This window comes from Rhyacophila brunnea, unplaced genomic scaffold (assembly GCF_057557595.1).
Source record: "Rhyacophila brunnea isolate RB1 unplaced genomic scaffold, BYU_Rbru_1.0 scaffold_1, whole genome shotgun sequence".
In the NCBI taxonomy this organism is placed as follows: domain Eukaryota; kingdom Metazoa; phylum Arthropoda; class Insecta; order Trichoptera; family Rhyacophilidae; genus Rhyacophila; species Rhyacophila brunnea.
The window spans coordinates 44,012,006-44,133,901 of NW_028232751.1; the positions used below are offsets into that span (position 1 = coordinate 44,012,006).

A 121,896-nucleotide genomic window follows, 5' to 3' on the forward strand; every position below is an offset into this window, starting at 1 on the left:
GCTTGAGCGTTGGACTATCACGCCGTGGGTCTCAGGTTCGAATCCTGGGTCTGGCAAGTACACATATTGTTTTTCAATTTGTGTGTGAATCAGGGTATGGACCTAATAGGTTGAGCAAGTGGCTGACATCCATTTCTCGTAAAAAACAAAATCTGTCAATACAAACCTCTACTCTGTGGAGGCCCATATGATCCTATTAGGATCGGATATGGTCGAAAAAAAAAAAGACATCGCGAAACCGTCATTAAAATTACAGCCCTGTTAAACCTTTTATGTTAATTAATACATTTTGTTTCCAACCAGTGAGCTGGTGGAAAGATATTTCAGTTATTACTAAGTTTAGGTACATATTTCTATATATGCCAAATGATTCTCCTCGATTTGCCGCCCTTCCAGTGAGTGCCGCCCCCAAGCGACGCTCAATCTGCCTACCCCCACGGGACGTCACTAAATGTACATCGCGAAATTGATAAAATAGCGTTACTGAAAATCCTATCCAGAAGTCCACCTTTAGAGTTAAGAATATCATTGTACTGGGAAAATCAAAAAACAGCACACAGAAATTCCAGTTCACTCTTGACCCTTTCACCGCTGCGCGCTGAGCTTAGGTTAAAATCTCCGATCACAATAACCCCTTATTCCCAAATACGACGATACTAGATAACATGTATTCAACAAAAAGTTTATACGCCTTCACTTCACTTGCTGGTGGAAAATATACGACACAAACGTAGACAGTTTCTCCGTTACAGGTTAGTTTAACCCAAAGGTCCTCGTTAGAAGTCTCCAAAATACGAAAACGTTTTGCCTGCAACCCTTCCATATTTCTAACTCCCAGGAGGCAGCCTCCTCCCTGCCTGAGGCCTGTTCCGGAGTCTCGATCCCTTCTAAAGACAGCATAATCACCACCAAAATATTCACGACTGAAAACACTGTCGTTAAACCACGTTTCAGTTAACGCTATGACGTCATAGTCGTCAGCTAATACGTCGTTCAAAAATTCTACGGATTTTGTCTTCAAGCCGCGAACATTCTGATAGTAAAAAAACAGTTTATCTGAACGGTGACTGTTCCGAAGTGAGCTAACCGGCAACCGTGGAGTTTCCACTCTCGACACCCATTCTTTTCTGAATGGGTGACGTGGCCAGTTATCCGCCCTCAAAACAGTGTCCGTGACATCAGAAGGGATACCTACCTTGAAGGATGCGTAGTCCCCCCTTGATTTAATTTTCACGACTGTGAAGTCAGCGGTACATAACTTATTTAAATAGGTTAAAACATCAGCCGTTGTTGTATCTCTGTGAAGCGGGCGTATGTGATACTGCTTCACAACAGTTTTCGCTCGTCCAGCGAGGCTTCCCCGAACCGCGACACGCCGCTTCCGCGCAACGGTGGCCCATCCATCAACAATCCTAGGCGTAGGTAAATCTTCAGCTGGTTTCGGTTGTGAGGCCTCGGGTGACGATGAGGAGTCCTCTTCTGGGGCGACTGCTGGGATAACCCCGAGTGCAGGATAATTTTCCTTTCCAGGACGCAATCGTTCTAACGCGGCATTTTTTTTACTAGATACACAGATACTAATACACCTATCATAGCTGGTGCTCCGTCCGTAGTAATGGAAACCAATTTATAAAGAGGCAACTGAGCAGATTTATTAACTGGTTAATAAATATTCACGTCTTGTAATTCATTTTATCGGAATGATTGCTTGTATTTTTCTTCCTTCGTTGAAAAGTCTCTAAAAAAAATCATTTGCGAGATGTCAATTATTGCGTCAGTAGATTCGTCTAACTGAAGTGAAAAAACTTGACAATCTATCACAGTGATCGCCAAACGGTCGGTCGCGAGCTACCGGTAGCTCGCGTAGGATATTTTATCATATTTATGAATTTGATATGACATTGAAAAACTATCCAGCTGTATCGCCGAAAATTTTCAAGAAGATGGAATTCTATCAGAAATAGAATTTCAATGTGATCTGTCACTTAAGAGTGTAGCCTCAACTATAGAACAGAAAAGCATTCAATTTTAGTTCGAACTGCGCTCAAAATGAAGGCATTGTTTGGTTCTACATACTTATGTGAATCAACGTTTTCCACTAGGAAGGTGGTTAAAAGTAAATAATAGAAATAGACATTTTGATAATTGCATTCGGATGGGAGTGAGTGACAAGGTACTCACCGAGAATTGAAAAAATTGTGGAGGAAAGTGATTGCCATTCTTTTCATTAATTATTTTAACTTTTACTCACACTTATTTGAAGATATTTTTCAATTATTATGTTTATAAATAATTAATTAAAGTACGCATCTTATGTTTCATTTGAATTCCGATGTCCTAATTTATTAATTTTAAGCAATATAATAATATTATGTATGGTACGATAAAGGACGATGATAAAAAAATATAAAGATGGAATATGTATAAATAAGTAGCTCACCAGACAATTTCAATTTCTAAAAGTAGCCCCCATCCTTATTGAGTTTGGAGACCACTGATCTATCACGTAATAATTATTGTTCTTTCAAATTTACACTGATTTTGTCGACTCGGCTTGCAACGGTATAATAAACAAAATCCCATTATACCTACTTCCAAATTATGATTTGACGATCGACCAAAAATCATTTCGCGATCGATCTAGTAATACCTAGACATGCCTACTGTTACGAAATAAAATTAGGGAAACAATCTGACAATAAAATAATTTATATTCTCAATACGCAAAAATCACAAATTACTAAATAATATTAAGTATTGACAACGATTAAATAAATATGATAGTAATTTATTATGTAATCAAGATAACAAAATATCTTAATATGATTAAACCACCGCGTGACAGGTAACGTAGGAATGAAACTATAAATGATTGTATTATATCTGACGGACGATTGTTTGTTTTGATACTTCGCAGTGATTGTTTAAATAATGATGACTTTCTAATATCAAAACCAAAACGTACGTCACGTTGTATATAACCATTTTAAGCACCTATAAGACGTGTTTTTAGCAGCGCTTCAAACACGGACGTCTACTTCTATACATTTTGTAAGAGCCATTTCACCGCCCACAGGCGTTCGCTCGCAAACGACCAGCACCGCGATTTCCTAACTATCGACTCGTGTGGCACCAGACGACATGACGTAATTGTGACGTCAGCCAATACACGCTCGAGGCATGCCGCCCAGCGCACAGTGCTCACCGTAGATATTATTATGATGAAACACCTATATGTGTATGGTGACAATGAATAGCGCCGCTGTCTGAGTAGTAAACATAGTAGTGACATGTAAATTTTATTGTACATATTACCGGAAACAGATAACCGGATTGCACTGAGATAAAAATTTGTATTCCAGTGGTTTTTATCACGTATTTTTTTAGACATGAATTTGGTCTTAATGATATATGACGATCGGTTTTCGATACAATATCTTACGGTTAATTGTGATACGGCTAACTTAATATGCATAGTTTTCCGGGCACATTCTTTTTATAACTTAACTGTAATTACTACTAAAAATATTCCAAAATACATGCGATATCAACCGGGCAACGGTTACAGAGATTTTTTTTTAATAATTTAAGGGTTTCTCCATATAACGAACAGTTACCTACCACTGAAATAGACAAACACTTTGTTGACACGTGTTTAAAAGGTAAGCCACACTGTGATGCAAATTGACGCAAACTGTGATGCCGTGGCTCGTGTCCGGAAACTTGTACGCATGCAGTTCGCCGTATTACACTTCACCGTGAAATGTTGTATCGGAAATATAATATGGCCGTATATTAAAAACCATTGAAGTTACGTGCCCTCCACCGAAACCTGCCCGCACCACAATCGGTCTTAATCGAGCGTATCGCGGGACCCCATCTGAAACAATTGGACTGGGAGTGTCCTGGGAGAAGATGCCTAAGGCATAAAGCCCATTGACGCAGCGAGTGCGGCGCTCGCGCAAAATTTCTACAAGTGGCGCGTAAATCATCAAAAATACAACGTAATCAAATACGCCAGCGCCCACTGGACTTCACGATGCTTGCGCCCCGCGTGCCGCATGAGTCACCGTTTTTCGCTTCTCGGCGATACGATTTAATGAAAATACAAAGAAGTCCATTCATTGAACACGGCTACCAAAATTACGCTGCTCGAGGCCTGGTCGATCGACGGGCGAAAAGCAATTATTTAATTACAGAGAAGTCATTGTTTAATTTTATTGCGTGTTCAGTTTATCGCTGGTTGAATAATGTCGTCGTAAATATTAATGACAAGCCCCGAAATAATATAATATTTTTATTGCTTTGTTATGAGAGACGCTGTAAAAATAATTGTTTTGTGCTGCTTGGGCCGCTTATTACATAGGTGAAGGGTAATGCGCGGGAAGAGACGTGTGATTATGGTTATGAATAAACACTGCATTCGCCGACTTCGCCCGCTCGACGTTGCTAGGTTGCGACGTTGTTAGGTTGCTACGTTCAAAGTGAGCTCTGACTGAGTTTAATGAGTTTACTTTAATGCAAAGTGCCAGGGAGAGAAAAGCACAAGGAAATTACGAAAAGAAAATGAAGTTACGTTGTGTATACAGGAAAGAAAGCGAAGCTAATCATAGGGACAGCAAAAATTATGTGAAGAGATCTTCACGCCCGCAGTAAGACGCCGCAAATTTTTAAAAGCAAGATAATTAGCCTTAGTAGCAACCAAGTCAGAGACCGTCCAACCTCTTTGGGTCGTATAATACTCACATAAAATTCATGTCTAAATAAAACACGGTTCTTATCGGTTTACACTTTACAGGAAGCCAGCAGCAAACAAATTTTGAAAATAGCCGATATACTGGATTATTTGCTTAAGGTTAAGTTTTCGTTCTTGAATTCATGAATTTTGCTAAAATCAGATATGAAAATTGAATTAATGTTCATATTGAATCTAATATAATTGGAGATCGTATAGAATACGGTCATCTCTTTACGATAAGAAAGCTCACGGCGAACTGTGCCACGGTGAAATGTTTATAGTACAATTTACATGTAACATGTAACCATTGTGGCTTGACCCTAACGCGCTGCTGAAATCATGTATGTGTAAGAGGCCTGATATTAAAAAAAAACCGTCTTGGCTTAGTTAGAACGTGCATTCATTATTATAACGTCGAACACTGTGTACCAAACTGTGTAGGCAGGCAGTGAGCAGAGTCATATTATCTCTTACGCTGTTTTATAGCAATTCGTTATATCAAAAATAAATTAATGTATCTCCGCGTGTGAATCGTGGATAAAAATGTTACGATTTTGTAATGGAATTTTGTGGATTTTGTTGGTGTATTCTTACGACGTGACCGGCGAATTGTCCGCGTACGATAGACCGGTTGTAACCATAGCCCAAGGGACATTACGCGGAACATATTTGACATCTTCAAATGGAAGATACATTTCAGCATTCATGTCTTTACCATTTGCCTCGCCGCCGCTTGGAAATCTGAGGTTCAAGGTAAACCTAATTCTTTAAATTTTTATTTAATAAATATTACCAGCTAGGCTGCTATTCGTTCCAAGATTTCTCAATCAGCTGTTCTTAAAGATTGGTTATTGGGATGCTATTATGTCAGTAGCCGGCATCAATAAAAATGTCAACATTACTTTAAATTAAAACAATACATTCATAGATTTAACAATCTATGGCCGGGGTGTATAACCACATAAGTCATTTCTTCACTAAAAGCGTTTTTGTGAAAACAAAAAAAAATGTAGACACCAGAATTTGAACAGAATGAAACCAATTAATTGTCATGCAGTATTACAATACTCCAATATTTTTTTTAATGGTCACAAAACTGGTCTGTGTGTCTATAGACCCTAGTTTTCAGAGTTAGATAACTTATGTGATTTAGTTTGTTTGTAATATAACATTTTCCAAATAGCTTGTGACTTATATGTCAAATTATTTATTACACAAATTTACAGAATATTATTGACATATTGAATCCATAATAAAACAAAAAAAATGTAATTTCACGACTTATGTGGTTTTACACCCCGGTATAGATAATTGTACAATGCAATAACCTGATTTCGTATTTTTTATTTACCGGCTGTATCACTAACAATAAATTTTGTAGTTTATTTTATGGCGGGGCCCACATTTTAGGGAGAGATATTTTTTTTGGTCCACCAGTTGCTTGTTCAACCATAACATCGACGATAAATATTTAATACCTGTATCCAATCAACCAACACAAACATTCAATTATTGCAATTTTAGATTTATTATAAAATGATGCGCACAGATGAGTTTGGGTACATGTAAAAGAGATCTAGATCCTGATCTAGGGCATCCAATATTTGATTGAATTCTCTAACGTGGCATGTCTACAAAACAAGACAGTGCGGGCGATACAAAACGAAAACAAACACTAACAATCCTACCGAATTCACGCGACAGGTCACGATAACTCATATGTATAACTGCAGATCAGTTATTCATAGCTAGACCAGCGCCCGAAATGGAAAATTTTACGAACCGGAGCGCTCGATAATTTTACGAAAATATTAACATTGTTATCTAATTGTATATGAATTTTATAAAAATAATTGTGTAAGATTTTTTATTATATGACATATCTAGCTCAGACAGTCAAATTAATATATCCACGAGACGGTGCGATAATTTTGGGGATTTTATGAACCGGAACGGCGCTCCTGTGCGTTTCGGTCCATTTCGAGCCCTGAGCTAGACTCAAAGTGTGGAGTGTCTGGGTATTGGTTATGTTCCCAGAAAAGTGCGGGGCTCCGTGGTTGAAACGACGACAAGTAGAGTATACGCTTTATAACTTTGCACTTTTTACTACACTGATACGCCTCTTTGCCTGATTACCTCGCGTAAAATTAGATCAAATGATATTCACTTTGATTAATATAAGCAATAATACGAAAATAAACAGATAATAATATATGTAAAAAATATATTTTTAGAATATATTACATCATTTTCATCCTAGAGCCGGAGTGCAAAGTTATGGAGTGGCAACTTTAGTAGGCGGGATAAATGCGGAAATCAATAGCACCTGATTTTGTTAAGCCCACCCCCATCGGGCCTTAATAAAACAATAATAAATTATTATCAGGGAACTCAGAAATAATGGGAACTGAAATACCTAACGGATAAGGAGAAGCAGGCAACTGATCTCGAGTAAGGAAGAATACGGGATAAATTTAAACACGTGTCAAGAATACGTCATACGTCAAATACTGGCAACTGCTCTCGATTTATTTATTGACGCTCATTTAATATTTGTGTATTACACACACTATTGCACGTCTATAATGCCTGGATCATTTTCATAGGACAGTTACACATTCAAAGCTCTGTGTCAAAATTTACTGTATTAGTATTAGCCTACCGGAATTCTATTTATCATCTGTTCTGATATTAGCCATATAGTTACCATTTGTAACAAAGCGCTTAAAATGTTGGGCTTCGTCATGCGTACTTCCCGGGTCTTTTCAGATGTTACGGTATTAAAACTTTTATTTAATTCTTTAGTTCGAAGCAGACTTGAGAGTGGGTCTATTGTTTGGGCACCGCACCAGTTGAAGTATGGCCTTATGGTGGAGAGGGTACAGAAGAAATTCTTGAGACTCCTTTACTTGAGGTTGTATGGATACTATCCGTGGCTTTATCCAACTGACTTTCCCTTAGGCATGCTTACATACTGCAGTCTGCAATTTAGAAGAAATCTTTATTTAGCTACGTATTTTTTTCGACTTATACAAGGTATAAATGAGAACTCTGCCATTCTGGGCAGTGTTGACCTGTGTGTCCCTGATAACTATCTTAGAAATAGAGACCACCAGTTGTTTATTCTCCCAAGGTGCAGAACCAACCTGCCACTGGTAATGCCAATTGGGAGAGTGATAACTATGTTCAACGAAATTGCTTCGGGTGTTGATATATTCCACCTACGTGAGAATGAGTTTAGGTGGATGTTGTTTTATAAAATCTTAAAATAGGGTCTGCTTAACTCATCCGGTGTACTTCCTTGTACCTATCTAATTCATCTACTGATATATCTCTTTTTTTATGTAATACTGTTATATTTATATATCTTTGTTTCTAAATGTCATGTTGTGAACGTCTTAAACTTATAATTTGTAATGTCCACAATATGTTAAAAAAATAAATGAATTGAATTGAAATAGACCAGCCTCCCATACCATTTTTATGTATGCCTGAAAGCGTCAGTTTTTTTTTCATGCAACCAAAATGAATTATTCCGTTCTTAGTTTCGTTATTTTAAAACAGTTTTAACTACACAAATAAACTTTCGAAAATATCTTGTAGGCGCTTTGTATAATCTATTTGTCGTCAGAGCTCGAAATGGACCAGAGCGCCGTTCCGGTTGATGAAATCCTCAAAACTATCGCACCGTCACGTGGAAAAACTATTTTGACCATCTCAGCTAGATAGGTCATAATATTATAAGAAAAAAGACACTTATTTTTATAAAATATACATAAAATTGATAACTAGGTACCTACGTTAAAAATTTCTGAAAATTATTGCCTGTCCCGGTTCGTAAAATTTTCCATTTCGAGTGCTGCTTGTATATTTCATATTTGACATATCTCGGAGTTCTAGGCTAGCTCGGATGGGTTGTTTTAGAACTCCCGATAGAACAAAAAAAATATAAAAGGTTTTCAGGGAAGTCCGGGTATTTAACGGCCCACATGCTCAGCGTACGTCAAAATGGAACTTTTATGCTATTTTCAATGCATGATCCTGGGCATTCCTTAAACGTTGTAGATAATCTATTTACATAATTTTGAAGCCATATTATCCTTTATATTTATTTTAAACATTTGATGACTGCATGAAGTATTTTTATTACATAAAATAGTATTCTTTTAAACCTCTCGCTCTAATGTTTTAGAATATAGTCATATTTCAGTACGTCCATGTGAAGTGGTCTTAAGATTTTTTATATTTATTAATTTTAAAAAGCATTTATAAAACTATTAGTAAAATGTATGTCGACATTATTATAGTGAAATATTTACAATAAAAAATTATATTGATAATCTCTGTGATCCCAAATTTGACAAGAATTAGGCATTTTATTATTCAAAAAATGGGCAAGATTTACACATTTAAAGATAATTTTAAAGATACTGATTATAAGCTATGTCTTTGACCATTCAAATGTGATAAAAGCTCCATTTTGATGTACGCCTAGCATGTCAACTGTTTTCTTTTTATGTTACTCCCGCAGTTACACGTATAACATGTTCGTATTTATTATGGTTAGGTTGTCATAGTTTATAAAATTTTAACTCCTTCACATGTGGAGCCAAAGTTAGAAACCGCTGGTTAATATTATATCGTTTACCCATCAGCGTATTTTAATGTTTATTAAATTTGAAACTATGTTTATCCCCAATAAAATTAACTCCTTCGGAATAGTGAACCAAAGTTGGAAACCACTGGTTAATATTATATTGTTTGCTCATCAGTGTATTTTAATATTTATTTAATTTGAAACTATGTTTATCCGTGACAGTTTAACTTTATGTTGTATATACCTATACAACAACGCAGCATGTCCATAATATCCGTACAGTATGGGAAATGCAGTCCGCAGCGAATGTTATCACCGGTGGCTGTAGGCATTATAATTAAGTTAATATATAATCCATAAAAAAAACAATAATTACCTAGGTATTAAATTATGATAATATTTTCGAAATGGATTAAACCTCCCCCCCCCCCCGCATACCTATCATTTTCCTGACACAATACTAAGTACTTACATATTTTGTTTTTTCTTCAATATCTACTGAATATACGTAAAGTTTAAGAATGTCAGATTCGTTATTAGGTATTTATAGAAAAACATTCTTTTGATATACCTCAGAAATATATATTTAAAAAATCTAGAGATGGTCGAAATGGGACTCGACCTCACGCTTTTCACTTTCTGGTTGACTGCTTTCACTTTTAAGCTATCGACAGTCTAAGATTTATACGAATTATTTATTAAAACTACGTTTTAACTGATGTAAGTAACAACTCAATCGCAACAGACGTCCGGCGCTAGCCAAATTTTATTATTGACGTTCATATACCTACTTAGGTAGGTATGAATGATGTTTTTTATTGGAATTAGACGTACACACGTAAATTATTGTAGGTACGTTTTAGAACAATAATTCTAAAATGGAAACAAATACGAAATAATAACTTCATATTATCATCTTAATTTAATAATACGAATCGCTGTCTTTGTGCTGATATAATTCTATAAATATGTATAAAGCAATAAATAAAATGAATCCAAATGCATTTACTTTACTTTATCACAATATTATAATAAATTCTTCATATATACTCACATATAACAAGCATATTTATTAAAATGATTGTATTATTATTATCATTTAATATATGCTAGAATGATGCTAGTTGGAATAATTATAAATTATAACATTCACTGTCATAACGCCTAAGAAATACCTTATATTACATTAATTAAATCAGGGGCCCATGAACAGGTTAAATTACCGCAAAATGGGCAGACATGGGGTAAAACTGGAAGGTTTGCGGGTAATGGTAGCTCAAATAAATTTAATATAAATCTATATACTACCAAAACTACAAAATTAGCGGGAAGCTTTTTAAATTGTTTATGTAGAAGCGACAAACTTGCTCCATTCTTTTTTTGTGATAAGCTACGTCTGCATATAAAGATTTTCGACAATGTTTAGAAATCGCTTGAACACCGAAAGACTGCATCCAAATAATTACACTGGCATTTAAATACATAGGTTGAGTTCCTTGTAGTGGATCAAAATCACAGTGTAAAATCAACAATTTTTTTTTGACAAGTAGTTATTCATTTATGTGATACCAATGCGAAAAAAAGTTAATAATATATCCAAAACCATTTACTTATATTATTTTTGATGTGTGATGTTTATGCGTTGCGTTTTAAATGTTCTTATTAATTCTTGATCTACAGAGAATTAGCTGAGAGCAGGGAACTCAAAAATAATTGGAACTTAAATACCTAACGGGTGTGGAGAAACAGGCAACCGACCTCGAATATGGAAGAATATGGGATAAACTTACTTAAACACGTGTTAAGAATACTCTCGTATTTCGTTCTGACAAACTGTTCACGATTTATACACTGACGTTTATTCAATATTACTGCATTTGAAATTTCCACACACACTATTGGACGTCTATAAATGTGTGGCTCATTTTCGTAGGACACTCACACATTAAAAACCCTGCGTCAAAATGTACTGTATTGGGTTATAGCCTACCGGAATTCTATTTATTAATATATTCTACGGTTGAGAGTAATATTTTGAACAAAAACTTCAATTTGATACTTATGTAGCTGTAGTATAGTAACGATCAAATATCTATTGTTTAACTTTAATGTATCAAATTGTTCTGCAATAATATATTCCACAGCGAATCAATTTCCTAGTAATAAAAATCTGACTTCGAAAAATGCACATTTTGTAGGTTGTGAGTTTAATATTAATATAATTATTATTGTTTATGGATACATATTGATTATTTAAAATGAAAATTAATAATAAAATGTATTAAAGTCCACTTTTCAAATTCGCTCGCAGATATTGTATAAATGCAATTAAAATAATTGGCTGATATCATAAAAGGTCCTCGACCCATGTATGAAATTGATTATAATAGTATAGTCAGTCCACAAAGTTTATCTAAAAGTTGTCCTATATTATCTATTTGCATACTGCAGAGAGAGGTATGGCTGGTTGCAAAGTACGCGATCTCTACATAATATCGAATAATTAGAGGTTGCTATGCGATCTAGTAGAACACGTCTTGCACGAGGCCGCTGCAAAATATTAAAAAATGTGTACCTAATCGTAAATGTAAATAAGAAATCGTAATTTATTACAATACATAATAAATAGTTAACAAGTCGTATACGAATAGCAGGTAGGTATATAATTGATATACCTATTGCTATTATTCATAGAATACAAAAATCGTGGGAAGTGGGTTGCCTTCTGGGTGCAAGGTTTACACCTCGAGTGTGAAGAAACATGGGATGGGTGGAAAAAAATCCGTCAGCATAACATTTGTTGTATTGTACCTAATGCCCATGGTGATAATAATATATATTGTCATGCAGTGGCGAGGGGTGGAGGTAGGCTGTTAAGATTCGACATAAATAGTGTACACTAAACTTTTTCAGTCATACGTATTTTTTTTCACTGAACTATGTAAAGATACAATTTGTAGATAGTGCTTGTTAGTTTTTAAAAAACAATTAAACTATGCCTAAACCAAACCATAGTTGTCAGGTATGCTATGGGAGATCTAAAAATATAGTAAGTATAGTCTGTATTCTATAAGCTGGTGTACACGTCACACGGAAAGCATTGTGCCATCGCGTTCAACTGTTGCAAGTTTTCAATGGGAGGGAACGAGATGGATGCTGAAGCAGGGGGGAAACAGTTTTCAGGGTTTTCAGTTATACTTATTTGTTTTCGTTGAATTAAGAAAACATGCGACTTTTTTTTACTATTAAAGTAAATTTGTGATGTGTGCTAATCTCACTTAGCTGGTCGACCCTCCACGCCGGGCCCCTCCTATGCCCGGGCCTCCAGGCTAGAGCCCGGTCAGCCTTTAACTAGGGATGCCATTTGTATTAACCCATACGTAAGCAATAGTTGAAATTTAGTAAAACATGTTTTTGATGGTAAAATATTCTAGAGCTTTAGAAACAAGCGTAGATTTGCGTAACACGTAAAAACATAAAATATATGCCCGTAAGGATTAAACACAAAAATATGTTCTATTCCTGTGAAACTGTGATTTCCCACTAGAAACTGATAAGAATCTACTCGGAAATGCCCAGAAATGTACTGCGTAGAAACTTAATTTCTCTACTCCGGCACGTTTTCAGTCTAACTCTATTTTATAACGTTTTTCTTAGCTCCTATTATCATTTGTCCGGTGGTTCTTTGTCCGGTACAAATCTTACAATCGATTTTTAACTAACTTCCCGACTAGCTAGACATTTGAAACTTTTAGAATATATCAGAACACGATGCCAATGCATTTTTTAAATACTTTTAGCCATATTTAAGTGGAATTGAATTCATTTTCAGTTCATTCTGTTTTGTATGAAAAGTTATTTCGACACCATTATTGGTTTCTAGTGGTCTGTAATATATATGTGCGGTACTATGGAAATCAATATGACATGTCAAAATAATATTTCAGTATTATTTTTATCAAGTACATTTTTTTTGATCGTTTAAGCTCGTCAAGTCAAGTTTATATGATTCAACTGAAAATTTAAAAACGTTGTATATAAAAAGTTCTTAATTATTCCCTTTTATATCACTGCGTAATGTTTATCACATTTTAGGCACCACTAAAAGCAAAAGGCTGGAAAGGCGTGCGAGATGCCAGCAAAGATGCAGGCTTATGTATCCAGGATAATCCATACATCAGGATGAAAGAAATTGTTGGAAGTGAAGATTGTCTTTATCTCAATGTATACTCGCCAAAGGTTTGTTAATCACAGTCACTTTTAAAAGAGTAGACCCACCATTAGTTAAAAGGTGAATACGCAGCCTACCTGAGGCACATAGCGATAAAATACGAAGCTTGGAATTTAAGACATTTTTTTTGATAATTTACATTATAAATACTTATCTAAAAACATTAAAGAAGAAATATTTTTTATTTAAAATCATCTATAAAATTACAATGTAAAAACGATATTTGTTAAAAGATCACATCTTATTTTATGATCATGTTTGTTATTAAAAAGATATATTAAAAATATGTCTTACATTTATTTAAAAAATATCAATATTTATGAAAAATAAAAATTGTATAGGTAACTATCTTTTTAATATATATCAAATCTAATTTCAGCATGGGCACAATACTTTATGTCACGTGACCTCAGCATGTCTATCGCAATGTATGCAATACGATATGCTCGGATGGCTAAGCCTAAAACATTTGCGTCTATGGCTGCAGCTTTGTCCAAAATAATTAATAAGTAATTAAATAATTTAAACAAATAATTTCTAAATTATATTACAATTGTTAATCTAATTATAGAAAGATGAGTCTGATAAAACATTGCTTCCCGTCATGGTTTTCTTCCACGGAGGTGGCTGGGTGTGCGGTTCTGGCAACAAAGAGTTCTATGGACCAGAGAGACTCCTGGATAGAGATGTCGTGTATGTTGGTGTCAACTATCGCCTCGGTAAGCAACAACCAAAATTTTACTTTATAGAAAGGCAGTGACGTCCCGTGGGCATAGGCAGGTCGTGCATTGCATAGGGACGACGAATAAAATAATGAATACAAATATTACAACTTCAGAGGGCAGATGATGCGTTCACTACAGTAGAAAGTATCGACATTTTAGTTTAAAAAAATAAATGAAGCATAAAAAACACAATAATATGTAACTTTTGTTTTATTGTGATGACGTTTTATCGCATATGCACATTTTTCACAAAAGTGCCTCCAAACTCGTTAGCTCTACATATGGCCAACTTATTGTAATCATTAACCGCCTACTCCGTCTAACCGTAAACTCACTGGTATCAGAATCGTACCGAATGAAAGTATCGGAGTATCGGTCAAAAACTATCAATACTTGCAATTGTAGCTGCAGAATAATAAGCGATCAAATATCTATTATATCAAATTGCTCTGCAGTAATATATTCCCAGCGAATCTATTTCCAGCAAACAATCTTAGCTAAATCAGCAAGTTGTTTGGCGAAATTAAATGCGGTATATTATTACATATCATAGCACATTATTAATCATTACGGTGTATTAGCTGAATAATCATTAATGACTCTATATTTAGTTCAATATGATTATGTAACAGAATTTAATGTTAATGTATTACTTTTTAGTGTATAAATAATGAAGAATAATTTATCTCAATGTCACTCGAATCCAAGTACTTAGCTCGTAAATATTATGTATAATATACTATTGTACCGATACGCTGCTAATAAATCTCACCCTGCTACATCGTAGACTTCATTATCATCATCCTCTACCTACACATCGAACACCACACTAGTGACCCAACACAATTATCGGTATCAAATGATACTGAATGAAAAAATCGGAAAATCAGTATCGGTACTTTTTTATGTCTCTAGGCTGTGTTGTTTCGGAGAGACGAGGCTCCGCATTGACATCCATTCGGTTAGGTACTCTGTTTCGTTTTTAATAGTGACACATCCGAAAAATTTTCTCACGTGAAGAGGTAGTCGAAAATGGGGACAACGGTTTTTGGGCCGCCAGAAAATTTCTGTGCAACGTCAGTTGGGAAACACTTGTTAGGGAAGAGGCGAGTTTCCCTAACGCAACATGACGCAACCGATTCGTGAGATAATTTAAAAGGGAGCCTCCGAAGAGTTACAACCAGTCATATGTCGCGTCCTATAAGATGAGTGGATCAGCGCTCGAAATGGAAAAGCTTACGAACCGGAGCGCTCGACAGTTTTCTGAAGATATTTCCATAGTTATCAAATTTTATGGGTATTTCATAAAAATAAGTGTTAGATTTTCTATTTTTGGCCTATCTGGTTCAAATGGTTAAATTGGTACTGTTAGGTTATACGGAATTCAGCGGAAGACACATTTTGAAAATAGCCGATATACTAGATTATTTGTTAGGTTAACCTAACCAAACCTAACCTAACCTAACCTAACCTAAACTAACCCAAACTAACAAATAATCCAGTATATAGGGTATTTTCAACATGTGTTTTCCGCTGTATTCCGTATAACCGAACAGTACCGTCAAATTATTTTTTCCACGAGAAGGAGCGATAATTTTACTGATTTCACGAACAGGAACGGCGCTCCGGTGCGCTCCTGTCCATTTCGAGCCCTGGAGTGGATGTATATTATAGATATAGGAAGTAGTAGTATATTATAGGTTTTGATTAAATATCTCTTCATTATTGTAATGCACATACCTCTAATATATTAAGCCGGGTACTCATTAGTGAGCAGTAACTCTGACCGTTGCAGATGCAGTAACTAGTATGGACGCCAAATAATTAGTTCGCATCTAGAATTGGTTACAGCAGCGGTGCCCAACCCGTAGCTCGCGAGCAACGTGTTGCTCGCGTACCGTTTTAATGAGGCTCGCGGCTCGCATATTCATATTATGTATTATGTGCGCATGGTATATCAAAATTCAAATGTATGGCAACACCTCGTCGGCAATCATCACTGGCGAAAAGGCGAGAGTAGTAGTATATTAGTCTATGGGCGAGGAGACGAAGCGCGTTCTGACACAAGTGTAAACAATAGTTGTGAATATTATTGTGTTTTCTTTTACCGATTGTGATGATTTTTCAAAAAAAGGCCATCGTCCTAATATGTGTGGCTCGCCTAAAATTTTTAAATTCATAATTTGCTCGAGATATAGAGGTTGGGCACCACTGGGTTACTGTATCAGGAATGGTCACAGTTACGACTCGCTAATGAGTACCCGGCTTTAGATTGTAAATATAAATTTATGAAAACTATTTTTAAAATACTTAATTGGTAAGTATTCTTCTGTAAGTATACACTTATGTATAATGATTTGTTAGAAAGGAGACTGTTTCAATTAAGCCATGTTTGTATAATTTATACAAAATAAAAATTAAAAATTGTTTAAATGCATGGATTTATTTGAAAATTTAAATTAGTTTGTTTATTTTCCATCGTAGGACGTCTTAAAATCAATCAGTGCGTCGGGCCTCGACGTCACTAAACGCGATACTGGAAACACCCGTCGTATTGATTATTCCGTTAGTCGCCATCGACATCGACATTAAATCATATTATGCACATCTGAATTATCTAGATTAGATTCTCAACCCAACTCAATTAATAAATGCATTATAATTTATTTTTCGTAGGACCCCTTGGATTCTTTTCAACAATGGACGCAGCATGTCCTGGAAATAATGCACTAAAGGACCAGGCGATGGCCCTACGCTGGATAAAAGATAACATCGAGAAGTTCGGAGGAGATTCTAATCTAGTGACTATATTTGGCGAAAGTGCTGGAGGTGCTAGCGTTCACTATCACATGATGTCGCCACTGAGTAAAGGTAACAACACTAATTTATTATTGATAATAATATTATATACCTATATCATTTTCAAAATGTATTTTATTAAATGTTAACTGGTACAACCAAGCCCGGTTCAGATGAGTTCACCCGTCTACAGCTCAATTAATGAATATAATAATAATTATAGTGAGAAATGTATAATATTCCGTTGCCTACTAAATAGGAGTAGTGTGTCTAACTTTGTTTTCCTTCTCGATAAATCCAAAAAAAATGCATTTTTATGACGAAAATCTATAATCTAAGTAGTAGGTACCTACCCACATCTGTTACATTCCAAGTGCGTATGAAAAAGTCACGACATACTTATTTTTTTCTTTTAGTGAGTGAAAAATACTAACTTATTTGTATTTATTCTTCGACACGACAACTAATTGTGCCTCTAGGTATTCGAACAATAGAATTAATTATAAATAATTGTCGTTGATCACCAATGGAAGAAAGTGTCTAGAAATGATTATACCATTGATTGCCAATCTTTGGTCTTCAGTAGTTGTAAGGGGACGGCGATGTTTGAATTTCCCTTCGCAGGTAATAAATAATATTAGAACGACTTGGTCTTTCGACGCCTTTCAACTGTTAATTCTTACGACTATTTTTTTTAAATAATTATTGTTCTGGATTTTTTTTTCTTTAGCGGTTAGTAAAATAAATACAATGTTTCTTTATAGTAATTAATTTAATATAACGTATTTATAATAAAATTGTTCAAATACTCACAATTTAACCAATTTTATTCAAGTTACAAAAGCCACACACTTCCGCGAAAAAAATATATGTGAAATATTTATTGAATTATGCCAAAATAAGGAATGTGACATTTTTGTGTCTGTAGCACATCGATAAGTAAGAATGTGCTACATTGGTGCCTTTGACAAATCTGTATCCAGTATTTAGGCAGTCTTGTGAAAAGTATGGTCAATATTTCTCCAATTTCTAGACCCAGTAGCGCTTTGGCATTTTACAATTTTGTCGATTTCTAGCTTATTCATGCACTTAAGTTATCTTAACAAAAAATGCACATTCGTGCCGTTCTCTCCATTAGGAGGCGCGGTATCTATTTCGAATAAAATTACCAAATTTATTGATATCAATTAGTTTCACAATGAATGCTTGTGTAAAATATCTAATATGGTGCTAAGAATAGAGATTATATAAAAAAGCACCGTGTTTATTTACATATTTATTTATTAAAAAATACCAAAACATTGTGGACATAACAAATCAGACTTCAGGATGTTCACAATACGATTCTAATCAAACAAGTTAAATTTTATATATAGAAAATATTACCCTCACAAAAGAAAAAAACATAAACAATGAAATAAATTTTCAAGACAAACTACATATCATATCACTGACAATGTCTGTCTTTGGGAAGCGCATTGACAAGTTCACACCATGTCGAGGAAACGGTTTTGACCCAGAAGAGGTCATTGCTGCATGACCATGTTGGTATTGATGAGTGCATATAACTTCAAATTCTTAGGGACGTCAGGATTGGAAACCATCCATCGTGAGAGCAGGCAAACATGTCTCAAGAGCAGAAGTGACCCACTAGCGAGCATGCCTTGTAGAAATGCAGTCGGAACATAATCGTTCGACGAATTGTCGAAAGGAAAATAGTTATATTATGTTATATTAAATATAACGCACATTACAATAAGCTTGTAGGAAACTTCATAAAGACTTCATGTTCAACCGGTGCTCAAACATTTTTAATTTGTTTTGTTTGACAAGAACGTCTTTCTTTTTCTTTCAATAGTCAGATTTTATTATCGATATTTTCAAACGTGCATAAAATCTATTTATTGAAGTTATACTTCTTTAGGCGCGTTTGGGAAAACAGATCAGAGTGTATTTTTGGCGTGTTACGCGCGCAAATGTAACGCATTAATTTGGCGTTGGACGTGGGACGGAAGTTTTGCCCGGCGATGTAACATAATTTATTTTGCGCGGCGACGTTTGGGTGTTCTAAATGCTGGAGGTTTGTTATTTTCAGCTGTGATATTGAGGACTGTGGCTTGGGCCGTTTGGGTAAAGACTGAATGTTGCAACTTTTATTTATGAGTAAAATTATATAGATATCAATAAATAAATAAATTTTGTGAATGTTGAGTTGTTAAATAATTCAAACAATATTGTATGTTGTAAATGTACAATATTTAGGCACTTCATATACAAAAATACATATTTTTACAGTTTAGGATAATATTTGTCGTATGTCCCATGTCAATTTATTTATTAGCGGTTTATAATAATTGAAGAAAATAATAATTATTATGTTTCATCACAAAAGCCAATATCACGTTTCAGTTAAACCATTAAATAGGCTGTTTTACTTTTGATTTATAATAAATTATTATTGTTAACGAAAATAGTTGTACGTCATCTGTTTAAGCAAAGATGGTCGAAATAGCGTTTGCAAAATTTTTCAAACACAGGTTTTGAGATTTTTTTTTTGTTTTGTTACGCCAAAGAAGTATAACTTCTAACGCGCGTACATAAGTACACACACCGATTTTTATTGTTTTTTTAATTAATATATGTTAATTATTACAGGTCTGTTTCATAGAGGAATTTCGCATTCTGGTGTCGCACTAAACATGTGGGCTAATGCTGTCCCTGGAATAACAGAAAAGCGCGCCATTCAATTTGCACTGGCAATGAATTGTCCCACTGATGATAGTTTCGCAATGGTGGACTGCCTTCGAGAAAAAGCGGCCGAAGATTTGATATCTGTAACATCGATTTTCAATGTAAGCTCAATGTAATAATCGGACGGCGAGAAGTGTTTATATAATATCAAGCGACGTTTTCGCGAAAGCTGAGATATATGTGGTAGGTACCTATAGCAGTAGCTTGGTAGCCTGTTAAGATCCACGGTAAATAATGCACATTAGACTTTTTTAGTCATACGTATTTGTTTTTATTGTACTAAGCTACAATTTACAGCTGATGGTGTTGATTGGTTTTTAAAAATCAATAAAATCATACCTTGCCTAGACCAAACTACAATAGTTTTGGTATATTTTGGGCGACACGGCAAAATTGTGTATGACTTAATTGCACAATTTTAGATATTTTATAGATAGACGAGTATTTTTTGACTATTATCTATAATGGCTTGATTTCGCAGGGTTTAATTGGATTTTAAAAACTAACCAACACCGTAAATTGTAGTATTATTTCAATGAAAACAAACACGTATGACTGACAAAGTTTAATGTGCACTATTTATGGCAGATCTTAACAGTCTATCTCCACCCTTCGCCACTGACATGTAGGTACCTAATTACGGTGACAATTCGTCCATTATTACAGAGGACAGTCCTTTATTTTGGAAGGTTGTCATTTTTGTCAAAAATATTATTATATTAATATATTATGATATTGTATATCATACCAGCCCCCAGCCCCGCGAAGCAAAATTTGGTCGACCCCAATAACGATTGAAAGTTCTGAAAATAATTAATAATGATTTACATATTTTAAATTTTCTAATCTACAACACGTGTTCCAGTGATAAACTATATTTTGATGACTTTAGAAGATTGATTTTAGAAATACGATTTATTCTGTTTTACGGTCTTATTTTGTACACGAAATACAATAATTACAAAGAGTATTTCACCATGTTAGAAGAACTATTGGACTATTTTTGAGATTTACAAGTTTTAATTAGCTACATAAAATTTGCAGTTTCTTAAAAAATTCTTAAACTAATGAATTTTTAAAATATATGAATGAAAATAAAGTCGAACTTAAGCCATCGCAATGATTTTTCCAATGGTTGAGGGGAATTTCGAATTGCAAAATGACGTTACGGTGACACAAATGAAATCTTCCGATACACGGAAAGTACTGAATCCAGAAAAATACTCGTATTTAAAGGATATTTATCTTAGAATTTCATCATTTTTTACAAGTACACATTTATGTGAATCCTCATTTCCTCATGTGAAATTTATATAATCGAAATATCGAACATATTTGACGGATGATAACCTTAATGACTGTTTGGGATTGATTATGGATTGAAAATTACATGAAGATTTGTTTATTCTTCCTTGCTTGCTGTAAAAAATACTAAAATATGAAAAATATTTTGTTTTTGCAGATATTTAACGATATTTCGCATTTTAAAATGAATATTTTTAACTTTAAAGAAATAAAAATTCTTATAAGATTGTCATTAGACGTCGATCACAATGAAAATTTAGATAAAAAGTAGCTCACAACTACAAAAAAATTATATGGTTCTGGAAAAACTTGGTACATCAGAATACCTAAAAAATATACCTTAATCGAAAAGAAAAATTTCCAATTGGCAATTTAAAATCGATGCCTTTAAATGAAATAAAAAATATACAGAAACTATAATTTTAATATCATTATTCAAAAAAATCTTCTACTTATGAGAACTTATTAAACTAAATTTTACCAACATTCAAAAATAATCAAATAAATAAGTCTTTCTATTAAAATAAATAGTAATAAAAACAAATTAATAAAATAATCAAAGTAAATGCTACTACACTACTAGCGAAAGATAGAGTAAACATAGATTCACAATGTACCCAGGCTCTCTTTGGAGCTCTTCGTCTTGTAATTAAAATTAGAAATCTTATTGTCAGTCTGAAAATGGGTTCATAGCTGTCAATATAACTCAATTGCCGTTGAATAAAAAAAAAAGTTTTGAATAATCATATAAGTAAGTTTATATCTAGGTATAAGCTGAAACCACTCAACAAACACTCATTTATTGTGTATGAGCATCTTTATTTTTTTTTAAATATTTATTTTTAGGAATGGGATTATGATCCCATGATACCGTTCAAACCTGTAGTTGAATATGATCACGATGGTGCATTTCTCACTGAAGATCCTCGAGTACTTCTGGATGAAGGGAAGTTCTATCAGGTCCCATGGATTACAGGATTCAATGAAAAAGAAGGCGCCATCATCTCTGCAAGTCAGTAATCTTTAAGTTATTAAATGCTACTATTACATTTTATTTTAGTGCTTATGTAATATTATTTCTTATACATTTTTTAGATCAATGTAATAATATGACGTCTTATCTAATGAAATAATTAGATATCAATCCATGTTTACAGATTTGACATGTTTTCTTCCATTATTCATCGAATTGTATAATGACTTACAAATAGACATTGCCTTACGGCTTACGCCTTACATGCCTAATCTCAATGTTAAACTGGACACGTTAGGGAATTTGCAATAAACATCCTTATTGCACTATATATTGTATACACTATGGTTTGTATTACAGTAGTACTTTGATATAATGGACTTCGGATATAACGGACAAAATATCCTGTCAAAATGTGAAAATTGTGAAAAACAATGTAAACAATGTTATCTAATAATATTTATTGTATTGACTGTTCATCAGTATTCAAATTCAACCATATTATTACCTACACGCATTTTCGTAATTTTAGAGAGTTGATTATAAAAAAACAGCAGACTTCAAAAATGCAAACAAAACTTGATTTTATTTTTAAACCAGGATTACCTACCAAAAGCAAGCGTCACTCTACAACGCGCGTGTTTGAATATTATCATCCGAAGACGAATACACAGGATTTGGTTTGTGTTTTTATATAACGGACTTTCGGCTTTAACGAACTCCCAGAATTAGTTCGTTACATCGAGGTTCTACTGTAATATCGCTATATTTGAATGGACGCGTTAGACAGTTTGTAGACAGAACAGCACAACATCTAAATATAAAAATATAAATAAGAAAGTAAGGTATATTGTTTTAACCAAATCTATCACTGCTCAACTTTTAATTACCACATTTAAATAATACGTTAATTATATCTAATGGCCAACGACTCCAAACGCGCCAGTCGCGGTGTTAACACTAAATGAGGTACCTAATTTATATTAGCAGACCCATACGTCTAGAGCGGGAAATTTCGTCTCGATAATTCTCGAGAAATAATCAAAAAATAATTACTATCTCGAATCTCGAGAAATTAATTTTCTGAAATTTCGATAAATCATCTATGAGATTCTGGAGAAATCGAGAAAATAAATGGTTATGCTACTGGCCGCAATTGGAATTTAAAAGAAAACTAATGTAATTTCATAATATAATTAGATTTCCGTCGTTCATAGACGTCTATGAGCTGGTCCATATACGAGGGCCTGTTTATTCATCCGATTCAGTGTCCATTAATAGGTCGATCGATGATAGTTGTAAAGCAATCACCTTCCCACAAAGATGTTTTATTTTCATGAAATTTTATATCACTCAGGAATATTTGGCATCCCAGGACTACGTGAAGAGCTGTCCAATGACTTTGACAGAATAGCACCGATTACTTTTGATTATAACTCCGCTACCGATATCAACCATGTCACGAAAACTATAAAAGACTACTATTTGGGCGGTCAAACTACAATTACAAATGATACAACCCATCCATTGACAGATGTAAGTACCAAATACATAATTATAATAAAAAAAAAATATAATAGTTTGCGCAGGGCTTCGAACCGGAACTAAACCGTAAGCCGGAAAAACCGCTATTTTTGTCGGAACGAAAACCGGAACCGAACCGAAAACACCAATATTTTTGACATGTTCAAACATGCGCTTTAACATGATCTTATTTCCTTTTTCAATTGTCGGGGCACATCTAGGCATAATTCTCATAATTTATAATAATATAATATCATGTTGTATTATGTCAAAATATTGTATTTAGTCTTATTGTTTGTTCAACAGATATATACGGACAGTTACTTTTTGGCTGGATTTGACGAGGCTCTGACTCTGCAACTACCTAATGCAAAATACCCGATCTATGTTTATTATTACAAGTACCGGGGAAGCAACAGTTTTACCAAAATATTCGGTGATCCATGGAGAAATTATGGTAAACAGTTTATTATTAGAACAATATTGTAATACTTGTATAAAGCCGATAGTAACGAAACTCAATTACTATTCTCGAAAAAGAACTTCTTGTCCACGTGTTAAAAGTGTGAACTGACAATCTTTTCCAGTGCAGCTAATCGCACTTCCGTTTTCAAATGAAGAACGCCCCCATATTTATAATTTCATTTTACACTCCCGTGGTGTACGGATATATCAATTTACGTAATTTGAAGCTTTTTTATATTAAAAATAAACTATCTACCTAAAACGATCAGGAGTGATGTTAGAATTATTATTAGTTAACTTTTGGTTTATTGCAAAGAAGAAAAAGAGTCGCATCTAAGAGGAGAGCCGATGCATTATTTAAACTCGCGTTGCCGCCATGACAGGTATGTCACTGAGAAGTCTTCTATATGCGACTCCAGCGACTGTTATCGCCGATTTCTTGTTGTCGGACAGTACTAGATAATATTACATAAATATTATATCCTTGTGAAATTCACTGTACTCATTTGGTCATTTATATACTTACCTATACGATTTTGCATCAATTATATGAGAATCCCTCATTTTTAAATACCTACCAATAATAAAATCAAAATAAATCTTCATAAAAAACTTTATTATGAAGATGAAAGTCAAACAATGACAATAAAAAGCAATCGGTAGGTATGTATATTATTTATATAAGTAAGTACTTTTATCTGTATCTGAAACTTCCTTAAGCGTCAATTACATTGAGCTTCTTTACGAGCTGTTTGTTGGCGAATTTACAGTCTGCCTGTAAAGTCACCCAGTGTAATCATCGAACAAGCTAACAAGCAGATTGTAAACACTCTAGAGTAATAGTAACAAAGTAGCTCAATGTAATTTGCTTCAAGATTTAGTTCATATTTCGACTAAGGTCATTGATTTCTACATTTTCCCATAAAATATAATTCTTGATAGAGATTGTAAGTTGTAAGACACCATCGATTATAATGCTCCCCTTCACAATGGCACAAGCAAGGCGTCTTTTGGTGCGTGTTGAAACACCAACACTGCCCATGTCGATAGATAATAAACATTTAATGGCCTTGTCCACTCAACAATATGTATGTCACCCTTGTCACAATGGTGACCACCGTATCCACATACTTACTTGGGATATTGTGAAGGGCAGCATAAGACGCACCCTGAATTCAGAGACACCAGAATAAGGAAAAACATGCATCTAATAATCGGTGAAATACAGTATTTCATATATACTAGATGGTAGGCTGTTAAGATCCGACATACATATTGCATACTAAACTATGTCAGTCAAACGTATTTGTTTTCATTGAACAAAGACTACAATGTGTAGATATTATTATAGTAATATTGTAGATAGTAAAGAAAAATAATCTATAAAATATCTAATAAGCCTTATATCATATTTTATAGATAGAAGAATATTTTTTATCGACTATGGTTTGGTTAGGCAGGGCTTAATGAATTTAAAAAAACTAACCATCAGCATTAATTTTGTTATAACGTATTCTTATTTGAACTAAAACAAATAAGTATCAAAAGTGCTCTATTTTTGTTGGATCGCCCATAGCATACTTAAACGATTATGATTTGGTTTAAGTAGGGTTTTATTGGATTTTAAAATTAACCAGCACCACCTGCAAATTGTATTCTTAGTTCAATGAAAACAAATAAGTATGACTAACAAAATTTAGCATGCACTATTTAGGTCTTATCTTAAAAACCTACCTCCACCCCTCGCCACTGCTAGATAGTACCTATGTACCTATATAGGTAATATTATATATAAATAAAAAAACTCTTCTACATAATAGTAATCTGTCAATAAAAGTGTATTTTTTATTCTAAATCCACCTCTTTTCTTATATAATTAAGATCATTAAAACTAGTGTCTATATTATATAATATGTTTTCTGATTGTAATTTACTGTCATAATGTATGGACAAGTATTTATAAAGTTTTATATAGTTTTATAAGTTAAAAAAGTCAATTCAAAATGGTTTCTTCATAGGATTTCCAAAATTTTCTTTTAGGTACCTGCCATGTCGATGAGCTCATAAATATATTCCAATTTGGATTTTTCCCGGATGGCCTCAACGCGGAAGATGCCAAAGTCTCCGATACATTTTTAACATTATGGATGAATTTCGCTATTTCTGGGTAAGTTCATCAACTTAACCTTCTAAGATGGTCGACGTGGGAACAGCTGTTCCGTATTGCAATTAAAATTAAACCTACATATTATTATTAACATTATTAAATGCTTATTCTTTTTAAACATACAACATAATAATGTTATAACATGTTCACAGAAATCCAAACATACCTAATAAGCCACAATTTGTAAAAATGCCTGAGTGGAAGAAATTAACTTCAATGGAAGAAATGGAATATCTAGAAATCAGTAAAACTTTGACGGCTGGAACAAGACTTTTAGAAGAAAGAAGGGAAATATGGAAAAATTTACCGCTGTGGCAGAAACGTCTCTCAGCTGTCTATAATAAAAAACTTAAACGCACAGAGCTGTGATCTTATCTATATTATTAATTTAAGTTGGGTAGGTACTTCATATTATTATGGACAAGACAGTGACGTCCCGTGGTGGTCGGCTAGTCATGCGTTGCTTAGGGGTGACACATTATAAAGGGTGGCAAATGAAGGAATGAATACAAATACTACAATATTTGAGAGCAGTGCTGTTTTTTCTATAAAGCAGACGATGAGGTCGTATCATTAGAAATTATTGAAATTTAATTTAAAAAATAGTCGAAGCATAAAAATTGTTGTATTGTAATACATAATGTAATGACGATTTATCGTATATACAAATCTGTCAGCGTTACAGACCTACACGTTACTAAAACCATAACTGTTTGAGAGTAGGTTTTGTGAAAATGCTATAATTCGTACTAGATGGTGTATATTATGTTAGTTTAATGATTTTTAGTGTACCTATTTGTTTAAGTCAACAGAAAAAATAATAAGATATGTATATAGGTACCTAACAAATTTGTAAACAATTTGAAACTAAAAATGAAAAGAGACGACATTCTAAATCTACTTAACAGCTGCACTTTAACTAGGGACGTCACTGGGTCAAGTACATAAGAAACCCCTATGAAAATACGAAATTATGTCAAATAAATTAGTTCCTATCTCACCAAGTAGATATTATAATGAAATGAATCTTTTGTAATTATAATTCTAACATAACATGGTTTTAAAAACAATAAAAGCATTTTATTTACTTTCTTAATATTAATAAAAATCTACTTAGTGTATTAATTGGACTGGTAATTTATATGGTCGCATGAATGGAAAAGAATTTTTTAATGTGTCTTTCAAAGAGTGCAAAAACATGTTATTGTTCAATGTGTGTTTGGATCCAGAACATGCACCCATGGCATAGCCAACACCCATCTCTCATTAAACAAATCTGTTAATAAAACCTCTTTATGAAGTGGCCGAAATCCATATCGGATTATAGAGCTAATGGAGAAACTTTTTATAGGTTATTATGACCACAGGTGCTACTGACTTTCACAATAACCCCGCATACTAGTTACATATTTTCATCGCTTCGGTCACGGACCCCCACACTTTTTCTAGCACATTCTCCATATCCAGACACACCGCACATTGGTCTGGCCTGCTTGTTCTGGAAGTATAACTAAGTGTTATCACCTTCAAGTTATTGTGAGTTGTTGCATCTGCAAGTGGTTATCGAATGCTCATGGTCTAATATAATCGTATTTATTACGATTATTAGTGTCCGTTTGTGTCGTCTGTGGTGTTTTTTTTCTTTTAGACATGCTGCATCAGAATATTAAAGTAAACATTGGATGGCATCAATTCATCAGTGCCGCGGGACTTCCAGTGGTCACAGACCTTGTGTGTTAGAGAATGCCGAGAGGAACCAAACTGTGGAGAAGAAATTATCCGGGTTACAATCCTCAGTCATGAGGTTCTGACGAAGAATAAGTAATATTTTTCATTCACCTAAATAATTTGTATTTTTCCCATTCCTGGGGGGGTAACTGGACCCGAAAACCCTCTTTTGTGTGCGCGTTTGCCCCCAGCGGTAAAATTGAATTGACAAGAAATTATGTGTGCAAAAAGAAGATGGCATAAAGTCTTAAATCACTACTTTTCAGGACAGACAAAAGAAGATTGATTCTTAGAGCTGAATACGTGTATTAATTAAGGCTCAAAGTACCAAAAAGTAGTATTGCCTGTGGTTACAAAATACTGAATCATTGCAGTAAAATTGCATGAAGCAGAACTTTTGAGAAAAATGTGGTTTCACAGTGTGAAGCAATCTCGGCAGCTTCCATAGTTTTAGGAATTAAGAACTCGCGAGTGTCAACACACCGTCGTTAGCCATTTTATATTGAACGCCGTTGACCACTGCAGTAGTACTTACACCATTACAAATAAAACATGCCAACGGACTTACAACGTTGCCAGATTTAAAAATTTTGCTGTATTTTTTTGACTTGCTTGAGGCACTTAGACCATAGTTGACCTTATTGGCATTGGTATGTAGAACATTTTTCTATAAAAATGTCAGTTTTTATTTTTTGGCACATAGCGCCTTAATCACAAATTCATTTTGTTTGGGAACTATGGAAATTGGTATGCCTCGTTTTTGTGAGGTGGTATCAGTTTGAGGTAAAATGCTGCCTCACAATGATTGTAGGTCCTACTTCGTAGCATACTTTAAGCACAATACAAATCCTTAAAGGAATACCAGTCTCTCAGTGGGGGTTGTGAAATTTTCAATAAGTATTTTTTTTTGTATGAAAAGTTGTGTTGGATGGCAGAGGCGTTCCAGATACTTGCTGAGGTTTTCACTCCCAAAAGTCATTGCACTAATTTGACTGCATATTTTAAGTTCGAATTTGCCTGACTGCATTGATAATAATTGCCCAGTGATATGACTCATCCTTTCTCTCATTTGTGTATTATGGTTCATTTCGCATTTTTAATTTTCGATTTTTAAGACTTATCACCTTCTTCTTTTTGCTCACACAATTATTCTTCACCAAATCATATGTAGGTAGGTACTAAAATCATAAAATGAAATAAGCCTTTCCCATAGAAAAATAGTATTTTGATGAGGCTGCTTGAGAAATTACTATGAATAATTTTATAACATGGTAGAAAATAAAGGAAAAGGAAAAATAATACTCCGATAATTGTTTAGATAATTTTATTGATATAATGGTAATTATTACACAAAAGAACATGTCATGGGTGTGTGTGTGTGTGTGCACAATAAATCATTGTGTATGAATAATAATAAAAAATGGAAGTTGTTATTATTGTATGTTTGCTTACCTAAAGCAAAACATTTAATATTTCCTAATTGAGATTTTTTTAAATGGAAAAATATTTATGTTTAGCACCAATATTCTTTTAGTCAAATAAAAAAAACTCTTACTACTAAAAAATGTCTTTTTCAGACACTTTTACAATGAAAAGTATGTAGATCAGATACATTGTCAAATGATAATTTCATAATACATACCAAATAATACTCGAGTAAGTAAGAAAACCAATTCAAGTTTCACACAAGCAGCAGATTCGCCTCCATTCTAATTTGCATGATGTTTGACTTGTCCGATACATCAATAATTATTATTATTAAAGTTGATTAAAATAGTCAGCAGCCAAATATCATCAAACTTTGCTTACTTTCAAGAGTGTAATTACAAAGATAAATTTCAAAACAAATCTCATGTATTTTGTCATGGATAGCCAAAACATTAAATTTCACTCTCAATAAAAGTTATCGAGATCCTATTATTTATTTACCAAAATTAAAACAATTTATCTTTTTTTGGTATCAAAATTTACATCGTAAACACAATATTCTTCATCACCATAACACTAGTTATATTCACATAAGTAAATAAACTTATATAAAGCATTAAAATAATTGAATTTCATGTAACAGATCATTATTTATAATATATTATTATCTAGTAATATTCTTTAAATGCATTTCAATGAACACAATAGTGAACATTCGTATAAAGTCTTACAAGTTAATAGGAAAGAAAATCTTCATTGGTATATTTTTGATACAACATTATTACATACACAAAACACTTCGATCTTGAACATACAACAATAGATTATGATAGAAATTTACCATAGAAGAAATAAGCTGTGACGCTATTATTACAATGATAAAACGTTGAAAAGTAGACTAATTGTAGAATATTAAAAATTATTGAATGATTTCAAAAGTTAAATTAAAAAGGTTGTTAAATCTTATGAAAAGTCGAATGGGTTCTAAAGATCAAATTTGATGTAAAGCAGTCTTATTTAGAACGAAAAAAAAAATAACAACCAATTCTTATTACAGATCGATTTAAACAATATATTATTTTGAAATTAAATTTGAAATTGCAAAAACAATCTAAGCATGCTTTTATAAGTATGCCATTAAAAATATATTGTAATAATGTGTAACGTTTAACAGGTGTGTCAATCTGTATTACGAAAAGAGGCGTCCTGCCTATGGGTCTACGAATGAAATCATAATGTAACGGACTCCTTCGGTGACCAAAAGTCCCTCGTGATAGTGCGTGAGCCTTCCAGGATGCATGAGAAGCCAGCCGACGCGAGTGTTGACTACAGAGCAATTATACCGAATGAAACGGCAGCCGCCTCCCTTGTAATCCACCTCTGAAAGTGCAAACATTAAATTTATATAAAATTAAAGACGAATAAAAGAATAATTTTATATTCATTGCCAGAATATGGTGATTATTTCGAAATGACGTTTGTGTATACATAATATGAAAAAAGAGTTATACCCCATTTACACATGCATGGATTTATTGTATAACAAGAAAATGCATGTGTTATCAATTGTTGATCAAGTTGATCAAAAGAGTTCAGAAGCTTCTGAATTATTACGTAATAATTGGTACTTTTATGGCGGTGCGCATGCGCATACGCAGTAGAACGATAGTGTCAAACCTGCCGGAAGAAATACGAACTACACCGCACAGAATATTTTGACGTTTACTGATTATCTACGAACCTGTCCGAATCTGTCAAATAACACCATACAAAGACAACACCGCATCTCGCTTAGACTTGAAGAATGAGATTGGAAAGACAGTCAGCACTTTTACGTGTAAATAGTTATTATCGTGATACTTTAAAATATACACTATTAGTGCAAGTAAATCCATGCACGTGTACAAGGTGCTTTATGTTTATTTATTTATTGCTACATTGGTTACATTCTGGAGATGTTACCAACAATATGATTTGTATGATTTCATACTTAATAATTCGCATTGCATGATCTATATATTATATTATTTACAATTTTACCATGGTATTGATTGCGAACCGCTGACATATTGTCTCTTCTCCTCTGAGTGAAGATTCATTATTCAAGCTATCTCTCTAATTTTGTTAAAGAACTTTACGATGTATTCAAGCTCTTCGGTCTTCCCCAATACCTGGCACATTTCAATTCCTTAACGTTCTCAAAGACATTTAGAAGTCGCAACTCTACTATGTGTCGTTCAAATTTAAGGCATTGTATCGCTGTGTGTAATATCCTTATTCCACACCATATTCATTGAGAGTAGCCAAATCAGTTCTTCCCCAGACAATATTTCAGTTTCCTTATCTTTATATGTAATATTTAAAAATATTGAATAAAATAATTTATAAATGCCTTTTAAATCGTCGCTGAACTTTAAATACCTCCTATATGGTTAGAGTCATATTCTGAGATAATCGAAAAAAACTGTTTTAAAAAATAATCGTAAATGATATACTGTTTTAACAATTTTTAGATCCTTAGCATAAATTAAAACTAGATGATCATATTTTTTTTATAATATATTTATTATTTAATGGAAAAATCATAGCTTTTTCCATGTTTTTATCACAGGATTAATAAATTCTATATGCACCATATAATATTATATATTATGATAGAGAAAAAAAACGCGCATCATATGGTATCAATAACTCATTTTCGTGAAAATCACCACATAAGAGGTATTTAATATACAGCGATGAAATATTTTGTATCGAATGAATTTGTATTGAAAACATGGTACTATACCTGGAGTGTTCAAAGCTAGATTGATGGTGTATGTTGAACTATCATGGTGTGGTCTAAGTGAAGGTTGTTCGGTAGGCTTGTAGCGGACGACAAAGTTCATCAAAGAACGCGGAGGCTGAAATCAAATTTCGGAATAAGCACAATTAAACTAAGTGAACTTTTTGCCAACAATCATTAAGTAATTGCTTTTGCGATATCCCTGATAATCAACTGAAACATGTGCGTTGCTATTGTGGCATATGTCCCGTAAAAAAGGTGTAACAGTGAAACCAATAGTGAGTCAGACAGTATTAAGATATTAAAATCCATTCATTCTAGTAAATCATAAACAGACTTCTAAGAATAATAAAAAGTTGTACTTGACGAGAAATAGGAGTTTTAAAGATTAGTCCCTAGATTGTTGAGATTGTCCAGAATTTTGCAAAATTGAGTCACTAATAATAATCATACTATTAGTCATTTAAATAAGTAGTTCTAAGGACAACTTAAAAAAAAATTACTTACATCATGATAGTATCCAGTAAAGACTAATTCTTGAAGAGGGCGGACATACTCTTGCAAAATGTATAACCAATGACGTTCAAAATCGACTTGATTTGTATGAATATCTCGTGTGGGGACAGCTTCGTAGCCTCCCTCTAAACGTTTATCCTGAAATTAAAAAGGTATCATCGTCAAATTTTATACCTAAGTAACTACGATTTTTGATATGTAAATAAGTCAATACTCTTACATTATTGGCTCCGTCAGACCATTTCCCAAAAGCTTCCATCATTTGTATAAATTCTTGACAAAAGCGAAGACTAGTCATTGGGAACCAGTAAACATCCGGGCAAGGCTAAAACAGAGACAATGAAATTGAAAACAATGCATGATAAAATTTGAAATCCCTTAAACCACATTAATCTGTCACTTACATTAAGTCATTGTACCTACATACATACTCAATTTTTAGAGAATACTAAAAACTTGTTAAAAGCCATCAGAATGTGGAAATTTATCGTCCTCTTGGTACAGATTTAGGATACGTGATTAGTACCATATATATTAATGATTATTATTTTAAGAAAAAGAAGAATTATAATATGTTTTAGTTTGTGAATGATATAGTATTATGTAATGAAATTTCATTCATCAAACATAAATGTCAAAGTAACATTTAGGGCCTTATGTCCGTTTGCATTTCAATGCTTGCGATGAGGTAACTACTTATTGAGCAATGTTATCTTTGGCAGTAAAAGGCAGTGTCCCGAGTGCTAATGAATGTAATTATTACCTGCAGAGGTTTCTTCCCTTCAATGTTGAAATTTTCAGAATAATTGGGATGGAGATAGCGTTGCTCCCAGTCATATTTATTTTCAAATATTTGATATACTTCCGGATTAGTTAGGAGGACATCAAACGTCTCTGGATCTACCAAGTGGCCGTAATTGTGTTCGTTGGATACATGCATAAAGATTCCCTGAAAATTAATACAAAAAAATTATACAACATTTAAAAAACACATTGAACAAAAATGCTAGTCATAATAGTGGCTTTATAACTGAGGTTAGGAATAAGAGTGGTGTTGAAACAACACAGTGTAAAGTGTGACCAAATGTAATATGTTAATTTAGCAAAAAACTTAAAGATGTATAAAAGAATGGCATGAACTAAGTTGAACATAGCGATCACCCTGTATATTTACTTATCACATCTTTTTTCTTTATCATTCTCGGTTATCATGACAATAAACACAAATAATTGGACATATTGCAATGTTTCGCTTTAGTGTTCAGGTACTTATCAACAACCACAAGGCATTCAAACAATATTGATGTAGTTTTTTGTTACATCATGGGCATTCTTAGATATATATAAAATGTTACATATTGAGGGGTTAAACATAAACATATTTTTGAACGTAGTTGATATCCCCACTTTGGCAGTAGGTGAGGTGGACGAGTCATGGAGAGGAACTGAAATCTGAGGATGATGTAGATTGCGTGTTTATTTGCGGTTTGACAGTTACAGTTTACATAGGTACATATAGACAATATTACACGATTGAGATAGTCGGAGTGAGATTTCTTCTATCGTGATAGCCTTTTTTATTGAACCCATCACGATGGAATATGCTTATACTGAGTATCTCAGGCCTCAGTGAGAAAATACATTATTAATATCATAAACATTAATAAATGTTACAGAGGTGAAGTGATGCAAGGAAAATGCATGTGTACTAAACAATATTCAAATAAATAATATTAATTTGAGAATGAGTCGTATGTCATGGATCCTGCTGACACTGCTTGGTTCTAACGGAACCATCGATCGCCACACATTTATGTACCTATGAATTGCCCAACATGATAATTTTTTTCATTTCTTATATTCGCCAAAAGTTCATTAACATATTAATTTTGTAAGCGGCATATCTTAGTATATACATTCATGACAAAATTTAGACAAAAAGGACATTTTATTAAATAATTTGTAACAATAGCTAGAACCGTGACAGTACAAATAATCAGCAATGGATGACATGTACATTAAAGTAATTGAAAAATAAATACAAAAATCAATACTAAGTATAGATACATATTAATAATATTTTTGAGTAATTCTAGATCATACGCAAATTATGTAACAATGGCAACGACGATAGAATTGTGTTGATACATACCAATTGACGTAGAGAAGCACATAGCACCATGTCAGCGTCAACATTTTCTCCGATATATGTAATAGTCTTCCTGTTGTACTTTTGTAATACACTTGTTGCATTGATTAGATAGCAGGAATTTATGAACGGTACATTCCATGTTCCTCTGAAATAATGAGAAATATTCATCATTAGATAAAGAGCCACTATAAAAACATAATTTTCAACAATATTCATCATAAATACGGCAAAATATTATTTTATTTATTCAGTACACAATATTAAAACAATTTTTAGTCAATGCGTCTACGCAAAGTAAAAACACTGTATTTGAAAATAGGTCCATTGTTCGTTCAGGTGATGTGATTGTTAAATATATCAATGCAATAGTATTTTACCATGTCATACTATACTGGATTTAGTAGATTATATAAGTGAAAGTTATAGGCATGCCAAAATGGTTTATAAACTCTTATTTATATTCTAAAATCTTCTTAATAACAATATGGAAAAGTATAGGAATACTTCAACATACAACACAGTTCAATTAGTACAAGTAACATCACAGTAAGACGAAAAATAATCGGTGTATAAGTTTCTTAGAATCACCAGTCCAAAAAGCATTGTGGCCATATAAAAATAAAATGGGCATAGAGCAGGACAGCCAATCAAACGGATTAATTGTTACTTAATTTCCTCGATACCGTTGCTTTAACATTGTAGAATTACAATTACACCATAACTTACACCTCTTGATATTGGAACGAGTGCTACATGTTAAAGTGGGGTATCCAGAAAACAGGGTTCAATCATACGAAGAAACCCCTCGACGATAACATATATCTGTCACCAAACACCGGTGAGTCTGCTGACTACCTTGAGTATTTGTAGTTGAATAAATAAATAAATAACTTTTCATTGATTACATAGTATTCAATGTCAAAAATTTTTTTTACACAAAATCTACTACATATATAGTTAATACATTTAAAATTTTGGTATACGGTAATACCCCAACTTAAGCGAACTCGGAGTTACACGGTTCTTGATTTTTTTCATTTGGCAACACTGCCGCCACTACCTTCAATGTTCCTCTTGTTTTAATACGAATTGGACTTGTTATATGTTTTCTAAACTCTTAAATTTTGTAATTTGTCAGATTTTACATAAAGAATTTATTTTTTAATATTTTGTACATAGTATTAATACAATACTCTCTCAGTAATCCGCCACCCCAAAAACCAGACAAGTGTCCAATTAGTGAAAGCGGCGGATTATAGTGCATACGTCATACAAAATAATATGGTAAAAATTAAAACAGGTATGTATTTAGTAAAAATAGTTTTATTGAGAAGTTTGTACTATGATAACTTCTCTCCGGTCATAGTTAAAATGCCGATGTCAAATCCTCCTTTGAATTTACTTAACCAGCCTTCGCTAGTTCAGAGATGGTTTTTTTTATAAATTTTCTCATAAAAGAACAGTGCCTTTTGGTGTAAAATATCTGCAGAAATCGATGTATGCCACTGACGCTCTTGCAAGAACCACGATTAAAGCGTTTCCTCTAATTTTTGATAATCGTCCGTCCTCATTGTTTGCCGGTGCCCAATTCCAGAGTCAGTGCTTGTCACAAAATCTTCAATCTTGCTTTTACAAAATATGGTAAAAATTAAGACAGGTATTTCGTAAAAAATAGTTTTTTTTGAGAAATTTGTAGATACTAGCAAATTACAGTTTTATTTATAATCAAAATCAAGTATTTACTAATTTATACAGGTTTATAAACTAAGTTTATTAACTAAATATTAAACAGTAAATCACTTGACACAACCAGTTGTTCAGTGAGGCAGATATTCTTGAATGGCCTAGAATTCCTGGCTTTCTCTATGACCAAAAGCTGCAGTTTGTGTGTCCCGGTTGCTTTGGAGCATGGCATAATTGTGATGCGGTCAATGGGCACTTTCCTCCCTAGTACATTACTTTCTTCGCGATGAACGTACGTTTTACAAAGGAGAAGTATCCAAAATAAACCCGACTCATCTTGTACTTATACTTGTACGCGGCGGATTACTAAATTTGACAATCGAATACCGGCGAATTATAGAGCTTGATTTTGTGCTTTTAACTAGTAAAAATAACGACGGATTATAGTAGTTGTCGGATAATCGAGCGGTGGATTACTGAGAGTGTACTGTATGTACAAAGAACTGCAATTTTATTAAATATTTTTCTTCTAAAAAAGTATTTTTGTTTCCCGTTGGTCGCAATTAAACAAAATTTATATGTGTTTATGCAAACTTGTACCCCGACTTATGTTAATTCAACTTAAGTGATTTTCATCGGACCCACCTATCGCGTAACTTCCGGGTATTACTATACTTTAATAATTTATTTTATATTAGAGGCCCCTTTTTAAATTGTATGATGAATTTATTGCGTCTTTTGCGTTATAAAAAACCCACCACTGTTCGCCACTGGTGTGCTGTACTATTTTTTCCATGGTTATTTCATAAATAAACAATCAATATAGTGCAAGAAAAAGATGAGTGGATATTTTTGTTTAAATCTGATCCAGACGACAACAGACAGTTAGAGAGAATGAATGATATTTAAATTGAATGATAGAGTGTCTACCAAATGGTTTACGACCACTCGGGTTCATAGTTGACCTGTCTTGTTGAAAGTTAGACAAGTAATGTCGCGACTAAAAAGTTTAATATGCGTACGTGCAGGCTCATTTGACAGGCTGTTCAATCACAGTATCACAGAGGGAGACACATGAGAACCCCTTTGGTGTACATTCAAATCTAAACAAATAAAACAATTGGTCAAATTGTTTAACAGATCGGTGCTATACATTTATACGCAGTATAATATCAACCATGAGCGGAGTACAATTCTCAAGATATTAAGTAGTATTAACATATACCCTCATAAACAAAATTATACTATAGTTGAACAAGAACTTTTTGTCTACGTGTTAAGATTGTCAACTGACAATCCCCTCCAGTGCAACTAATAGCACTTCCGTTTTCAAATGAGGAATACCCCAAATTTCATTTTACGCTTTTACGTGTATACAGATCTATCAATTTACGTATTTTGAAGCTTTCTATAATAAAAATATATCTAAAACGATCAGGAGTGATGTTAGAATTATTATTAGTAACCTTTTCGTTTATTGCGAAAAAGAAAAGGAGTCGCATCTAGTAAAGTAGAGCCGATACATTATCTAACACGCGTTGCCGCCATAACATGTATGTCACTGAGAAGTCCTCTACATACAACTACAGCGACTTCCTGTTATCGCCGATTTCTTGTTGTCGGATAGTATACGGTAAGTCTTCGAATTACGTGATTCCGAATTCGTTCTGAAGATTTTCGTGTAAGTTGAATAAAACTTAAAATCATACAATTTTTTAAATAATACCTACATACATACATTTAAGAAAACATTGTTAATTGAACAGTATTTCCACCAAGTAAAAGGATTAGCCAATCTTTAGACACCTTAAAATCTGGCATACATTCTTATAGTTGGGATATATATGACCGATCATTACATTATGATCCATATATTATAATGTAATAGTTGATGTAAACACAAGCGCAGAGAAACAAATTGCAGCAAAAAAAGTCGAGTACTTACTGTACATAGTTTGTGAGCTTTCCCTGCTACACAAATGCATGTGTGCACCGTTATATGGTTGAAATTCAACGCATGTCCACAACTGCAAACATTGCTATCGAATAATTTTGAAATATCCCTATCGTACGCTTTTGTACGCTTCAAAACGATTTTCTGAGAGACCATGCGCCGCTGTTTCTGATGAAACACTAAAAATTTTCCCCCAAATATGACTTAATTGTTTGTCAGTACATTTTCACATGTTTTCCATCCGCGGCGGAATACAAAAGAATATAATATATTATTATGGTCACATATCGCTGTTCTCCACCATAGCCATGGTATTAGTCACCCATTTAATCAACGTCCACGTGCAATATTACTCAATTTCGTTAACCGAGCGAGAACAAGAGATAATATCTCATAGATCATATTGTTATGATCAATTATATTCAGATATAATCATCGTGATTACATTAGGAGCATAACAACCTAATAATATGTATCCTAGCTAGCTCCAGAACTATCTCCAAACTTCCCTAACCAAAATATGTGCTTTTTAATTTAGTACCCAGGCAGTCAATAGTATGTATGTCTAGCCAGTAAATTTTTGACCTGCCTCTCCCTATTATATTGCTTGACATTACTCTCTCTGCCGATTTCTCCATCTGGCAAGTCTATTCAAGCAATCAGCTGTTGCAATGCTGCCATTTTTTTAAAGTTATTGCATTATTAATGAACTTGAACAGATAGCGCCAGCAAATAGCACCTGTGCAAGATACATTCACATTGTAATTTATTGAAAATATTTTGCGTTATGACAGTTCACAGACTTACCTAGTTACATGGTTGCTAGACGCCTGGTTACCGAACACTATTATTGACATCTAATGCGTCGATGACATTGAGCTACTTAACAAGCTACAATATAGCGAATTTACAATCTGCTTGTAAACTCGCCCTGTGTCATCATCGAACTAGTTAACAAGCAGATTGTAAGCAATCTACCGAGAAAAGTTGAAAGCCGGACTACTTTACACGCTACACGGAGGCGTGTAGGCCGATCTGCGTCTGCGCAGTAGAGCGATAGTGGCGACCTCCCGGTAAAAAAACGAACTACTCAATACGTCCTGTCAAAATAGTACCAAAAATGACGGTTTCAACTCGCTAGCTTGTTGGCTTCTGAGCGATTGGAAAGTTTTGTGTGTCATTATCACAATCGCACTAGCTGACTCGCCGACAAGCAGCTTGTAAAGTAGCTCAATGTCATCGACGCTTAATATACCGGTATATTATGCCCTTGAAATATAGTATCAGTATAATATTATAAGCTAGTTTAATGCTGAATATAGTTATAATACTCTGTTGCGAAAACTATATCTCCCTTGTATAAGTGATGCTAAAAACAAATAAACATATTGTAACTGACCTATCAGTAACATTGTTTGCGAACAAAGCTGTGCACCGACTACTACCCTGGAATAAGGTCAAATGCAAGCAAATTGGGAGGCGTGAAAGAACTCGCAAACGAATCATTCCAATTGATTTAATTAGCAGAGCTTACAATTGTAGTCGTAAAATCAAAAGGGTTGCCAACAACCTATTCACTATCAACTATTAATATTTAACATTAATAACATTATAGGACTAGTATATTTTTTTGCTATGTAGTATTACACAAATCGATGAAAAAAAAGTGTTGCATTATTTTGAATTCAACTAACAATTTCCTTTAATGAATCAATGAAAAATGCTTTTATTCTAAATCTATTGTTACTATGCTCTTTATTTAGATTGCAATAATGTGTTTGTTATTTATAGATTGTGTCACGCTTTCATGAAACTGACATAGTTAGTTAACAGAGATAGCATTTATGTTATGTGGTTGCATTAGATTTAAAAATAGTTGTATTAAATTCTACAATTAGATTGATAGATAATAGTCATTTCGGTTGTCACATTATAATTAAGAGCATACTTCAGTGAAACAGCAAATAATTTTCAACTATAGGTGCGATGAAATTTTGGAGTCGCTGCCAATCGGAGAGCGATAGTTGAGTTGTGAACACTTCAATTTGTTTTGTGATGGTGATGGTGGAATTAATTCTTAAATCGTGAGATGACTAAAAAACGTTACCCATTTACTTGAAAAAGAAAACATGTCAATGAATATATTATTATTATTATTACTAATAGAACAATAAACATAACATTAAATGGAAGCATGTTGAATTTTTATGACAAATTATGTTTTGATCTGCACGCGTCGTTTGCAACCGGTTGAGCAAGTGAATAACATCCATTTCTCTTAAAAACAAAAATCTGTTAATACAAAACCTCCACTTTGTGGAGACGCAATTATTATGATCTTCTTAGGATCGGATATGGTCAAAAAAATTATTATTATATTATTATATTGACTACTCAAATATTTTTATGTTTCTGAGAATTAAAATAAAATAATCTGTAACTGTTGAAACCCTGAAACGTAGCATGGATCATCCAAGCATTCAAGTCTCTTGTGATACACTTAGTATTATAACCAAAGTACAACAGTACCTAACGGGTAAAGTTATAAGGAAAGCAGAGCTTTCATAATATTAAAACACCAAAATATTTTAAAATAAATACGCTGTTTTAAAAAAAATCAACTTTTAGAATGATGTCATTGCTACAGTGATAACGATCATTAAAAACATTTTATGGTGATAAGGGAATATTTGAAAGAATTAAGTTTATAAATAAATTGTTAAAATGAAGTGTAAAAATAAGGACATTTTACTTATACTTATCATAATTTACGCAGTGATAAACAGTGAGGCGAGGAGAGGTATGATATTATAATTATTATTACATTAAAAATTTTACCACAATTACAAAAAAAAAATTGTTATAAATACACAAATTCTATACATAGCTTTTTTAAGTCATTGCATATTATTTGATTATTAAGAAGAAGCAAATACCTACTCCCGATTCATTAATATAAAACAATATTAGAAAGATAATTCTTTTTAACTGTCGCTTTTACAAAAAGTTATAATCTGACTAATCAATAATTAGTACATATTATAATTATAGTACCCAGTTGCTAAAATATATCATTACATTACGATTAATAATAAACTAATAACATTCAACAATCTTGTTGTTTCTAACTGTCAGGAAATGAAAATCTGCATGTCCAAAGTGCTGTTGTAGAACAACACACATTTTTTTGTCAAAATTTAGTATGCCATTCCTGTCTTCTGATACAAATGTTAATTAGTAGGGTGCTGTTATAAATCTGACAATATATTATTTCAAGCTACCGGTGATTATGTATCTGATATTAAATGTCAGAATAACTAATCTATAAATTGTGAGCTTATTGAAAAAAATATTGTTTCAGGCAGAGATAGAGGCAGAATAAGAATACGTTTAGAAATTCCGAAAATTATACAGCGCCCAAGTCCCTACGAGAGAGCCTATTATGAACACAAAGACGTGAGATTATATTTTATTCATTTCACATAAATTAGTGTACATCAGTGTAATAAATATTCTCTACTCTTCTCAAATGTCCAATAGTAAATAAGGTTAATGTAATTCTTATTAAATTTTAATATATGTAATTACTTTTGTGTAAGATTATAAAATTTAATTAGTTACTTGTTGGATAAAATTACTTTTAACAACCGTATATTATTTTTCAGGCTGCAAAAATAGTTAAATCATCCCACTTTGAATTGGATTACATGTTGGGGCGGAAAATTACATTCTTTTGTATGGCACAAGGTAACGATAATTTGTATTATTAATTATTTTTTATTCCAAATAAAATAAAATTTAATCTCGGTCATCATAACTTCTATAAATCTTATAGAAGACGAAATTATTTTTATAAAATAAATTGGATCTAGTAATACAATATATTTTAATTGTACTGACTTATACTTACTTGTACTGACTATAATTTAATATTCAATAAATTATATATAATATTATGTATACATTGCATCTTCTTCCATTTACAGATGTATAATGAAGTACTATAGAACATAAACCCATCCATAAAACAAAGGAAGATGAAATATTTTGACAATTTTTTTCATTTAATTTGAATTGTACTATAGCCCTGACTGCCATTGTTTGTACTATCATGATATAAACATAGTATATTTTTTGATTTCAGGTTTACCACGACCGGAAATAACATGGTTTAAAGATGGAATCGAACTATATCATCATAGATTTTTCCAGGTTTATATGCTGTTAATTTCTGTCTGCAAATGCTTTTCTAAATCAGTATGTTATATTTGTACCAAAATCAAAAGCTGCTTGATAATTCTGTGGCTACAGGATGTTCTTAAGTCGCATTTTTACGAAATTAAGATTTTAATGCCAATGTGTGTAAAGAATCATGCTCTTTTTTGTGTATCATAGATTTTCTCAGCTGCAACCAAACTGACTTGAGCACTTTTGCCGTGAAAACACCAAATTATTTGATTGTGTTATACAAATAAATATTAAAAGATATTTTCATCAAATTAAGATAATCGGTTTTAAAGATTTACTTTTTAAGCGAAATGGTGCATAATTCAAGACTGTCTTAGAAAATATAAATCCGTGTAAATTTTTATTATTTAATTAGTTTTAAAGTTTATTGTAGGAAGTTGTTATTCATACCAAAAATTTTGGAAGCGTCGTTGTTTGATTGATAGATTAATATACTTATCAGTGGAATATCACACATCGGAAAAAAGCAGTACCAAGTTAATATTTCTCAATTTTTTACTGTTATTTCTTAGTGGAAAGACTTTTAAAAGAAAGAATAAAACATTTGTATGTTATATATTATGAAGTTTGTTATATACTTTTTTAATGCCCATGATAGGCGAGAGTCTACGCATCAGTCATATAATGTCATGGGTTTCTGGTTCTAATCTCAAGAGTGGAAAAAATCCACTTGTTTTTCAATGTATGTTTGGACCCAGAGTAATACCCAGAGTAAGACCTAATAAGTTGAGCAAGTGACTAACATCCATTTCTTGTAAAACAAATATCTGTTAAGAAACCTCTTAGTGGGCGGATCAGGTGATCCACATAGGATTGTAAAGCCAATTAAAAAACTATATAAGTATATTATACTTTTTAATAGAAGTTTTGTCTACTATTATTTAAAAAAAAAAAAAATTCAAATTTGAAATATTTAAATTAAGATTGCAGGTAATGTTTAGAAGTATAATTATGTACATCAATTGTTTTTTAAACAAATAAATAATTTCAGGTACACGAATGGCCTTTGGGAAATGACACAATTAAATCAAAAATGGAAATTGATCCCACAACACAAAAAGATGCAGGTTACAAACAATTCATTCATTTCATTAATTCATAATGGAATTGCAGAATATTTCATATATGACTATGTATAGTTTATTAATTGTAAGGAATGCATGAAAGCGAAATTGTCTATTAAATTATTTAACAAAGTGGCCACCCATAGGCTGAATCTGGATACGGCTTTGTGCCGTCTGCTGTACTAAACTTATGATTTCTGTTCATGGAAATATAATTTCACTAAGTATATAAGCGTCTGAGAGCATCCATTTAAATACCGTATATAGAAACATATATAATACTTACTGAAAATATATTTCCATGAACAGAAATCATAAGTATAGTATGGTATATGGTTCAAAAACACATACGGTTTCAGTCTATGGATGGCCTCAAAATAACGTATTGTCATAAATTTGCAATTAATAAAATGTAATAGGTACAGATCTCTACTGGCTATAAAAAAAGTTTTAAGAACATACTTCTTCAGTGCAGATTTGAGTATTATGTACATGAAGCTGAAATGCGTTTACTAAGGATAATGATTAAATTATCAAGTCATTTCGCATTGCAGATTTTTTTGCAGTACGTTCACACTGAGGTAAAAACGTATTGCATTACTGATATAAGCCTAAAAGAAGTATCTCATTAAGTAACTAAACAAGGCATGACATCAAATAGCTGACTGGCATTTTTGTTATCGACAAAAAATTCTGCCATCGCAGAGAATATTGATGTTTCTATAATTATCAATATTCGGTCATATTAATGACATTCTGAAATCGCCATCAAGTATTTTAAAATAAAAAAATCCCAGTATAATAGTTATTTAGCCTCATTGGTTGTGATTTTATCATTGTTAACGAAGAACGATATTTTCAGGTTACTATGAATGCCAAGCCGATAACCAATACGCCATCGACCTCAGAGGATTTCGTACAGACTACGTAATGCTTACATACTAAAATTGGGACGCCAAAATGAAGACAGTTAATATTAACCTTATTAAAAAAATACAGTTAATATGTAAAGACAGATAAGTAAGAGAGATTAATGAATTAATAAAATAATATTAATTATTTAAATGCGTTTAAAAATATTATAATATGAATTATGTACCCACTGAAAATATATCAGTTTATTGTTAATAAATTTTTATAACCTTACCATAATAGTGCTTTTGTTGTATTACTTTACGAATATTACGTGGTAGGTATATACCATTATAAATCATCAGGTGCTCGAATTTTGAACTAAGATCATCTCAGTATAAAAAGCATTGAATGATATGTCAAATGTTAGCATGTGGCACCCTCATTCTATAGAATATATTTTTTGAAGTATGAGAATATAAGAATAAGGGACATACATATCTAAATATTGTTACCGTAGATGTCAAGGGAGCCAGTCAACAAAATTATAAAGCTAAGAAATCGCCACACAAAGATTTTGTGTGACAAAAAAAGTAACATTTTTTGATTGAACTTTTTTGTTTTTAAAGATAGAATGGTGAAACTTTGAACATAGAATATACTTGTGATGTTATATTATTATTATTTTGAATGGATAACTAAAAAAAATAGTTATGTGTATTATATCTCTTGCCCATTGAGTATTGAAATGTACAGTTGGCACACTTGCGTGAGTCAAAAGAATTTTGTGGCTCAAATCCATTGACCACAGCACGGCTGTCCAATTTCAAAACCTAGTAAGAGTTTCAAAATGTTCAGGAAGATCAAAAAACATAATATTCAAGCATGTCCTACTTCAGCAACAATAATTTGAAAAGTCAGAATACTTGTAGATATGCATATGTATTCTCTAAACATATTAAATTATGATTTTGAATAATTTTACATGTTTTATGGCACTCACTAATTTATATGTTGTTTTAATGAGGAAAGTATTGTCAATTGCTAGATTTAGAAGAATTGATTTCACCAACATACACATAGTAACCGATTTCATACAGCACATTTATATCGACAGTGGAGATTATAACTTAATAATAACAGAATTTCAAAACTTAGTCAGTTACTAGGTTTTGAAATTTTGCAGCTGAGCATCTTTGATGGTTTTAAAATACCTTTATTATTAACTCATTTTCGCCAAATTTGTGGCTTGACTCCCTTGACCCGTCACCGTAGACGATATTTGAACTTATGCATTACTTGGAATAAGAATGTTTAAGTAATATTTCATAATATTTTCCTTTCTAAGTAACGCAAAAACCTACTTATTTACATAAGAATGACAATGTGTAGAATAATTTTATATGGATACAAGATGTTATTGCGCGCACATTAAAATATTACCATCTTTTACTTAGCCATAAATTATGAGATGAGAATAGATTGAAAAATTTAATGTTTTACTGCTGAATAATGATCGCTTTAACAATTAATAGTAAATGTAAGTATGCGGATTCCAACTTTTTTCCAACAGATTACACTGAACATTGAAAATTTAATGTAAACAATTGTCTAATGAAATGTCTTGGATTACCAACAATATTTACAATAGCCAATAAAGCTTTTATACAATATTATAAAAAATGTCAAACACAAAGCAAGCGTTAACATAATAATTTGAATTTAATAAGAAACAGTATTTTTCGTTTATGTTGTACTCGTGTGAAATTTCATGAATGAATTATTTATCGCCAGCTTTGCTTGTATACAAGATACACATACCACCGCTAAAAAGAGTGTTTACTACATATATACATAAATACGCGCATATATACTTAATACATAATTTATGAAATATTGCTATTTTTCGCATTGCATTGCTGTAATTCGTAAAATATATATATATATATTTTATCAGACATAGAAAAAAAAATTAATGCATTATATATCACAGGTAAAAAAAACATCATAAATGGTGGTTGTATGTTTAGGCAACTATTTCTAAGCTGAAAATCTGTCATAAATTTTTTTCTAACCATTAACAATACACATAATAAAGCGCTTGCAAATATTTATCCCATGCGTCTTGAGAATCTGTTTTTTTTTGTACAATATAATAGATCGTCTGATGGGGCAAAGGGAATTGTAATTTTAAACACAGTTGAAAGGAAAGGTACATAGTAGGTACAATTTAACATACAGTCTGAATTAATTTGTTATTGATTACGTGATAGAACTCCATTACATTGATAATAAATTAAATCACATATAAAAGTAAATTAACATGTTTACTCTTAAACTGACCATAATAGGCCTCTACAGAGTGTATGTTGAATTAACAGACTTTTCTGTGAGGTTTTTTTTAGTTGTTAGCCATTTATTTGCCCAACCCATTGAGTCCTTGCACAAAATCAAATATTGTCGCATAGTATATGAGAGGGTAGACCTAAATTTATCAAACAGTTATATCGCAAATAAATTTTTAATGACGATCATGTTATCTTGAAACACTAAAAAATCATAGGTGAATTGAAAATTAGGATAGTGATCTTCAGAGTAATCATTACTATTGTTAATTTTCTTTATTATTATTTCTTGGTGGTAAGACATGAAAATAACACAATTATCATTATTATATGCATTAAATATTTATATTTGTAGTAATTTTAGGGGGATCATACATATATGACGTCAAGCCCTAAGTGGGGAGAGGAGGTCTGATATAATGTGACAATTTGTGACAAAGAGTTATAGGGTTGTAAAAGACATGGCATCATCAAAATATAAATATATCATTTTTATCTAAAAAATATCCTGTGAGAATATAAAAAACTGAACTCGATCGTTTTCAATAAATTAGTTTTTTAACAAATCTGAAGAGTTCAAGAATGTGTAATATTTTCTACAGGTGGTAAAAGATTTTATAACAAAGTGTGACAATTAGGGAAAGGAGGGGTCAAAAATACCAAAAATCGGACTCTAAGTATTATAAAATTGGAAAAATTTATATTAAAAAAAAAATAGCAATGATAATAATAGTGTAATTATTTCTTTTAAAAATCATTATATAATTAGACCGGAGTTCTGTAAATACTATATTATATACCTACATACATTCAATAAACATTAGCATTAGAAAATCCCCGATGTCATTTGATTGGCCACAGGATCATTGTTATTTTCCAATTACACTAACATTAAATACATCAATAAATAATATGTATGTGTAAAACTTTCACTTTCAATGCATATATTCATATAGTATCAGTTGTGTTTCTGTGGAATAGTTTTTCCTTCCACTGTCTAACACGTCTCTACATCAATTAAGCGAGAGTATACTGTGGTATAATGAACGAAAATCACTCTTTGAAATTGTGCTGAGAGTGTTTAAGGAGAAATGTGTACAAGAGTGAGGGTGATTCCTATTTTGATTTAATTTTCAATAGTCAAACCTTGATGGGGAAAGACCTTTTGACTTTTGGAAGGTGAGAATTTTTCCCTCGTAGAGACTAAGTCACAGTTCAACGGTCAGACTGACTTCAGAAGCTCTTCCCTTTCAACTAACATATTATGGTAACTTGAAACTCGGTTGAAAAAACAAATTCGAAAATATAAGGAAAAAACTAACTTAAGAATTACGAGAACAATTTATCTATTATTTGATAGTGGATTAATATACCCATATAATATGAATAGTTCATTATTTTGCGATATAGAAAATAAATGATACCAAATATCATTACTACACAGAAACTGTATTATTTTATCTTTAGTACTTCAATGTGTAAAATTTATTAGTTGGCATGTCACGATTGTTTAATTGTGCTACATAGCACAAGGAAAAAGGTTGGTAACCCCTTGTGAGTGTAAAAAGGGAGATAAGTATTTTAAAAAATAAAAACAAACAGGTATGCCAAATTAGCCATAATGCATAATTTATAAAAAGAAGAAGATTCACCTGTGCATTAAAAATATTTCACGCAGTAACATAAACATTCACATACAAAGTTAAGCCCCTTAATAATTTTGGACTTATGTCTCTTTTCCTTTCTTTCGCATACAGAAATATCAAGTAAGGTAAGGTTATATTAACAGATTTTTGTTTATACGAGAAATAAATGTTAGCCACTTGCTCAACTTGGTCTATTCTCTGGGTTCCAAACATACATATTGAAAAAAACAAGATGTGAATTAGTCAGATCCGAGATTCATGACATTATAAGTAGCCGAGATATTAAATGTGTTAAATTTCTCAATAATAAATACAAAAACACTGACATTTTCTTAATTCAGAGAACATATAATATACTTTTATGTACTTAATTATCAGGGAACACAAAATGAACGGGAACTGGCTAACCCTACTGGGTGTGGTATAACAGGCTAAATATCTCAAGTGTGAAAAAATATGCGATAAACTTTAACATTTTCAATAGTAAATAATATGTACTTTAGTTTATCACGTTAATGTAACGTGTTTTCAATCTTTGGGAACAGTCGATGCTATTTTTTTTACTTGGGTTTTATGGTGGTCAGGCCATAAACTACCCTCCTTCATAACTTTGGCCCATGGCGATGGCTTTTACATTACTATTTATTAATCTGTTCTGTGGTAATTACTAAATCAAATGATTGAATACTTTGATTTAATAAGAAATGCATTTATTTATAGCTAAACATATGTTTAATCGAATTCTCAGTGTGTTTTCATAAGTTGACAGTTCATAATTTTATATTAACGTTGAATATCGTAACTATGTACTCTATGCATAGCATTAATATTAGGAACGATCCAGAACGAGTCTAGACAACAAATGTCCAACAGAGGAGTAACAAACAATTTAATATGTTGAATCTATTCTTAGGCACTCACCTTAGAACACGGAAAAGGGGAGTCAGTTAAACTGTATTTAAGTGAGTATAAAAATCAGAGCCAAATTAACCATTAATCAATTCAACCCATGCTGACCTCAGTAGCGAAGGGTGGAGGTAGGTTGTTAAGATCCGCCATAAAAAGTGCACATTAAACATTGTTAGTCATACGTATTTGGTTTTATTGAACTAAGACTATAATAATTTACAGATGGTATTTGTTAGTTTTTAAAAATCAATTAAACCCTGCCTAACCCAAACTATAATAGATAAAAATATTTAAAGTTATGTATGATTTAATTGCATAATTTTAGATATTTTATAGACAAGATCTTAACAGCCTACCTCCACCCTTCACCACTGGCTGACCTAAAGTAGAGTGGCCGTCTTTGTATAAATACTAACACGTGGCAGGTCAATAAAACGACACCTCATACATAAAAAGTCGGAACTGCGTTTTTGGCTATTTTGACTTGATTGTATTTATTGAATAATTTAAAAGATAATAAAACGATGAAATCAAAAAAAAAAAAAAAAAACAATATTTTACAGGCAGGCGTAATTAAAAAAATACGGTTCCAGCATTTAAATTAACGTTGTGGTGTCATTCAAATTTATTGAAATCGTAGTCTAAGAATATCTGAAAAGTTACCATTTTGCAATTCCACCTTATACGTAGGGGGTGTCGAAATGTTTGTATTTGCATGTACAGAAAATTATACATAGGTACACAGTTCATCGTGAGCTATTGTATCAGAAACCTATGGCTGTATAGCATTTAGATCAAATTCATGTTTTAATAAAACACTTAAAAATACATAATAAAAACCACCAAATACAGGGATAATACCGAAAGAAAAAATAGGTAGGTAAAAGAAAGGTAAAAAAGTATATTAGAAATACAATCATATCGTATATATTTTATATAAATGTAAACTGTGCTATTATATTCTTATTGAATCTAATAAAATTCAAACATTAGGTACTGATTGCAATGCTCCATGAACAACACGTCGTTTTTTGATCTCAATGCTATATGGACATCTCTTTTATGGCGAAATGTAATACGTACGATTTACATCTAAGCATGTGTTTGATCCGGTGCAAGGATACAATATGTTGGGCGAATGGCTAATAACTATTCCTCGTTAAAAAGTCGTTAAGTCTAATTTACTTTTTATTACTATATTTAATATAATGCCGGAAATCCGAAGCTAGAACCTGAAACGAACACAAACCGTCTACGAACCCATATTATAAAACTTCGAAATAAACAATCTACATTACATAATGGGCAGAAGATCGTAATGAAACAAAGTGGCGGATAGAACAAACATGTATTGAAGTATGAGCTAATTTTGACTTTGAGAATTTGACTTTCACAAAAAAAATATTTTTAAGATGTCTAAAGGAATCTGGTATTGACCAGTGAATGCTTATTGGCACCCAGCAATTTAAATTCTGCAAAAAATTGTGAGTTCAATAAATTAGTACTCTCATAGTAGTTTTAAGCCTAGTACCCACGCACGTTCTTGCTAGAAGGCTTTGCTCGATCGAGCATGTTGACTTGGAAGCATGCTCGTCGTTGCGTCCACACAATCGAGCAACTTGACACAAGACGCTGTGAGGCCACCGCCACGACTTTGACCACGAGTGAGAGCGAGGCCACACTAGCCTTGCTGGTGCGTCCTCACTCCATCACTCAAATTACATCGCGCAAGGATTACAGTCCTTCAATCTTTTTCGGAGAGCGCAATTTGTTCGATGTCGAACAAAAAACCATCGAGTCAGATGGTACACACGTTGAGACATGTTGGAATCAGCGTAAAACCATTGAGCAAGAACGTGCATGTGTACTTACTATTACAATTATGTGAGTGATAGTAATGTCAGATTTTCTTGTGGCTACATAATATTCAAAAATTGTTATTAATAATGAAAGAATTTTTACAAAGTATGAAAATGAACCAGACAAAGTGACTTCTGGGACATTTAATACTCATACACGTTTATAGAAGTGACAACTGAAGGCTACATCCGGAAAAGATTCAAAATCTTTTAATTTTTAGGATATTTCATATATATCTTGTTTGCAATTAACAGCATCGCACAACAAGTAAAGCGACAGTGAGAACAGGCGCCTTAAGCATACGGATGATGTACCTACTTCTAACTTCGGAACATTTTGAGATTTATCAAAAAGAAACTACTAAATTAGTAACAGCAGTATAGTCTATAAGATGTACAAATTTCATCAATATTGGTTCAGTAGTTATAGTAGAACAAATACACAGACAGACAAATACGCTAAGGTGTAATAGAAATCATTAAAACGTTGATCACAAGGCAAATATTTCAAAATCGACTATATTATTAGTATAAAGTTGCTAAAAATTAATAAGCTGTATCATATTATAATTTTAATGACGATATACGTGTGGTAACAATGATTTTAGTTTGCAACCTCTGCTTCGAATGAAAACAGACACGACTAATTACATGACATCATATTATTTCACAACGCAATAACGACGGATTCGAGGGATCAGGTTTTGTACCTTTCAGTGTTGACGACTGAATATTTGATTAAGGTAAACGGAGGTTAAAGAATAAAACATGGACAGTCATAGTCTGGTAGAGTGTTTCTCAACCTTTATACACCTGCAGACCACTGAAAATAGGAGAAACTTTTTGCGGACCGCTAATACATAAATAAAAAATATTATTTATATACTCGTGGTTACGTATAATGAATGACCTCTGATTGCGGTTGATTTCGTTACTTTACACCATTAATCTGTTTTAAGAACAAAAACACAATGAACAAACACTTGCAGATGCACGGGTTTGGAAGGTTTTATTGAAATTTATAGCATAGGCATTTGGACGCCAAAAAATCGCAGACCACCAGAAAATACCTGCGGACCATCGATTGAGAAACACTGTGTACGAGACTGAGATAGATTTGTTCAAAATAGTCTATTAGTGAATTGATGAATGTGTTTTTTTTTTATAACAATGTCATTTTTACAATCATTTATTTTATTAACTAACTTATAAAATTAACATTTATATAAATAAAAAATTAACAAATTTAACATTGCCAGTTGTGTCGAGCCTGAAAGTACCGAAAGCCAAAACCAGAGTCGATAAAACAATTTTTTCTGAAGTTACAATATGCTTTTTTTTGAAATAATGATTATATTTGTATATATGCGCACGATGGCCGAGCGGCCACGACACCATAAACGCGTCAGGTTTATGGTGTCGTGGGTCTCAAGTTCAAATCCCGGGTCTGGTAAAAATTCACATGTTGTATTTCAGTGTGTTTAGACCCAGAGTGTTGACCTAATAGGTTGAGCAAGTGACTAACATCCATTTTTCGTAAAACAAAAAATGAATTAAATACCTCCTTGTGAGGCGGCCCAGGTCCGCATAGGATTGTAGAGCCAATTAAAAAAATATGCTTTTGAGACTTTGACGGTAAAGGCAAGAAAAATGCTGATAATTTCGCGGATAGACAAAAAAACAACTCCATTATTAGCAAATTCCAGATTTGAGACAGACTTTCCTCGGTTTGACTTTATCGGATTTTTAAGTTTGTCGGTCTTACACTTTGACAACTTACTATTAGGTCAAAGAGGACGAGGAAGAGCTTTTTCCAGATGGACAGACCAAATCAAGAATACCACAGGTTTCACACAGACACAGGGCATCAGACAGCCAAATCATTAGTCATGATCCTCAGTTATGAGGTCCCAATAAAGAAGAGAGCGATTATCACAAAAGTTTTATTATATCATTTAGTTCGCATCACAATGTCAATGAAAGATGTTATGACATTATTCAATGTTTCCCAAACTTACAACATACTAGTACCCCTTTGTAAGCATAGATTTTGCCAGTGTATTGCACTGTTGACAAAAAAAAACTTTTTCCTTCAGTCAGATCTAAGACCACTTAAGAATTAGATAGAACCTTCTACGGCTTTACGATAAAAATCACTGAAACAAGTTCCAATTTGACATAAGTGTCATTTTGGTATAGAAGAAAGAAATCCCAGAGGTCCTTTTTGCCTTATTTTCATATGTTTATGCACTGTATCAAAGAAGATTTTTTTCAATATCATTGTTTTTCCCCTTTTTAGGTTTCAATAAATTTTCCTTACGTTATCATTACAAGATTTTTTTCTCCTGTCAATGAAATGTCTTCATATTTACCTTTGCTTTTTTAAATTCTGCCCATGGTGGTCAAGCGACTTAAGCATCGACTTACAACGCCGTGGGTCCCAGGTGCGAATCCTGGATCTGGCATATACACACATTGTTTTTCAATTTGTGTTTGAGTCAGAGTATGGACCTTTTAGGTCGAGCAAGTGGCCAACATCCAATTCTCGGAAAAACAAAATTCTGTTAATACAAACCTCCACTCTATGGAGGCCCATATGATCTTATTAAGATCGGACACAGTTAAAAAAAAGGCATAGTACGCAAACTTATAGTATTCTTGCCTTAATATACATAATTAGTATCGTATACCAAAATTCCAAAGTCCGTGTCCAGAAACTTGTACGTATGCAGTTCGCCGTATCACACTTCACTGTGAAATGTTTATCGGAAATATACGACCGTATATTAAAGACCGTCCAACCTCTTTGGATCATATAGTACTGACATAAAATTCATTTCTAAATAAAACACGGTTCTTGTCGGTTTACACTTTACAGGACACCAGCAGCAAACAAATTTTGAAAATGATTGATATACTTGATTATTTGTTAGGTTAGAGAAGGTTAGGTTTTCATTCTTGAATTCATGAATTTTGCCAAAATCAACTATGAAAATTGAATTAATGTTCATATTGAATCTAATAAAATTGGAGACCGTATAGTATACGGTCATCTCTCACGGCGAACTGTACCACGGTGAAATATTTTATGTACAATTTACATATAACCGTAAGTTTTTGGCATACTACAGATTGGGAAACACTACATTATTCGAATAATGGGGATAGACATGATGTATCATTGAACGTAAACAATAGTTGAATTAAAGTAGTTATACATTAAAAAAAATTTTACTTCGGTTATTGTGTAGTCCTATGATGACAATACAATTTATTGCTTACATTTCATTCACAGATATTTTTAAATCAGTCAGGCATCAGGCAGGTATATATCTATTGCACCAACCCCCGCTTCTATCTTTTATACTATACACCATAAAATCACAGCCATGATACGTTGATACAATACATAATATAAGTGGCTGAGTTGGTAGAGACACCGTATATAAAGCCGTCGGTCACAAGATTTATCAAGTGGCTGGGTAAATAAACATGCATGTTATCTTCATATGTTTCATGTGCTTGGTTCAGTGCAATGAGCCAATGGATTAAGCGAATGACTTAACAACTATTTCTCATAAAATGTCTGTTAATATGCTTCTCCTAGAAACGATTATGGTAATTTAGCTTTTCACCAGTTTAGATAATATAACTGATCAGTAATAGTATCATGATGATACAGTAGAACCTCGATTATCCGGATTTTCGATTATTCGGACTTCTATATGATCAACGGTTTACTATGATATTAAGAAAAAGAGATGTTAAAAAAACTGACAATAAAAAAATGAGTAGATTTAAAATAAGTAAATAAGACAAGATAACTTATAGCTTACATCAACCGCAGAAAACTTGCATACTTCGGTCATATTTTTTACCCCAACTCATAATGCAGGGGAGGATAGAGGGCAGCATAAGCGTAGATAGAAAGAGATTCTCTTGTATGTAGCTCAATGTCTGAAGCGCTGGGAATCTGATACGACTAGCCCAGGATAGGAAGGAGTACTGCAAGTTCAATAGATGACGGCACCAAAATAAATTGCACACTTTCATACAGATTCATTTCATTCAGGAGCCATATTTATTACAGCAATATGTGAACAACTGATAAAAAAAATTTAATTCTACTGTTTATTCAGCATATTTATACAAAAGCCGGAAGATGCATACAGTAGAAAACTGGATTGTTAGTTATGATTTATAGTTTTAAATCTTTTGAAAATATTTTAACCAATGAAACTAGTCTTGATTTCAAATATAAATCTGTAAAAGAAGTGTGAACAATTAAATTATTACTAAATTTAACTACCTATCAGAATATAAATGAAAAATGTAATCTGATTATGTGGATAGGTACGCATCAATGGTAAACAATGTCCCCATCTCTGAAACAATGTGAGCAGTGTGCGATGTTTCAATTTCATCTCACTGTTTAGATAGAGTTAATCAATGATCCGGCCATCCTGTCATATGTGTTTAATGAATGGTCTAGTTAGTGAAATGCCGCTAGCACAACCCAGCACAACGGATGGTTCCCATTTATTATTCAGAGGCAGACCGAGCTTCAATCAAAACATATTTGAACAAGCCTCAATGTCTGGCTATATAATTTTCTCGACTCAGTTGAGATAGTGTATGGCATTGATAATTACATCACGCTAATGTCGACTTTCGCGGACGCGTGTAAACAAATGAAATAAACCATTTTTTTTTCAAATTGTGCCGAAAAATCTCACAATACCGTGGAATTACTAATTAATCCAACAGTGAGAAGAAGCTCATTTTAAAAAAGTGTAATAGAAAGAATAATAATATTCAAGGAATTGATAAGCTTAAATCTTTCGATATAAAATTATTTTAACAAATTTTAGTGAGTATATTGATTTGAATTATTAACTGTTTTTTGCTGCGATTACTGTCCCACCAATTAATTATTTTTGAATAAAAGAAACAGTTTATAATAAAGGGATATTTTAACAAAATTAAATCATGATGAAATTGCAGGAAATGCGGATAACAGCAATTGTTATTATATTTGGAATGCTGCTAATATTAGACAACCCAGTGGTGGGAAGAAGAGGCAGAAAGATTAGTAAAACTAAGTCGAGGGTGAGTAGAAAAATATTTTATTTAAAAATGGCCAATAATCCATTCAATCAAACCACATTTAGTGGTGATTTAATTACTTATTTATTAATAGTTATTTATTATATTCAACAAAGGTGAATTACAGTCAAAATAATCTGTCATTTTTTAAAGTAAATCTGTTAACCAACGCCCATAATTTTCATAGTTAACAAGATATTGGAAGTTTGAAATTAAATAGTCATAATGAAGACACAATAATAATTTTATTTTGGTTTTAAACTTACAATGATATTATGGTTCAATTATGTAATAAATAAGTCGCTTTTTTTATTACAGGTACAAATTGGATTGCCAATTACAGGAAAATATAGGGATACAGATTCCGACCAATACTACAATAACAATAACGTAAGCAATTAATTAAAATACTATTAAGAGCCCTATTTTAATTGTCATGTATTTATTAATTGTGTAGGATATTATTACAAATGTAAAATTCGAATCACATAAAATTATATAAAACATAATAAAGAAATGCTCTCCACTTCTCACCCTTTTCGAAAGTGAAGGGAAGTAGAAAGGTGATGCTTTAAATAAACGTCAATCAGTAAAATCTAATGGCTTCAAAACTACACTCAACCAACGCAATTATATAGCCACTGTATTATATGAACTGTACTGTCCAAGGAGCAAGAAGTTTTGTTCGGCTAATAGTGATATATATATATATGTATTGTTTCCTTATCACAAATGTAAATCAACACAATTGGCTGCGCTGATTTTATATTGATATGTATCATTCCCCTTACGGATATTCTTTGTGTATCAAAAATATATTTCAGGGAGCTAAAATTTTACTGGCGTCACATTTTGACTATGAATACGTGCTTGGTCACAAAATTGCATTCTTGTGCGTGGCGAGAGGGTCACCACGTCCACATATCACGTGGTTTAAGGACGGAACCGAAATATTCTCACATCTCTATTTGCACGTAAGTATAATATTATAATGAAAATAATTGCTTATTGATTTCACTCAAATGAGTATTTCTTTTTTAATGCGCGATTTATTTTAAACGTTGCTTGTTTGTTGCAATTTTAAGCGTTTTGATTTGATTTCTTTATTTTTATATCTACTTAGTTTATTGTTTGTTTGCAAGCGTAAAATAAATGTTATTAAAGCATAATAGCGTAGCGATCTTTGGATATATTTACGTTTGTGTTTTTTCTCACAAATTTGCCTTATTTGCTATTTTTTTTCATTTACCTATTCTGATTAATTTTCTATTGAAACCAACAATATTATTATGATGTATTAAACAGATGTTGTCAATATATCGAGGTTGCTAAACCAAAAGGGCGTAAGAGACAATTTATAAGTTTACAGGAGAGTAATTTAAAATAACTTAATTGCAGAATCAGTTTTCACTTTTGGGACACCAAAGATGATATTCTAAATAACCTAACTCCCATACATAACTTATATTCGCCAAAACGTCTGTTATATCCTTTTGAAACATGATATATATTTGAAATTTGCACAATTCCATACTCTAATTTGTAATTTACAGCCCAATTTAAACTTGTTTTTAAGTATACAAATGATTAAATGAAAGATATTAATTGGAAAAAATTGTATGTTTACTACAAAAAAAATATAATTTACTCTGCCAAATGAATTTTAAACGTTGGGTAAAAATGATTTTTTTCACACAACTGTCGTCTCCCTTAGGTGCACGAATGGCGAATGGGGAAAGACAAGGTGAAATCCAAAATTGAAATAGACCCAGCGACTCAAATGGACGCGGGAGTTTACGAATGTACAGCGGACAATATGTACTCTATCGACAGACGCTCATTCAAAACAGATTTCTCTATTGCATTTGATTAGTCTAACAACGTGTCTATGTAAATAAAATATTATTTAAAATAGTCAAGATTTATAAGACAAATAATAATATGTTATCCCAAAGCACCAATGTAACAAATATATTATGAATCTTGTATCAAAAATAATTTTAAAAAAAAAAACATATACCTACTAAAAAAAGATTACCAATACTTTTTTTTAAATGATTATTAAATCTATAATGGTTTTAAAAAATTAGCTACAATGTATTTTGTATTATATTGTGGTGTGATGGAATAATAAAATTTTCCGAAGATCTTTGTATTACATAATAAAAGTCTTTTATTTTTTATGGCTTTTAATTGGTTGAGAAACGTTTGATAAGGCTTGAAATATTAACATTACCTTTTTTCAGTAACAAGATAAATAAGCATCTTATAGTTAAGTATAAATTGAGCCTTTTTAGGGAAAAGTAGTGTTATCCTGAAATCTTTGTTTTGCGATAATAGTGATCAAATTCGACACCACATTTAAAAAATCACATGATTCGTACTGTGCATCACCACTCTCAAAATTTTTGTGTGTTGTCAAGATTAAATAATGATTTTTGCTGGTATATAGACAAATATGTAGCTTGGCATTTGTACTGACTGATTAACCGAAAACTAACGTTATCACAATACGCTCTTTTTTGAGGCTTAATTGAAATACCTAGGTAATTAAATATGACACATTATTTTGGTTGGTTATTGAGACAAAAGAATTAGAAAAATACTTTAATTTTGACACATTTGTGAAATATAATAACTCCGTATGGAGAGACGACTCATTCTGTTTCGCTCATATTATCAGAGTAGAGAGAACATGAAATGTTTTTGTGATTCTAATACCAACAACTACACGTCATGCACAGCAATGCTGGTGCACGCGTTAGCTAGATCGAAGATTACATAGGTGAATTTCTCCACGGAGTGATCATCACTCCGTGAAGCATGTGCTCAAGTAAAGGTGTCTTTTCACACTGTCGCTTTATATTATATTGACGGCGGTTTTACTTCGTTGTTGTGCTATGGTTTTGTGAGATGTTCTAACAAGTATTTTAAAAATGTATTCACCATTACCGATATTACATTTTGAATATGAAGTAAACAACAAAATAATTGTACATTGTCTACGAGTATACTACAACACCCCCTACATTTAAGGTAAGAACTTCAAAATGGTAATTTTCAGTTGTACGATTTTAATTAATTTTAATGACACTACAATGCTAATTTTTAATGCTGGAATTGTAGTTTTTAAATTGATTGATATATTTTTTTGCATTGTTGCATTATCTTTAAAATTATTTAATAAAAGGCAATAGCCAAAAACACAGTACCAACCTTTTACGTACGAGTTGTCGACTAGTTGGACAATTTTTTTTTTCAATCAGTCTGTTAGGATCCAGCACACGGACTCAATGGATTGAACGAATAGCTAACAACCAATAATTGTAAACATCTACACTACTATGGAAGTCTATATGCTCAGTCTTGCGGCGGAGATGGTGGGTAATATACATTTATTACATAATAATATTATAGTCACTAAATAACCAATAATTGATTTATAATTTGCCAATCTAGAGAATAATGAGAATTGAAAAAATATCATTTAAAATTAATGAAACTTATTGGTACACACCTACTGAATACATACAACATTTAATTATTATTAAAAATTGATAATAGTTGGATCACCTAAATGATTATAATAATCATCACATGTACCATAATAATATATAGGTAGACATATTATGATTTTACCTACTCTAAGTTATATGATAGCGTATAATTAATGCTCACAAATAAAATAATCATAGGCATCTTATGACTCTAAATTAAGTTATGACATCACGGAAAATAATATTTATACAATAATTTTGATAATATACAATTATTAGCGCTCATAAATAATTTAAAATGACATAACTCTTGAGGTGCACTTACGCCCTTGCATTTCAGGTGAATACTCCGCCTACCAGAGGCGCCTAACGGAAAAATACTGCTTGAAAATACATTGCTATTTGAGACAATTTTTAATTTTAAGTGATTAAATTAATCAACACGTATCTAAAAATAATAAAAAATGTTATAAAATTAAATATTAGTTCGTTAAAGGATCCCATCTTATTATTAGAAATTATTTTATCTTTATATATATCATTAGTTTATTAAGTATTGAATAATTCATAGTTTTAATGTAGTGTCAATTTATTCTATAAAAACACATGAATTTTTCTAAAAAATAAATATGTGTATAACTTATAATCCTAATAAATTAATAATTCGTTAACAAGGGATATCAAAAATGTATCAATATGATACCGGTGGTATTGATAATTTTCTTCTGAAATAACACCCTTACCGTAAGTAGCATGGAAAGTTTAAAAAAGTGTTTACACCTCATTTATCGTTTTACCATAAAAAAAAATAATAACTGTCAGTGAGCTACTATACTATTCTAGAATTTTCTCCTATTTAATGATGATGTGCATTTGGGCACATTACCACAATGCGCAAAAGTAACCGTATTGAACTTAACACACTACTCTGTCGGTGGGTTGGTGTCATTAGAAGCACTTGGCTGATAATGGTGGCGAATAGTGCACCAGAAAGAAATGCACCCATCAGTGAAATATCGAGTGAAAGACTGTTAGTTTGTGGCCAATCAAATGATCATCGTGACAATGAATTACAATCCGATTCAAGCAACTATCTTATGGGGAAACTGTGAAAATAGCTTTGGTGTATTTCCATCAATTTTAATGGCAGTGTTGAAAAGAATAAAAAAATTACTGACCTTCTGCTAAGATGCACAATGTCCATGTAGTCGACAGATCTAGCATAGAAACCTTCAGGAGTAAGAGCACCCCAGAAATTGGACCAAGCCTTTCCAGGCCTTGTCATAATCGGAGCAACCACCGGTAAATTACTCTCCAGTAAGAATCTCAAAGTTCCTGGATGATCTAGTTGAACGATAGAGTCCACAACGAAGAGGTAGTCACAGTTCTTCCGTGTGCAGTGATCCCTAGAATATCATTCATAAAATATTTAAATAACTTTCAACATCGTAAATACCCAAAATTGATTGTTCGCTCTGTCACTATTAATGTCGCATTACTGTATTGTCACAAAATATGGGATGTTACATTCGGATTCAACAGTAGTTCAACCAAGCGTTCACTTATTTATTTGTTTATATTGTATAACAACACTTGAGAAAAATAAAATTTAATTGCAGAAGAAAAGAGTAATGGGACTGAAAACATTTAAATAAGTACCCTGTGTTTCGGACATGGATGGTGCCACCATAAGAAATAATAATGAATGAACAAAATGTAATCCAGCTGGATTTAATACTAGATTGGCCACATGCTAAATTACTTATTACACACTTAAGAAAGAGAGTGGCGTTGCGGTGGCACTATTATCGTTATGTAAGTATTGTAACGCTGCAAGAAGACTGGCTAGCGACTGTAATTTTTGGAGGCACCGTGTAGTGTACATATGCCCCAGCTGAGAGGCAGATATGACAAAAAAAAAACTATTGTCAAAGTATCGCGAGCGTTTTTGAGTTCTCCAGACTAGCGATCCCTTTCTTAAATGTGTCGCCGTATAACTACAGTGGTTGACTTGAGATTATTTGAAATACATAATATAAAGATACATATTATTACATACAAAACAAAATTCCTTGCGGCTCCTTCTTCCACGTCATCACTCGGTTGAATTTGTTTGACACTGACGTATTCTTTCTCATATTTGGCAATAAATTCTTTAACACTATCCTTGTGGTACTCTGCTTTGTTGGTTAGGAAGAGGTGAATTTTATTTTTTGGGTAATTAAGCGCCGCCAGTTTTAGGAAAAACTCTTCGATGAATGGTGTTGGCTGTTCAATGAATACTGCCACTAAAATACTGGGAAGATTCTCCTCCTGAAAATAAAAATAACAGCCATAGAAATATAAATTTGTATAATATTCTCCTTACAGTGGATAAAAAATTTATACAGACAAATGTTCTTTATCCATCAAGGTACTAACTAGTGTTGTCTGTAAAATAAGGTCACCCATTTTTTTCACAAAGAAAAACACGTTTATTTTTCTACATAATCCCCATTGCGATCGATGCATTTTTGCATGCGGTGTAGCATTTTTTGTATACCCATGTCATAGAACTCTCGGTCCTGAAATTCGTCCCACCCGGGTGTGACTTCAACGCAGGAAAGAGATGATAATCACTTGCTGCTAGGTCCAGGCTATAGGGAGGGGGGTTGCGTGACGTTTTCTATGAATGCCGGAGAGGATAAGATATCAATAGATAATTAATTCTCAGTGAGTTTAGAATACATTATAAAAGTTAAAAATCAATTAGTTACAATAATTATAGTCTGTGAGTCACGATTTTTCGGATATTTCCACTGATCCTAATATAATTATTCAGCTTTAAACATATTGTATAAGCCCAACCAAAGATAGGTATATCATGATCAATAAAATATTCAATGTTGTGATATATGTACTCGTAAGCCACATACTAGTATCCTCAGCTGTCTTCTTTTTCAACCATAATGATGTGATGGAAAATATAATTAGCTAAAAATAATTTTGTCTGCTAGGAGACAATAAAATTTTGTCTGTCAGTCATTTTTCAATGAGGTAACCCAAGTAACACCTATTATTAATCTTTTTTACTGTTATTTTTTGGTGGAATGACATGATTAATTTAATTGATATTGTCGTGAGACGAAACCGGTCTTTCAGGCTTATTCTAACGTATCACTCAACATTCAAAAAGAGCTAATTGTAATAAATATAACACATTTATCACTTTACGTATTCTGGCGGTTAATTATGTAAATAAGTTAACCGTTTGAACTGTCAAAAAGTGCAATCTTTTAACAGCCCCTCTCTTAGCCGTGTTAACTTTGAGAACGAGACAGAGTGCGTCAATTACATATTGAGAATTAGTAGTAACATAATATTTGTTTTATTGCAATTTACATTCGTGCTGCAATCGCAATGACATGACTAATAAAAATGTAAATTATGTTGATATGTTCGACATGTCAATACAAAATTCTTGTGTTCGGCTTTATCCTCTTGGGTTCGGCCGTAACTGGCAGCACGAATGTACCCGAATTTGACGGAGATGTCTACCAACCTAAATTTTTGCAGTATTACGAATTGGAGATAACCGCCGATAACTGTTTTGTTTATGGAATGCCTTGCGTTTTAATTTGGACCAATGAAAATAACGGAAACATGCTAAAGTAATAATTGTTAAGAATAGACCCGTTGGTATGTAATAAATATGGAAAAGTTACTATAAATAAAAATAGCAACATAATGATTATTGTGCTGTCGAGTATTGAAGTGGCTGGGTTCAGGTTTGGGAAAAGCCAGTGTCCGCATCCAACTGTGCCAAGAGATGTTTTATTTCTGTCAAATGAAGGACAGATATGGCACACCAACTGATCCAATGTCAATAGTGAAGGTCAGAACACGGAGAGAATTCATGGATAAGACCAAATCCTACTCTAGCATATAGTGGAAGAAAAAGAAAATTGTATAATCAGAGAATAATATTAACATTTTTTGATACATACGTTTAGAATGATATTTCTTTCTTTGCAGACTTCACAACCACGAGTAGGAGACCAAGCATTTGCTAAATAACTAGTTAATGAGTTGAATACTGCTTTCGATGGCCCGTTCCCGTGGAGTATCAGAGGTTGGACATCATATTGAACGTTGTTTATGTACGGGTAGACTATACTATCATTCACATGTAATTCTACTTCACCTGTAAAGAAAACAAACACCAAAATTAATATAACATAATTAGATACATACAACAATATGTTCACATGGCAAAAAAATTGCATGCACATATGGATTCAAATGAGCGCTTCCTTGAGAATTTTGAATAATTTGAGTTTACAATTAAATTACGTATACCTATGAATATTTTACTTTATTGCTTTCTGAATTTTGAAGAAATCATAGTCTAAAAGAAATGGTAAAAATAATCCTGGAAATAAAATATACATAACATTACGAACTCCCTTTATCTATATTTCATTATCGGTTATACAGTACTCTCTCAGTAATCCGCCACCCCAAAAACCAGACAAGTGTCCAATTAGGGAAAACGGCGGATTATAGTGCATAAATACAAAATATTGTAAAAATTAAGACAGATATTTTGTAAAAATAGTTTTCATTGAGAAATTTGTACTACCTAGCAACTTACGATTTTTCTTATGATCAAAATCGATTATGTATTAAATTATACATATGTATTAATTATAAACTAAGTTTATTAACTACATACATAAAACATTAAATCACTTAACACAACTACTTGTTCAGTGTTTGTTTTTTTCTGAATATTGTTGTAGGATTGTGTCATCTCGTAATCTATGCAACATGATGAATGTGTTGATAGTTGCATTATTTTCCTCTGCCCATTAATTAATCGTATTGCGTCAGTTCCAGCCAGTGCATCTTCTGATTTGACTGTATGAGCTGCAGTCAGTTGACAATTATTGCCTTCATCCTCAGAATCCAAGCCTCTCAATGTATTTATAAGCTCGTCTTCAGTCAAAAGCAGCGCATACTCTTCAGAACTTTCTGCTATCCATTCTTCTAAAACATTTCGCTTTAGCTCTGAGTTTTCAGTCGCCCTCTGAATCAATTCTTCTAATGGAACTAAGTCTTTCGGATCCCAGTTTTCATCATCCTGATTCATGGAGGGCCACAGCTTTTTTCACGATTAAATTATTGCTCGTCCCGGTAGGTTGTCCCATGCCTCAGCTACGTTAAATACAACAGCGGACAGCTGGTATAAGCATGCGACGGACTACTGAATTTTACATATGAATACCGGTGAATTATAGAACATGATTTTGTGATTTTAACTAGAAAAAAAACGGTGGATTATAGTAGTTGTCGGATAATCGAGCGGCGGATTACTGAGAGAGTACTGTATGTAACGAATTCTGTGGTGTAGCATACACATCATAACCATCTAAATAATTAAAAATCACTCCACTCTTTCACATACATATATATATCCTCCAATCCTTCATACAATAATATACAGCACTATAATGTGTTAGACACCATTAACCAAGTTTAAACACGCATGATTGCAACCAGTGTCAATCTGCCTTCAAAGTTTAACTAAGTGCGCCCCAAAAAGAACTTTCCGAAGAGACTTTTTCATCTGGTATCAGTTGCTGCAAATTGATGTAGCTAAGCATACTTCACCCAAAAAGGAGTAAGTGAGGTCCCTGCTAGAAGAAGAACGTCCTGGTTTGGATACCTTAGAGACTATTTTGACCTCAACACTCCATGCCTGTTTATAGCAATTGCAGACAAGGAAAAGATTGCCAAAAATTATCACTGATGATAATGAGTATCGCACATAAAATAAAAAGAAATAGTTGTCCCTTAGAAACCAAAGTTTGAAACACTTAAAAGTTTTACCATTTCAACAGACATATTGTTACACTTAAGCATGACTGACTGTACTATGCCAAACTAACACATCTTGGAAGATAAACTGCTTCTGATTAAGAACTAGGAAGTCCAACAGTATACAGTAATTTAAAAAATACATGACAGTAGAATGTAGGTCATGATTATCAAAGACTAACAAATAAATATGAAAAGACAATAATAAATTTCTTACCGTATGCGCCATTTAAGTTTTGGAAAATTTGTGACTTATGATCCAAATTGATTTTCAGCTTTTCCCTTAGCTCTTCATTCAAGTAAATATTTGTGTAATATAATTGATCATCATGTCCATTCTTGACCACCTTATTGGTTACAATATCATAGACTTCGGGCAGATATCCTGAAATTTTCAACAAAATAATCTATCATAATGTAAAAGTCAGAAAATATGTGAAAATTACGTATTTCATGTTGCTCGTAATTGTTAATAAATAGAAATTTAAAAGACATTTAAAGTTCATTGTATTTTTTGCGAATAAATATATTCTTGAATTTCAAAATGTTAGAAGATCGAAAGAATTGACTGGTCAAACTATACCAGATGGATACTTCAATGAAAATAAATGATGAAACTAATAAGAAATAATTTCTAAGTATGTCTATTGTCCGGCAACTTCATCTTGGCTACGTGGCAAATCTGTGAACTACGTACAGCTAATCGAACTTCCGGTTTCAAATTAGGAACGCCCCCAAATTTTTCATTACATTTTTGACACTTCGTATTGGACGCATCTATCAATTTACGTAATTTGAAGCTTTTTATATTCAAAAGATGTCTAAAACAATACGAAATGATGTTCGAATTATTATCAGTAAACTTTTGATTTATTGCGAAGAAGAAACAGAGTCGTATTTAAAAGGCGAGCCTATACAATACGTTCAACAAGCCCATATTACGGGTTCCTGTCATTGTCAGGTATGTCAAAATTCAGTGTTGTAATACTAGAAATATTTCCCCAAATACTGGAAATTATGTTTGTATATTATAAAGTTATGTGTATCGTAATCTATTTTATTAACATTTTTAGAGGTATAATAGTTAAGTATAAATGATCATTAGTTAGTTAATGAATTGTCCTATTTTTTCCTAATTATTTTCCTAATTTTTAAACCGATAAGTAGGTACATATTGTTTTAAAATTTATGTAAGGTGCATATAATTTAATTTATAGAAAATTATTTTCACAGTATGTGTTTCTACAACAATTTTACTAAAAATACGATATAAAGACATCATTTGTAAATTATAAAACATGTGATTGGGTCATCAATATAATATTGAATATGTTATATCTTTCACTTCTACTTTTTTACTCATAATTTGTATTCTAGTTATTTAATTAATAAATACCTGCAGCAATATTATCAGTTAATGTGGGTTCAATGATACATTTCCTTCCAAATTCAATAATTACGCTGTATTAATTAACATAATAGTAATAATTAAGAGGTGAAATTATTTGAAAAAAAAATTCTATTGATATTTATTGAACAATAATTAGACTTATAAATTAATGTACCTACTTATAAACTTACTGAGAATAGAATTGATATAAACTTAAAACCTAATTTCGCGGGATATGTTTTCTCAAAAAATGACAACACTGTGAAATATTCTATATGCGATAAGAGCGACTTCCTGTTATCGCCTAAATAATGTTGTCGTACAGTAGTTTTATAATTTGTACATTTCAAAGTCAACAAATTAAGCTGAATTCTAGGGGTTGCAAGTCTTAGAATGAACCTACCAATAAAACCGCCAGAATTTAAATAAGGATTTCCCTTGTCGAGTAGTTTTGGATATTTTGTAGATAACGATTCATCGGGCCAGCAAAACTGTTCTGCTGAAAACAGCACTCTCGTGTTCTCAAAAGATTTGAATCTCTTCACAATTTCATCCAGTTTTCCCAAGAACATGACATCATAACTGAAATGTAAAGAATCAGACATAAGTAACAATAATTATTTATTGAACATACATGTGTAATTTGAAAACACTTGTGAGAAATATATAACAAATAAACATAATGTTACATTCTTTAATCTTGATAATAATTATTTGTTGATAAAAAAAAATAGTTTATTAGATTATGTATTTGTTTTTATATATTTTCATTATACTCTCATTCTTTCATTGCCATGTATCTTCCAAGCAAGACTTAAGCAAACTTACACCCATTGGTTACTTTATTTTTTGAAGATCTCAATAAATGGTAGTCTACCAGCATTTTTAGCTGACACTTATAGCTGCTTTTAAAGACAGCAAAAAGAAATAAGATTGCTTTGATCAAATCGGCATTTAAGTGTGAAACATATAAACTTGACAATTCTATGTATTAATAATTTAGGACAAATAAGGCAATTGTAAACCAATCATTTTTTGCTATTTTGCAACAAACAAACAAATATAGAATACTGAAATGTCATTTTGATTTCCATAGTAACGCACGTATATATTAATAATTTAGTTGCTAGGACCACCCCATTAGCAACCAATAATAGTGGATTGGATTACGGATTTCTTCCAAAATAACATTTCATACAAAACAGAATTAACTGAAAATGAATTCAATTCTACTTAAAGATGGCTAAAAGTATTAAAAGAATGCATTGGCATCGTGTTCTGATATATTCTAAAAGATTCAAATGTCTAGCTAGTCAGGAAGTTAGTTAAAAATCGATTGCAAGATTTGTACTGGATAAACAACCACCGGACTAACAAAAATACGAGCTAAGAAAAACGTGGTAAAATTAGTCTCTTCCAACAAAGTTTTGATTAATTTACTTTGTCATCAGCAAGCGATAACTATCTTTTTGTGGTACTTACACCCTAATTAAATTTTGAATGCACAATAATTATGGTTGTGAAAAATAACTCAACATAATTGAAGTCAGGTAATAGCACTTTGACTAATCCAGTTCCAGATGCACGATCATTCAACCTGTACCCATCCTAATAGTTGTGGGAGAGAACACCACCTACAGTATCTATCTGCTCAAATATGATGCGTGACTTCGGATTGGCTGTACCTATTTATCAGCATTTCAAAGCCTTTTATGAACAATGTTGAATAATATATTCACACACATGTCTGAATAAAGATGTGTTGTACACGAATCTACATAGAGTCTGTCTTTTATAAGCTGGTGTGCCGGTTTCCCCCCCGCTTCACCATTCATCTTGTTCTCTCCCATTGAAAACTTGAACAGTTGAACAGGATGGCACAATGCTTTCCGTGTGATGTGTACGCCAGTTTATAGAATACAGACTCTAGTGCCTGAAGATGGCGAAAGGCGAAACATGGGTCGCTAAAAACGATTCAAATGTAATACTACAAACTTAAACCATTAAAAAAAACCAATCCACTAAAATTTTGTGTTTCTCAACCTTTTTACACCTACCGACCACTGAGAATGAGAGAAACGTTTTGCAGATCGCTAATGCAGAAATAAAAAATATTATTAGTTCAGCGGTATGAAACGGCTGGTGACTGGACAAAACAGAACATGACAAAACAGAACAGCCAGGGGAAAAATGAAACATTAATTTTTGTGGAATCTATTTATTAATTAAATTTTAAACGAAATACATATACTTACTTATATATAAATATTTAATATTTAAAAAAAAAACAATTTTTAAGTGAAATCATCAAGGTATATATATATACTTTCATTTTTTTTACAATACCGTTATTTTGAAAATAATGCATTTTTTTATATATAGAGTATATAAAATTGTATAATGTAATCACTGCATGTTGGCCATTTGGCGTAAATACCTCAATTTATCTGTTTGATTTTGATAATCATGCACGGCTATTGCCACTCGATTACTAAGTGTCTCATACTTTTTCTTTATAACTTCAAGGCGACCTGTATGAGCACTAGCTAATAATAATCGGGGTGCCGGAAGAAATCAAAAATCACGAAAAAAATTGTTTTTTGTCTCTCCTGTAAAAAATTGCGCAATCGTAACACTTATTTTGAATTGCGCAAACTTTACAAGGGAAACAAAAAAATGGATTTTTGTCTGTCCTGCGAAAAATTGCGCAACCTTATCACTTATTTTGAATTGCGCATATTTTACAAGAGAGACAAAAAAATCATACAATTTGTAAAATTCATTTTTTTATCTCTCTTAATTATTTTTCGGGATTTCGACCCAAACCCATCCTAAGCTTGCCGGCATCACCGACTTAAGTTTATTTGAGGCTTTCTAGTGATTAGTAATGCAGAAATTAGGTAGGTATATAATTTGATTTATTATGGCATATTGAAAATCTGTGCTATTAAAAATCTATCAACATAATAGAGATAGGACAATTTCAATATTAAATTTATATTTTTCCTGAAAGTTCATAGTTATATTTATCGTTGTTCTGTTTTGTCACTGTTATGTTTTGTCGTGTTCTGTTTCGTCTTGTTCTGTTTTGTTACCGAAACGAAACGGCTATATTGTAAAACAAAAAGTATAAATGAAATGTCTGATCGCGGTTAATTTCGTCACGTAAAACCATTAATCTATTCTAAGAACAAACACACAATGCACAAACGCAGGTGCACGGGCTTTGCAGGTTTTATTAGAATTTTTAAAATTTTAAAAATTCACGGACCATCAGAAAAATTCTGTGGACCACCGGTTGAGAAACACTGCACTAAATAGTATTTATGATTTTATTCAATACTGAAAATGTATATTACTATGTGAAAGCATAGCAATATTAATTACCTGTCAGTGAATAAAACGATTTTCTCAGTATTGGCAGCATCCTTTTTTAATTCTTCCAATTCCTGCCGGAGAAGATTGATTTTTTGGCCACCACCGGCGTAATTCATGTCGCCGCCGGTCCATTTGTGGCCGAATCCCAGAGTCTTAGTTGGAATATCGTAGATCTTTGCCGAGCGCAGATACCGTTGGTAACCCTCGGTCCAATTAGATGCTACGGTCAGTACTATGACATCATCTGAAAAAAAAGGACAATAATATATCAAAAAAATGTCTTTTAGCTCCAGCAAAGACAACAATGTCATCTGTTCTCCCGGTCAAATCGCCTTGATATATTTTACAGAGTAACAGTAAATAGTTTGGGTGAGAGTGTATCGCCTTGCCTAACACCTTTCCTAATAGCAAACATACATGATAATTCTTGGTTGCACAAGGCGACTTATACAATAATTATTTGTATTGGAATCAAATGCATTTTCATAATTAATGAGATGCAATGTTTTAGTTATTGGCAAACTGCTAAATACTCGGTACCTGACCACCAGACAAATGCTGTCATACAGCAGTAAAGCCCAAAAGCCACTGGATCAACAAATTGATCAGTTTGGGAGGAAGAATGTGGCAACAAAGGCTTGAACTAGTGGAGGTAAGCCACTGGATCAACAAATTGATCAGTTTGGGAGGAAGAATGTGGCAACAAAGGCTTGAACTAGTGGAGGTATGCGTCCATCTGTAAACAAAACCTGGTTGGTGATTAAATTATGGGATGTGGCATCACAGGTATGGGATCAGGGAACTCAGAAATAATGGGAACTGAAATACCCAACGGGTGTAGAGTAACAGGCAACCGATACCGAGTAAGAAAGAATATGGAATAAACTTAAACACGTGTCAAAAATACGCCTGTCCTTCATTCTGACAACTGCTCTCGGTTTATGCACTGACGCTCATTCAATATTGGTGTATTTGAAGGTTGCAACACACACTATTGCATGTCTATGTGTGGTTAATTTTCGTAGGACACTCACACATTCAAAACCCTGCGTCAAAATGTAATGTATTTGGGGTATGGCCTATCGGAATTCTATTTATTAATCTGTTCTGTGTATGTGATACTTCGAGTGTCAGTTCAATAATATATTTCGCCAACTTAATAATATTCGGTATGGGCGAGATGCTGATAGAATTGTATGTCACCAATATAATTCGGAATGTCCTATGAATTGAAACTACTGACCACAGAATAAATAAATAGGCGAGCATTATTATTAGTACCTATTTTACATACGACTCTGAGTATGATTTATTAAAAAATTATACTAGGCCGTGATCCTAGCGCAATATGACATTTGACTACAGGCACATCGCAATGTTTTATTTTTTATTAATTGAAATAGCGCACATAAGTGTTGTTATGATGCATTGGCCAAAAACTGTAATGCCAATTCAGCGTTGGCAGCTCAGTATTTTTCTTGCTAGATCTAGCATTTCTAGTTTAAAAAAATCAATGGTTTAGTGAAAATATACTGCATGTCCACTTTTTGTCGAAATTGAGTTACACAAAAGGTTCTTCTGCCCATGCTGTAAAAATATTATACTAGGATATTTGAGAACATACCGTATGATTCAAATACACAATATGTCCATTTACCATGCATCTCAAATGTTAAACTTCGATTTTCTCAAAACATTTAGGAGCATAGATCAGTGAAACGGCAAAAGAATTTTCAACAATAGGTGGGACGAAATTTCGCCCGCGTTGCCAATCGGAGAGCGATAGTAGAGCTGTGAGCACGTCAATTTGTTTTGTGATGGCGTCGGAGGAATATATTCTTAAATCGTGTAAAGATGACTAAAAAACGTTACGCATTTACTCGAACAAGAAAACATGTCAATGAATATATTATTATTATTACTAATATAACAATAAACATAACATTAAATGGACGCATGTTGAATTTTTATGACAAATTATGTTTTTTTCAGCACGAGTCGTTTGCACAATCTGAGCGTCGCGTAGTCACGATCTTTTTAGACCATGCCTCAGCTGACGTATATTATAAGCTGAAGTATAATGCTATAGCCTTAACGTATTACGCGTTAAATCTAGCGTTTTTTGACACCGCAAACAGCTTTAAGCTATTCAGAAAAAAAACTAAAATATTCCACCACGTTTGTTTGACATCTACTCATTTGACGGGATACGGTTAAGTATTGACACAACGAAAGCTAAAATAAACACCCAATCGACCCGACATGAAATCTGGATGGATTTTTTGAGATTATGACGAAAGAAAAAAATGTAAATATAAAGAAAACATTAGGAAGAAAGCTAAAAAACAAAAAGGTGTCTGTCGTGTGCAAGGCCTGTAGTGTAACAATATTCCTCGCGAAAAAATCAATCTAGAGTCTGTATTCTATAAACTGGCGTACAAACGGAAAGCATTGTGCCATCGCGTTCAACTGTTGCAAGTTTTCAATGGGAGGAAACGAGATGGATGCTGAAGCGGGGGCGGGGGAAACCGGCACGCCAGCTTATAGAAGACAGACTTAAGCATGTTTATTCTCCTAACTAGCATATTTCTTTACCATCTGGGATATTTTCAGGATACGAAATGGCTGGCGCGCCGTTCCGGTTCATGAAATCGGCAAGATTATCACCCTGTTTCTCGCGAAAAAAATAATTTGGCCATCTGAGTTAAATAATATGCCATAGGTATAATAAAAAATATCCAACACTTATTTTTATAAAATATATACATGAGATTAAATAATTAGGTATGTTAATATTTTTGTAGTTGGCAGTTGTAAATACTGAATGCCAAGATATTTTTTGAAAATGTATATACACGCGGAATTGATGATGTGGTCAGATGAGGAAGACAAAGAAAACAATTTGGGATACGAAATAGAAAAGATGGGCGAAACTTAGATCTCACACGAAACTAAGCTATCGACAAAGATTACACGTAAATTGTACGTTAAACAATTTACCGTGGCACAGTAAAGTTTGCCGTGAACTTTCTTATCCGAAAGAGATGACCGTATATTATACGGTCTTTTGATAACATTCAATATGAACATTAATTCAATTTTCATAGCTGATTTTGGCAAAATTTATGAATTCAAGAATGAAAACATAACTGAATCTAACCTTACCTAACAAATAATCCAGTATATCGGCTATCTTAAAAATTTGTTTGCTACTGGCTCCCTGTAAAGTGTGTAAAAAGACAAGAACCATGTTTTATTTAGACATGAATTTTATGTCAGTACTATACGACCCAAAGAGATTGGACGGCCTTTAATATACAGCCATATTTGTGTGATACGGCGAACTGCATACGTGCAAGTTTCCGGACACGATCGACAAAGGCATGTCTTCGAATCCCATACAATCCAAGACTTTTTCTAATAGGTATATTTCCGAGATTTTTTTTAAGTCATATTAAGTACCTACTTGAGTTACATCAACAATATATTAGTAGACAATATATTATTATTATTAGACAATTATATCATAATTACTAATAATTATAAATAATCTCTTATGTTACCTAATATTTTAAATAAATTATCCATTGCCTGGACATCCAATGGCGTGACTGTTGGACTGTCGACAGCTAATGAAAATGATTAAATGTTATTTTATCAAGGATAGACAATAAATTATTGATGATGATGACCCACAAAGAAAAATATCTTAGTACCTATGTAGTGACAATTAAATACTTTTAAAAACGTCGGTCGACTTTACCAGGGCATGTTACAAGATTTACGAAACAATTTTGGTGATTTTTTTTAGAAATTATTAACGTAAAACTTTAAGTAGGGTGATTATAAAATATTAATTTGACATGATAAACTCATAATGTCATATATATATAAAAAAAAATTAACACTAGGAATTGTACGACCCAGTGGCGAAGGGTGGAGGTAGGCTGTTATGATTCGACATAAATAGTGCACACTAAACTTGGTCAGTCATACTAATTTGTTTCCATTGAGCTAAGAATACAATCTGCAGACGCTGTTGGTTACTTTTTAAAATTCAATTATACCCTATGCCATGGGCGATCCGACAAAAATAATGCACGCTTTTTAGTCATATTTGTTTGTTTTCGTTGACTTTTGAATACATATTACAGATAGTGACGGTTAGTTTTTTTTAATTCATTAAGCCCTGCCTCACCAAACCACAATCGTAAAAATATTATTTTATCTATAAAATATCAAATATTATGTATGGTTTAATGGCATAATTTTAGATATTTTATAGATAAACGAATATTTTTGACAATAAATTATCTACCGTGGCTTGGATTAGTTGGGGTTTAATTGAATTTTAAAAACTAAAAATCACTATCTACACATTGTAGTCTTAGTTTAATAAAAACAAATACGTTTCACTGACAAAGTTTAGTGTTCACTATTTATGTTGGATCTTAACACATTCACTGCTGACCAGATAATTACTAATTAATTACCACATTTAAATATCATGTTAATTATATCTAATGGTTACGCGCCTACCCTTCACCACTGGTAGGACTAATGGGTATTAGATGCCATCGAGTGATGGTGGGTAATGTCGTCGACGAATTTTCTTGGCGGTTATTTTTGAAAACTTTAAATTCCGAATTATAGGGAAAGTTAAATTAAACGACAGCTTACTTTCGTAAGTCTATAATATCAAAACATGCAAAACAGTTAATAAAAGTAAACAAAAAATTAATAGTAGGTTTATTATAATCATAATACATACCCACCTACTAAAAATAAGTTCAAAATAAATGTACCAATCGAAGTGTATCGAAATAATAATTATGTTTCCTTTTAACTATGTCAGTGTACAATGCCAAACAAAAAAAAATTATATTGTATTCAAAAAGGTATACGATGTACATAACTTTCTTATTTGTTTATTATAACAATTGCTAAAATGTTAAAATACCTATAGTAATTTGACATAAATATACAAGTGAAATGGAAAACCGCATGCTCGGTATTCACGAGAAGAGAAAGGTAGAGAAATAGTATAACAAAATAAATTAGTAAACGCTGTCGTCCATTTTTATACGTTTTATTCGGGCACTCTTTCGATCGTTGTACCGCAGATTTCGGCATAATTGAGTAGGCGAAGTTTTATCTAACGAAACATAAGCCCGATCGCAACATACAAAATCGTCTCGACTGCGTCATAGGTATAAATCAAACAGCCGACAATGTTGCAACTCTCTATCGCGCACCATGTCAGAACAGTGACGTCACGCGATTTACGCGTGTGCCTTTGCAACGTTTCCTATTCTATATAGGGATTGCGATACCGGTATCTCAGTATTTTTCAATACCGGAATACCGGTTTTAAAAATCAGACAATACCGGTATATTCGGTATTTCAACTGGAAACAAAATATGTTAATTGACATAAAAGATTCAACACGACTGTACATTTTTTGTCGGATTACGCGATGTCTAGTTTACTTCCGTTGTCATTAGACGTGTAAGTGTAAAAAGTACAATAAATTAATAAAAGATTAGGTGGAATTATTAGTGGGGCACATACACATCTTATATAACATAATATAAATTTATTGAAAGATCATTCCAAGAAGAAATTGCCAATCATTCAACTACTAAATATTTGTAAACATCAACATCTCTACCGTATCTTAACTTTACCTAGGTTTAAATATTATAATATGTACGTATTTAGATATTTTTCTATGAAGTATTAATATTTATATATCTATAAAGAGATTTATATATCTAAATTTATTGGTACATAGTTAGGTACTTACCGGTATTAATACCGATATTCAATAGGAATACCGAAATACCGGTATTTTCATTCGGTATTGTAATCCCTAATTCTATTGCATACGGTTTCATATGTTTTTACGGTAAAATCGCTGTACTGCCTAATACTTACCAGTCAAAATTTACTAAAACCCCGCAACTAAGTTCCATAATATTATAGCTACCACCAAAACAGAATATGTACACCCATTAATGAATTATAAGATGCAGTGCTATTTAAATTAGTTCACTCTTCATATGGGACAGTGCAACGGCCCTGCCGCACAAGAATGAAACGGTTTTGTGTGAGAGTGATGTAGATAATATGAGGATAATATTGTGACATATTTAATTGTAGAGATGTGCGTAAAATGGGCCGGAGTCCATATTGCATCGTAAGACCCGTGACGGTAAAATGACAATAACATAATATATTATCGGCCTAAGGTAGTGTTTCCCAAAGTGTGGTACGCGTACCCCCTGGGGTACGTGAATAGTTTGGTGAGGTACGCGCTGCACCGGGCTTTGGCTGCGCCTGGTACAACAAGCATTAATACGATATCAACACAACATCCATGCTAGAAGGTTTATCGCATGCGAAATAAGAGCAATTATTGATGGAATTAGCTTCAGACAGATTCTTGAAAAATAAATATAAGTAGTGACTTTAACATCATTCTGGATGCAAATGCAACAATTGTGTATCCAATTTTAACAGAGAAAGTCCTGAAATACATCTTGCCTTTTCCAACTTCATATCTATGTCAAGTTGCTTATTCCGCAGTTGTAGACATTAGGTCAAAATAAAGGAACAGGATGTGGAACCGCATCTGAGATTAAAATTAACAACCAGTGAACCAAATTATGATGATCTGTCTCAACATAAACAATTTTCATTCTTCTCATTGATTATAATGAATGTTATTTATAATATAACTTGTATTTACATTTTATTATGAATGAATTTTAACTTTCGTTTATTATTATTTTGTTTATGTGCTCGTACTTACAAAAAAGGAAAAATAAATATATTTTGTTTGTTAATAAAGTATGTGTTTTTTTTGTGTCGAGGAGTACTCAGTGTTACGAAAATTATAGAAGGGGTACCTACACAGATGTCAAAAGTTTGGAGAACACCGGGCCTACGGCATCACGGATACAACATTTATATTATTTATAGACGATTGTGATGGAAATTGTAGCCATGTAACAAAGTAAACACATCTATATATTTTTAAATAACAATAAATTATAAAATGTTATATTATTTAATACGAGTGTATAGCTGAGCTTAAGCGTTGGCCTATTACGTCGTGGGTCCCAGGTTCGAATCCTGGGTCTGGCAAGTACACATATTGTTTTTCAATTTGTGGGTGAGACAGAGTATGGACCTAATAGGTTGAGCAAGTGGCTGACATCCAATTCTCGTAAAAAAAAAAATCTGTCAATACAAACCTCCATTCTGTGGAAGCCCATATGATCCTATTAGGATCGAACATGGTCGAAAGATAGATGAGCAGTCATGCAAATTAAATCAATTACTAATTAGGTAAGTATAAGAAATGCTACATACCTAGTTATCATGAATTCTAAACTCTAAATTCAAATAATATGTAAGAAGAAATGCCATTATTTTATGGTTACATGTAAATTCTACGTAAAACATTTCATCGTGGCACTGTTCGCCGTAAGCTTTCTTATCGGAAAGAGATGACTGTATACTATACGGTCTCCAATATTATTAGATTCAATATGAACATGAATTCAATTTTCATATCTGATTTAGGCAAAATTCATGAATTCAAGAATGAAAACCTAACCTAACCTAACAACTAATCCAGTATATCGACTATTTTCAAAATTTGTTTGCTGCTGGCTTCTTGTAAACGTAAAGTGTAAACCGACAAGAACCGTGTTTTATGTAGACATGAATTTTATTTCAGTACTATACGACCCAAAGAGGTTGGACTGTTTTTCACATACGGCCATATATTTCCGATACAACATATCACGGTGAAGTATGATACGGCGAACTGCATACGTACAAGATTCCGTACATATTATTTTATAATATTCTGCAGATGTCGACAAGTAATTGGTGAAGTCGTAAATGAAAAATAGAACTATTCTTTTTAAAAATTCAGAATTATTTCATGCATTCATCATATTGTTTGATATGCTTAAGTAATCATGCCTTCATAGCATGCATGCCACATATCTACAAATAATAAACAATCGAAAGCATTGGCAGTAATTCATTCATAACTGTTTATTTACTAAAAATGCTGAATCCTTCACGACATTTAAGTATTAGCTATGATATTAATTTCTCATTTTGTTTCATGTCTATTCTATATTATATGGTTTAAGCATATTATTATTAAATCGAAATTGGACTAAGAAATACCACAAACTGCATCTTTGACGATGTGCATTTGTTTATATGTATTATAAACGGTACTCGTCAATGATAAAACTGAAAGTTGCATTGTTAGTGTTCGATTCATGTATACACTTATGCAATTTAAACTGTAGGTGTCGACATTATCATCGACAATATTAGTGAGTGTACTATATCGTCCCCAAAAAGAGAATTATTGTCTCGAGACCCAAAGATATGGGCCACAACTTTTGCATCGTCGGGTCGGGTTCGATCGGTTCTTTCGGTGTAATAAGGTCGAAAGTAGCTCGATCTCGGCTAGCGACAGACGCGGCCGACAATATGGTTTTATCGTCAATTTACGAGGAAGCATCACACATTGCAATCACTGTTTGGTCTCGGCCAGTATCTAGACTTCGATAACGAAGGAGAATTACAGAATATTAAAATAAATTATGTTTAATTCATTCTAGAATGATCTGCAATGTGTTTTGAATATCATTCATTATTCACACACCACTAAACTACAAACACGCGCACAAGAGGAAAAAAACCTTCTGAGATAATATCTTAGGTACCTACTTACAATTATTATAATATATCATTCAATTCAATCATTCAGAAGACTTCAAGGACAACAAAATTATAAATATCTCAAAATAACACGCTACTTTAAATATACAATTATCTTTATAAATAATTCAGATAATATCAACTAATTTAAAACGGAAAATAACACATGCCTATGCGAGCAGAAGAAAGCAGTGGGTTATTTATAAAATCATACATCAGTGGAATGGCAAAAGAATTTTCAACAACAGGTGGGACGAAATTTCGCCCGCGTTGCCAATCGGAGAGCGTTAGTCGAGCTGTGAGCACGTCAATTTGTTTTGTGATGGCGTCGGAGGAATATATTCTTAAATCGTGTAAAGATGACTAAAAAACGTTACGCACTTACTCGAAAAAGAAAACATGTCAATGAATATATTATTATTATTACTAATATAACAATAAACCTAATATTAAATGGACGCATGTTGAATTTTTATGACAAATTATGTTTTTTTCAGCACGCGTCGTTTGCACAGTCTGCGCGTCGCGTAGTCACAATCTTTTTAGACCATGTCTCAGCTGAAGTGAGTATTTATTACTTACATGTATTCAAGAAAATTAAAAATCAACGACAACAATAAACTATTTATTATTCAGTAGATTCTTCATTTTGAAATTGTACATTAAAAAACCTAATATTGTGGATAAATTACGAAAAAATTAAGTACTTATTGGAAATTTTTTTATGTCCATGTTCAGAAAATTCGAATTGATTGTATGTAGATTCTACATGCAATTATCATAGTTAATGTAAATCATATAACATAATTATTTACTAAGAATCAATGGAATAGTAGGTAATGTCATCAAAATAATATTGTTGAAGTAAAAGTGCCATGCTGCACAAAAAAGTGGTTTATTAAAAGAATATTATTGATATAAAAAGAGATATTTCAAAACCACAGCTAAGATAATTAAAATAATATAATAAATCCATGTGACACAATTTTACAATTTCTTTGATTCCATAAGCAGTAGAGTTCCATAGAACTAACTATCAATGTTAATTGTGCGGCCACAGTAAAATTTCACGTGAGAACAGAACCCAGATTATAGTGCAGGATCCCATAGACTTGTCGTATACATAATATGCGGAACGCATTCTGACAATTGGAATAGGTTTTAGGGGTCACCAAGATATATAATGTCGATGTTGCCAGGCGATATTAGTGGTAAATTTTTTTTATTGAGGTTTTTTTTTTTTTTCTTATAACCCACCAAAAATTGTTCTGAGTTCTTCAATAAAACCAATACGGGATCAGGGATTGATTGAAAATGCAATAATTGTACCATGCCATCGGCATGGTCGTAGAACGGTCCGTCCCGTTTGAAAAAATAAAAATAGCGGGTAGTGAAATGTGTTCAAAATTATCGATTCTTAGGACCCTTCTTGGCTTAAATTATTTTATTTAGTAGCATTTTTGTATATAATCACCTAAATTGGTTTCTTTGCTATATCTATGCATATGACATTCGTTTTAGTATTATGGTTAATCCAGAAACAGTGTAGGTTGCATATATAGGTAGGTGAATAAATGAAATAACGATAACCACTAACCACACTAAGTACCTACACATTTATTAAAAAAAAAGAAACAACAAGTCAAGTGTTCAAACTCCTTTAAGTATCATGATCACAGTTTTTACAAACACTACTTACACATTTGCACAATGATATACATGTCAAAGCCGATTTCTTATAACTACGTGATAATGTACGGCAGTTAGAATTACATTTGCGTGGTTTAATTTAATTAAATAATTTGGTAGAGGTTCATTCGTCATTTGTCTTGGATACGAATTATTTTCTCGTAAATCATAGTCAAGTTGTAGGACATCAAGAGGCTCAAATAGTGGAACATATGAGCTTTCCCGTAAATAAACTTATGCTGAAGGCTTTAAACAGTGTAAATACAATGAATCATATGTGCATATCACTCTTGACAAATTTAAACTAAATTCAATATTTTGGGAAATAAATTTATGCCGAAGCTCATTCGCTATTGGTTTTTGTTTATATAATAAGTAAGTGCAAACTTTTTCCAGGTCTTGAAACTGCTGTGGTCTCCAATAAACCATTTCCTAAAGCTGAAAGTGCATCCTGAACAAAACTCGTTGACGAGATGGTTAAAGCTTGTTTCTTTGTACATATGCAGTCACTAGTGGTGTCGCAGCCGGTTAAACAATGTAATGCTGGTATAATATTACAAATATTTTCGCCAAGAGATTCAGCTGCCAAATGGCATTCTAAAACATGGAATTTCTTCTGAGATCCCTCAAACCATAATCCATGGCAACCAATCGTTGCAAGTTTATTCCAGAAATGAATGCCTAAAATTAAAACATCTGTATCGGGACTGTGATAATCTCCAAATTTTGCATTTTTATAGCATGAAATATATGACAGAACATTCTAGACTCCAGAGTCTGCTTCTAAATGATTTTGATTTTAAATCAATGGCGTCAGTGAAAATTGATCCCTGCAATTTAAACCATTGTGTGGGGTCGTCAAATCCACCACAATGTACAGCTCACTTTTTCCGTTGATTTTTGCAAATGTGGGAGCATTTTTGCAAATACATTTAACAAGCTGTAATTTATTTTGAGGGCTCACAAAAAAATCTTTGCAATTAATCCACCACATACCTACTACATACACTAAGGGACAATCTCCAAGGCTTAGATATTATAAGCATTTACACTGTTTAAGGGCTTCAGCACAAGTTTATTTATGGAAAAGCTCATCTGATCCACTATTGAGCCTATTGATTTCCTACAACTTCTAACAATTATAAGAAAATAATTTGTATCCAAGACAAATGACGAATGAACCTCTGCCAAATTATTTGGTTAAACCATGCAAATGTAATTCTGACTGCCGTACATTATCACGTAGTTATAAGAAATCGGCTTTGACACGAATATCATTGTGCAAATGTGTAAGTATTGTTTGTAAAAACTGTGATCATGATACCTAAAGCAGTTTGAACACTTGACTTCTTGTTTCTTTTTTTTAATAAATGTGTAGGTACTTAGTGTGGTTAGTGGTTATCGTTATTTCATTTATTCACCTACCTATATATGCAACCTACACTGTTTCTGGATTAACCATAATACTAAAACGAATGTCATATGCATAGATATAGTAAAGAAACCAATTTAGGTGATTATATACAAAAATGCTACTAAATAAAATAATTTAAGCCAAGAAGGGTCCTAAGAATCGATAATTTTGAACACATTTCACTACCCGCTATTTTTATTTTTTTAAACGGGACGGACCGTTCTACGACCATGCCGATGGCATGGTACAATTATTGCATTTTCAATCAATCCCTGATCCCGTCTTGGTTTTATTGAAGAACTCAGAACAATTTTTGGTGGGTTATAAGAAAAAAAATTAAAACCTCAATAAAAAAAATTTACCACTAATATCGCCTGGCAACATCGACATTATATATCTTGGTGACCCCTAAAACCTATTCCAATTGTCAGAATGCGTTCCGCATATTATGTATACGAAAAGTCTATGGGATCCTGCACTATTATGAGTGTTTAATTAACAGCGATTCATTGGGAAATCGAGTTTTAGGTAACGATTCGTTTATTTATTTATTTCTTTAAGTACATAAAAAATTTTAAGATAATCGAAAAAATAATCGTTTTGTATGGGGTTTCTCTGTGCACTAAAAGAGTTAAAAGTTATTGACAGTACATATATAATAAAATCAAAATTAAATAATATACTTACGTTCGATTTGTTGTCGTTGACTTTTTACAACGTTTTTATTAGCTCGTATTCTTGTTTGTCCGGTGGTTGTTTGTCCAGTACAAATCTTGCAATCGATTTTTAACTAACTTCCCGACTAGACATTTGAAACTTTTAGAATATATCAGAACACTATGCCAATGCATTCTTTTAATACTTTTAGCCATCTTTAAGCAGAATTGAATTAATTTGCAGTTAATTCTGTTTTGTATGGAAAGTTATTTCAGAAAAATCCGAAAAAGTAAAAGACTATTATTGGTTGCTAACGGGGTGGTCCTAGCAACTAAATTATTAATATATACGTGCGTTACTATGAAAATCAAAATGACATTTCAGTATTCTATATTTGTTTGTTTGTTCGTTTTTTTATTTACTTCATATCAAGTACAAGTTTGAGCACATTGAGCATAAAATATTTCAACAGAAAATTTAAAAACGTTGTATATAAAAAGTTCTTTTTATCTTATAATTATTATGCCTGAATACTTACTTATACTTGAATCGAAAAGATTATTTTTTGCCAGATTCGAACATACTAAGCCCGGGAATGAAAACTATGTCCCGGATTGTCATCTCCAGTTAGCCGGCTGTTTGAAGCAGCTTCACAATAAAATTCTTGTAATGTTACGGAAACACAAATGTGAGATTGTGTAGTTAAGTTACTTAGGGTTAATGGACGCTAACATATACAAAACCGCACCGACCCAATTACAAGACTTCTCGCTTTCAGCTCAGCGAGGCGCCTGTCGACGGTACCATTAAATAATAATATCCCCAATACATTCCGGGAATAATTCAAGAATTCAATTAGGGACTGATTGAAAAATCGTGCTTTATCGAGCATACTCCATTAATGCAAAGGCACAAAAGTATTGCGTGATTCTGACATTTCTCTCTCTTCTTGATCGTTCCATAAGCCGGCTCTCACATCTAAACTCGCCTCGTCTGCCGCACAGTCATAAATCAAACTTTCCAATAACGTCGATCCAGTGTTGCATACGAAGACCGCGCACTCTACCTAGCGACAGTCGCACGTAACCCTCGAAACGTAATAGATATTTGGATGCGGCGATCGGCGAGCCGGTGACCAATTCGTATGTGTTCCTGTGCGTTCTGGAGTCTTCGACTCGCAGCCTGAGAAACATGCAACTTGTCCATTGCAACAGTAGATGTTTTTTTTTCAAACTCAGAAGTCGCATTCGACCAATCTGCGAAGGTCCATTTGGCAACGTGTATTTTGTGCATGACGATGACGTCACATCGACGTATTCGACACGTTGCAGACGAGGCAAATTTAGATGTGAGAGTCGGCTAATAGCGAAGGATCGTGACCATCTTGAAATTCCGTCATCTTCAGAGCGAGACTTTCTAATGAAGGCTGCTCTCCAGGAATCTCTTTCATTTTGTCACTACAGCGCGTCGACCCTCTTCCTCTGCTTCGCCTTTCCTGGAGGCAACCCAAAACCAACAGTCTCTTGATGCTACCCGGTCCACGCCGAACAGTATGTCCAAATATAACAGAATGTGTCTCAAACACATTGTCTAGAGTCGTTCCGTTATCTGTAGTCTCTGAATGATTGACTGGTTCGTCCTGAGCACAGTCCTTGCCTTCAGGGTCCATGACACGACACTATACAAAAATATGAAGAACACGTCATGTTTGCATGAGCATAATTTTCGTGGCAATAAAATTCCCTGATCCTTCCATATAGTGGTGAGATGTGTCATCGCATTTTCGGCAATCTGTGTGCGCTCTCTTATCTCTGCTTCACATCCGCCTTTTCCACTAATGGTCAATCCCAGATACACAAAGTCGGCTACTGTTTCTAGATTTTGGAGTATATTCTTTGATGCTGGTAGAAGGTTAGCCCGATCGACAACCATTAACTTGGTCTTATTCATATTAATGAGGCCGTATTTACGAATCTCTTTCTCTTCCGACATATTTTATAAGCAACAACATACTGAACGATCGTATGCGGCAGGATATGCCATGTAGGTATGATAAGTTTTTTTATTCATTCGTACAACCAAAATCTCGTCACTCTACTCACTCTACAACAAAAACGCTAATTCCACACGCCACCACGCTTGCAATATGTGGGCTTTCTGCCATAACATTCGTTACACCACGATAGCATCCAAGGCCTGAACAAAAACGAACCATAAATGCGAGTGAGTAAGCATTCGGCACGCTTATATCTCCACTCTACGCGTTAGAGTAAGATAAAATTTCCACGGCTGAATTAAATATTTTTTGAAAACATCACCGGTAAATATGGATTTGACTGATTACATTCATTTAAAAACTGCGAGCACGCGTTGCTGAAATTTATTGTTTTTATGTTAAATATAAAGTTAAAGGTATTAATTATTTTTAGTTATTTTAGTAGAACATATGGTTAACTATGTTGTGTTTAAATTTGGTAGCCGTACTGAGAAGCAACACGATGGTATAACGTTTCATAGTTATGTGGTTGAATTAGATTTAAAAACAGTTGTATTAAATTCTACAATTAGACTGATAGACAACAGTCATTTCGGTTGTCACATTATAATTAAGAGCATACTTCAGTGAAACGGCAAATAATTTTCAACTATAGGCGCGACGAAATTTTGGACTCGCTGGCAGTCTGAGAGCGAACGTCGAGGTGTCAATACGTCAATTTCCTTCGTGATGGCGACGGGGGTATTGATTCTTAAATCGTGTAAAGATGACTAAAAACGTTACACATTTACTTTAAATGAAAACATGTCAATGAATAAATTATTATTGTTACTGTTACTAATAGAACAATAAACAGAACATTAAATGGAGGCATGTTGGATTTATATAACAAATTATATTTCGGTCGGCATTCGTCATTTGCACCCGCGACCCGCAATCCGCGCATCGCCTAGCCACGATCTTTTTAGAGCATGCCTCAACTGAGGTATAGCCTTACGTTGATAATAATAAAATCGAGGTTCTACTGTGCGTTATACGGAAGAAACACAGCTTCATTTTGCCGAAAAATATGCGCTCTATATAATACATTATACTCTGAGATATCACCCAAATAACGGTTGTGTAGGCAGAGGTGACGGCTGGTTGAGGATATAGGATATAGGAATAACTAGACCATTTGAAAAGATATATCTGTATAATAAAATAGTATTACTACATAATATATTATTAAAAAGGTAATAACCATGGTCAACTCTTAACGTTTTCATTGGTAACTTTTATAACGAAAATACTAATAATTAAGCTAAATGATATCATATAATATTCTAAATATTCAGTATTATATCAACATCACACACATAATATTGTAACATAATATTCCATAATATATAATGTCCGATGTCAGGGTTGGCGAATCTTTTTACCTACGCGTGCCAAAATTTTCCAAATATTATTTTTTGACTGTCTGACGTGCCGAGCAGTTTTTCAAATAGTTCGAGCAGGAAAAAAATGAAAAAATAGTAATAAAAATTGTATTAAAAAAGTTCAAAAATCATAAGTAATTGAGTTCTTGAGTATTACTATAATACCTACTTAGTTTGGTTCTTTATGTACAAATTGACGCCAAAATTTCTCGGATCATATGAAGCGTCCTCTCCGCGACGCGGCTTCCTCCGCCGCCTGATGAGGTCAGTGCTATAATATTATTATGTGTGATGCATAAAACCTAAGAACCGATAATATATATGCAATTTAATTTAATTATAATGCTTATTCTTGAAGAGTATCTGCCTGTTATTTTTTATACAATGCGATGTATCATTTATGCGTGAATTTTGGCGTTTCCGTTGGCGCATCGATTGATAAATATTATTAAAACCGAAGAAAATACGCATTATATTATATAATATATTTATGGTACCTATTTGTAAAGTTTTCTGTAAATAAATATTTTTAAAATGACATTTATATCTATTGTTTTTCTCTTCAACATAATACATTCGCGTGCCATAGGTTCGCCATTCCTGTCCTATGTCATTTACAAAGTATGTAAGTGTCCATTACAAAATGTAATATTTAGTTATAAGTACCTACCTACGTGTCGACTAATGATTTCTGAGTGGGTTGGGTATGATGCATATTATATATTGCAATCAAATCACAAACAGATGCATCAAGGCAATGCTTAATTCCTCTGCAAGTGCACAATTGAAAGGGGAATATAATACGTAATGCAATGCGTTATTCGTAAAAGTATTTTCAGCTTGTACCGAACACTTTGAAAACGGTGGTGTGCACTGGTTATCGAAGTGAATATCGTTGCATCGAACATGGTTTAATACAAATAGTATTTATTAAATTAAACATAATATTATAGCATATTCAATGAGTATCTGCAACATCTACAACAGATTGCATAATTACAATCACGATTCTTTATAAAGATTTAAATAAAGCACGATTCGACTGTTATTAAATTATATCTACTTAACGGTTTAGTTTAGATATATCTTGAATATGAAGATTATAAATGGTATTTTAGAAGAATAATATAATATTTACTTACTAATTAGCATACCAAATCATAACGTATTCGTCACCCGAATACTACAACTAGATAACTCTGATTTGGTCATTGTTGGGAAAATAAAATTTAAACTTTAACATAAATCTAGGCTATAATTATTATTTTAAATAAAAACGGAAAATTGTGCTTGTCTAATTGGGAACAATTAAATAATGTTCAATTGTATGAAAAAATATTATAGATAATACCTACATTATTTTATTTATTTAATGCATTTATGGTTAAAAAGTTAAGTATCTAATATTTTCAAACACAAAATTAATATAGTTCTCATTATCTTCTGACTTACCTAGTTTTATCATTCTGTAGAGCAGGACATGTAGAATCATATTCAACAGCTAACTCAAAAACAGTGAAAATCAAGTTATCTAGTTGTAGTATTGAGGTGACGATAATATATTGTTTTCAACGAAAATTAGCCAAGAGCATCTGTAAATATGTCATGATCGCAAAAAATATTTTGATACAATGATATTGTAAATCTTTAATTTTAAATTTAGAATAAAGCTATATTTTGTTTCATAAAAATATCTATAGTAAAGTTATTGCAATTTTACCACGTTTTTATTAGCTCGTATTCTTGTTTGTCCGGTACAGATTTTTTCTTGTGTCCAGTGCAAATTTTTTCTTGTTTGTCCAAGATTTGTATTCGACGATTGAAGATTTTTAACTAACTTCCCGACTAGCTAGACATTTGAAACTTTTAGAATAATATCAGAACACGACGACAGTGCATTATTTTAATACTTTTAGCCATCTTTAAGCAGAATTGAATTCATTTTCAGTTAATTCTGTTTTGTATGGAAAGTTATTTCGAAAAAAAATCGTAAAAAGTAAAACACTATTATTGGTTGCTAATGGGGTCCTAGCAACTAAATTATCAATATATAGGTGCGTTGTATACTGAAATGTCAAAATAACATCTCAGTATTCTATAATATTTATTCAGTATTTCTATCAAGTACAAAAAAAAGTATTTATTAATACATAGAATTATCAAGTTTAAAACAGAAAATTTAAAAACGTGCTTATATAAAAAGTTATTTTTATCTTGTAATTATTTCACATTATTCTCTTTTCAACACGCGCATTGTACCTATATTTGATGAAGCAGTATTTAGTTCTGTGTATGGTAAACCTTTTTAAGTACTTATATGGGTTGGTAATTGACTCGAAATCTTGTAAAGGCCTATAACACCAGCATACTCGCAATAATTGTCGACTTTAAAATATAAATTAAACGGAACGACACAACTGTGAACGCAATCGTTTGATTGGTTCATAATATTATTAATACAAATAATATTCTCAGTTGCTAGTGTTAAGAATCATGAGTACAGCAACAAAAGAAATTTAGACAAGTAACGAGCTGCTGATTGTATTTTCTATAGTATTATTTTTGTTTTGTGTTATTTTATTATTGTCTGTTAAAATAATGAATACAGTCAGGCAGCCGTCATTATGTAAACGTCAAATTTGTGTTATGTCAAACGCATGGGAGGACACGCTCGCGCGGCCACTCGTGGAACCTCAAGATTAATTCGGATATTTTCGTACGTTCTCGGTAATCTTCAACACGATCGTGCCAAAAATAGAAATTGTTCCAATTCGATCACGACTCCAAAGAACAACATAAGTGTCTTTTAGGATCGGGGGCCTGAGAATCTACTTATGTAATATGAGGTTAACAAATGTTGTGACATATAATATTTACCATGCTATACGATAATATACTGGTTTTATTATCTCTAGGTCCATTATTATATATTTCAATAAATGCTAAAATGATTAAAGAAAAGTTTTAGGTTATAATAACTCCATTATGATACACATTCAGTACAAGTATTAACGTCATGGATTCTTGCATTCAATTCTAATGTTGTGGTCAAAGTTTCAGGCTTCTGGGAAAGCGTATAAGAACTTGAAAATTGAAACATCGGATCACTCGAAATTTTTAATACTTTGTATAATCATGTTATGGCGGGTCTAAGACAATTCGGCACCAGGACAACTGGGCGCCACGCAATCAAATGAATAGACGCTCGTGAAATACATGTACCTAATATAAATACTTACTTGATGAGAATTTAAATATGTACACGTAAATAATGAATTAATTGTGCATATGTTTAAGTTCCAACTAGAAAAGAGTTCTTTTATTGTTAAGTATATAAAACCTTGGGCATAATAATTCTCAATCCGCAATAAAAAATCATTATGTTAAGAGCAAAGTGAATTAAAGCTACTAAGTAGTAGATAGAAACTGATTAAAATTATTAACTAAACTCAATTAACATTCTGTATAAAATCGTAACGAATGCCTATTTACTTCATTCAACAGTGCGGCGCCTAATTGTCCTGGCGCCCAGCTGTCCTTGTTATGGCATTCTACCAAATTTCAACTCTCTCGATACACGGTAATTGGTTGAAAAGCGGTCAAATGGCAGAATAATTGTAGTCAGATAAGAAAGTGGGATATTTAAGTTAAATAACGTAATACGATAAGTTATTTATTCAATAAATTGTGCAACAACAAAAAATAGAAACATTCTAATGATAAGTAAGAAAGTAAATGGTTTACATTTAGTTACAAAATTTCCGTAAATAATCGGTACAATAAATCGAATCCAGCACAGTTTAGCATGACCGATTTTCAAAAGGTGAAAGACCCAACACGACAAAATACTATGTACCTGTGTAGTAACCAAAGAAAATCATTTTCCAGCGGAGTGCATTTCGTGTACTGAAATAACTCAAATAACCGTACTTAAAGAGGTGGCAACTACTTAGCGAACTGCAGAGTTTTCAGTCATGGTTACGGACGCATTATGAAGAAATTAAAATATTATTATAACTGTTTTGTTTTGGATACTTATGTATTACTTAGATAAAATTAATATGCTTAGTTGACAACACGATTCGGAACGCAGCAGGTGCTAAATTATGTTACGAGTATAACAGTAAACACGATTAATAGAATGGGCGTAACAATTTCAAGTCAAAACTGTGCATACGGTTATAAATTTTAATTCTCAAGATAACAAAAAAATCTTCGTAAATATATGTACCTAGTGACACCCCCTTTTTATGCCACGTAACCCCTTTTATAACTATAACTTAGTTTTTCCTCTGCGCTCAACTATCATGAGTGACAGTGTTGCTATAATTTTCTATGTTGATTATAGTACCAAAGGGTAAAAATTATATTATTTCTGAAAAAAACTATAGTACAGGAACATTTTTCGTCTAGAATCCTTCAAAATTATAGTATTTTTGGTATATTTACCCAAAATAATAGTATTTTACATTTTTCGCAGATTAAAAATTATAGTATTGTACTATAATTATAGTACGGTTGGCAACACTGAATTGAGTGGTGACATTTTTTTCGGAAACCGCTATAGTCTTATGGATCAAGAAGTAGAGAGGAGGAAAATAAAAAGTCGCAAAACATTGGAGTAATACTGAGAAAATTATATATTATTATGAAGTTAGTGGTATTTAACTAAAAATAGACTTATTGTGCGGTCGGATCAGTGGCGAATTAAGGCAAACAGATGCAAACTGATATTTAGGCTCAACGGTAGGGAACTCAGAAATAATGGGAACTGAAATACCTAAAATGTGTGGAGTAACAGGCAACCGATCTTGAGTGTGGAAGAATATGAGATAAACTTAAATACGTCATTTCAAGAATACATCATTCTAAGTTTGTCCTTCGTTCTGACAACTTTACTGCTTTCGGTGTATGCGCTCACGCTCATTCAATATTGATGTATTTTAAGGTTGCAATACACACTATTGGACGTATAGTATAGTATAGTATTGGGATATAGTATATTATATTTATTAATCTGTTCTGTGCTCAAATGTATATACAGAAATATTAACACTACAAAAGGATCACAGGCTGAAGGCTCATCTTGTATTAAATTACTCCACATGTCTGGTTAGAATTTTCTTTTCTTCTCCGAAAACACTTCGCACGTCATGAATCAAAATAAATACTTTTATATTGATCATAATCAGTCTGAATCAATCTATTCTGATTCCATTCTTCACGACACTGTGAATTACGTTGCCACTTAGGAAGAATATAAGCCCGGTCGCACATAGAAACTCGTCTCGGCTGCAAACGTCGCTGTGATTTTTTTATCATTTACAAAATACATCAGATAGCCTCGGTGCGACATTTTAGGTAAAAAATACATATTATTACGCTTGTCGGGTGTAACAAATTTAACTAGACACGGGGCGCAGTAGAATAGCCAAATATCGCGTCGGCGCATGTGCAAAGCTTGTTTTTCATTCAGTTCCGCTAACCGCAAAATGACACTGTCCCGGCATGGTCTAATATGTGCGCACGGAAGGAGTTGCTACATTACGCCCGTATTGATTCAAAGAATATCTCAGTCGAGAGATTGTATATGTGCGACCGGGCTAACTATTCAGTCGGCCCAGCGGCATCTTTCTTGTAAAGGACCAAATAGTAAATATTTTAGGCTCTGCAGGCTAAGAGGAAAACTCGAGGATATTCGTGTAGACATAATTAAATAACGAGACGTAAAACAATTTTCACTGATCTATTGAAGATGGAACTGTTTTTTGGAACCAAATTGGGGTTCAAAGTTAGTTAGTACTCACTTCATTAGATTGGTTTAAAATATTCGTTAATGCTGTTGCGATTTAACGTACCAGCGAGTAATTCATCTATGAAAATGTCTTTTCACACAGGGTACTACCAAATACATAGACATACTTCCCCGAATAGGTGATTCTTAGTAGAGCATAGTCGTAGCTTGACCGACATTTATAGAAGCTTTTAGCGTGTCATCATACTGCAGATTAATCTCTCCCAATCGAATGTTAGTTAGAACCTCCTCGATTCCACAGTTAAATGAATTTTAAATCAAGGACCAAAAAACGCTGCTGGCACTGTAGTTTCAGCTCAGATAATATTAAATATATCCATTGCGAATTTATTTGGGCATAGAAGCTTTATTTACTTTACGTAAGCAGGTAATTTGAAATTTTAAATATATAATTTATATCCTTAGCTTGCTCTGATGTTATATTATACTATAATAGCACTTATGTCAAACTGGAACTTATAGATAAACTACAGAAGGTTTTATCTGGACAAATTTCTAACATTATTACTTTTTAATTAACTATTTTTTTTATTCAACGAATAATTCAGAAGATTTAAGAGATTTCTAATTATTGAACATACATAATTTTGAGAACACTTCTGAGAAAATATATTATAACCAATAGAAAAAATCTTTTTTTAAATACAAAAGCCGATCCCCAATAGTAATTCAATTTGGAAAGCGCTTCAGAGAGTATTAGGAGTCATTTATTAGTTAAAATTTGTCGCAATCAAGTATGACGCCTATAGCACATGGTGGTGTATAATGCATGGGCGAAAACCCGAGAGATGCAGGTTCGATCCTGCTGGGTGGCTTGCTTTTTTCAAAAAAGATTTTTTCTGTTGGTTATAATATATTTTCTCAAAATTGTTTTCAAAATTATGTATATACAATTATTTCTTTTAGCCAATTATATATCACCTTCTCTCTCTCTCTCTCTCTCTCTCTCTCTCTCTCTCTTCGTTCTATTATTTTCAATTGCTAGTGTAAAATACGTAGGTATAGACTAAGTTGCTCGGAGTCGAAATTTTTACTAAATTTATAAATACATATAATAATACATTCTAAGGTTTTCTGTAGGAATTGAGGCCCCTTCCCGCGGCTGTAGAATAATCCGCCACTGGATCGGAGTGCGTATCATTAAATGCGGGGAATGAGAACGACATGAGATCTGGAATATGCATGACGTAATTTTGATGATTTTACATTATGACATTTCCACTGCAAAAGTCAACCAAACAAAATGTAATAAGACTAATAAGTAAGTACGAATATTAAATATACCAAGTTATTTATATAATTGTTTCCATTGAGTCATTTCACCGAATTGCAATAACTTTATGAAGTTTTCATATATTATGCATATCTACATCCTCTGAAATAAATTTAGCACGTGCAGTCGTTTTATACCTCCTAAATACAATAATATATGAATAATGTTATTTATTTCTCTTATATCCGTAGTATGAGAATTTATTTAAGTGCAACCTTTTAATCTGAAATCTAGCGAATAGGCAGCTCTATGTTCCATAAATTGAGGGATGTATTTTTTTCAAAGTGAACTTATTCCACTTCAACAAATTTTTGGCAAACACCCAAAAACTGTTTACGGTGTTGATGTTACATAATTTTATTGTGTTTTTGGTATTGGATTAAGTTACTTTTGTAACTAACAACGATTTTGAAGTTGATTCTTCTACTGGATTGAATCAATTTGGTCCTTCTACACAAAAAATTCTTGTTCAAAGTTTTATCCTTTAAATTCTGGCATTCAAAACTCATTTTCGTCAAGTAGTGGAATAAGTTCACTTTGAAAATATACCCCTCTAAGGTTAAGTTAGGTTACGATTACACATAATATATCAAAAGCAAATACATAGAATACCGTCCTCTGTCCTACGTAGGTACATATTCTGATATTTCTTCTCAGTTATCTTAAAATGGACAAATTCAATATTTTTTTTAATTTCGACATTATTTAGGTAGGTACCTCTACTGATATTTAGAGCGTGCGTAACCTGTCAGCGTCGTACCCAAAAAGACAACTTATTTCCACGAAACCTACCCTCAAAAATTGTAATATTCACATAGGTTCCTTCGTTTACTGCCTCTTAGAATCTACCGCCCCATTTAATGCATGAACTACTTACATTAACTCGACATCCCTGATAATATATGTACTTCATGGCCCCCACAAGGGGGGTGCAGATAGGGATCTAGTCTGGGAGCCCGGGTTCAAGGGGGCCCCGACGTGGCGGATCGACCAGATAAGTGAGATAAACACACACTTTACAGATTTGCTCTAATAGTAAAAAAGTCGACTGTGGCACTATTTCATTCTGGAGGTTTTAACATTTTAAAACACGTGGTTTTGCAATCCAATTTTTGATTATTGGATACTCGACAACTTTAAGTGGATTTATTAAAAACACAAAAAATCGTTAAAAAATACACGGAAGAATACCCTTCATTTTACCTGGAACACCATTTTTGGAAAACGCTACTGTAAGCCGTTATACTATATTTAGTCCTAGCAATAGGTAGGGGGTCCGCCAAAAATACTGGCCTTGGGGCCCGCTTCAAGATGTGGGGGCCATGATGTACTTATTATATAAAAAAAAAACTATTGATGACTGATGCTAAAATAAAATTATAAAAGAGTTACTTCACGATTCTGTTGCGTTGTCGAAAACGAAAGGACCAAACTGTGGAAATGTAAATAAACGAAACGTCTCCTGTTTCTATTTTCTGAAACACAATATGTATTGACTATTGATATGGAATATGCCACGTCATATCAATGCAGAAATCACTGAAATCAACGGAAGTGCAATTTTTTTCCGTCTCCGCTATGACCAGTGTGACCGACCCTAGACTATTTAGAGAAGGCTGTTGGTTCACTTTGTTAACAGTCCGAAAATATTATGTAGGTACGTATGCAGTTGTCCGTATCACAGTTTGCTGTGAGCTGTTATATCGGAAATATATATGGGCGTATAGTATTAAGATCAAATTCACGTCTAAAAAAAGTGTGACTATATTTTGCGATTTTTTTTTACTTATTCATCGGAAATAGCGAAGCGTGGTATTGTTGAATGATGTTTTGAATGAATGTTTGTTGAAAGAAGCCAAAGCGTACGATGTGGACTGTTGAAACTACATTTAATTTGAAAGCAACATTTGCAAGTGTAGAAGCGCTTTGAGTTTCAAAACTTTTAAACAATTAACTTAACGTACATTTGTGTAGTGGCAAAAGATTACGAACACAAAATTGTATGCTAAATAAATTGTGTATGCAGATATTATGTCTAGTCAAGACAAATGGGGGCAGTTACAGATATTTGCGATTAAAAATAATAAATCTAGAAGAAAGATTTAGAATCATTCTAAAAAATATACAAAAACTGCATCTATAAGCAGCATTGCAAACTTACCGTTTTTTTGCCAGATCTAGGATTCTTTTAGGCAGCTTGCAAAATTTGCATCTAGCGTATGGCGTTAATCTAGCGTTTTTCGACAACGCAAATAACTAAAAACTTTTCATAATAAAGCTAGATTATTATACTAGATTTAGATATACATATTAGTATATTGAAGGGTACAAATCGGTTATGGGGAATACATCGGCAAACAGATTTTGAAAATAGCTGATATACTGGATTATTTGTGAGGTTGGGTTATAACAAATAATCCGGTATATGATATATTTTCAAAATGTGTTTGCCGCTGTATTCCCCATAACCGACGTGTACCTATTGAAGTATTAAACCACCTATTTATAATAAAATAAGAGAAAATATTAATGGAGCATTTGCAGTAGGTCAATTATATTATTAAATCGATAAGACTATGCAATAATAATGTGTATATATATACGACACGGATAATAATTAATTGCGAATTTTGACTAAATATATTAGGATGTATATATTTTTAAAATATAGTTCATTAGGGGTCATCAGCAGTCTCTTTGGAGATAAGGAACCGTGTCAGTATTCCGAAGGACTGGCAAAACAATATCTGAATCAAGCGGAAATTATAATATTATTAAACTCGAATATTTTAATACTTATGTTGTTGCCGATTAAACGACAAAACTTTATTATTTTTATAGAAAAAAAACGTCGCATCTGACCTAAGATTGCATAGTTCATAATGTATTCCATTTTACTCTCGAAAATTGAACCAAATACATACTTAATATATATTATAAGACAATTACAAATATTATTATTTCGATTATGAAATAAAATTAATAAAAATAAACATTTTATTACTTTATGTATGCAAAACATTGCTTTCCAACCTTGTATAAATCAATGATAGGTTGTCCATCTTAAATCAGGTCACTGGACCTTTATCCCAAAATTATAAAAACATTCTTAAAACAGAAGCATTCCTTTAATTAAAATTTCACAATAATTGTAATAAAATCATTATACTTACCTAAGTCATAAAAAATTAAGGAGATCATTGATATTGTGTTTGTTACATAACAATATTAACTAAGGTAAATGAGCCGCAGAGGTGGACATGAGATTTTACAACTTTCTTTTTAGACCAAACCAAACCTAACCAAACCAAACCCTATGATAATGGTGTATCAAAATGTATGAAAATTTCAAACTTTCAAATAACGATTATTGGATCGAAAAGCCGATGCGCCGACAGAAAGGGTATTTTATTATAATTGTCTACAGAATAATAAACTGTTTTCGTAAAAAAAATATATAAAAGCTCGTGTCCACCTCTGCGGCATAATTACTTTAACTAAATACTAGTTATTAACTTTGTATTGAGACGATTATTTATTAATTTTGTGACAAATTGGATTAATTTTGTAACCGCCAATCTACTTCCGGATGACGATCTCCCTGTGCTCTTTCTGCTTCAAAATAAATAATTTAGTACTTCACGTGGAGATTTAAACTAGTAATTTATTACAAATACTGTTACGAAGCTACCGGGCTCAAATCCCAGTTGAATAAATCTATTATATTACATCATATTTACTTAGACAACTCTCGTAAAATAGATATGAATAATAATATTGTAAACAATATTCATTCGCGAGTTCCAAACACCAACAAATTTGTTTTTTTGAAGACCTATTATTTATAATGCTAAGCAGAGATTTTTTTTTAAATTTTCTTTATTATTTAGTGTCGGAATATAATGATGATAATATCGTCACTGTTCTGGCAGAAGACACCAATTCGAAAAAATTACATATTGAGTTAGTTATACCAAAATGTTCCTTATTTCAAACTTTACCGTCTGGAAACCTTCTTAATAAGTAAACACTCTTTATTTTAAAGTCATCCTTTTTTACGATTACTTAATAAAATCACATGATAGACCATTTCAAACATGTTAACAACTTCAATGTCAAATTACTCAAAACTAGTATTCTCCAGTTAGTGTGTTCTGCCAGAACAAAGACGATATGTGAATTTATTATAAGTATGTACGTTGTAGTTGGTATATGATAAACTATTCTTATGTACATAGATACATCTATCAATGATAACCGTTTTTGTGTGAATAAATAATAACTACAAAACAACTGGGTAATACCTATATACTTTTAATAAACTATAGTTGATAGTTAAATATAGTTAAAAATATAGTTGTAATATACCGCGAATTGATGGGACAGTTGACTTTTGAAAAATAGCTAACTTAATAAAAAAAAAAACATCAAAATAATAAACACAATAACAATAAAATGTAAATATAGGAAATTGTTTTAATTGACGAATGTTAGTAATAGAAACGACAATTTGGTAAGTATACGTAAAATTAGAGACATACTTGTACAAAAACCATGTAGTTACCTATTTATTTTTTGATTAAATACAATAATAATATGTTCCTGTGGGAACCCACCCAAAACCGAAAAGTTAGTGATCATAAATTAATATTTACCATATTTTCCTTCCGCCGAGACAGAAATTCCCAGAAGCACAATTAAAAAATTAATAACTACAAATGTTTTCCACATTTTTAATTATTGTTTAGCAGGACTACTCTGGGACAACACAATATCATCACCACAGTTCGTCACTGAGAAAGAAACCGAAACACCATAATAATTTGACAGCGAACTGACATCTCGAGCGCGACCGCAGCTAACTTCAAGTCGTTTATTAGGACTGCCAGTACAGAAACATACATTATCCCATTTATTGTCATTCGTCATATAATATCACTGTTTTATACAAAAAAATAGCATTTAATTTATGTAAATATATGAACTAATATATCTAAAATACTGTGTATATTTAACATTGCTCAATTAATAATATTTTTATAATCTCAAAAAATAGTTTTTAAGTCTGGTATTCCTACTAGGGAGACATTGTGATAGGGTTGTCAAAATATTATTATAAACATATAACCCAGCATCATTTTAGGAGCAGCAGCTCTGAAAAATGATCGAAATTGCTGCATTGTATTCAGTTTCCAGTCAACTAGGAAATTCGTCTTCTTATGCTACATGTCTCTTATATTTTCCCTTCGAGTACTTTTGTTGTCGCTCCTTATAATAATTAAATTTCATTTATTTGCGAAAAAAATAATATATTATTTAATATTTTCATAATATTTGGAAATATTCACATCATAATGTTAATTTTCATCTTAATACTGTGTACCTGTGATATTATTCAGATATATAGGTTTTATAATATATCAAGCGGTATAGATAGGCGCATGCACAAAGCACATTTTCTGGTTAAATTCTTTTTCCACAAGCCCAAACTCGACCAAACCAGACTAAAATACCGGAAACGACCGTATCTTATTTTTAATAATATAATACGATTGATGCGTTTGTGTGAAGTTTGGAATTATTCTTAGACAATTAGAGCATTTATTCTGAATTATGATAATTCACCTATATTTTACAAAATATAAAACAAAAATATGAAATGCTCATTTTTATTAGGCGACTTTAATGGATAAGGTATTGCAATAATGCATGATATTGATTATGTAGAATGTAGATGCATACAATTGTTTAACTACTTATTATTATAGGTTATTCAAACCCAGACAATATCAATTATTTTTAAGACGGAGAAAACTTCACTGCTATAATATGTTTACGTATTTATATTGATATGAAGATCTTTTTGAGATCAAATTTAATACCTAATGAAAATTGTTTTAATTACCTATTGTCTGGCTTTAATTGGTCAATATTATAAACATTCCTTTATATATTGTCTTTATACCTTCTAAATCTAATATACATGTCCTTTGTTGCAAAACTATACAGGAGCGACAAAAAACGCCGTGCATGATGTTTGTTTGCATATTTCCGATTCAAAGGCGGAAAAGTCGTATGGTTCTTTTTATTCAAACAAATTAAGTTAACATCAACATAAACGCGATTTTTGAGAAGCGTTATATTATTTTTTTTATGTTTTTGGTGCATACAACTTATTTTATGAAGTGTCCACCACACGGCCTATTTTGAAGACGCAACGACAATATTTAGATGAATTAATTACAACAAAAAAAATGGACAATCTTTTTTGATTCTGCAGATACGCTACAAATATAACTTTATAAGAAAAATGAGATATTAAAAAAAGCTATGCCAAACGAGCCGCCAATACAATATTTTAGTATATCGGTAACTAAAATAATTAAGTTGTAGGCAGCCCTAACTGATATACGGAAATGCCGCCATTTTCAAATTTAAGCGCGTCGCCACAGTGACGCGGGAATAATTTTATTATTATTGTGGCCAGGACTTTGATCTAATAAATTAATATATGAAATCAATTTCAAATTTAAAAAGAAGATAAATAATTTGATCACGTAGAAATGCCCGTAAGATATCTCAGGCTTCAGTTAAAATTAATTGAGTTCAAATATTTGCATTACCATTATTGAAATATTCATTTTTTCAAATGTGTAGGAACTTACATATTTTCACATACACTACGAGGTTTATTGTATTATTTTTATTAAGAAAATTGGTAAATCAACTAAAATGGTTGAAAATAATGGGTAAATTATACTTTCAAATTCAAAACTAAGCGTTTACTTACATAACAGTTAATTTTGTGTTGCCTATTTTTAGTGTAATTCTGTAAGATAGAATTGGCAGTTTCGTTAACAATATGATATATAAATTTAATTGGATGTTATGGATCAAATAGAGAATATTTCCTTATTAGTATGTTTAGCCGATAGATGGTGAAGAAACCCATATTCTAGAAAAACATATAGCCAAAAACTAAAACGTTATATATATTACAGTGAACCTAAAAATGGTGGACATTAAATAATTAGCTGTAGGTCAATTCGCATTGAAATTTCATTTGATAAACTATCGTAATACAATAATTGGTGGCTATTCCACAGTATTTTTAGTATAGTTCAATTGGTATTTATAATATGTAGACAAAATAATAATCTATACCTACATTGGTAGCATTGAATCATGGCGCTTTTAACAAGCTGGTTATTGTAACATTTTGTAATATTATGATACACCTACCTAGTACCTACTTACTGATATGTTTATGTGTGATTTTTCATCTGAATATTTTAAACAATGATAATTCATTCTATTAAAAAAACTTGTATTATTAATGCCAGGATTTTTTTAAAATAACAGTCTAGCTCTGGCAAATAAATCTCATATAGATAACGTACGCGCATGCTTGCTATAATTAATGTATCTTCAATACGAAATTATTTGAACCTGATTATTTAATCATTAGACTCAGTAACCTTGACTTTTGTATTTTATGATCTAATAATGTGTTGTTCAAGTTCAACGTATTCGGTATACGTGGTGGCCAATGTATTTGTTTAGGGTCGATGCATAAGTCCAATGTGGGTCGATGCCGAAAATCAAAATATGTATTAATGTAAGTTTCGTAATTTAGTGTAATTGTAATCTTTTTCCACAACGCACTTTTGGCGCTATGTCACACGAAATTAGATGGCTGTCAAACATAGTAGGTATCTAAGGATCAAATGCATAGACACACTCCTCGTAAGCAACACTTAATCGGTTTACGCTGCCGAAACAGATGACTTGAAAACTGTTTATTATTATGCTTATTATTAGAACGTCTTAGAAAGGCTAACTTAACATCAGCATCTCTGCATGTAGACATAAGTATTTACTACAATATTATATCATTGACGCGCGCTCGATAGATTTTGTAGATGGGGAGAATCCTTATAGAAAATCTATAAAGTAATATTTAATAATATTATGTAAGTATATATATAATTATAGACTAAACTTAACGTCTACTTAATGTTCAATATTATTGACTTGATTGACACTACTTACGTAAATATGTTTTCATAATATAATCAGAGATATATACCTCGCCATAACACTATAGGTACACCATTCTACTAAATCGACCGCTCTCCTACATTTAGGTAGATTACAATGTAGTAAATAGTAGGTAGTTCTATATGTAGGTATAGTTATCAATAGCATCGCGATGCAAATGTTATCATATTTAGGTACGTCACTGCTGTCAACGTAATTGTACATTCGATTGACAGTCAAGTTAACGACTGTGTTTACAGATTTAGTTGTGGGATTTAAATGGGAATTCGTGATCATAAAGCATATAACATTTTAATTAAAAACTCACCCTTATTGAAATGTTCCGCAGTCCAAACCGAATCCTCCGTGCAACTCGATTTCGCATCAATATCGCCTTTAGAACAGCTGCCATTTTCATATTGCTCGACGCCATTCAATTCAGCTGATAAAACTATAACGAACAACGTCGCATAGAAACTATAATTTAAAATCATTCTTAATTCAAATTTATCGGCGCACTTCCCGCCGATTTGATGTATTAACTGTCCGAAAATTGCTCAAAGACTGATTCGAAGACTTGCTCGATCATTTGAGTTTATTTTGATTCGTTTCGCTTTCCAATCATTTCGATCGACAAAATGTTTTTACAATCGGTCAACTTTGTGCATTATTGTACGCGAGCTTGTCGCAAATAAATAAGACGTGAAAAATGAAAGTGAAAATTTGCGGTATCGCTGTTCCGGGCTGTCTTTTTTTACTATTATATGTATATTTTCAATAGACATTATTTTATGGTTGAAAGATTTAGTATTCGCCTCAGTGCTACTTGCTTGGTAATAAGTAATTAATTGAGTAGGTATGAAGTAGCTTAGTTATCTAACTATTTCACGTCCAGGCCTGATGGTAGAGCGATTGGACCCAATTGGGCATAGACTGTACGAAGTACCTACATATTTAATCGTAAAAAGTTTACAATGCATGGCAATCTACAATAGAATCCAACCACGTTGAATGGTTAAAGCATTCTCAACATGTCATCTCAAAAAATATATTCAAAATAAATGAGTTCAGCTGTACAATACCACATTGTTAGACAAATGAGAGCAACTAAATATGTTTATTTATTTATTTAGGGAAAAAACATTGTGGACATAACAAATCAAAATTCATAAAATTTACATTAAGTATGACAAAATATACCTACCTAACAAGAGAGAAGAAGAAAAAATTAAAAACATAAACAATTTTGTACAGAAAAATAAACATTCTAAAATAAAATATGCAGTATATCACTAAAAATGTCTATAATCTTTGCGGGGCGCATTCGTTAGTCTTGCACACCTCGCTAATGGTACCTGCGCATTTATTCTATACATACGACTGCTATCGGCTGTTATCGAGAGTAGTTTATCATTTATATTGTATTGAGATATTATAATTGTTACAATAAGTTAACCGTCTAAACAGTCAAAACTGTCTATCTCGATCTAAAAGTTGCCAAGAGAGGTGCTGTTCAAGCATAGCATTTATTGCAACAATTACAACTAATTTATTGTAAAAATTATAATACTTCAATGCAAAAATTTGAAAAATTACCCTCGATAGCCGCCGATAGCGGCCGTTAGTAGTCTTGTGTACCTATAGAATAGATACGCTGATAGGCTTTGACACGAGAAAACGGTTCCGACCCAGAAAAGGTCATGGCTGCGACCAGGTAGATAATTGACAAGCGTACGTAAATTCAAATTCTTTAGACTCCAGGATTGGAAACCATCCCTTGCGATAACAGGCAAAAATGTCTTAACAGCAGAAGTGACATACGAGATTCAAGAGAGTGAAAAGTAAGTGTGCCTTGTAGAAAGGCAATCGGAAAATAATCGTCTGACGAATTATTGAAAGGACAATGGTTATAATATTATAACCATTGTCCTTTCAATACATGATATTGTCATGTATTAAAATAAAGACATCGAAGAATTCTGGACGCGCTCAAAAAAAGGCTTGTAGGAAACTCATAAGAACACCAAATAATAGACCCATATTCAAGAATACTACGCACTAACGAGACGTAGGGAGTACGTATAACATTTGGATTCGTTATGGCTTATCATTCACCAACATTCACTAACTATTTTTTGAGCGAAAAATAATATTCGCACCCCATATCCAGGAGCCTCGCATACATTTTTGAATCGGGTCTCGAACTTGCTAGGGCAGGGTCTGTTCACGTCTTATTAGAATTAATAGTGAACCCATATTGTCGGTGATATGTGAAAGTCTCCATCTGTACCTATATACTATGGTTATCTTTCAACATCTTTGACTTGAAGCACGAAAATGTGGCCGAGGGTGGCCTCATTATTATTATTATTATTAAGCATATCTCTACGAGGGTGGTTTGTTCATGAATAGGTCAGATGGTTGATGCGGTGCCGAAGACTGAAACTTCGCTGGATATTAGATAATCAGCATCGAGGACTGGAAGATAGTCTCGAAGCACAGAGAAAAATGGGTATCTCTAGTGGCCAGACCAAAACCCAGCATGGGAGGATAAAGTGCTTGTGATGTTGACGACTTATGCAAATACGTGAGTGGGAACATACACTGATTTGACGCACCTACGGGGAGTTAGCCGGAGCTAATTTCTGGCAGTCTCATAATCAGAACACTTTATTTAAGAATAGTATAAGTTTTATTTTACGTGTTTTGTATCAAAATAAACTTTAAGACTTTAAAAAAAAATCCTCTTTAGAGTGCCGAGTTCCGAGAAGGCAGGTGTCAAGCTATACTATGCTATGGTATACTATACCTTAGTTGAGCAGTGGGATCGGCTAGGTGTCAATACTACTTGGATTATTCGGACTGACTGTGTTGCTGGCAGGCTTGCTATTTAACGCTTGCCTAGAATGAATAAAATCACGTAAAATCGTATCTATGGTTTTCGTATTCTTAATTATTAAATACAACTCTTTTTCTGCTACAAATTTTGATTATTGGACCCGCTCTACACGCATCCTGATTAGTGATGAGTAGGGCCCGGATTTATATGCTAGTGCATGTTTTGTTAGGGTGTATGCACAGCTATGAGAGTTGCACAGAAATCTGTTTTGAAAGACACGGAATCCAAAAATAAAATTTTATTGTGCATATAAATGCATATTTGAGACGTTAGAGCATATTTGAGACATTAGTGCATATTTCATAAATAAATGCATATTTTAGAGCTTTTGAATGTATAATTTTAGTTTTTTTTTAAATTATTTTATCGAAATATAACTAATTTAGGAAGAAAGATAGTTTAGATGCACTTGCATTTTTAATGCCATCTCCGAGCTGTAGATTTATCAGTGGAAAAAGTGAAGTCAACTCGGGCACTATTATTTAAAGTTTGCCCAAGTGGACGTTGAGAGGTAATTTTCCGCATATATACCAAATACTGACAGATACCTATGCGGAAAAATTTAATGCCTCATATTGAAAAAAATAATGTATTTTTTTTTCGGGCAAAAAACAGAAAATAGTATTTAGGAATAGTTAGGTGTGTCGTTTTTGTTTTTCAAGTTATGTTTGGTTTACATTGCATTTATTATTCAATTATTTGTAGGTACTTGTGAAAAGGTGTCGCGATCAGTGCTTCATGACAATAGTTGTCAAGTCAATAATTCAAGTGGATTTATTTAAAAATACAAAAAATCGCTAGAAATATACGCGGAAACCTGGGGTTTCACGAAATAGCATTTGGGGAACACTCCTTAGATAGGGGCAGTGACGTCCCATGGGGGTAGGTAGATTTAGCGTCGCTTGGGGGCGGCAGTTACTCGAAGGGCAGCAAAATAAGGAAAATCATTTGTAATATACTTATCGAAATAGCTAGGTACCTAAACTTAGTAATAACGAAAATATCTTTTCAATAAAAAAATAAGCTCACTGGTTTTGTCGGGTTCGCGATAACTAGTTTACTTCAGTTGCCCTTCGACGTCCTTATTAGTCTGATATTTTGTTATTAATGTATCCATACAACACATTTCTTAGATATTGGACTCATGAATGGATGATAAAAATAATGTATAAAAAAATAAGGCGGCATTTTGGCGCTGCTTAGGGCGGCATTTTATCTAGGGACGTCACTGTATAGGGGCCCAATATCCTAGCCTGGGGGCCTGCTTCAGTATGTGGGGGCCATGAAATAGGGTATCGAAGGAATAAGCTTGGATAGTAATCTACCTTTTCTAAAATTGTATGAAAATATCCCATTTAATGTTGCAAACGCATACGTTGTAAGCCGTTGCAACAGCACAATTTAAAATTTAAATACTCTGTTGTAAAAGTAAAGTAGTACACTAACGATAACTAATATCTAATTTAATAAAGCCTTAGCAGTGTTACCAGTATAGGAATCGTAATCTCATTATAATAAATAGGATTATACTTTTGTTCGGTGGATGCGATGAGAATATCTGGCGAGTGGTCGTTTGCTGTCTGTACCGTGCGGTGTTTGGAGTCTATTCCTCAATCCGACTATATCTTTGCACCGGAAAAGGATATCATCGCAATATAAACATGCCCCCTAAGGATGACCCGGAGACTGCCGCGCTAAGGAAAGAATTAGCGGACATAATTAGTAAAATCAAGGTATGGCTAGTGGTGTTATTTTAGTTTTATGACAAGTTTGAGAACGTTTAATTTTAAACGTTTTTTACATGGATCGCCAACAGTTAGAAATACAGAGGAACAGTGCTACGAGTATATGGATTATTCAATTATTTGGATATTATTAATTTGTCTACGTACTGTTTATTACGAACAACGAGACGAATATTGTGTGTATAAGTTCAAAAGGTCACGTGCGTGGTTTTTGAAAGCTCAAATATTTCATTCAAATATTGAAGTGTTTTTTAAACAACACGTTGGTAGGTAGGTATATAAAAAAACTATTATATAAAATTAAACACATAAAACTATTATTCTTAGTAGGTGTCTAGTTATAGGAGCGTATGTAGAACCAATCTAGTTTTTGAAATATACCTACTTAAATATGAATCTCTCCACCATAGAGATAATATATTTTTAATTACCCGTGTAAGTATTCGATTGAATGCAGTGAATTTAAAAATATGGTATTATTCATTAAACATGTAAGTACAACTTACTAGTTTGTATAGAAAATGAAAATCCGTTAGCATATTAGTTAGAGCTATCACCCGGCATGCGAAATACCACAGGACAGATAATAAATAGAATACCGATAGACTATATTCAATCCGCCGCATCTTGATGCAGGGTTTTGAATGTCTGAGTGTCCTACGAAAATGAAGCACGCATTATGCACGTGCAATAGTGTGTGTAATACACCAACATTAAATGAGCGTAAATGCATAAACCTAGAGCAGTTTTTGGTATTCGACGTAAAACGTATTCTTAACACGTGTGTAAGTTTAACTCGGATTCTTCCGTACTCGAGTCGGTTACCTGCTTCGCCTTACCCGTTACGTATTTCAGTTCCCATTATTTCTGAGTTCCCTGCGAAATACGGACATTCGATTCCCATTCTGTCCAAGATTTTTCCAATAGATATGCTTTTCAAGGTTATTTATATTGCTCCCTAAAATAAAAATTCTTTTTACTTAAAATCCTTTTTAATTTATATCCAATCAAGGGATTTCAATGTGTTTTAATTTATATAGCACCTACTACCTAAATTTTCTTTTAATTTGTGACCTTGCAGGAAGATCAAAAGAAAAATGCAGATGCAACACTTGGAGATAAATGCAGTGATATGGGCGATGCTCCTAAAGTTCGGCTGCAAACCAAAAAACTCCTCAAAGGTCACATCAACAAGGTGAATTCAGTTCATTTTAGCGGCGATTCGAGGTATGTAATCCATTCTGATAATCTATACAAAATGAAACCAACTAAGCTTCTTCTTTTGGCTATTGAGTGATATTCGGGAATGGTCGATTTTATGACTCCCCTTATTAATTTATATATTATTTATACTATTGGAAATAGCGGTGAGTAAGTAGGTACATTACCCTTATTACTAAATCATTCATTGACAGTCAAATAAAGAAGCTTATTTGGTTTAAATGTTTAATTTGGCAATAATATTTCTTAAATACATCCATTCACTGTTAGTTGGAAAAGTGTGTTGCGTAAATGTCACAAAATACTTACTAAGCATTGCGTGCGCGAAATAATAATATGTGCATCATAATAATATTACCGCTGGCGATTTTGTTTATCATTTCATTTTGCCTTTGCTGTACCTAATCTTGCATAAATAAATTAAAATATTATTAAATATTTAATGTTATACCTACCTAAATGTCTTTTGTAGTATTGTCAAAATAAAACTGTCTTGCTGCAATTTTATTACTACGAAACATATCGATATCATGTACAATGACTCACTTTCTATCAATATGTTTAAACAAAGTACGATCAGAAAACTGAGAAAGTAACTGTACTTGTATTATCTACAAAATAATACACTTATACGAAAAATCGTAAATAGCCTATTATAATTCTCGATGGAAAAACTCAGCGCATCAGTATTGTTAACGTCCCTTAGTTTTTATTATGATTTTACTTGCATTTCTTTATAACTTGCGTTAAACGTAGATATGCGAATATGTTTATAATATTGTAACATTGAAACAATAATATAATATTATGAAGCCAGTCAAAAACCGTCAAAGCCAAACTAACGTAACGTATTAGTTACATTTTCCTCGCTGTAGGATTGGTTTGTCGAATAGATCAATAATGTTCAGGAGACGAAAAACAAATTTCATAATTCTATATTTAAGGAGATATTTAAATTGTTATTTTTACAGCATACGAATGATGTATTCATTACCATTTCAAAGTAATTTAAAGAAAAGGATGGTTCTGGTCTATTTAGATACAAAAACACATTCTGCATTAAAAGGTCGATTTCGACAATAACGGATATTCGACAAACCAATCCTATAGCGACGTTTTGTTGTATCTTTGTAAGCAGACATATTATTTTCATCGATTTAGCCTAACACACACAAATATTAATAAATTTTATCACTATTCTATACACACTACTGCTATCCGCAGCTATCGAGGGTAGTTTTTCATAATATGTTTGTATCGAACGAAGTATTATAATTTTATTATTACAATAAGTTAGCCATCTAAACAGTCAAAACTGTCTATCTCGCTCTAAAATTTAGCACACCCAAGAGAGGTGCTGTTAAAACATAGCACTTATTGTAACAATTACAACTAATTTATTGTGCCAATACTTAGATACAAAACTACCCTCGATAACTGCCGATAGCAGTCTTGTGTATAGAATAAATGCGCTGATCATTGAGAACAATTTATTTAGATTATTTAAGTATACTTAATAAGTACCTACATACGAAAACAATATTAACTATTCCAGCTATAGTAGCTCATGGCCTGTTTTTTGATTGGCGTACTTACACGCAATGCGTGTTTCTCTCTTCACAGCGGTTTGGTTTTATTCCCGTTGTCATATCAATAAATTTTATGGCCGAACGGTCGGAAACCATCAGAGGTCGCATTATAATACCTACTCCGAGATTTGAACTACTATCGGGTGACTAGGAATAAGGAATGTTTCTACCAGTGCCATCCCTAGGCAAAGTGCCGCCCATAAGCACACTTCTAATGCCGTCCTCTTTTATATTGAGTTTCAAATTGTCTGCAAAATTCGTTAGGTACCTACTTAGGTACCTATTTAAAAAAATCGTAAATTGACACAATCTACTGAGAATTTCCACGACGCCTACTCTCAAACAGTGGTGGTTTTAGATACGTGGAGGTATGCGGCATAGACAGGTTTGGAGGCACCCATACAACAATATTTTTAATATTTCAATAAATTTTTAAACTAAGATGGCAATACTTTCTAATGAAGCGACCGTGCTGCATCATGAAAAAGCGCCACTGCTCTCAAATGTTGTAATATTTGTATTTGTTCATCCATTCGCCGCCCTTTATTATGTGCCACCCCTATGCAATGGCATTACCTGCCTGCTGCCACGGGACGGTGCTGGTTCCTACCAGCAGTCAAAGTGACTGGTTTACATAACTAAAAACATTTTGAGCATACATAATTTTGAAAACACTTCTCTCTTTGAAACACACCTCACTTTGAAGACACCCCACAGGAGTCGGACCTGCATCTCTCGGGTTTCGCGCCCATGCACATATACTACTATGCTAAAGGCGTCATACTTAATTGCGACAAATTTTAACTAATGGCTTTTAATACTCTCTGAAGCGCTTTCCAAATTAAGCTTCTATTGGCGATCGGCTTTTGTATTTTAAATCAAAGTAGATATTACTTAAATTTCGTCACTGTTCTGGCAGAAGACACTAATTCGAAAAAATGACATTTTGAGTTAGTTATACCAAAATGTTCCTTATTTTAAACTTTACCGTCTGGAAACCTTCTTAATAAATAAACAGTCTTTATTTTAAAGTCATCCTTTTAACGATTACTTAATAAACTCACATGATAGACCATTTCAAACATTTTAACAACTTCAAAGTCAAATTACTCAAAACAAGTATTCTCCAGTTAGTGTGTTCTGCCAGAACAGAGACGATTTGTTTAAGTATTTGAATGTTACATTCTTAAATCTTGTGAATTATTCGATGAATAAAAAAATATTTAATTAAAAGCATTTTATGACGTTGTAAAATTACTATGTTTAAGTGTATTTGTATAAAATTGTTTCAAACTGTTTTGTATTTGCACATGCGCAAGCAATAGCTTGTAGAGAAACCTAATTATGTCTTAAGCTTCAATTACATTGAGCTTCTTTACGAGCTGTTTGTTGGCGAATTTATAATCTGCCTGTAATGTCGCCCAGTGTAATCATCGAACATGTTAGCTTGTTCGATGATTACACTGGGCGACTTTACAGGCAGATTATAAATTCGCCAACAAACAGCTCGTAAAGAAGCTCATTGTAATTGACGCTTTAGTGATATTATTATCGTTTATTCTAACGAAACATTTTCAGACACTGTGTCACTGGATCATTAGATGGAAAATTAATTATTTGGGATACATGGACCGCAAACAAAGTTCAAGTCATTCCACTTCGATCCTCTTGGGTCATGAGTGTTGCCTTCGCGAACTCTGGAAATTTTGTTGGTAGGTATATCTAAACCCTTTACACTATCCTACAGTGACGAGAGGTGGAGGTAGACTATTAAGAGCATACATCTGTGAAACGGCAAATAATTTTCAATAGTAGGTGGGACGAAATTTTGCACTCGTCGCCAATCGGAGACTGACAGTTGAGGTGTGAGCACGTCAATTTGTTTTGTCATGGCGTCGGAGGAATATATTCTTAAATCGTATGTAAACTTTACGTATGTACTTGAAAAAGAAATCATGTCAATGAATATACTATTATTATTAGTAATATAATAATAAACATAACATTAAATGAACGCATGTTGAATTTTTATGACAAATTATATTTCGTTCGGCACGCGTTATTTGCACAATCCGCGCATCGCCTAGTCACGATCTTTTTAGACCATGCCTCAACTGAAGTATAGCCTTATAGTGCACACTAATAACTAAACTTTGTCAGTCATACTTATTTGTTTTCATTGAACTAAGAATACAATTTGCAGACGGTGCTGGTTAGTTTTTTAAAATTCAATTCATAATAGTTTAAGTTGTACGTACACCTACTATGGGCGATCCGACAACATAGTATACACTTTTTCAGTCATACTTATTTATTTTCGTTTCGTTATTATTCGTAATACATTACAGATGATGTTGATTAGTTTTTATTAAATTCATTAAGCCCTGCCTAAGCCAAACCATAATTAGTCTATCTGTAAAATATCTAAAATGATGTATGGTTTAATGGCATACTTTTATATATTTTATATGCTTGGATTAAGCAGGATTTAATTGAATTTTAAAAACCAACAAACACTATCCATACATTGTTGTCTTAGTTCTACGAAAACAAATATGTTTGACCGACAAAGTTTAGTATGCACTAACTATTAATGTCCGATCTTAACAGCCTACCTCCACCCTTCGCCACTGTTATCATGCTACTATCTGCTATCACCCTTCCAGTCGAAACAATCGACTGGAAGGGGAGAATCGGCTCCAAAGAAGGCGAAGACAGTTCCATTTGCAGGCAATGTCATGGCGTCAGTTTTTTTTGGGATGCGCGTGGGGTAATTTTCATTGATTATCTTCAGAAAGGAAAATCAGTAAACGGCGTGTATTATGCAAACTTATTGCAGCGTTTGAGTGATGAAATCGAGAAAAAAACAACCGCATTTGGCGAAAAAGAAAGTTTCGTTTCATCAGGACAATTCATCAGTTCGCACATCCGTTATCGCGATGGCCAAAATCAATGAGTTAAAGTTAGAATTGCTTCCTCACATACCTTATTCGCCAGATTTAGCCCCCTCGGATTATTTTCTGTTTCCAAACTTGAAAAAATGTCTCGGTGGTTAAAGATTTGCCAACAGTGAAGAGGTGGAGTCGGCGGTAGATGGCTATTTTGAGGAGCTCGACGATTCTCACTATAAACAGGGTATCGAAGCTATTGAACATCGCTGGGAAAAGTGTATCGAACTAAAAGAAGACTACGTAGAGAAATAAAAATATTTTTTCCCAAATTTTTTGTGTTTTCTTTGTTAGGTCGGGTACTTCTGAGAACTACCCTCGTACAGTAATTATTCAGATTAGTTCATAAGCAGGGCAGCACTGATTGAAGTAAATTAATGAAAAATTGCTTATATTTTTTTTGTTTATAATAATTAATTAATACATACGGTGTCGAATTTTATGAATGGTTTGGAGACAAATTTTCAAATGTTTGCTTGTGTTTTAAGCTTAACTTTATAGCTTAAGTGGCAAACAAACAGTAAAGGTACCTGCATAGTTGCGGTGCCTGAATGTTTTACATTTTAAAACCTTGGATTGTTATACATTCGAATCTTTCTGATGAAGCAAGGGTAAAACTACTATGGATTTTGCACAGCTTAAAGACATTATTGTTAGGTTAGGTTAGGTTAGGTTAGGTTATCGATATATAGTTTCATCTTGAAACTCGAAAGGTTTCGAAGTTGTTTTAACTTCTCGAAAATAATAAACTTGAAACAATTCATGAAGTAACGTGGTCACAGTGGTGTAGTGGTGAGGTGAGAGTTAAAGGGCGCGCCTACATACTACTATTGTCAATCGTGCGGGCTCACATGATCACTCAGTTGAGTTTGATAGGTATTGACATAATTAATGTATAAAGGCACTGATTGAATATTCACGGAAATTGTTCTATTTACTTAAAGCTGGGTAGAAAGACGCGCGCCTATATCCATTCATTGTCTATTTTATTGATTTGAGAAAAAATATGAAATCGGTCTTTTTCTTCATTCTGTATAATGTCTACTTTTTAATTAAGTACGTTTTTCACCCGGATGATGTTGCGGGCTATACCTACTAGTATATAATATATATTTTTTGTATTTCAGCTTGCGGTGGAATGGATAATATGTGCACAGTTTATGATGTGAATAACCGGGATGCCACAGGTGCTGCAAAGATTGTCCGGGAGTTAGCGGGGTACGAGGGATTTCTAAGCTCTTGTCGATTTCTAGATGACAAGAAAATCTTGACCGGTTCCGGAGATATGAAAATGTGAGAATGAAAAATAATAATTTTATTTCAATACAAATAATTCTGTTTCGCTCCATTATTATTAGATTCTAGTACAATTTTCTATCACACATCCTGTCTAATTATATTGTCTTTCTATATAGATAAAGTCGAACTTGGTTATTACGAGGAAGATGGGACTGACTGAATTTACTCATTATATCAGTGAATAGGTATTTTTAAATGAGCAGTCACATATCACAAAAAGTCGCAATTCAAACAAAAATACACAATTAGAATTTTTCCCCGAAACAAGCATGGCATTCATAAACTACAGAAGAAGTTGTTTATTGTAATGAACGCTGGTAGGTACCTGATGACTTCACAAACCTTGGATTTTTTACATGCAATTTCAACCATATCCGTGTACACTTTTTCAATATTGTCGGCGAAAACACCAATTAGGTAGGTACTTAGACACTTAACTAGTGTCATAAACGTAATCCGATTCCGGCGGCATCCTGTCCGGTCGGATTTTATTGCTTAGGGTCGAAATGTTTTTAAATAATCTACACATTAACAGTTTTAAGAAAATTTTTGACCGTATTTTAGGTCGGTATAACCGATAAATAGCTTGTTATAAAAGTGAATAAATGTATGCAGAAAAACTAAAATTTCAACGAATGTTTCCTCGTTACATCCGAAATCTCGCTATATTCGTGATCGTAATAACCGAGCTCGACTGTAGTTTCCATTTCATGTTACAGTGCCTGTGCACGTGCATGGATTTACTGGCAACAATAACATGTAAATTAAATTATCACGACAATAACTGTTTACACACGAAAGTGCCGACTGTCTTGCCAATTTCATTCTTCAAGTTTTCTTTTATTTTGTTAACTCTCAATTCATGGTGGAACTGCATTGTATTGTTGTTTTTATTTTTTATTTTTTTGTAGTACTTATTCCACTTTTATATAATCGCAAGCAAATTCGGTACTGTTCGGTGTTATTTTTTATATAGTATAAACATCTTTTTGTTTGTTTTGTATTTGGAGAGGAAAATTTTAACTGGAGCCCAAGCGGCAACTATACCCTTGGGATGGCCCTGCATCCTACGTTCTACAGTTTCACTGAACTCAAGATTTTATTTTAATAATGCCATTCGATGTAGAAAGGTCATTTCTTTATAATCCAACAAAAACTTTCTGGGATTAATCATTAATTCAATAATTATATACAAAAATGTCTGGGTTGATTATATGTTAAACTGTCAAACTTCATTGTGCCATTGCTAAGTTCATATTATGAACTAAATAAAAAATAAACACATTTTTACTTAAAAAATCAAGTCTTTCACATTGAAATTAGAATTTGTGCAAAATTTTTAAACACCATTGTCTTAGCTTAGAACAAGGTATTTTGAGTTGTTTCCGTATAGAACTGAGATATTGTGGATTCAAGTCCCATTCGGTAGGTAAATAAATATTTTTTTATTATTGGTTTGTTTCTGAGGTACCAACTTCAAATTAAGTACGTACATGTCATAATTTCTTAATTAAATATTTAAATATTACCATATGGTTGGAATTATTTATTAAAAAAATATTTTATTTGAAAATCTCCATTCCACAGTAAGCAGAATAATTTATCCACAGTATTTTATAATAATCATATTTTGCTTATTCAATATTATGATAAAATATTTTTAGTTGTATTTGGGACCTTGAGGCCGGAAAAAGAACTACCGAATTCGAAGCTCACAGCGGAGACGTCGTCTCCATATCCCTTGGTCCAGGTTGGTAAAACATCAATAGGATATCAAATTATTTGTCAGTAGAATATTATTCAAGTGGATGAGAATTTTTTTTCAAGAATAGAGTTCTGTGGTCGATTTAAAATGTCATCAAATTTTATATATGTACAATAAAAAATCAGAAACCGATCAGTAAATCATCATCATCAGCCGGGGTCAATCCACTGCTGGATGAAGGCCTCCCCAAGCGTTCTCCAACTCTCTCGGTCCTGTGTCGTTCGCTGCCACGTATTTCCGCCGAACTTTACCAGTTCGTCAATCCAGCGGCTTTCAGTAAATAATTTATTAAAAATAAGGTTTCTGAAATTTTGCGAAAGCAATATTTAGTTTTTAAAAAATAGTGTGAAATCTCCTGTTGCGTCTTTGTAGAATAGTAAAGTTGATAACCGTGGCTTCAGTTTCATTTCTGAGAGACGAAGCGCTGCATTGACATCCATTTGGTTTCTCTATGTCATTATTTTAACTGACATGGCCGAAAAACTGGATCGGTGGTTGGAAAAATTTGTAAATGAATTATGTCCATTATAAATATTATCATTTAAGAGCTGAAAAATGGTGGCAAATTAAAAATTACAGTTTTTGTTGCGAAACACTATCAATATAAGGAATGCCATATCACATATATGTGACCAAATATATCTCAGAGTCGTCAAACCCTGAAAACCAACTCTTCAGAACTTTTTCAGAACACTATGCATACAATGGAATTAAACTCATCAATAGAGATAGTAATATAATTATTTATTGTCAACATATTGTGTATTCTTTTATTGACATGTAAATGCTAGAGAAGCATCAAATTCCTTAGTAGAAAAGTCAATTGTTAACCATTGGCAATATTATAAATTTTTTCATAAGGAATTATTGGAAAATGTGTCCCAAAAATATATTATTTAGTACTTCACCACTGAATAGATACATGAACAAATAAATGTAAAAAAGTAATAGTGTAAAAATGTGAAGATAAGTGTGTAATTCATCTAAATTAGGATCTTAATTTCCACAAAATGTTATACTTATTAATTTATTCAAAAATATTTCAGATGCAAACACTTACGTAACTGGATCTGTGGACAAAACTTGTAAGCTGTGGGATGTCCGAGAAGAAAAACCGCGCCAAACTTTCTTCGGTCATGAGTCTGACGTCAATAGTGTCTGTGTACGTTGAATGGTTGACAGTTTTACTTGTGAAAAATATTTAAAAAAAAAAAATACAATCGAATAAATATTCAGTTCATTGTTTCATGTGACACTATCTATTGGCAGTCATCAGATAGATGACCAATCATGTATTTATATGAATCATCTTAAACTATCATCTGGAGAACATGGTATAGGTACACTAATACCACGCTCTACTGTTGAGATACTTTCCTGCTAGCCTTATAAATGCCTTATAACGAATCATTTATTTACATACAATTTTCAAGGCGTCAGTTATACAATTTTATTTTAGAAGAAAAAATTCGAAAACTTCAAAGTTTTTGGTTGAAATTGCATTTTATTCATTTCGAAATAACATTTCCATACAAAAATTAATACGTTCTTTATTGGGATCGATTGATTCACAGTAAGATGTTTATTCCTTGTTCGAAGCTTGTCGACTGAATAGTTCTTGTTATGTGTCTTTTCGTCGCTGTAGGATTGGTTTGTCGAATAGACCAAATGTCAAATGTTCAGAACACGAAAAAAAAATATCATTATCCTATATTTAAATACAAAGAGGTATTTAAATTGTTGGTTTTACAGCATATGAATGCTGTTTTCATTACAAAGCAATTTAAAGAAAAGGATGGTTCTGGTCCATTTAGATAAAAAAAATCATTTTGCATTGAAAGGTCGATTTCAACAAAAAAGGATATTTGACAATGACTATTGTTATCGGTCTGTGTTCGGTTGAAATATTTTCACCTCCAGTTGTTTATTTCATCATACATTTAATATTATGACATAATGACGAAAATGTATCGAAATTCCGCCATAATTAGATATTAAAAGCTGTATATTAAGGTATATTGAATTTAATGTATTTGACATTACTTTAGTTTCATCCAAGCGGACATGCCTTTGCGACGGGATCTGAAGATAAAAGTGCACGTCTCTTTGATCTGCGAAGTGACCAACAACTTGCACAATACGCTCCTCCAAATAATACCAGCGGATTTACGAGCTGTGGTAAGCACAAGATTCATTGATACATTATTACATTATCTTCTTCATCGTGAGCATTCCCATTGCAAAGGTTGGTCAGCAATAGACCTTATTAAAAAATAATTCAGAAGATTTGAGAATGTAACATTCTATATATTGAATATACGTAATTGAAAACATCTCATGCATATCCCCACTAGAAAAAATCTTTATTTAGAAAAAAAACGACACCCGACAGGACCTGTACCTGTAACCACTGGATTCGCACCAATGTGGTTTTCCAATTATTAGTTAGTAATGTTAGTTGTTAGTAGTTAAGGCATTTGATTGACCTTAATTTAATATACAAAAGCCGATAGCCAACATTGTAATGCAATTTGATAAGCATTTCAATGGGAAACCACACTGGCACTAATTTACCGGATACAGGTTCAAGTCCTGTCGGGTGTCGTATCTATTTAAAAAAAAAATATGATTATACTACAAATATTATTGTAATGGTGGTTTTCTACTGTGCTTTTGTTACAATGTAATCTTTGAATACTTCTGGTATTAAACGAAATCAACCTCATTCATCAGATGCCTTACTTCCTAGCACAGTACAAATAGTGGTATGTAACGAATAGTTTCAATGACGACAAAGGAAACCTTCTTCTATGTCGACGGAGTCTACATTATTATGAAAGTGAAGCTGAATAAATAGTTACTATTAATAATGATTAAATTAGTTGTAAGTAAGTCTTCTTTCATTGCAGATTCATTTGTAGCATGTTCACACTTTCGTTATTAAGTAAACTAATACAAAAGACCCATATTACGAATTTATCTAGGTATAGTGCATACTCTGTGAGAAGTGTTCAATCATAATAATAGCGTATAATGCAAATTACTTTGGTATTTGAATGGGAACCTATCACAGAACAGGCAATCATTATCTACAAAATTCAAAGAAATGTACCTAAATTTTTAGCAATTTTGAGTTGGCTGAGTGGTACTGGACATAAATAAGATATTAAGTTAGGTGACAAATAATTACAAGATAAAAAGAACTTTTTATATACCACGTTTTTAAATTTTCTGTTGAATCATATAAACTTGACATTTCTATGTATTAACAAATACTTTTTTTTGTACTTGATAGAAATACTGAATAAATATAGAATACTGAAATGACATTTCGACATTTCATATTGATTTCCATAGTAACGCATGTATATATTAATAATTTAGTTGCTAGGACCCCCTTAGCAAGCAATAATAGTGTTTTACTTTTTACGAATTTTTTCCGAAATAACTTTCCATACAAAACAGAATTAACTGAAAATGAATTCAATTCTGCTTAAAGATGGCTAAAAGTATTAAAAGAATGCATTGTAATCGTGTTCTGATATATTCTAAAAGTTTCAAATGTCTAGCTAGTCGGGAAGTTAGTTAAAAATCTTCAATCGTCGAATACAAATCTTGGAAAAACAAGAAAAAATTTGTACTGGAAAAACAAGAATACAAGCTATAAAAAGATGCTAATAATAAAATACTGATAAATTCAACAGATAAAAGATTGTTCAATACACCGTTTAATGAAAAAACACTTATTAATGTCAGTGGATATAAATTTAATTGTGTTTGGGGTCTCCTGTAAATTAGAAAAAAATGAGATATGTTTCTTTGATCCTAAGGGGCCGAACCAAGACATTAGAAACTCAGAATATGTTCCCCAATTTCAATCGGCCATTGAGCTTATCTTATTACGAAATAATAATCCAAATAAAAGTTAGTCAAATGAATCTATGTAAAATTTAATGGCTGTTTTTATACTTAGCTAACCTCTTTTTTTTACAGGCCTTTCTTTGAGTGGGCGATTTATATTATGTGGATCTGATGACAACCATGTTCACATATGGGATACCTTGAAAAACCAACATAACGGTTTGTTATAAAATCTTTATATATACAAATTATATAGTTTTCATGAAAACATCATTATATCCAGAATATGTTTATTGTTTTTAACAATTATTATTGCACATATTTTGGTTCGCGCCCGAGCTAGAATAAATAATTATTTTTCTCGCTCTGCTTGACTGTCTCATGTTGACAAAAAATGTGACATAATTTTTCAGGGTAGATTCTACCAATAAACGTAAATGTTTATTTGAGGTTTATAAAAATAGAAACCAAATGTCATGATACAACAGTAGTACAATAATTATTATTGACACGATTCATGCTAAAAATATAATTGAAAGTGCAATAATTTGAAAATTTCGAATTAACCCCTACCATACTGATTCGGAATTTATTTAAAAAAAGTAAATAACTATTTTCACTCTCAAATGAAGCATATAGGCGTCTACAGAATGAGGGTTACACTATCATTTTTGAATGGCGAATTTATATTGACCATTTATTGAAGAGACCTTGCTTTAGATCTATTACACATCACGAGCCTAATGCTACAAGGTTCTAAGTGTTTATTTTTGACAAACCAAACCTTACAATGAAGTAGTATTCTAATCTCCCTTATTGTTACATTTTGTTTCTTTAAAAATAAGCACATAGAACCTTGTAGTTATGCACTCGCGACATGGTAAAAAACAACATGTGGTTTAATTATCTTAATTCGGCGGGAAAATTTGAAAATATAAATTTGTTATCCTCTTAACTATTCCTTTAAGACTAAATAAATTAAATTGTCTATTATATTTTTTTGTACGTGTCTACTCATTATGTGAAGCATATGGACACCACACAGCGAGTCAAGGAATCCCTATATTATATTATGATACATTCACTTGACAAACTAAAAGTATTTGAAAGAAACTATGTGTCCTTGGAGCCAATTATTATTTAATTATTTCAAACAAAATAATTAAAAACAATGAAGATGTCACGCATTCTATTTTCACTCTTAACGTGTTAAAAGGAGTAAGAAATATTGTTGCTGCACTATTATTACGCCCATGATGGCTGAACAGTTACATGTTAGGCTTAGATGTCGTGGATCCCATGCTCAAATCTTAGGTCTGACAAAAATCACTATTATTATTTAATATGTATGAGCAGGTGGCTAACATCCATTTCTTGTATTAACAAAAATCTGTATAACCCCCCCCCCACTCTATGGAGGTTCGTATGATCTTCTTAGGATAGAACATGTTAAAAAAAATGTTAATCATGTTTTATAACCATCAACTGAAATAGTCATATTTAGGATTATTAGGAAGTAATTGTAATTTATTTTACAGGTACGCTCCATGGGCATGAGAATCGAATCACATCATTATCGGTGGCCGGGAACGGTATGGCGGTGGCGACATGCTCATGGGACCAATACGTCAGAATTTGGGTGTAAAGAAAACACCACTGGGAATTATCTATAAGGATTAAATAATGATCTGAATTATTTTCACACACAAGTTGACAATTGAACTCTGAAAAATACAATAAAAAGTTCGACAATTTTATGTTTACGTAAACCTGCCTATTTCTACAAAACTTAATTGCATTCTCGAATAATCTGTTATATATATATAGGAAAAACCTATACAGATGGAGATTTTATATATGAAAAAATAGTTACTTACTAAGACTAATATTAATTTAGTTGCAAGTTATTTCATATTGCAGATTCATTTGTACAAAGTTTACATTTGTGCTTTAAAGTGTATTTATTTATCCGGACCGCACTGCGATAAAAATGCCTTGCGTCATTATTATAAGCCTGAAAGAAGTTTTTTTTATACATTAAAATATTATTATTTAGAATTGAGTCACATGACTCGTGGGGCACTTATCGACACCTTTTCTAGTGGCCTATAAGGCCGGAACTGCAAAATGGTACTTTTCAGTAGTACATATTTAATAAATTTTAATGACACCACCATGTTAATTTTTAATGCTGAAATCGTAATTTTTAGATGATTGATGTATTATATCAGGATTGGCGAATCTTTTTATGTATGCGTGCCAAAATTTCCCTAATATTATTTTTCAACTCTCTAACGTGCCGAGCATTTTTACATGAAAAAATAGTTTTTAAAAAATCTATTACCACTCACAGAACATAGACATATAGCTTCATCACTGTTTTCAAGACAACATACATTCCGGTCCACCAATTTTGAAACTGTCTGCCAGAATTACTACTACTAGCTTCACCAAGTTTTTATTTCTTATTTGGTGCAGTAATTTTTTGTGGGTATAAATGAAATTATTTGTTAATGTATTAATTAGTTTGGTTCGCATCGCACTAATTGACACGAGGATTGCTCCGATCATATGAGGCATTCTCTTGCTAAAGGGGTCTCAAGCATTGTAAATCAATCAAAATTAGAGGTTTGTGGCGCGGCACCCCCCCGCCGCCTGATGAGGTTATAGTGATAATATTATAAGTGACGCATAAAGTCTAAGGACGGACCTGTGCAATTATATATTTAAATTAAACGTAATACTTATTCTTGAAGAGTATTTGCCTGCTATTTTTATACAATGCGATCTGTCATTTATTATTATTATAGGTATTTTTTTCTTTTCAAA

The 121,896-nt window shown here is 32.7% G+C and overlaps 5 protein-coding genes across 6 annotated transcripts; 4 read left to right on the top strand and 1 right to left on the bottom strand.

The window, feature by feature from the left end:
* The first annotated feature begins 5,134 nt into the window (after window positions 1–5,134).
* Window positions 5,135–27,363, top strand: LOC147079816 (venom carboxylesterase-6-like). The gene is made up of 10 exons (XM_085946415.1): window positions 5,135–5,491; window positions 13,431–13,574; window positions 14,138–14,285; window positions 16,968–17,162; window positions 19,746–19,942; window positions 21,993–22,158; window positions 23,477–23,655; window positions 23,950–24,100; window positions 26,149–26,275; window positions 26,428–27,363. The coding sequence occupies exons 1-10, from the start codon at window positions 5,282–5,284 to the stop codon at window positions 26,642–26,644; spliced, it is 1,734 nt and encodes a 577-aa protein (XP_085802541.1). The 5' UTR covers window positions 5,135–5,281; the 3' UTR covers window positions 26,645–27,363.
* Window positions 27,364–29,319: 1,956 nt separating this feature from the next.
* Window positions 29,320–102,306, bottom strand: Plod (procollagen lysyl hydroxylase). Of its 2 annotated transcripts, none has more exons than XM_085944537.1 (13): window positions 102,069–102,306; window positions 70,684–70,918; window positions 67,700–67,878; window positions 66,124–66,291; window positions 64,034–64,230; window positions 62,107–62,360; window positions 61,226–61,453; window positions 34,885–35,029; window positions 33,496–33,681; window positions 32,953–33,057; window positions 32,724–32,870; window positions 32,220–32,334; window positions 29,320–30,811 (listed from the first exon to the last, which is right to left on the bottom strand). In XM_085944537.1, exons 1-13 carry the CDS (start codon window positions 102,232–102,234, stop codon window positions 30,642–30,644), a joined length of 2,295 nt encoding a protein of 764 aa, XP_085800663.1. In that variant the 5' UTR covers window positions 102,235–102,306; the 3' UTR covers window positions 29,320–30,641. The 2 variants fall into 2 exon arrangements, with proteins under 2 accessions (XP_085800663.1, XP_085800672.1); XM_085944546.1 differs by lacking the exon at window positions 102,069–102,306 and adding an exon at window positions 98,356–98,495.
* On the top strand, window positions 41,130–44,897 carry LOC147079818 (immunoglobulin domain-containing protein oig-4-like). The gene is made up of 6 exons (XM_085944569.1): window positions 41,130–41,321; window positions 41,883–41,977; window positions 42,187–42,268; window positions 42,666–42,733; window positions 43,761–43,836; window positions 44,696–44,897. Exons 1-6 carry the CDS (start codon window positions 41,246–41,248, stop codon window positions 44,776–44,778), a joined length of 480 nt encoding a protein of 159 aa, XP_085800695.1. The 5' UTR covers window positions 41,130–41,245; the 3' UTR covers window positions 44,779–44,897.
* On the top strand, window positions 55,989–58,730 carry LOC147079819 (immunoglobulin domain-containing protein oig-4-like). The gene is made up of 5 exons (XM_085944556.1): window positions 55,989–56,314; window positions 56,449–56,553; window positions 56,869–56,940; window positions 57,375–57,524; window positions 58,265–58,730. Exons 2-5 carry the CDS (start codon window positions 56,452–56,454, stop codon window positions 58,421–58,423), a joined length of 483 nt encoding a protein of 160 aa, XP_085800682.1. The 5' UTR covers window positions 55,989–56,314; window positions 56,449–56,451; the 3' UTR covers window positions 58,424–58,730.
* Window positions 102,307–106,300: 3,994 nt separating the features above from the next.
* Gbeta76C (guanine nucleotide-binding protein subunit beta-2) lies at window positions 106,301–120,811 on the top strand. The gene is made up of 9 exons (XM_085946523.1): window positions 106,301–106,372; window positions 107,466–107,611; window positions 110,773–110,906; window positions 113,270–113,435; window positions 115,106–115,191; window positions 116,253–116,368; window positions 117,255–117,384; window positions 119,200–119,286; window positions 120,606–120,811. Exons 1-9 carry the CDS (start codon window positions 106,301–106,303, stop codon window positions 120,710–120,712), a joined length of 1,044 nt encoding a protein of 347 aa, XP_085802649.1. The 3' UTR covers window positions 120,713–120,811.
* The last annotated feature ends 1,085 nt before the right edge of the window (window positions 120,812–121,896 follow it).

Bases quoted from the DNA above. Each gene is read 5' to 3' on its own strand.
- LOC147079816 (XM_085946415.1), top strand. From the start codon at position 5,282: ATGTTACGATTTTGTAATGGAATTTTGTGGATTTTGTTGGTGTATTCT. The intron at 5,492-13,430 runs GTAAACCTAATT...ATCACATTTTAG, and splicing joins TTGGAAATCTGAGGTTCAAG to GCACCACTAAAAGCAAAAGG. The intron at 24,101-26,148 runs GTAAACAGTTTA...ATTTTCTTTTAG, and splicing joins TGATCCATGGAGAAATTATG to GTACCTGCCATGTCGATGAG.
- LOC147079818 (XM_085944569.1), top strand. From the start codon at position 41,246: ATGAAGTGTAAAAATAAGGACATTTTACTTATACTTATCATAATTTAC. The intron at 42,269-42,665 runs GTAACGATAATT...TTTTGATTTCAG, and splicing joins ATTCTTTTGTATGGCACAAG to GTTTACCACGACCGGAAATA. The intron at 43,837-44,695 runs GTTACAAACAAT...CGATATTTTCAG, and splicing joins CACAACACAAAAAGATGCAG to GTTACTATGAATGCCAAGCC.
- LOC147079819 (XM_085944556.1), top strand. From the start codon at position 56,452: ATGCGGATAACAGCAATTGTTATTATATTTGGAATGCTGCTAATATTA. The intron at 56,554-56,868 runs GTGAGTAGAAAA...TTTTTATTACAG, and splicing joins TTAGTAAAACTAAGTCGAGG to GTACAAATTGGATTGCCAAT. The intron at 56,941-57,374 runs GTAAGCAATTAA...AATATATTTCAG, and splicing joins AATACTACAATAACAATAAC to GGAGCTAAAATTTTACTGGC.
- Plod (XM_085944537.1), bottom strand. From the start codon at position 102,234: ATGATTTTAAATTATAGTTTCTATGCGACGTTGTTCGTTATAGTTTTA. The intron at 35,030-61,225 runs GTCAGTAATTTT...TCATTATTTCAG, and splicing joins ATTGTGCATCTTAGCAGAAG to AGGAACATGGAATGTACCGT. The intron at 33,682-34,884 runs GTATGTATCAAC...ATTAATTTTCAG, and splicing joins GTGCTTCTCTACGTCAATTG to GGAATCTTTATGCATGTATC.
- Gbeta76C (XM_085946523.1), top strand. From the start codon at position 106,301: ATGCCCCCTAAGGATGACCCGGAGACTGCCGCGCTAAGGAAAGAATTA. The intron at 106,373-107,465 runs GTATGGCTAGTG...GTGACCTTGCAG, and splicing joins ACATAATTAGTAAAATCAAG to GAAGATCAAAAGAAAAATGC. The intron at 115,192-116,252 runs GTTGGTAAAACA...AAAATATTTCAG, and splicing joins CTCCATATCCCTTGGTCCAG to ATGCAAACACTTACGTAACT.